This window comes from Agelaius tricolor, unplaced genomic scaffold, assembly GCF_023055355.1.
Source record: "Agelaius tricolor isolate 1412-34295 unplaced genomic scaffold, bAgeTri1.0.p SCAF_17, whole genome shotgun sequence".
Taxonomy (NCBI): domain Eukaryota; kingdom Metazoa; phylum Chordata; class Aves; order Passeriformes; family Icteridae; genus Agelaius; species Agelaius tricolor.
In genome coordinates, this window is record NW_027269277.1 from 16699226 (window position 1) to 16821121 (window position 121896).

At 45.5% G+C, this 121896-nt stretch overlaps 1 protein-coding gene across 3 annotated transcripts; it reads right to left on the minus strand.

Moving 5' to 3' along the window:
* Positions 1–38303: 38303 nt before the first annotated feature.
* On the minus strand, positions 38304–121405 carry DCX (doublecortin). 3 transcript variants are annotated; one of them, XM_071442706.1, is made up of 7 exons: positions 121043–121405; positions 119145–119535; positions 107786–108126; positions 63790–63892; positions 58953–59075; positions 52848–52942; positions 38304–50320 (listed from the first exon to the last, which is right to left on the minus strand). In XM_071442706.1, the coding sequence occupies exons 2-7, from the start codon at positions 119506–119508 to the stop codon at positions 50264–50266; spliced, it is 1083 nt and encodes a 360-aa protein (XP_071298807.1). In that variant the 5' UTR covers positions 119509–119535; positions 121043–121405; the 3' UTR covers positions 38304–50263. The 3 variants fall into 3 exon arrangements, with proteins under 3 accessions (XP_071298807.1, XP_071298805.1, XP_071298806.1); XM_071442704.1 differs by having other exon boundaries at positions 58938–59075; XM_071442705.1 differs by lacking the exon at positions 121043–121405 and having other exon boundaries at positions 58938–59075; positions 119145–120045.
* Between the last annotated feature and the right edge of the window lie 491 nt (positions 121406–121896).

Genomic DNA, 121896 nt, shown 5'->3' on the forward strand with positions numbered 1-121896 from the left:
AAAAAAAAACATTTAAAAATATATTTTTCTAAATGCTCCAGCAGTTAGGATATATAATGTGACAGTGTTCACAGGGGTCTCAGGCTGAGGGAAGAGATGAGGATCTGACTCCATGTTTCAGAAGGCTTGATTTATTATTTTATCATATATATTACATTAAAACTATACTAAAAGAATAGAAGAAAGGATTTCATCAGAAGGCTGGCTAAGAATAGAAGAAGAAAGAATGATAACAAAGGTTTGTGGCTCGGGCCCTGTGTCCAAGCCAGCTGACTGTGATTGGCCATTGATTAGAAACAACCCCATGAGCCCAATCCCAGATGCACCTGTTGCATTCCACAGCAGCAGATAACCATTGGGTACATTTTGTTCCTGAGGCCTCTCAGCTTCTCAGGAGGAAAAATCCTAAGGAAAGGATTTTCCATAAAAGATGTCTGTGACAATATAATGTTCCCAATTTAGGACAGCTGAGGATCAAGCCAGTTACTATCAGAGGAATTCCAAGGAGGAGACACTGACAGGAGAGGTGATCCAGGCACTTCAGGAGTCCCAATCCCTTCTCTCTCTTGCTGCCTAAGCACCCAAGCACTGGGGCTGTGGGTTCCACCAGAACCTCCTCCTTTGCAGACACAATGGTTTAACCCCAATCCTTTTTCTCAGGATCATCATGCATCATCTGTGCTGTGAAGGAGAGAAATATCTTCCCATTTCCAAGGAAACATTTAAAGGCAGTTCTACAGGATCCCACTACACACCATTAGTGCCTGGCAGCCCCCCTGTTTCTGACACAGCCCCACAATAGAAGCAGTTGTTGCAGTATTTGTGCCTGCAGGGAGCATCCCAAGTGCAGAGCTCTCCCCATTTCTCCCCTCACACATGTACACAGTGGAATAAACACCATCTGCAGAGCTCTAATTGGGCTGGGAACAGTCTGGAAGTGAGGTTGGAGGTTTCAGGGCCTCGTGGTTCTGCTGAAAGCCCTGATGCCCTCATTGTCCTACCAGGCTTTCATTTGCATGGCAGAATTCTGGTTGTGGCACCTCCCATCCTTGCTGTGTAGTTGAAATATGTGACATTCAGACACTGATGCTGTGAGGAATAAAGTGGCTCACAAACCCCTTTTTCCTGATTTTAAATGGTCCCTTTATTTGAAACAGAGCAACCTGGTCAACTGGCTTGTAATCCTATCCCAGTCTGGATCCTACAGAATTCCCACACCTGCCTTCCCAGCCCCTCATCCAAGCAGCAATGAAAATTCTGATGGGGGAGATTCCTGTAGCACTCCAGCAACACAACCTGAAAGTGTAATTTATTTCTCCAGCTATGCATCCCCATGAAAGAGTTTTGCAAAACAATGTGAACCATGGGAGACAACAGCCACTCATTTCACTGGAGCCATGAAATGGTTTGTGTGTTGTTCTGCCACAATTTCCTAAAATTAAAAAAAAAAATTAAAAAAGAAAGGATGGGTTTTATTTGAGACCAGATGCACCTCATTGTGCATTGATAAATGCATTGACTCTTGGAGGAATTTAGCTAAAGGAGAAAATTCCCCTTAGCTCTGAACATGCATCTCCCGGTGTGAGTATTACCAATATTCATTAACTAAAAGTTATGCAGCATTGGTTAGAAATAGGGAGAAAGACATTCAGAGGGTTAATGAATTAGCTGTGTGTCTTCACAGGCATTAGCTGAAGCTGCATTGTAAAAAACATTAACTGTAAAACATTAAGAGAGATCTCAGACATCCACAAAAAGGGAAACACGATTTTTTAACATATTAGGGCCTGTCAGCTGTCTCAGAGAAAAACAAATATTCAGTCAAGGGAATAAGAAAGAAGACCAGTAATTGTTGGCAACTAAGATTTTCAAAGGTTTTTGTAGTATTTAGAGCTTCTTTTTGCCAGCACCCTTTAAAGAACCCAGCCCTAGCATGACAAATAATCCACCTTTGCTTGCACATGAGACCTACAGAGGCAGGCACTATCAGACTGATCTACTTAAGCTCAGTCACCATTGCCTTAAATTCTTTAAAGCAGGTTGATTTCTGTCAGAGCTGACAATTGTTTCCATTTTCCTCCCTTCTCCCAGCCTCACATCACCCTGAGACAACTCCTGCAGAGGCAGTGTAGGGAGCAGGGGGAAGGAAATTCTTTCTGAACATGGATGGGAAAATCCAGCTTTGGCTGCAGCTGACACTGAACCAATCTCATCTAAAGCAAGGCAGCAAAGACAGCACCCTGTGGTCATGGAGCTGAACAGGTGAATGGGGTTGTCCATCCTCAATAAACCCCAGCTGTGCTGGCATGGCCACAGAAGCTCTGCCCAGCACAGGCTGTGTGCCACAGCACCTGCAGTTAGCCCCAAGAAGCAAAAGGACAAAGCCCAGCTGCACTGGATACTCTTAAAGACTTTTAAACCTTGTTGTGGCTGAAAACATCTGCCTGTGGAGAGGAAAAAGAGAAGTGACCCCACAGGAGGGCATCCAAAAAAACCCAGGGTCAGACGTGACCCGACTGAAACTGAGACCAGGAGGGGACTTTGGGCAGGTTTAGCCCCAGGTTTCTGTCTGTCCACCCTGAGCTCAGGATGTGCAATTCCTCTGAAAGCTCTGTGCCCATCATGCAGTTCCTGAAAGTGAGATAATGCCCAGTGCTGCTTCAAGAGAAACTGAGCAGCACAGGAGCAAGGGGAAGGACATGCCAGAGCTCCAGCCTTGTGTAAAAGAAAACTCAGCTATCTGGGGATTGAGAAATGCTTCTTGCCCCTCCTCCCTCTCTGCTAAGTCCTGTTACAAAACCAAATGCATCACAGACACTTTTATAGTGTTCCTTTTTTCCTTTTTCAGTTTGGGGCTAGTGGTGACTAATGCTCAGTCCATGGGTTTCAGCCTTGCCCTGCCTGTGGGACACGTGTGCTTGGGGAGGATCTGAACCGATGTTTTGGAAGAAAAACCCCCCAAAAAACTGGAATTGGGCAGTGTGGTGTGTATCCTGGCTGTCTGTGGGTTTCACCTGACCCCTGGAGCAGCACAGCTGCTCTCTCCAGAATGCTGACAGGGCTGGGCAGGGCTCACTGAGTGATGGGCCCGAGGGCTGCCCTCCTCCTGAACCTCCTGACAAAGCCTTTGCTGAAGCTCTGCCAGTCCTCTGCCACTGCAGACTCCAGTGAAAGATTTGATGTTCTCCCAGAGCCCTCAGACAAGGACAAACCACCTCAAATCACCTCTTGCTGCACCCTCTGAGTTTGTGCTGCTACAGAACTGCAGCACATCCATAACACCTCTAGAGAAAAGCTGCCTTGTTTGAGAAGAACACGTGGATTTTCACTGAATTTACCAGAACACAGCCTTTGCCTCCTGCCTTCTTCCCCTTGGACCTATTCCCTTCTCTAAACTCAATTTGTGTGACTTTTTCCCAGCAGCAGCAATCAGAGATGCCATTCTTAGGACAGGATTCACCTCAGGCAATATCAAATTCTCTCAGCCAGGTATCCAAACTCCCCTGGAAGCAGAGCTCAGGTCCTTCCAAAGGGCAGTGCACAGGCATCACCCTGCCACTGCCATGCTGCTGTGACCCTGTGTCCCTACTGATCATATAAACCAACAGTCCACAGCAATTCCAACCCCTCTGAAACTTGATTTTCAGCTATTCCAATGCTACAGCAACTGTGACATGATGGGGGGGAAAAAAATTTAATCAAAGTCCAAATTTAATTGGTTAAAAAGGTATATGTTTCAACTTCCTGGGAAAAGTGATAATTTCCCATCCTAAAGGGACCATTTTAGGATCACTAATATGAAGTTTTCTTGCAAAATGCTTTTACAAGGATTTACTGCTATTTTGAGGTGGTGATGCTCCATGAAAAACAGGTAAAAGTAGTAGCAGCCTTTGAAAGAAAATCTGAATGTAACCATGCACCAAAGCAGGGGAAATGTTTTTTTGCATTAAATGCAATAAAGGAGGATGGCTAGGGACAAAGCCAGTCCTTGGAGCAACTCCCTGACATCATTTCCTAAACACCCTGACGTGGCTGAGGTCAGACTTGGGCTGTAGGGCCACTCACCACACTCAAAGGCCACCCACTGCTCAGCTCCAGCTTTTTATTGCTGCCTCAAAACATGTTTGTCCATCAAATTCTTGGATGAGTTTCCTCAGATGGGGAATAAAAACAATAAGAAAAGGAGGTTGCAAAAAGGCACACACATTTTTTCACAGCACTGAAATATTCAGCACTGGAGCAGAGTGGAATAAACCATTCCCAGGTCAGTACTCCTGACTGTCCAGCTCTGCCTGGGGAGGAAAATATTTATTTGCCTGATAATGAGCATCATTTTGGCTCAGGGGCCATGATCTTGTCCAGTCTGACCTTATGCTGTGTCTCAGGGGGCTGGCAGCTGCTGCAGATGGAATTCTCCATCACTGCCTTGTCTGAGAAAGGGAATTTGCTGTTTACAAAAGAGTATCAGGCAGATTTCAGCAAAGTCACATTTTTTTTTTTTTATTACATTGAGTGTTTTGTGGCAAAACTAAGTCAAGTCATCCAAACATTGTCTGGACTGAAAATTCAGATTAATCTGGGAGATGATTTGTTTTTCCTTAAAGGATATTTCTCCCCTGCCCAGTGGCAATGCACAGACTACAAAGATTAAAAAGCATAAGTCTAAACACCACATTAAAGAGCATAAACCCCTTTAGCAAAACGTTCCTCATTTCCACATCCCTTTTCCAGCAGGGTTTGTTTCAGCCTACATTCCACTATCTTCCAATCATGGCATTTATCTCGGACACTTAAGGATAAAAATCCTTTTTCCTCTTCTCCCAGCCTTCTCATTTTTTTCAGACTGCACCTTGAGGTGCTCTCCCACTTCTTTGCCTCAAGCAAAAATCTGTGAGTGCCTGGGATAACAGTTCAAGGCCTATCCAGTGGCAGCTTGCACAGAAATCCACCCCACACCATTCTGGACTAGATGTTTGCTTCATAACATAAAAAGAGGAATTGTAAAATGACATAAAGCCCTGAGCATAAGACACAAGCTTCATAGACTATTAGCTGTAACAAATTTTGGATTTGGAATTGGTTTTTAATAGAAATTTTGTTCTAGCCAGCACAGAACAGCTTTGCTGAGCCTGTGAAGGTCAGAGTCTATGCAGGGTCTCTGTCCCAACATGACACATATCAGACTTTAAATTCTAGTCTGGACATCCTTTCTGGCAAAGAGGAGCCTTAGAACATGTAAACAAGAGTATTTTTCTTTCAGGAAGATAGAGGGTTCAAATTATAAGCTATGAAAATATTGCCTCAAAAGTGACACAGCAGCATTCATTTTAATCCTGAATACTGAAAGCACTTTTATGACTCAGCCAAATCAGTGTATCACAGACTCATAAATTCACAGTAACTACCAGGAAGGCTTTGATTTACACATCTTGAAAACAAACAGCAGCTTCTATCTCTAAAACAACTTTTTAAACTTTGTCTTGGAAAGATTTTCATTTAGCAATAAAGTTATCAGCATGTGAGATAAGTTTCTTCAGTTTGGAGTGATGACACTGAAAAACCCACATCAGTGACTTCCAAAGAAAAATTAAGGAAAATCACAGTTGCTGTATCTGCCAGGCAATCAAGCCCATGCTTCTCCCTCTATGTAGATGATTTTGTCTGGCACAGATGGCTATTAGAGTACTAAAATGAATAAAATATGTTTGGACAACATGCTGTTATACAAAGTGATCTTGAGGATTTCTTCATTCCAGCCTCAAGAGAATTTCCAGGATAAACCATCTGAATATGCTTTAATGTTTTTACAAACTCTGCATGTCCCTTTGGATATTATTATTGTGCAGCTTAAAAGCCCAAAAAATGGAAAAGCCAGAGGAACCTGTATGCTTTAATCACTTAAGGACTTGTGAAAATGTGGAGCTCTACCACTGTTTAAATAGTCTGTAAGCTTCCTAGCACCATTAATGATCATTAATTTTGGATTCTCTTCTGCTTCAACCCAAAACAACGACTAGAGCAGATCCAGTCAGATCCATGGACAAGAGCCCTTGGCTGCCTGGGAGGGCTCAGCCTGTCAGGGTGGAGTCAGAACATTTACTTGGTCATGGCTTTATCCCAGCTGAGGCACAGTGGGTTTCATCTTTGTGATTAAATTGTTCAGACATTTGAGAGACCTCTTGCTTGCAAAGACAGAATAAGAAACTTTTTTCCCTATTTCTATCAAGCTGTTTCTTTCCATAGCTCTTTCACTGCTTGAGCTAATTTTTGATTTTCCCAATGTGATGTAAATACACTGAGTTGAATTCATCACTTCATTTCAGACAAATTTCTCTGTTAAACACTAACATCAGTGCCATCACTGAGAAATTACCCTCCTGATTTACCAGCTTAGAAATCTTTGGAATCCCAATAATCTCCCTCCTATCTCTTGCAATGACTACTGGCAGCCATAGGAGCATTCACAGAGCCCAACCTCACAGCACTTCCCAGAGAACACAAGGTGTTTGATTTGGAATTATGGATTTGAAGCCACATTCTGGGTAAAACAAAAGCGATCCAGACCTCCAGTTCCTGTTGTGTGTTCAAAGCACCACAAAATTTCCTCTAAAGATGAAGATTCTCTACGAATATCTAGGAATTGCTGTGAGAACTTCATCATCTTTATTTAATCAGGGACCAACAGCTAAAGTGAAGTCAGTGAAAAACCTAAGGAAACATTTCTTAACTCTCAAAAGACAGGAGAGGAGCCTGTTTCTAATAATGTTGAGGTTTGTCAGTGTTGCTTTTCCCTTGTCTTACAACATAAGCATTTACAGTTCAGCCATTATGTTCACTGGGGGCGATGCTGGTTTTTAATTCTTTGCAGATTTTGGAATGTCTGCACAAGCAGCTTAACCTGGGGTCTCTGTGTGTTCCAAGCACAGCCTGGCCCTCAGGGTCTGCAGTTTGCACTCCACCCAATGCAGAGCTGCAGGGCAGATCCTCAGCTGCAAATCATCCTCACTTCAGCTAAACCAGGGGCTGATGGTGCTTGCAAGTCCCCTCAATCCACCTCTGTCCACAGGCACATACAGCTTTGGTTTGGTTCATTCAGCATTTTAGGGGAATAAATGTGCTCGTTAAGATCAGGAAGGAGAAATGCCATGGTTGGGTTACATGGGAAATATTTGGATTAAATTTGAGTTATTCCTCTTATAGTGCAGACACCAGCTGTTTGACCAGTGAGGTCATGGGCCCAAATGTGAAAAGCAGCTTTTAGGCAACTGTCACTGTGAGGAGTTTTATTTGTGGAGAGCAGAGTCAGAGAGTGAGGGAAGAGAGGCCAGAGGATGAGGTGCTGCATTCACATCTCCATTTAGGGAGGAAAATCCAAGGCTTAAATGCCCTTATCTGAAGGGAGAAGGAAACAGCAGTGGTCACTCACAGCAAATGCAGCTCTGCACACAAATGGATTATCTGTAGTTATCCTACTGACCCAGGGATAAAAATTCCTGAATTTTTGTCTTTTATCAGTCCCACAAATGCATCCTTAAAGCTCCCATGGTAAACTTGCAGCAGCAATAAAGCTCTAAACATGCACACCAAAGCTCAGCCCACAGGTGGATCACTGCTAAATGAGATTTAATTTTTTACTCACCATCACAGGACTGAAGATTCAGTACAGTCTTAGGCAAAAAACCAACCCCATTTTGATAATTATTCACTGTACCAGATGAGAAAGTGCTGTCTCCAGACAAAAATCATTCCTCAGTGTGCTTTCTACAGCACAGACACCCTTTGTTAGCAGACCTTGGGGAGCCACTTGTGCATCTCCCAAGCCCAGGAGTGCCCAGATGGCTCCTGGACAGCTCCAGACACAAATTCCATTTCCTGATGCACATGAGGAGCTCAAGGAGGCCTCTGCCACCTCCAACGCTGGCCAAAGTTCAGTGCAAGAACTGAATACTTGTAAGATAACCCTTGCTCTTAACAAAAAGTGTATTTTTTTCCAGAGGAGCAACATTTTATTTCCTGAAAGCTGGAAAAAAAATGCAAATTCAAAATGTTTGAGCTTTTGTGATTAAGTTAGAAACATTGCCACATACAGGCAAGAAAGCAGTTCTAAAAGGTTCTTTCAGCTGTGAAGGATTTTTAAAAGCTTCTTTTTAGCCAAGGAAACATACATATTTATTTAATCTTTAAATAGAATTAATCTTGAAGGAAACATACATTCAAATCACAGGAACACAGCATGAAATTCAAACAAATTACTTTGCAAATTGAAGGCAGAATGGCTTACTAAACCTCAAATTCCAACTCATCCCAAATACCCTTTTAAATATGGAAATAATATGACAAAAGCATGAAGCTCTTCACACAGAAAGCATTTTTTGGATGTGGATGCTTTCCACTCTTGCTGAAGAGTGTTGACAGAACAATACCTCCATTTCCTTTGCAACTGGCACGTTTAGGCTGTAATTTTTGCTTCAGAGAAGTCAGACATTTAATTCTTTTGGAAGACTAAATCAATGAACTACCAATTACTGTAAGAAGACTTATGCTAGCTGGGGATATGATCCTCAGGCTTTTTGTTCTACAGTCTCAAAATAAATTTTACCATGTCATTCTTGCCATCACCACATTGCCTCAGGACAAACAGAAACGGTTTGAGAAACCAATTTTCATCTAATGACAACTGAACCAACTAAATGAAACCTGACATTTTAAACTTTAAAGAAACATTCAGAGCCTTGGAATTGTACTGTTTGTGCTCTAGAAATGAGCATTAATTAAACTACATTGAGGTAGTTTAATTTTTTTTTTCTTTAGAGGAAACAACCACAACAACATAAGAAAGCCTTCATCCAATCTGAGGGAGGGAAATACAAACTGGAAAAAGTGCCAAGAGAGAAGATAACAGAATACTGGCATCTGGAGAGCTGTCTGCTTGGCAAGCATGCATGTCATTTACAAATGTTTGCCTTTAATTATAGTCCTGCAAGACGTGGGTGAATAATCCCACCGAGCAAGCTGCCACTTTCCAAAATTGCCACTCCATCCTATGGAAATAAAGGGTGGCCTTTATTTCCTGTGGGTTTTTGCTTCCTGTCAGGATGCAGACAGCAACAAAGGGCACAACTAAAACCAAAGAATTTTCTGACTGACATCAGGAGTGGGATTGGGCCATCACATTGATGTCATATGGGGTGCACTCAGTCACCAGACTGCACTGGAGAGCTCAGACCTCCAGGCTTTATGGTGCCTTGCTCAGCTCTTCTTCTGGGCAAGCCCCATCTTAACAAGATTTTCCAGGCAAAATAAAAATAAAATGATGGAATTCGTAGAATAAGGGTGAGCAACAGCTCAGTTCTGGGAACATTTCAGCAATTCCAGAAAGGAACATGTCACAACTTCCCCAGCTGAAAACATTAAGGACAGAATATTATGGGAGGAATGTTTTATCCAGTCAGAAAGCAAGATGGAAACATGCCAAACAGTGCTTTCATGATGCCTCCCATACTCAGCCTGTTGGGGGACAGACAAGGTGACAAACAGAACACAGTGAGATTCCCAAAGCTTTGAAAGGAGCCAGGGACCAAAAACCCTGATATTAATATTGAGGTGTACCAGCATAAATCACTGGTGGGACTAAAACTGAATTAAACTATGTTTATAAGTTTCTATTGTTTAGAAAAGACATATTCTTAAAATAACATCCCCAAGAGTACAAAACAGTATCTGTTTCAGTCTCAATAGAGCTTCTTAAATTAAACACTCGTCTCAAAAACAGTGAGGCCCTCCCAAGTTCTGGAGCACTGTGTGCTCCCATATTTTCATTTTTCAAATTAACACACAAGATCTCTTTGGGGTGAAGCTCTCTGCCAGAGCTGGGCATCACCAGCCTGCTGCAGAAAGGTGAGGAGAGACACAAAATCCTACAACAGTGTGGAATTCCTGATCCTGTCCCTGGTGGACCTTCTCAGACACAGAAATGGAATTTTATCAGGTTCTCAGGGTTTCTGGTCTAGAGCCACAGCACCCTGCACTCACCTTGTTAGTGCTCAGGAACACATAATCACAGAATGTTTATATGCAGGTGCTTTTATTGAGGGCTCTGGGTGTCAGGGGTACAGACCCAAATCTGACTCCAACATGGGTTTGGGATGAACATGCTTTTTATATTCTATCATTCTATAACTACATATTAATTATTAAATTTCCATTGTTCCATTGTATACATTGATTTCATGCAAGCATGGGTTTCTCATGATCCCCCTCAAATCCTTGAACACAGCTTCTCATGATTCTTCTTACAATTAAACAATAATTATATCTAATTAGTAAGCAATCATCACATTAACAATTATATCATTTATCGTATACTGCTTACACAGGTGCAGTGTCACATGATCTGGCAAACACAAGGCCTAACATTTCCCAGGGCCTACAAAGCCTAACTTTCTTTCTACCTCCCCTGAATATACCATGACTTTAGAAACATTTTATCCCTATACTCTCAGCCTCAGCCTGGATGTGGCCTGCAGACCCTGGGAAATGGGACCTGGACAAGGCTCACACAGCTGGACACAACCCCCTGTGACGATTTGAGTAATTAAGCAAACGCCTCACAGAGATCCAAAGTTTCATCATGTTGAGATGTTTGATGGTGCTGGGAGGTCAATTAGGGCATTGTTGATGATTTTCAGGATTTGGTGGTTTTTACAAAGGTTGAGGGCCCTTGGTTGTTTCTGTATGTGGATATGAGGATGATGAGAATGGATAAAGCAAATGATCCTAGGTAAGCTTTGATTAGGCCAGAGTGGAGGGTGGTGGCAGCTTTGGTTGCTGTTAGTTGCGGCTTGGCTGGTCCTTCTGGGCCTGGTATTTTGTATCAGGAGAGGTCAGTTAGGTGGGAGGCAATGTTTTGTCCTCTGTTGAGGAAGTTGGTTATGCTTAAGCAGTGGATTAAAGGGTTAAAGTATCCTCGGGATGTGGAGAAGTTTGAGAGAGGAGTTTGTTTTGTGAGGATGAGTGTTTGGGCTATTTTTGAAATTTCTAGGGCTAAAGCAATGCCTAGGGCTGTTACAATCAGAGCAGTTATTTTAGTGGAAAGTGGTATGGTTATTGGAAGGGTTTTTGTGGGGATGATGAATGAGGTGATGGGGAATCCTGCCAGGATTCTTCAGAGTGCAAGGCGAGTGATGGGGGAAGTTCCTGCGGGGTTGTTTTCATTTACTGGGGTTAAGGGCGGAATTCGAACGAAGCCGGTCTGTGCTAATACGGTCACGAGGTGAACCATGTGGCTAGAAGGGTTAGAAGCAGGGCTCAGGTGTTTAGGTAGGATGTGTTTAGGCTTTCAATGATTTGGTCTTTTGAGTAGAATCCTGCCAGGAATGCTGTTCCTGTTAGGGTGAGGGTGGTTGTGGGTAGCATCTTTTGAAGTTCTCCTATTTTTCGGATGTCTTGTTCTCCATTTAGGCTGAGAGTGGAATCCCAGCCCCTGCCAGCAATAACTGCTGGGAGGGACTCAGGGAATTAAGAGATTCCTCCCTGTTTGTTTGGCTGTGTGAGAGGAGTCCTGGGGGCACCACACACAGCTCTGCTCCACTTCCTGCCTCCAGGACCCAAACAGCTGGGAAAGAAAGTGCTCAACAACACATCTGCAACAACCCTTTGTGTCTGGTGGCTGCTCAGCCCAGCCACTTCTCCTTGGACCCATCCTCTTTCCCATCACTACTCTTAGTACCAAAAAAAAAAATTATATTTCCCCTATAAAGCTATCACCATTGAAATTGTACAGCACAGATTCTGGGGCCCTGCCTGCCTTCCAAATGCCTCAGATTTGCCCTGGGGTGGTGTCAGAACCCAGGACATCCCTCTGGCTGCCCTGGATGGCTCCAGCCCCTGCCAGGGGGCTCAGAGACCTTGGCACAGAGCTCAAGACCCCTGTGCCTTTTATTTCAACCCATGGAAAATATTACCAACCCTATATGAGGATTTAAAAGCCACAAAAGTTTAAGCAGAATGATAGCTAGTTTGTCACAGGGTGAAAAGTAGATTTTTGGGGTTTTTAGAATGGGGGCTCAGGGTCCCAAGATGGAGGAATTTGGGTGTGCCCTGTCCTTCTTCTTTCTTCTTCCTAGCCTCCATGTTCTGGGTGATGCTGGCACTTTTGGATTGGTTTAAGGTAGAAGCTCACTGTCTAACACAGGTGATAGGTGTTGGAAAATAATTGTAAATAATGTACATGTAGTTTTTAGTATAAAAGACAACACTGCCCTGAGGGCAGGCAGTGTGCCATGGACTGACCTGCTGGACAGACCTCAGCAGGTCAGAGAAAGAATGTTACAGATAAGAGAAAATAAACAACCTTGAACACCAGAATAGAAGAACCCTGACTCCTTCTTCAGTCTTGGGGCTGGGAAAAAGAGACTTTCTAACACCTCAGGGTCATCTTGACACCAGAGACCTCATCAGGGTGGCAAAGCAAGTCCAAAGCCTTCACCCTTCAGCATGCTGCTTCCCAAGCTCCTGCCCCATTCATGTACACACATCCATGTGCATATGTCCATTTAAACATATCCCTCCCTGCCTGCCTGCTCTGGGTTCATGCCCTCACAGCCCACCATCCAGGCTTCATTTTTGTGTTCGAAATTGGGTTGGTCTCATCAGAGGCAGAAATGCTGTTGCAAATTAATCAAGATTTTCAAGCTTGCTGGGGGGTTACATTGTGAAATTGATAATTGTATATGAAGTTTATATTGTTTAATTTAAAATTCTCTTTAGCAAGATGCAATCCAATATGAAATATTTGCTGTTAACAGGATTTTCTCAGGGTCTGATGCCCATCAGATTTCCAGAGACAAGCCTGTTAATTATTACTTGGAGGCTTTGGTGACAAAGGTTACTTTAGAATAATAATAGGCCAAACCTGCAGACAAAGTCAACACACATTTTCCAGTTTGTCTGGTGACAGCAGAACACCTGCAGAGGCTGAGGCAGGGCTTGCAGCAGAGAAGTCATAGCCACAGAGAAAGGATCAGTGTCGTGTTGAACATGAATTAGCACAGTAGCCACGGTGTAGGCATTTCAACCTTCCCATCCCCTTTTCCTGGGATCAACATAACATTTCCTCAGCTGACTATTAAGTATTTTTACTATATTCAACAAGGTATGTTTTGTGGGGGCTGTCTCTTCTGCTGTGGCAATAAAGGCCGTTCCCTTTGCACTGCAGGTTGGCTCCAGAAAAGATTAGTTACCAAACACATTGATAATAATATCAGCCTGGAATACAGGAAACTCCTTTGGAGTCTTCCTGGTTCCTCAGGAGGCTGCTCTCAGATTTTGTGAGCTGTCAAGCACGTTTTACATGCCTGATGTAACAAAAATCCTCCTGTTCGGTTCTTCCTTTTCCATCCAGCTATGAAAAAAAAAAATCCCAAATGAACCTCCCAGTTGTGAAACACACAAACACACTCCCAAAAAACCCTACACCTGTGCTATTTCTCAGCCAAAAAAAGAGCAATGGTCTGCAGGAAACAGCTGCCTGGAGCTGCCTATCTTCACCTGCCAGGGTGCCACATCTTCTCTTCAGAACATGTTCAGTGAAAAAAAAAAATAAAACAACCCAACCTCAAACCTTAGGAGAAAATGATAATGGGAGAAGGGCAAAAATAAAACAAAGCCCACAATGTTTTCAGTGAGTTGTTTGGCTGGACACCATCAGAACATGCTGTTCTAAATACCCTAAATCACCAACAAGGGAAAGCCCTTCAGGGCTGAAAAATGTTTCCTTGCCTCCAAGAAAAAAAATTCAATAAATATTTCAGCTTTATTAGCACATTTGGGGAAAAGTTGCAACATTAAAATTAAAACCAAAAAGTATTTTAACCCAGTATTTTTCTCTCACAAAAAACCCACTATTTCTCCCTTCCATTCTTACAAAATGTGTGTGCTCCTCAAAATGATCAATTCCTTGGAACAGCTGGGACTGTTCTTAATTTCAAAATGATTACAGGATTGTATTAGGGTAGCACAAAGAATGACAATGTTATTCTATCATGATGTGCTCTATGAGAACTTCCATTCTTGGTTGGTAAAATGAGAATTCCAGTTCCAAGGGGTTCCAGTGACTTTTTTGATCTCTGTAGATCAGTGCATCCTACATGTATTTGAGTTATTAGAACTCTTATTTAGATTACATTTAGATTTCAAAATCCTGGCTGCTAAGTGCTTTAGAAAGTTTTAAATTTCAGTGAATTCCCATGTATCTCATGCACCAAATCACAATCGACCTCCTCTGCCTCATCACTCCAGGGCAAAACCAGGCAGCCACACTTCTCTTGAAAATGACATTACATTTCCAGCTGCTGATAAAAATATCCAAAACAACTGATTTCACCAAATAAAAGAAGAAAGAAGATTCTGAACCCAGCTGATCCAGAATTGCAGCCATACAGGAAGGGGTAAAACTTGTTTTGACCTGGATTTGAAAGACCTTGCCCTCCACTTTTGGACACCTTTTGAAAGGCCTTGCCCTCCACTTTTGGACACCTTTTGAAAGACCTTGCCCTCCACTTTTGGACACCTTTTGAAAGACCTTGCCCTCCACTTTTGGACACCTCCTCCTAGGAGCCCAATCCCCATGGATCTCGGTGATCCCTACATTTCCAGTCTGTGGATCACCAGGATGCAAGAACAGCAATAACTGCACAGCAGATCACTCACTCCACCAAATCCACCCTCATTAAACAAATAAAGCTCCCGAGGCTGATTTTTAGTCGCTCCAACAAAAAAACCCCCAAGGTTCAGAAGCCAAGTGCCAGCACTAATTTACCCTTAAAGAAGCCCAGAGCGCCATGAAGCCCTGCCCACGCCGGCATCTCAGAGGGGTGGCAGCTCATTGTCCTACCTCCACCACCCCTCCCCTTCCCTCCCAGCTCAGAATTAATTCCAACAACGTGAAGACAATTCGACTTAATTGCGACTGCATCATCTCCTGCAGGATCCCGCTGCCAATCCCGCCCTTTGAATGTGCAGTTGCCAGGGCAACGGGTGCGGAGAGGATGCTTTTGTGCTGCCACTTGCATCCTCGGGAGCCGTGCCAAGCTCCCGCAGCTGGGATGGGATGGGGTTAACGCCTTCCTGCCCGGGAGCCGCCTGTCTGTCCCTCCTGCCATTGGCAGGCGGCTCCTCCCGCTCTGCAGAGCGACACCTGCACGGCAGGGACAGATGGATGCAGTTCAGCCCCGCAGCTCCGGGCACCCAGGGTGCTGGAAGAGCTCCCCTCAAACTGCAGCAGTGCCAGACCCTGTTTGCAGGAGCTTTGGGGTACGTGGTTTGTCCTCAGTGAGGAAAGAAAAGATGCTTCACCATCATTCAGGAATTATTTGCTTCTGGTGGTTTCCCATCTGTGACAGTGGTCACAGGGGTCTGAGGATGAGGGAAGAGATGAGGATCTGACTCCATATTTCAGAAGGCTTGATTTATTATTTTATGATATATATTACATTAAAACTATACTAAAAGAATAGAAGAAAAAGTTTCATCTCAGAAGGCTGGCTAAGAATAGAATAGAAAGGAAACAATGATAACAAAAGGCAGCTGGGCCTTGATTGGCCATTAATTATAAACATCTAAAATGAGCTAATCAAAAATCCACCTGTTGCATTCCACAGCAGCAGATAACCATTGGTTACATTTTGTCCCTGAGGCCTCTCAGCTTCTCAAGAATAAAAAAAATCCCAAAGAAAAGATTTTCATAAAAAGATGTCTGCGACACCCATCTGCCTGTTGTTGTCCCCTCACCCACCCCCTCTACACTAACAGAGGACTGCACCATGTCTGGAGGAGCACACAGTCCCTGCCTCCACAATTTTAACCTAAAAACCATGATTAATGTGTACAGAAACCTCCCCATCAATCTGTGGTTATCTTCCAGGGCAGACTGCTCCCCAGTGCTTAGCTCTTAATAGCTTTCCCATTTCTTTAAGATGAAGGGTTTAAACTTAGGTCAGAGCCTACTTTGCCTATGACCTTTTATACCACTTTTGAGTCTGCAAGGCTTTTATACCACTTTTGAGCCTGCAAGGCTTAAGCCCCTCTGTAAAAATTAAGGTGCACTGCAATCATTCTCTTTATATACACACACATGCAGTTAACAAAGGAATATCTGACTTTCAACTTTTCCACAGATAATGAGCTGTAGCTAAATCTGCTTTTAATGGCAAGGAAAACTATTTCCAGCAATGGCAAACAGCCTCCCTGCTAGTGCACTCACAGCTAATTACAGCACACAAAGTGCCTGTTGAGAGGATCACCAGTGCCATCTAGAAAGTCCTAAAATCCTCCAGTAGCCCTGTACAGCTGCACTCATGGAGTGAATGTCTGAAAGCCACCCACTGAAGGATGCTGGACTCTCTGTGAGGACAACATCCACGGTGTAGAGATCCAGGATGTGACAGACACACAAGGAAAAGAAGCCAGTTCAGGATTGGTTTCATCTTAGTGCAAAGCTGAGTCTTTCACAGCCCTTCTCTGCTACAGACAGGTCCCAGAGAAGCCCAGCAAACAAGCAAACCACCAGGCACTGGCTCACACAGCCTACAACCTGAAACCACCTTTGTGTCCCCAGCTGTGCTTGAGGCACATGAAAGGATTTGTGAGCTCCCTCAAAGCTCAGCAGAAGTTCAGCATCTTTTGAAACACATTTCCTCACCCCCCAGATGCCACAGGTGCCATTATTTCCAGTGCAAACACGAATGTCAGCACACAGAGCTTTGCAACTTGTGTTTACCTACACTTGAACAAGAGTCAATAACCACCAAGAGCAGAGAATGTGGACAATTCTGGGATAGGCAGGGAAACAGAAGCCTAAACTTCAGCTGTTTCAGTACATGAGGCCTTTGCAGAATAACTATTAATAACTATAATCATGCAAATCTTTAGGGGTGAGGAGGAGAGGTGGGGAGGGACCGCTATTCTAATTAAGCAAGATGATTGCTGTTGCTCCATATTTTTAACTGGAAAAAAAGGGGGCTGAAGGAATGAAAAAGGCACATTCAGATGTGGAAAAGTGATCATTGAACCATGAGGCACACTCCAGAAGGGAGCTGGGAGCATGGAGAGGGGATCTGGCAGACCAGGGAAGTGTCCCTGTTCACAGGGGCTGTTACAGGCCCAGCATTTGTCACACAGAAGGCAGCTCTGAGAGGAGTGCACATCACTGCCATGCCAGCTGATGGATCCCCCTTTCATACCCACTCTCCTCCAGCTCTGCATTCCCCCCAGGCCCCATCCTGGCAGATATCCCAGGGTGTGAGGAGCTGTCCCTCCTCTCCATGCTCCAAAACTGCTCTTGCAGTGGTCATGGAACTGCTCAAAGCCTGACACAGTGCCAGGACACCTCCCTCTCCTGCAGGCACCACTGGGCTCCACACCAGTCCCAAACATAAGCAGGTGTCTCTGGTCTTGTTCAAAGTGGAAGACAGGGTAAGACTGGAGTGACACAGCTACAGAGGAGACAGGAATTAAATGATGAAGAGCATTACATCTGAGGGACGTTTAACCTCACAGCCAAATCTTTCATGACCCTCATTCCATGAAATTTATGACAACTGGGTTATTGCTGAATATTCTGGAGGACACTGAGACCACAAATCCTGTGGAATAAAGAACATTAATGCAAAATGTAAAGCTCACCCAGACTAAATGCCTACACAGGGATTTGCCCCAAGCTTCCTCTGCCTTCAGGTAACAAGGGAGGGGAGGGTTTAGGGTTTCAATCAGCACTTGTAAATATGAAGATGTTTCAGCTCCTGAGACAATAATCATTTCCCACCAGTTAGAAGCAAACAAAAGCTGGTGCTGCCTCCAATAAACATGTGAAGGTGCAGAAGTCAGAGCTCCTGGATCCTCTGGCACCTCAGCCCTGGATAAATCCCCAACCTGCTCATCCCACACACACCCCAATTTGGGAAGTGGGGAGACACTTGTTCCATCTATTCCTATCACTGTATAATTCCAGAACACAGTACTGCCTTATTTCCTGGACTTTTCACTTGCATATTTTTCAGGGTGATAACCACCCCTGAAAAAGGCTGGAAAACTGGTGAGAAGAGTGGAGAATGGGGCCCATGGCATGCAGTATTTCCAGGAAAAAGGGCACTGGGCTGTGCAGATGCAACTGCCCACCTTCAGCCAGGTATCTGACCTTTGGAGTTAATGGGAATTCAATCAAACAGAGCAGTGTCCCTCAGTGGGCTGGGACACAGGAGGGGTTTCTGGGGAAGCAGATCAGCAGCCCTGCCTCACAGTGCCTTTCTGTGCTGTTTCATGGACACAGACCAGCTCTGCCTTCAGGGTGCAATCACAGCCCTCTCATAAAGCAAAGATGCAGATGAAAGCAGAATTAGGGCTTAAAAAACACTGGGTCAAGCAGGGAAACCAGGCAAGCACATGATAAAAGTCTCATTCTGTAGGATCAGACTATTTTCCTTTGTGAATAGCTAAAGAACACTGTTTATCTCTGAAGCAAACTTACCCACTCCTTCCTCACATGCCTGCCTGCCCTGCTTGGGGGATCACTGCTGTTTGTTTAACACTGACAAACATGTCCTTGAGATTCCATCCTTTCTGCAGGGTCAGTGAAAAAGTTCACACAAACCCGAGGTTTAGTTAAAAATAAGACAAAGCATCCATTCAGCAGTGACAGGAATTGCTGGGTATTTTCAGGCCATGCTGAGCAGGACCACCACACAGAGGCAGTGTTAACCAGAACAGGTGGCCAAGGACCCCCCTCCTGGCAGGACACAGCTGCCCCCAGCCCCACTTCAGCCTGGCAGAGGGGGGAAACTCCAGGAAAATCACAGGAAAAGAGCAGGATGATGCTAATAGCAGCGGGCAGAAAGAATGTCCACTAACCAGAGGGAATGTTTCTTACCCTTTTTCCAACAAACCAGCAGGTTTTCTCCACAGAGAACCTCCCCAGGAGGCTTCCTGCATGAGCTGAAGGGCTCTGGAAGATGCTGCACCTTTGAAATGGTCATGCTCAGCCCAGTTATTTCACAGGTTTCTCTCAGAGGAACTGGGGTATTAGCAGAGCTCAATGTTCTGAAACACCAGCAAAGGATTCACACACCAGGAGAGGCTTAGATTAGATACAAGGAGGAATTTCTTTACCAAAAGGGTTGTCAAGCACTGGAACTGACTGCTCCTGGACATGGTTTCTTAGAGACCTGGTGCTAGGGACACAGCTTAGTAATGGACTCAGTGATCTTAGAAGGCTTTTTCAACCTAAAAGTCTTTTTTCAACCTAGAAGATTCTATGGTTGTGTTGTTGGCATCAACACCAGAATTCACCCTCTGAACTTCTGGTTGGCAGAGGCCAGGGACTGGTGGGATATGGTTCAACATCTCAGGAGGGTCAGGTCAATCTCTGCTTGGTTTTAGGATAAATATGTTACATCAATTAACTAACATTAATCAATATGTTTGGTTTCCTACATTAAAATCATGTTTAATGGGTAATAACTGAAGGCAAAGGTAATCACTGACCTACAATTAGGCTTCAAACCACTGACCACCACCTTGAACAATCTCATACACACAAGAATGGCCCAAAATGGCATCCTTGGCTAGAGTTTAGCTCTTGCTTCACATCTTTTATGAAGAACAAACACTCTTCTGACCTCACTGTAAATGGTTGCACAGTATTTCCTCTTCTAGGAGGGGATGAAAGACTCCAATAAACAGTAAAGTGCTCAGAAATAAAAATAAACCCACAGACTTTGGAATGTCTTCTTTTTCTTTCCCAAATTACTTCTCCCCACTCTTCAGTCTCATGTCTTACTTGGAACACTGAAATGAGAAGAAGGAAAGCAACCCTTGGACTGCTCACTGGAATTCCAGTAGAGAAGCTGCTGTGAGGAATGAGCACCACCAGGAAAGAAGAAGAGAAGCAAAAAAGAGAAGCAGCCTCAGGCCATCCTGGCAAAGAGAGTCCAGCCTTGGTCAGCCTCACCTGCTGTTCCCTGCCACAGAGGACACAGAACAGCCCCAGATGCATATGAAGGACATCACATTGGCATCGTGTTTTCTAAGGAAAGACACCCAAGTCTGTGCTTCCAGAAGATTAACTCCAATCTCAAAAGTGGACATGGGTGAAGTAAAGGAGTGATTCATCATGCTTAAGGGCAAAAATACTGCATGCATCTGGCTGGAGGCTTCCACTGTCCTCTCCATTACACCTGTCACAGTAAGAGAACACATGACACTGATGGAAAGCCAGACTGGGGATGGGTTTTTGTTCTTCTGAATTGTTTGCTTATGGCTGTGAACTGATTTAAAAATACATGTGAAGCATAAAACCTCAGAGCAAATGAATTAACAGACCACAGATATAGGTGGTACTAATGATTGGAATGCCTACTACATTAGTTCCAATTCAAAGCAAATGAAGAAGAAGAAGAAGAATGAAGAAATGAAGAATTCAAAGCATATCTGTTTTCCCGTTAAGATGCCAGTAAAAGTGGCAAACAGACACAAGCATTCTTGGTTGCTTACAGATCATTTGCTGATCATTTGGCACAGAAAATCACTGGTGGGTAATTGAGGTTCTACACAAGTCAGAGACAAAATCCACTGTGAATTCAGCACAGCCACGCAGAGACCAGAGCTGGCATCAACCAATAAAGGAGAAGTTCCCACTCTCTCTGTGTAGAACTTGCTGCTAAGGCTTCACCAGAACCAAACTGAAACAGCTGAGGGAGAGGGTGGCAGTTCAGAACAGAACAAAGTGTTTCAGATTGCAAGGCAAGATGTTTTCAATTACCATCTGTACGGCAGATTACCTTGGTCAAGTGGGCAGTTTGCCTTATCTCTCTCTCTGAGTGACCACAATCACTCCTCCCTCTGGGGGACATCTGCTGATAACAGCCATTGAATGTCCCTGCATGGCTGATAAGAGCTACAGCATCCCATTGGCAGATGTGAGCCCAGGGAGAGGAGCCAAGCATTCCTACATGGATATAATCTGGAGATTCTGGAACACCAGCACAGCTTCTGCACTGGATTCCCCAGAGGAACAGCAGCTGCCTCTCCTTCCCCTGGATCTTCAGAGGCAGAATCCATCCTTCTCTACAGGATCCTGCTCCAGCAGAGCCACCCCTGACACTGCAGGAGGGCTGAGCCACAATTCCAATGGCACTGCTGCCAGCACCCTGACCCACAGGGTGTCAGGTTGGGTTCTGACTCTGGCAGTGTTGTTCCAGTGCACTGCATTGTTTATTTTATCCTTTTATTTTTTCCTTCCCTATTAAAGAACTGTTATTTCCTGCTCCCATATTTTTGCCTGAGAGCCCCTTAATTTAAAATTTACAGCAATTCAGAGAGGGGGGAGGGTTTACATTCTCCATTTCAGGGGAGGCTCCTGCCTTCCTTAGCAGACTCCTGTCTTTCCAAACCAAGACACAAAGTTTTGCTCAGACACCTCTTGGTGGAAGTGTCTCTGCTGGAGGAGCCAGCAGGAGTGCAACCACGCCCATCCATTACCTTTGGCCGCTTCCATTCCACTTTCCCTTTTGCTGCTGAGTCATAGTACAGGGATTCATCCGAGGCTGGAAACTCAGGGTCCTCAAAGAGGATCCCCTGCTGGAGGCACTGCCCCTTCAGCTCGTGGTACCTCTGATCTCGGAAGAGCTGCACTGATGAGGACATCCTCTGTCTAGATAAGATCAATATTGGACAAACCATGAATGCTCTTGAAAGTCCATAGCTGGTACCACTCCCTGGTCTTGAACAAGAGAGCATGTAACTTGTTCTAAATGAGGTCACTGATTTATTTACAATAAAACAAAAAACCCCAGATTATAAATTAGATTAGGTTAAAGACTGGGAAAGTATAAACCCAAGAAGATCTTATAGATAAGGATCATATTTTTGTCTGAACAGAATTCTTATCAGGAAAGAGCCCAGGCCAGGCACAAACCCAACATTTTGCTTTGTCTAATTGATTGGAAAGGTAGCAGAGTGAGGCTTGGCTCTCAGTCTGCACCATGTGTGAAGGGCTGGGCCATCTTTCTATCCTACATTCCTCTTCTGGTCTCTAAAGCTCAAATTATCTACTCCAACTCTTGAGCCTAAAAAAACCAAAACCAGATTTCCACATTTCTCCCTCTTAATTTAAGTGACAATACTTTGGCTTGTAGTATTGTCTTTGAACTTCGTGTTACTTTTCAGGGAACAGTTTCCCAGAAGGAGAAAATATTTGCAAATAATTGACGAGAACTAAAAGTATCTTTAAAAAGCATAACAACAATAAAAAACCCGAACAATGTGTTTCAAACCATAATTCCCAGAATCTTGATTATCAAACTTGGCAAGTTTATGGTCGCACCCATAGAGCTCAAATAAATTGCTTTAAAACATTTTACAAATGAGGAATCAATTACAGAAATCACTCAGGGTAGTTTGAAATTTGGAGGACATGAGGGATGCTATCTCTGCTTCAAGAGAGAGAGAGAGGTGAGAGCATCTGAACTTACCCTCTTTGGAAAGGTCTTGTGTGTCAGTTCCTTTCCTCTTCCTTCTGGACACAGGCTGGAGTTAGAGAGGTATCTCCCCTTCCTTGCCTACAGCAATAAAGATAAGTGCAGGTTGAATTAACCCACATCCTGCTCTGGAGCATGGCACCACACGGTCCTGGCAGCCACCCGCTGTGTCCAGCTGCAGGGAGCTCAGCTGGTGCTCCTTGAGCCACCTGCAGCACAAACTGGATGAGATTCCACAAATCTGCAGGAAACTAAACCAAGCTTTTGCAGGTGTGCAAGTGAGCACAGTGAGAGAAATACAGAGGAGTAATGAGGAACAGTTGGAAACATCAAATTTATCGTGGTCTTTGTTCTTGTGAGTGAAAGCTCTTTGTGGATGCCCCATCCCTGGAAGTGTCCCAGGCCAGGCTGGATGGAGCTTGGAGCAACCTGGGATAGTGGAAGATGTCCCTGCCCAAGGCAGGGGGTGGGGCTGGATGGGCTTTAAGATCCCTCCCTATCAAAGCCATTTTGTGATTCCATTGCTTTCTGTTCACTTATCTCCCTCAATGAAAGGTCTCAAGGCCTCTCACTTGGCAGGTGGCCTCCCAAGACAGGGCAAATAGATTTGCTTCCCCCCACAAACCAGTTCTTCAAATTCAAGTGTAGAACAACTCGGCAATTTTACAGAGGTACCTCAGGGACCACAACAAAATAGTCTGACTAATTTGGGTGGGATATAGATTATTTCATGATAACTGGCGTTCTTGATCATTAAAAATTCCCCATGACCTATCTAACATTCTAAACTGAGTCTATTTGTTTTTAAAATAGCCCCTGGGTGATGAGGTGTCTGTCACTGCCTAATTCATTGAGACAGGTCTTTCATGACCTCATTCCCCTGCCCTTTCTCCCCACCTATCTGCCAGACAGGAACGTGAGTCCTTCCAGGATTAACACCCCATCCCACAACAGCCTGGAATGTTCTGTGGCAATGCACAGAAGGTGGTGGCAAAGCACTGCCTTGCCCTGGGCTGCACAGAGAGGGAAACACCAACAAGGAGGAGGCTTCTCCTGCCAGCCTCTTCTCCTGCCCCTCTCCAGGCTCCCTGTGATATCTGCAGTGTGTTTTAGGGGCTCAGGCTCCCAGGGCTGCTCATCCTGGCTGCTGAATGCTTCACCCCAACCCAGAAGGCCCTGAACTGAAGTCTCATCACCATCTGGAGGAACCCACTTTCACAGGAACCCAGAGCTGCCCATTTTAAATTCAATAAAAAGATCTCTTTCTTGTAGGAAAGCCCTCCATCAAGAATGCCAGGGCAGTTTCTATACAACAGCCTGGTGGTTTGAGTGCTGAGGATGGAGGAGCACAGCTGAGCCCACCTCTCCTGGAGTGTTCACCTACCAGGACATGGCCTGAGGCAGACCTGGCTCCCATTCCAAGGTTTATTTTTGAAGCAGCTCCCAGTTTTTGACCCTCAGTTGATGACTGAAGCTCCCAAACTAAGAAGCACACACTCCTTCCTCCTTCCTGCAGCTGGGGCAGCAGAGCAACCCCTGCTCCACACCCACAGCTTTACCCTGGCTCAGCTGGCACTCCAACCTTGCAGGGCTGGGGAAACACTGCAGGGCTTGGCACCTGCTCTGCCATGTGACACCGATCAGCTGTGCACAGTGGGCTAAGAAACACAGTCCTAAAAATACTGCACCCCAGCCCAGAGACACTGTGGTTCTGCAGAGAGAAGGCACCACTGCAGGGGAGGGACAGAGGAGAAAAGAAGGGGGAAAAAACACTGAAGAGCTCTACAGGTCACCCAATCCCCTGGGGTATCAGCAGAAGTACAGGAGGCCTCACGTTACAGAGCTTTCAACCTTGCAGCTTTTAAGTCTTTCCCTGCCCCTCTGTTTTTCCAGAGAGTTTCCTATTTTGATTAAGAAAAGGGATTCAGCAGAAGAGTGAAGTGGAGCTGGTGCAGAGTCCCCTCTTCAGCCTGAGCACAGAACAATCTCAGTTTTACTTACAGTTTATTCTCAGAGATGATTCCTCTGCCAGAGCCAGCCAGAGCACAGCTAAATCCCATTCAGCACTGGGCAAATAGCAGCTCCTGGCCTTAGCAGCAGCCAGAAATTAAAGGGACATCCACTTGAAATCCAGGTATTCACCAGAGCATTAAAGCAAGCTTTGAGTGTTAAACTACCCAACAGTGTTTCTTTACACTCACATTTCCCTGTCTTAACCTTTCTCTCCCCCAGCTGCTACACAGGAGATCCACAACAAACAGCACTGACTGTCCAGACAGGTGTGTGTGGGAGAACTACACCCTCCTTATCCTTGAATTCATGCAATAAACACATAAACCTGAACAGAATTCACCTGCTCTCATCCCAGTTTGGTTACTATGTGTGACCAAGTGACTTGCAGGGTAAAAACCCAGGCAGAGCAGCTATTGCAGCTGCTAAGCCCAGCCATCCCTCCCACTCCCATCCTGGCCCCAGGGGCTCAGGAACAGCAGGGCTGGGTTTTTCCTAACCAAACCCAGCATTTTCAGCCCCAAAGGCCGAGCAGCTGCAGAGGGCCCTTGGTGCCAGATGAAACTCCTCTGCAAGGAGGAGGCTTGATGTGTTGTAACACATAAATTCTATCACACACCCCACTTTGCTGTTCCAGCTGCAGGACTCCAAGGAATTTCCATGCACAGCACCAGGACTAAAAGGGCAAAGTGCATTTCCAGGTAGGATTTAAGGCCACAGTTGGACAAAACTTTGAAAATGAAACTGCTTCTTCCTGAGAACCCTGAGTTCAGGCCCACATTGCTGCTGGTTCAGGAGCCCCTGACTGGGAAGGCCATGGAGGGATGCCAGGAATGATGCACACAGCATATTCCATGCTCTGGGGAGCCTCCCAGGCTGAGAGAGCTGGGGTGCCTCAGCCTGCAGAAGAGAAGGCTCCAGGGAAACCTTAGAGCAGCCTTTCAGTTCCTAAAGGGAATTTACAAAAAAAGAGGGAGAGCAACTTTTTACATGGGCAGAGAGTGATAGGACAAGAGGGGAGGTTTAGATTAGGATACCAGGAAGAAATTCTTTCCTGAGAACTGGCACAGGTCGCCCATGCCAGGAAGTGTTCAAGGCCAGGCTGGACTGGACTTTGAGCAGCCTGGAAGATATCCCTGCCCAGGGTGGTGGGATGAGATGAGCTTTCCAACCCAAAGCATTCTGTTATTGTATGAACCCAGCTTGAAGATTATTGTCCATTTGCAGGTACCAAGTTGTCACCTTGGCAGGACTAAGGGCCACACCTGGTTCTCAGGTTTCTCTTTTGTACCTGCAGTTGTGTGATGGTGTTCACAGGGGTCTTGTGTTGAAGGAAGTGATGGAGATCTGACTCCATGATTTATTATTTTATGATATATATTACATTAATACTAAAAGAATAAAAGAAAAGGTTCTCCTCAGAAGGCTGGCTAAGCTAAGAATAGAATCAGAAAGAATGATAACAAAGGCAACTGTCCCAGGCTCTCTGTCCAAGCCAGTTGACTGTGATTGGCCATTAATTAGAAACATCCAACATGGGCCAATCCCAGATGCACCTGTTGCATTCCACAGCAGCAGATAACCATTGGTTACATTTTGTTCCTGAGGCCTCTCAGCTTCTCAGGAGGAAAAAGTCCTAAGGAAAGGATTTTCATGAAAAGATGTCTGTGACACAGTTGTGTGCCTGTCATGACAACACAAAAACACATCCCAGCTCCAAACTCTGCTCCTTCAACACTGACTCCTCACCAAACCTCAAAGCCACTGTTTGGACTACAAGAGCAAAACAGGGACTCAAGTATTTCACTGTTTGCAAACATAGTTTTGTATTTTCCCAAACATCTCTGTCTCCAGAGTTTGCTTCAGAACAATCAAACCAGTGAATGCCTCCAAAAAAGCAGCCCTGCAGCCAAAAGCTTTAAATTACTCTGAATTGGGTTTCTGTTAAACTAATTAAAGGAACTTCCAAATCTCCAGCTGGAAAAGGTTATTGCTCTTTCTTGCTGTGCAGAGTGATCACAGGCCCTTACAACACAGTGACTTTGCAAATCTGTATTAAGTGTAGGGGAACTTAAAGCAGTTGAAAATCTTCCACTTCATAAACACTGTGGTTTTATGATCTTGGCTATTCCACTGCTACTGCTGCAGTAGAAGCATCTCTTCTGGAGAAATTTATTCATTCAAATTCTTTAAACAGCCCAAGACATTAACTGGGAGGCTTTATGCTGGACTGGATCTCCTCTCTTCCTCTGCATAAGCCAATAAAAATGTATAAAGTCAGTGTTAAATCTGTGTTGCTTGGATGTGCAATTGCATTAGTAAGAATATATTCAATGTTGATCAAATTTTCTGCACAGGATAATTTAATAGCACCCTGTCCAGTATAAATGACTGATCCAGGGTTCTCAGTAGTTTTGGATGGCAGTGCTCTCCCTGACTGGGTGAAACACCAAGTTTATTGTGTGCTCTGGGGATGCCATGGCTGTGCAGCATTAGCCCTTCTTTCACCCAGTATTTGGGTTTTCCAACAAAATAAGGTTAGTTTGACTATAGCCTCTGTAACTCAGGACTTTTATAGGCATACAAAGAAGGTTTCTCTGCTGCTCAGCTCAAGAATTAGCTATGGGAAGGAGACACAAGCATTTGTCTTCTTGCAGAAACAGGACCATGCCAACCTTGTTCTGCTGTGCAGTTTTGCCACACTTAAAATCGAGAAAGAAAACCACATATTTTCATCTGGGAGTATCCCAACCCATATCCTATCACTTCTGAGCAGGAATGTGGGGGAGAGCAACTGGACAGCCCACAAGCTGTTTGCTTTCACAGACAGCATGGCGGCCTGGCAGAATCAACAGGCTATAAACCAAAGTTTTTCCACAATAAAATTAATTACAACACTTGTACTGCAGCAGCACAGTGCTTAACCAGGTTCTTCTTTCTGATCTCACTGGGATAGGAGAGGTTGTGTGGTACTTTTGCAGGGAGTCAGAACTCAGATTGCACTGCAGAGGGTGGTGCTGGGTCAGGACCAAGCCTGACATTCCCTAAGCCCGGGAGTGGAGCAGGGGCTCTGCCAAGAACCTGCCCCTGATTTTCACAGCTCGTTCTCTCTCCATCTCTCGGTGAGATAGAGTGCAAACTCACTCTGACCCTTTAGCATGGGAGTAGAGAAGCAAACAGCTGCTGAGGAAAGCTGTGACTGTGCCCAAGGGGGAGCAGCTGCACCTGGCAGGAGCAGAAACACCCCAAATTCGTAGTTTTTGGCTGATGGTCAGGGGCTGTGGGATCTTTCAGCTTGAGAACAGAGTGATATCAGTATACACTGTGATTGTTCAGCAGTACAATGCTGACTTCATAGTCAAAACCACTCGAAGTCCTGGGAGAACACACTCAGAGGGGATAAACTCAGGCTGGACTCCTCTCCCATGGGAGTTTGCCCACAGGAGCTGCCCGTGGAACACTTTACCTGCTCTCTCTCCCCCCCAGGCAAAGGCAAAGATTTAAAAAGCAATGGCATTAGCAGCAGAGCAGACTTTTCCCTCCACCTGACTTCCAGGTGAAACCTTCAACAAAATCCTGAAATTCTTAAAGATCTCTGCAAGCAGAGACAAAACCCATGGCTCCTTTCAGGATTTTCCAAAGTGCACAGGTGTCCTCATGTTTTAAGAAACCTTGTCCTTCAGTGGCTCCCAGCATAGCCTCAGAATCAGACACATTTTCAGTTAACATCAGAGAGGTACAATTCCAGTTAGATTTTTTTAAAAAGTCATTTAGTACAGTAGATGGCAATTGTTACAATTAACATTAATCCAATCAAGTGATCCATAAAAAGCTCTGAAGAAAATGCAAATAGCATTGTCACTTAATTCATTCAAGCCAAGGTTTTGTGCTGAAAGCACAGGAAAAAGCTTTCTTCAGAATTCCGGTACCTCTCCATTCTGCCTTTTATGAAAAGTTAGTTTAAATAAAGAAGGTAAAAAGAGATTGCAAATTAATCAGTAACTCCTTATCAGGCCACTCCATTATTTTATATATCCACTTATCAATTATTTTAGATACAGTACAAAAATCTCTCCTTCACAAGAACAATGAAATAAAGTAAAAAAAAACCAAAACAAACCCTTGAATTTCACAGTGAAAGAATCCACGGAGAGAACTGACAATATTTTGGAAAATCAGAGACAGGATGGCAAATGGAATTATATGAGCAGAGATCAAATCACACTTTCTCAGTCTGTAAAGGACAATAACTAAAGGATGCCTGTAGAGAGAAGAGTAGAACTGGTTGTTCCAGAAGAAAGGAGAGTACCCATGCTTTGGTAATAAATCCTGCAATAAATTTGGCTCAGAGTTGGCACAGAGCTGTGACTTTCTGAAAGAACTATATACTAAACAAACTCAAGTAATGCAAAGCATTTTCTCACTGTGTTGGCTCGTTAGGGTTCACAGAGAGCTTTCATTCCTGGTGACAAAGGTGTTAATCAGCAAACACCCGTCAGGCACTCACCTGGCTGGGGTCAGACCTGCTGGGGCACACCCAGCTCCAAAGCAGCTCCTGCAAACAGCGATCCCTCGGCTTCTTCAGTGCAATTCTCTGGGCTGTGCCACGATCACATCTCCAGGGGTGTCCCAGGGACACCAGGAAAGCTCCGAGCTGCCCAAAAGTGCAGAGGCTCCTGCGCTCCTGACACACAAACCATCAGCTGTGGCTGGAACTGTGAATGAACTCTTAAAGGAGATAAGGCCAGGCTGTTTGGCAAGAGTTGCAGGGTTTGTTTGGATTTTTTTTTTTTTTTGTAGGGTTGTAGGGAAAACAGCAGATTAATGTGCACCATGAAAAAAAAAAAGTTACATTCCTTATTAGACTGCACAGCACTCATTCTTTCCTCTCTGTCCTAGTAAAGGAATTGGTATCGCTTCATGAGGGTAACAAAGTTTAGAACACAGAAAATAATACATTTCTAGGTGCTGTAGCAAAATAAAAAGCAGGACACAAAGAAATTCTCAACAAGAAATTGTTTTGGAAAAACAAGCTTCTCTCCGTACTTTGCTCAGCCTCAATTTCCTCTTGGGTAAATCCTAAACATCTGGGTTAATTTGACTTGAATTTTTTCTGATTTGAGGACTATAATACCTTTATTTTGCCATTATGTGGCTTTTATTTGTATTTTAGTAAATGTAGTCCCGTTTTTGAACAAGCACCATTTCAAAATGCATTACAAAATTTCATCTGTACCATAGTTTTATATATTCTCCCCTGTTTTCTTCCTCCATTTAATCCTCATTTTAGCATAACTGGTCTAAGTTTACAAATAGGTTCATTCCTTCTCCTGAACATTATTATTGAACAAATTTCCTAGAGGAGATTGGACCTCAGGGGATGAGTTACATCCACAAACTACTCTGAAGATGATTAAGAAGCATCACAAATTTCTGTACTGCAAGGTTCACCACAGGACTCTTTGCTCTTTTACCCCAATTCCTTTAGAATGCACGCTGAAATTTGGACTGAAAGTCCCTGGAAGCTGCCACTACAGTTTTACCATTCCATGAGTAAAAAAGCCTTACAAACTAAAGCCATGTGTTTCCAATTCCTGATTGAGTAAGTAGCCCAGAGTTTAAATCATAATAAAAAGCTGATGCCTGTATATTACACACACACTGTGATTCATTTGCACAGCTGAGGGAAGAACATGAAAACTCCCACAAGAGCACAACAAAATTCCACTCTCTGAGCTGATAATAATATTCACAGCTTATAAGAAGTATTCTTGCAGTAGCTGCCTTTGCTTTGATCCAGTGCAGAACAAAACCATGAGAACTTTTTGATGTGAGCTTTTTGTGTAATCCAAGACTTGGATGGGATTTGTCTGGGCTGAGGAGGAGCTCCTGCTGGAAGTCTTGTCAGAAACAGAAATTCCTTTGGACAGGCAGCAAGATGAGCTACACAGATGGCAACTAATGGAAAAAAAAAAACCCAAAAACCTGGAAAAGAGGTCTCAGTTATTGTGAACCATTTAACCTTACAACATTGTACCTGAAATCCTTGAATGAACCCTGCAGCCTTCAGCTTCCTTGGTGGATGTGTCACCTCCTCTGGACTGGTTTCCACCCATGGCTGTGCTGCATCTCCTGGTGTCCCCAGTTTGCTCCCTGCTCTCCTGCACAGCTGCAGGCACTCCCTGAGCAGTGCCCACCACACTCTCCCCTGCTCCAGACTTGCTGCTTTCTAAACCTGACTCCTCCTGCACCCTCAGCAGCAAACCAGAGCCCAGAGCCAGCCTGCTTTGTAAAGAGACACCACAGTGCAAGGAACCACCAGAACTTGCTCCTTCACAAGGTCTTCCATACCCCACATCTGTATGTTCAGCACCTGGAGCTCAGAGCCCATCACACCTTCAGGAATTCCTGCCCATCACCTTGCACACACACTCCACTGCCAGGTTCTTGTGTCCCACCAGAGATATGTTCATCTATTATTGACCTAATTTCATGGGGCAATTTATTAATAAAACATGAGGTGGTTTCCAGCAGAGATTCGACTTAAAGCCTACATGTTTACTCTACCCTTTCTAATTTAAGCAGTTTGAATAAAGAAGAGCCAAAATAATCTGAAAACTAAGCAAGATTCACTGAAAATTTTCAGAATTGTGTATCCAGTCATGCCTGATTTTGCTCAACAACAGCATTTTGAACCTGGATCACTCATCCTTCACATTGTGGAATTTTGATAACAGGTTCCTTCCTACTTTGTCCTAAAGCATAAATGATATGAGGGGTTGGAGTAAGGGATCAGCCCCAGACTGGTGGCTTGCTAGCACTGAGTTAAAGGAGGACAATCTCTAAAACAAAAGTCACAGAAGGGGCTGTGCTTTGCCCTTGTGTACAGCTGTAACAGAGGCTGAATGTGTACAGAGCAGGCTTTATCCCCCAACCACCTTAACCGCAATCAGCAGAAAAAATTCTAAAAAGACAAGGCAGCACTACCCTGCAGGCTTTGAAGTGGGGTTTGGAGTTATCTTCCAGGCAGACTGGTCACAGGGGGAAGGAGGAGCAGGGGAACAGCCCTGCGAGGGAAGGGCCCCGGGATTTATTTCCCTGCAGGACACACGGAATCCTCCCCTCCCTCCCTCCTGTGAGCCCGGGGAGGGGAGAACGCGGCCGCGAGGTGGCGGCATCGCCCAGGGATGCGAGGGTGGGAAGGGCAAGGGAGAGGTGGAAAAGGCGAGGGAAGGGACGAGTAGCTAAGGTGTGATAGCTCCCTTGCCTGACCTCGCATATTCTTCCCTTGCTTTGTGTTCCCTTGCCTTAATGCACCTTTCCTTGCCTGCACCTCTTACCTTTCTTTGCCAGCCCAGCCCCACCATGAGCTCCACCACTACAGTTGCTCTCCCATCCCAACCCCGCAGTTATGTCAGCTCCAGCCTCACAAGCTTTACTTCACTGCCAGCCCAGTTTCCACTCCAGCTCTCCATGTCCCCACTGCTGTCAGGTGAAGCTGCTCCAGGTTCTTGGCAGCATCTCCATTTTATCTCCAACCCTTCAGTCCTTACCCTGTCCCTGCCCCACAGGGGTTTCACCCCAGCCATATCATGTTTATGCCTTGCCAGCAGTGGGCTCCCATGTGCAGCTGCAGGGAGTCACAGGTGGGCAGTGGGGGGAGAGAGGGCCAGGCTGGAAGTTGGAGTAGGGGCAGGGAGCAAGAAGGAGACATTACAGAAGAGGGCTGAGGGGAGAAGGTAAGGATAAGGAGGGGGCAACCCCATATGGCCCAGAGCAAAGCTGCAGCAAAATAAAACTCTGGTTACCCTGGCAGACTCAAAGGCCTCCTGCAAACTGCCATCAGGAACCTGGTAAGATTGTTCCTCAGAGAAAACCACCAATGTCAGTCTACAGGGGGCTGTGGCCCTGAGTGGAGGGCTGCAGAGACAGAGCCATGTTGTGATAATTCTGTGTTCCCCTTGGGATGCCTTTTGCAGCTGCAGTGTGCCTGGAGCTCTGGGCTTGGTGGTTTTCAGACCCCTAGCAGATGACTGGGCACCCACAGGCCCCTGTGTAGGGGGATACAGGATGGGTAAATGAAGGTGGTATAGAATGTAATCTTAGCCCCCAATGAGTTGCAGCTGGACTAATTACTAAAGATTAGGACCAGGCCTGATCTTAACAGGCCACAGCTGTAGCCAATAAGAACAGTGGTATAAGAGAGTGGATTGGTGGGGTCTGGAGTCAGATGACCACTGTAAGGACCAAGAACAGTCAGTGTTTGGAGGAGCTGCCTATGAGAAACATTGAAGAGGTACACAACTGACGATATAGAATCCTTGCACTATAATGATAATGGAACTCTTGATAGATAAGACAACACCCCTGAACAAAAAATGAGTACTTTTCTATGGCAAACAAAACTCACCCTTCCAGGTTCCTAATGGCAGATTGCAGGAGGCGGTTGGGACTCTCAAACCAGCCTGAGCTGGTACTGGTGCCAGCTTGGGTCTGGGAGGCATCCTGGTTTTTGTCCCCCTTGGGATGCCTTTTACAGCTGCATTGTGCCTGGAGCTCTGGGCTTTGTGGTTTTCAGAAGCCTAACCCTAACCCTAGGCACTGCTGGAGGCTGGTGCAGAGCCTGTGTGGGGAGAGTTGTCCTTGAATGAGGGGTTTGCAGGATGCGGCCCAGTACAGCTTGAAGTAATATTAAAAATATAAGCAATAAAGTTTTTTTTATTCTGTTATTATGTTGCTTTTATGTTCCACTAATGTTTTGCAATACAGTATTTTTATTGTATTTTTTAATTTGTTTATTAGGTAAGTGTTGCAGACATCTTTTTTGAAAAATCCTTTCCTTAGGATTTTTCCTCCTGAGAAGCTGAGAGGCCTCAGGAACAAAATGTAACCAATGGTTATCTGCTGCTGTGGAATGCAACAGGTGCATCTGGGATTGGGCTCATGTTGGATCTTTGTAATTAACGGCCAATCACAGTCAGCTGGCTCGGACAGAGAGTCCAGGCCACAAGCCTTTGTTATCATTCCTTCTGATTCTATTCTTAGCTAGCTTTGTGATTAAATCCTTTCTTCTATTCTTTTAGTATAGTTTTAATGTAATATATGTCATAAAATAATAAATCAAGCCCTCTGAAGCATGGAGTCAGATCCTCGTCTCTTCCCTCATCCAAAAACCCCTTTGAACTCTGTCACAGGTAAGTAATGTTTATGAAATAAAGGTTGTAGGAGTGGGGCCACAGGGAACATAAAAACTTAGCCCTGGAGGCAGACCCAAACCCACGTGGAGCTGAAATAAATGCCACAGGGAAGGAGATGGAGCTGCCCAGGGGCAGCCCAGTGGGATGGGGACCCAAGGAGCTGAAATCACCAGTTCTTCCCCACTTCTCTGGCAGTGAGGGCCCTGTGCAGTGGAGCAGGACGGGTGTTTTTGGGGCACACAGGACGCATCCCCTGCTGCCATTCGCCCTCTGTGTGGGCAGGCGTCAATCAAGCTGAAAAACACACATGAAGAGAAAACTCCCTGAGGAGCTCACAGAGACAGGAGTTCCCTTCTCTTTGAATTGCCATTTGTATTCCGAGTGTTGTGTAAACATTAAATATTTAAAACATTGCCTGTAGCGCTCTTGTTTCACGGTAGGATTTGGATAAAGCCATTCCTGTCTCAGGGTCATGAGAAATGTGCTCAGGCTTAGCGTGTTCCCCTTCTCCATCAGAGATTCCAGGGCCTCCAGGAGCGCTGCCCCTCTCACACAGCCTGAAATCAGAGCCTTGTTTAATGTGGGCAGGAGCTGGACGGGGTTTGGCTCATGTTTGCCCTGTCATTCCTGCTCTGTGGGATGCTGCTGCTGCAGGAACATTGTCCAAACCTCCCTCAACACAGGAGCAGCTCTGCACCCCCAGATAGAACCCACTGCACCAAGCTTTAGGGTTTTTTACAGCATTTTACAGGCCATGCTCACTGCAGTTCATATCTACTTTGAACACTGGGATGTTCCACCTTGGAACATGCCATTTTTGGTGGCATGTTGATCATGCAATGCCATTTTTTTATTTAGTGAATGTTTGTCTTCTTGCAGTTTTTATTTAGTGAATGTTTGTCTTCTGCTCTCACAGTGCAGGTGATTTCTTGTGCTGTTGTCGTTTCCCAGGTGAAACTCTTCATGTGGAGTCTGGAGGTGTGATTGTCCCCATCCTGCTGGAAGTGTGATTATCCCCATCCTGCTGGTGCCTGGAGACCAAAGAAATTCTAAGCCCATTTTGGGCACTTGCTGTGTTTTTTTCTGTGGTCCCAGGTGATTCCCCAGGTGACACAGAAACCTGTGGCCACATCAAGAGCTAAAAGTCTCCTAAGTTTTAGCCTACTGCTCTAAATAGTCTTTTCCTAGTTCTGGTGCCTGGCATTTAGATGATCTACTTTTCTGACCAGAAAAGCAGAGTATGGTGAGTCATTAAAAAAATTAAAGGTATTAAGGGCAGGCTTGGTTTTATGTACCTAAATCTGTGTCAAGGGGACAGAAAGGTGTTTTTCTGGTTTAATGGGGTATGCCTTGTGGGGATGCTGCACTGGCCTGTGTTCCAGGGCACTTTGTCACAAAACACAGGAATAAGGGAATTGTCCTTTAAGAGGAGAGCACAGGAGGACACATTTGCCCTTGTCCTCAAGTTCTCCAGCACGTAACTGTGTCCCCCCCTCGTGTCCCCTCCCCACCCACAGCATGACCCATTCATTTGCAGAGCTACAAAAGCTTGGCCTCCTCTCCCTGCACTGGGCTCCTGCTCCTGCTGCGTGTGCACAAGCAGTGCCTGGGTGGGCGACCTCATTTGAGAGCTGATTTCATTATAGATCAACTGTGTTCCTCCCCTCGTGGATCTCATAGTTATCTATCTGCCTGATGAGGACTTCTTAATTAAAGCATGGACAATTTGTGACAGAATGGCATTTTCCAAAGATTTTCTTTCCTGCTTGCACAAATGTGGCTCTCTCCAGAGGCCAGGCTGGTCTTGCGTTAATTTAAAATGAAGGTTTTATTGCTGCACCCTGCTCTAGGTGCTGCTCACCTTTCTAGGCAGCACTGGAAGAAACAGCATTTTACAGGTTGATGACAGATTTGGCTGCAGGTTATTCCAGGCTTCTGTCCTGTGTTAATTCAACCTTATGTTGGCATCGGTGCCTTATTTTTCAGCAAAACTGAGGCCATGTCAGAGTGGCATCTTTGTCCCCCTCCTGCTCCCAAGAAGAGCAACTGAGTTCTCCTGTTCCACCAACCCTGAAGACCTGAGCAGATCCCAGGAAGGTCCTTCTGCTTCCCCCAGTGTTCTCTTACACAGGCTGTGGCACTCACAGGGACCCTGCGATGTCCCCAAAGACACCAAGGCCACATCAGGGAGTGAGGGAGCTGTGCTGCCTCCCAGCAGTGCTGCCCAGCTCAGCCCCTGCCCTGTCACACGGGGGGATGATCTCAGGTGGCCTGGTTTAACCCCAACCCCTGGTTTAACCCCAACCCCACACAGCCACTCACTCACTGCCTTCTCAGGGGCTGGGGAGGAGTCAGAGGGGTGAAAGTGAGAGAACTCATGGGTTGAGATAAAGAGAGTTTAATGAGTCAGAAATGAAGAAACTAATGTTGATGATAATAAAAGAGAATTACGATGTACAAAGCAAGTGATGCACAATGCAGTTGTCCAGCCCATGGATGGCTTTCCCTCAGTTGATGTGATAAGCATGACTCCAGATGGTCTGCAATATCCTTGGGTCAGCTGTCCTGACTGTGACCCCTCCATGCTCCTTGTGCCCTGAATCTCCTCTCTGGGCAGGGCATGAGAAGCTGAAAAGTCTGAGCACAGACACTGCTTAGCCATGACTGAAAACAAGAGTGTTATCAACATTATCCTCACACCAACTCCAAACCACAAAGGCTGGTGCTACTGCAAAGAAAATTAACTCTCTCCCAGCCAAAACCAGGCCAGGGAACTCTCAGTCAGGTCTCTCATGTTCAGAATATATGAATATTAAATGCTTTTGCATAAGTTTTTAAGGCAGCTAAAGATGCAGGTCAGCCTGATGAGGCTGACAAAGCACTGATACAATTAAAGCAGTGCCACTGGGGTGTTCATCCCACTCAGGGGATCTCCCCATGGTTATGGGTCACTCCCATCCTTTGGGACACCTCTGCTTTAGAATGTGGCCCAGCACTGCCTGGTGTGTTGTCTGGAGCACAGCACAGAGCCAGCCTGGGGTGACAAGCTGAAAAAAGCTTTTTAAATCACAAGATTTGATGGCAGATGGTGAAAGGGAGCAACAGAAAGTGGGGTCAGACTCTGGATTTGATGGCTCAGGAAGCCCAAAATCTGAACACGGGTGCTTAGCATCATTTCCAGGGGTCTAAAATTCTCCTCTGTGTTGTCTTCACAAACCAGGAAAAGCAGAAGACAGCAGCCAAGGGGTTTTGAACCAGGCCAGAAGTTACTTCAGTCCAAGCAACTGAGACCACATAAGGGCTGACACACTTGGACTGAGACTTTTCATGAGCAAGCACTCTTGCTGCTCTGATGTACCAACATATTCCAGCATCCCTGATGTTCATTTCTGCCTAGATCCAGGCTGATGCAGCAGGAAGGCCAGGCTGTGGAAGCTGAATTTTGCTCTCACTGACACAACAATAAATCTGGAATGATTCCATATGTGCCAGAGGAGTTCCTGCAAAGACAGCAGCATCATTTCCAATGGCTTGCAGTGCTGGTTGGGGGTGCCACACTACCAGCATTTAGATTTCCTTTTAACTCTCTCTCCAGAGTCCCTGGAATAGCTGTGATAGATGCACACAGCAGGTTTTTCAGAACATTTTGCATGGGCAGGAGCACTTCCTCCAGGATTTTATTGACCTGATCCAGCACACAGCCCCTGAAAGAGACACCAGGCTGCTTTATTGTTGGCTCCTCGAGTGCACAGGGACACAAGCAGAGATTTTTCTAAAGCACTCGTTCTGCTTTTCTGATAACATTTCCTTCAGTTTCAGCCCATGCACATTCACATAAAGGCTGCCCTGAGTGTGCTTTTTCTCCTGGTTGCATGATGGGAACTGCATTTTTTTTCCTCATGGCCTTTCCCTGCAAACAGAACTGCACTGTCTGTGCTGCTCTGGCTGTCCAGGCACAAGTGGGTGCCAGCACTTTGCCAAGAGGGGCGATGGGTTGGTGGCCCAAGCTTTATTGTCATTTCCCAGGGCTCACAGGGAAGAAAGCTTTTGTCCTCACTGTGGTTCTGACAGAGAGGCTGGGAAGGGAAAACTTGGAGCTTTTTCAGGCCTGTGTGGGAAGGCAGGACAAACACAGTGCAGCTCTCAAATCTCACCAAAGTTCCCCAAACTCATGTGGGACTGCACGGGCCTTGCCCAGGCTCTGGATGCCAGGGCAGAGTTCAGATGGGGGCCACATTTGCTGCTCTGAATCCACAGTTTTATCTGCAGTGCTCACACAGGGAAAGAGCTGCCCTTATTTTCCCCTTTTCTCCCAGAGTGGGACCCACACAGAGCTCATCCCTTTAGGCAAAAGGATGGGTCCTGCACAGGTTGGGCTGCTTCAGTCAGGCAGATTTGTATCTTAATTCATTCAGGGGCATCAAATTCCCTCCCCAGCCTCTTTTTTTTTTCTGCATTTATACAAGTGGGGTAGATTTGGGAAAGCTGAGGTATCACAATGAATGAGTGTTCTATAATTCACAAGTCACAGTCAACACACACTCAACAAATAAAAGCCTCAGAAAGGTTTTTATCGGCCTAGATATTGAAACCAAATTTTATTTTTTGAAAATGACATTACACACATCTTGCAAATGTACATTTAGATGAGAAAACAATGAGTAACAAATATTGAGAGCAAAGCTATAAAGTGGACAGGTTCTCTGCTGCATGGCATTGCATTACAAGAATACTCAGACCCGGGATGGTTATTACAAGTAGTAAAAACAGTTCACAACACCTCACAAAAATGGAATTTTTTCCTAGTCAAATCTTCTGACAAAAGGAAATTCTGTTAAGGGAGAAGAGCCATAGGGAATAGAGGTGTGGATCTAGGTACACTTTGTGATTTCGTGGCACGGCTTTTTGGGGTTTCTTTAAGTCCATTTCTTACAAAATGCGTCTTTGTGTGTGACCCCATCTTTTCCAAGACTTTGCCCATTTTTTCTGTCCTTCACTGCCAACAGAACCACAGCTAATGAACAAGAAGCCCCTTGTACTCAACTCAGAGCTCAGGAGTGTGGAGAAGGAGTTGTTTACAGACCCCCCCAACAACATAATTCCCATATCCCATCCCCACCCCCTTGCTGTGTATGCAGGAAAATCAAAAGTGTGTGCAAACTCCGCAAATCAGGGGCCGTGGGACGAGTCCCAGGGACATCCCCAGCACCCCCGCAGGAGTGGAGGCCACGGCCAGCGCCGCTCGTGCCCCTTGCCTCAGCTGCAGCGGCCCAGCAGCGCCTCACCCTCCCGCAGAGCCAACCCTCCAAAGGCTGCACTCGCTCCCGGCTCGGGCAGAGGCGCTGGGGACTGATCTCCTCCTGCTGTATCCTGCAAGCTGGATCTGATCAACGTGCCAAGGCAAGGCACTGCGAGAAGTACGGTCCCCGAGAGAACCTGTTGAGAACTGCTTTTCAAACCTGGTCGTTTATCGTTTTCTTTATGCCCAAATCTGTACTTTACAACCACGAGAGAGAGAGAGAGAGAGAGAGAGAGAGACAAAGACAGAGTAAGAGAGAGGGAGAGAGAGAGAGAGAATCTTTCCAGGAGGAAAGGAAGAGCTAATTAAGAAAAGAGAGGTACAGGACCATGCATTTACTCTCAAGAGCTTGTTCACGAGCAAGCCAACATTTCTAACACTACAACCACTCATCTACATCTGTTTGCTAAGTAACTGAGTTCTACCTACAACTAGAGAGCAGAAGGGGTCTTTTTATTTTCTTCCCCCTCCCTTTAAAACGTCAATAAAAATGTTTTCTGTACAAGTTGAATGGCACAAAAGGTGGTTAAAATGCTAAGTAACTCACCACAAATGGAGAATGCAAAATTAGTTCAAAACATGCATGGATTGTGTACAGGTAAGCAAGGAATCATTGGCATAAAGCTGCAATATATTACAAGATGATACAGTTGAGATCTTTTGGAATAACCTCTGCTTGTTCTGTCCCTTTGAAGAGACCTTCACATAAAAATTCAGCATAAAGGGAATTCAAGGTACATATCCAAGCAGGAAGTTAACTATGGGCAACGTTATTTGTCTGAAGAGAAAAGCATTTCCCCTCCCCTTCCACACACTCCCCCAAGGTACAAAAGTCAACATGATCAGCATTGCTGCAGGCTTGCCAAAAAGAAAGGTTAGACAGGTCTGGGGTAGGAGAACAAAAGCACTATTTAAATTAATAACTCTTTGTACAATGTCATTAATTAAATACCTTACTCTTTAAACAAAAACATCCTGAAGTTTACCAATCCCACCAAAATAACCACAGACCCCTTCCCACCCCCGTGTCCTCCAAGGTTATGTACACAGAGTTTAAAGTATACCAGCTAAACTTTAAACCCAGCTGCCCCTCCAACCCCCACCCTCTGAACCACAAGAGAAAATCCATCGTGGCCTCTCAGTTTTATTATATTATATTGCAGCTTTGTCGTTAATGAGGAAATCATACGAACTCAATGCATGGTCTGAGACAGTAATCCACCATCAGGTGCCAGTTCAGCTGCACATCTCCTCCCTCAGCAGTGCTGGGTGGTGGCTCTGCAGCTCTGGGAGCCACAGGGTCCTGAGCAGAGGCAGCTCCTGCTCCCCAGGCAAGAGCAGCGTGAGAGCTCAGGCTGGCAGCTGCTCACCTCAGCTTGGGACAGGATTTGTAACTGAGAAAGCAGACAAAGGCTAGTGACAGCAAAGCCAGCAGGCTGATCCTCCTTTCCTGTGCTTCCAGACTAGACTGTGTCACAAAATCCAGAGAATTATGGAGGGCAATGTGTCATTTCAGAGAACAGAAGAGTTTTGGCTAGACGGGTTTCCTCTTTCCAAAAGACCCTGGGTGTCTTCTAATTGCTAATCACAGCTGTACTAGGATTGCCATGGTGCTCAAGCTGCTTGGATCACCCATCATTTAAATAAGAAGCAAACTAACAACAATTTCACATGTCAGAATTCAGCATGTAATTATAACTCACAGGCTTCCTTGTTCTTACATTCAATACTCCTGCTTCACCATATCTAAAAACACCAATTAAGTGCAATTAATTCCCTAGACATTCTTCTTTTTAGGCAAATGCATCATTAGACATCACACTAAATCTGGAAAAAGCTCCTCTGTCTTAAAGAGAGCGAGAGAAAGGAAATAAAGCTGTGTGTTCTGCAACCCCCCTGTGACTGTATGGTCAGCATGAGAGGGAAACAGAATATCACAGGATTTCACCTGCCACCTGCTGAGGAAAGTGAATTACAAGTCCATCCATACATGCTCTGCAGTGGCTGGAAGCAGATAGAGAAAAGCAGCCATGCTGTAATTTAAAAAAGAAGACAAAATACTCCACCAACATACCCCCAAAAACCCAAACAACAACAAAAATAAACCCCACAAAATGTTTTTCAGGGATTCTCTGAAAATAGAATTTGTCACGTAAAGAACTGGGCCTGGAGCCAAGGTTGGAATCCTTTGGTCCCTTACAGGTATTTCCCAAGTCTGAGCCTCTGCATGGGTTTCCCAGAGCCAGGGTTTGGTTCTGGCTCTCCCTGACCTGGTGCCACCACCGTGTTCCATCCTGCCTGCATGTGCCAGGTGAGCCCCAGTGCTCTGCAACAACCCCCCTGTGCAAATGTGACTCCAATTTAGCTCCACTTCCTATCAATAACTCTTGCAAAGAGAGATGGAAGAACCAGCTTGGATAAAATTCAAAAGCAGCCTTGAGTTTAGATGAGTCACCTGAAATGACCCCAACCTTCCTTTTTACTTCAGAGGCATTTGGCAATGCTTTTCTCTAAAAACCAAGCCAACCACAAATCTCTGTTCTGCCTGGTACTAGCTGGGACTAGAGCAGAAAAATACTGGTAAAAATAGAAATACTACTTCTAGTCCCATAAACCTGCTGGGCTCAGGGCATGTCTATTGGTAGACTGAGTGAGAGTGAAGTGAGATAAAGTCAACACTCTTTAGGAGCAAAAAATATGGAGGAGGCCCTGATTTGCTGAGGTTCCTTGTTTAATTTTCAATTCTAAAACTTGTAATGTATTTCAGCAAACTATTTCAGCTTTATCAGTAACTATAATTCAACTATACAAAATATCTCCCATCTATAACTTGCTATTCAAGGTCCATACAAGAGATCACTTGATAACTGGGGTCAGTGAGGTTTTCTCTGCAAAGGCTGCAGCTGTCACCCAGGAAACTGAATCTGCACTCAAGTAATCAATCACACAAGAATTATCAACTGCAATCAATCTTTGAAACAGGACACCAACCTTGGACCAGATAGATTCATAAATTAATTACAGAGGAGCTTCTGCCTGGTTAAAGCAGCAGAAAATTAGGTGTATTAGGTTCCATTTGCATTATATTGAGTGTCTGAGAATTTATGGAAATAGAAGAGATGCAATCTTTATGCAACAAAATAAATAATCTGAGACTGTAGAGCAAAAAAGTGTTTGGATGAGTCAGTTATTTTGTGGTTTAGGATTAAATTCATAAGCAACTCAACTGAATTTAGGAAAAAGATCTCATGAGAAAAGCAGTGCAAACACAGGTGCCCTTGTTCAGCGCAGAGCTCCCATGGCTGTGTGGCTGCAGCAGCTCTCACACAGGGGCTGGGCATTTCCTGGGCACGATCAGCATCAGCTCTGTGCCCACACAGCACACCCTGAGCAGTCTGTGCTGCCTTTTCCCCCTGGCTGCCCCCTTTCCCAGAGCAGGCTGAGCCCTGTGGGAGGGGATGGGAGGCTCTCAGGTGCCTTCATTATTCTCCTACATCCCCCAGAATGCCAGCTCTGTCCTCTCCAGGCCAGGGCAGGCTGATCAGTGATTGCTGTTTCTGATCTGACCCAGGGAGCAGTGTAAATAAACCTGGATCTTCCTTCTCCCCCTGAGGGATGGCACGTGCTGGCAGCAGAGCTAAACTGTCACAGACATCTTTCATGAAAAATCCTTTCCTTAGGATTTTTTCCTCCTGAGAAGCTGAGAGGCCTCAGGAACAAAATGTAACCAATGGTTATCTGCTGCTGTGGAATGCAACAGGTGCATCTGGGATTGGGCTCATGTGGTTGTTTCTAATTAATGGCCAATCACAGTCAGCTGGCTCGGACTCTCTGAGCCACAAACCTTTGTTATCATTCTTTCTGATTCTATTCTTAGCTTAGCCAGCCTTCTGATGAAACCTTTTCTTCTATTCTCTTAGTATAGTTTTGATGTAATATATATGATAAAATAATAAATCAGCCTTCTGAAACATGGAGTCAAATCCTCATCTCTTCCCTCAGCCTGAGACCCCTGTGAACACGGTCACACTAAACAGCAGCAGGGAAGGAGCTTCACACCAGGTCCTCCTGCCTGCAGCCAGGTTTGGCCTTATTTCTGCCAAGGGGAGAGGGACAGACACTGCTGTGGACAGACACCATGCCCTGGCCTAGGTCCCTGCAGGGACACAGCTCCCAACAAACAGCCAGGAGCTGCTGCTGCTCTTCTGCCCACACCAAGCCACAGATCCTCAGCTAGCCCCAGTCTCCTTCTTTCTTTGTCCCTGGAATTTCTTGCCTTTTGTCTTTCATTATTCCCGCACATCAGTGGCACTGACATGTCCAGTGCTCTCCCTGCCATTGGATTTTCTCTGAGGCTCCAGCTCATTTCATGACTCAGCACCTACCTCCTGACAAACACCCCCCACCATTCCTCCAAGGACCAGGCTTCTCCCTTCATTCCCTGTGTTTTCCATCATGCCATCCTTGCCTGATGATGCCAGCTTTCTCTTTTTCAGCTGACAGATTAATTACTGCCAAGATTTGTTAATTCCCTTTGGGCATCCTCCTTTTTCTTCAGTTTGAGTGATAAACAGTCAGACCTAGGGAATCTCCAATCTGGCTCAAGAGCCCTGAGTTCAGGGAGACAAAGAGCAAGAGTCACAAGAGGAGAGTTCAGGTGCACTAAGCAAGGACGCTGCTCTCTCCCATGTAGACCATGAACACTTTCTAAACAAGAAGGTTTTCAACACCTGGCCCACTGTTTTCTTGGTAGAAAGCCACTGAAATAATTAGACTTAATCACTGTTTGTAAACAGAAGGCCCATATTTTGACTACTAGCACGAATTGCCCTGGTATGTGCACGTACATCTAAGAAAAAGAGGGGCAGTAGGGGCTGTATCAGGCAGGAGAGAAAGGGGCTGCTGGATGAGGGCACCTCCTTCCTCCCAGGGATGTTGCTGGCTCCCCCATGGCTTCAATGGGGAACTAAAAATGAGCTGTCTCTCTTTCCCCATGACTGAAATACTTAAACATTTTTACAGCAGAGTTTTGAGGGAGCCAGAGTTCTGTGAGAGAGTTGCCAGTTTGCTTCTGTAACGTGTTCAGACTTTGCTGAGCAATGAATACACTTTAAAATCAAGCTCTTTGTATCAGCTTATCTCAAAGCACCCTACAGGTGGAGGGAAGTATTGGGACCAGCCCCCTGTGCACTGGCACAAGGAGAAGTGATCTGTCCAGAGTGTGCCACACCCCAACAGCTCTGAAACCCACTGCTGAATCCACTAGGTTTGACTCTCATTTGCCCAGAAGCTCATCTGTTGGCCAAAAATAGGTGTTGATGTGTTTAACCTCCTCTAAGCAATGTCCCAAGGGATGGGTAGTGGTCTGTGACCCCAAACTGCACATTTTCCTCTGCAGGTGTAGCACTCACACCATGCTCTGCAGCTGGGATCCTGTCAGAGCAGCTGTGCAATGGCATTGTTGGAAAAACCCTTTCCATCCACCTACTTTATATTCCCTGAAAATCTCCCCTCTCCCTGTTAAAACATGGCTTTGTCACCTTGGCCTCAGACCTTCAGTCATCACTGACTAGAACTGTTCCAGAGGAAACAAAACAAAGCAAAGGGGGGTCTGTACATGGCTGCTCCCAGCCTTTCACCTGCAGGCACCAGGAGAAAGCAGCTCTCGAGCCAGGAGCAGAGGAGGAGGAGGAAGAACATGTGAACAGCAGAATCAACCACCACTGCAGCAGAACCCAGCCCTGTTCACTCCACAGTGAGACACACAACTCAGCTTTAACATTTCCTGAGATACTGTGGAGAGGCTCAGATTCATGCAGATGGGACAGCCAGGAGAATTCTGTGGTTCTGGAGACAGCAATTTTCAAGAGATGGGTTTCATACCTCGAGAATTCAAGTGTGCCCTGTCTCCTTTGGTCAAGGCCATTGAACCCCAGGCCTTGCTGGGCACATGCACAGTCCTGCTTCTGAAGCCCAGGGGATGTTAGAAGGCACTTAAAGTCTTCACCTTCCTGCTCTCATCACACCAGGGTGGGGTTCCAGCTGGATCCCTTCCAGGTGTCTTGTGTAAAGCACTTGTCCTGCTGTAAGGACTGGCCTGACTCTTTAGATACACAGAAAAAAGATCCTGATCTCATGCCATCCATTTGCTTCTACAAAGAACCTCACCAGTCCCAAACACTGTCCCAGCCTGCTTCCATCAGCAACCAGAAAATTGACCTGGAGCCTAAGTCACCACAAGGAAAAAAAAGCTGTTTTATTCCATTGTGGTCATGATCAGCACCTGGTGTGTGGCAAACACACACCTCTACAGAGCTTTTCTCTGGTTATGGATTGTCTTAGCTTGAGGAGACACTTTCTAGGCTAATTTTATATCTACTTCACTTGGCTATCTTTTATCCCTTTCTCTAAAAATGATTCTGCCTCTACTACAGTGGAAGAGAACTCTTGGTTGCTTTGCATGGCTGTGGGGCACCACGGAGGTCAGCAGCAAAATCACTGCAGTGCTCTCAGCATGTTGGGGAAGGCTCAGGCTGCAAAACCCACACTGGGGCCCTGCAGAGAAGATGTCACTTCCAGGGATGGCTGTCCCTGGAACAGTGTCTGGGTAGGGATCCAGCCTGGAATCCCAGAGCACTCCCACACGCTGTGCTGGGAAGCAGCAGGAAGAGCAGCACTGACCTCAAAGGCATGAAAAGGCATCCCAGGAAATGTTCTCCATGTGGATAAGGAGAAATGAACACTTTAATGCCCTTGCTTCCCATTGGAAATGCCTGGGTGTGACACTGCTTTGCTGTTTGCCACAGTTTTTGGTTCTGCCTCCTTTTTTTCCCCTTCAAAAGTACTGAACAAGCAGATGAGAGAGAAATGGCAGCTCAACCAAGTGTGTGGATTTCTGTATGCCTACACGTGTGTTAGCTGAGGGTGAGAGAGATGTGGAAGTTGTTTTCTAAGCAGGATTATTCTATTATCGATGGAAATAACACAATTAAGGTTTCTAGCTCCTGAGAAGACAATAAATAATGTGCAGATATTGGAAACACAGACAGTGGTAGGGAAAAGCTGCTTCCAACTCCCACCACAAAGTAAAATCTCATTATCACACTCTTTCCAAATCACTTCAAGATATTTAGCTGGTGGAACTGAACTAGCTCCAAATCATATACCAGATGAGGCTTTAAACCAGAAACTTCAGGATTATAAATGCTTTACAAGTGATAAAAATCCCAAGGCTGAAGATTTTGCTGCATTCCTCTCATCTTCTACAGTCAAGACCATCACCTGAGTGTAAAAATGCTAAACCCTTCTGTATGTACTATTCCTTCCTAATGACTGTGTCTGAAACAGGGATCTTAATATGCAAATTTGCTAAATTATTCTGAATAAAGACAGATTTCAAAGAAACAAAGCCCTGCTATTTTAAGAGTTTCTCCATTTTGTTTTTAAATACTGTATTGTTTTAAAACAATATAGTCTCAGTGATTCAATTAGTCTCTGAAAGCACTAAAGGCAGCCTCATGAGGCAAATTAGACAGGGTTTTTATAGCAGAATTAATATGGCAAATCCTCCTATCATGTGGAGTTTATGTGCTTGTAAATGTAAAAAAAAAAATCAATATGAAAGGTGAACTGTGGAGTATATAGTGGAATTACTATCATCTGCTCCAGGATCTCACAGGGTCTGGAATTGCCATAGTAAATTGGAAGTAATTACTAATTCACAGCAGTTCAGGAAAGCTTTCTGACCAAATCCAAGCTTAATCTCATGAAAAGTCAGCAGGAGTAAAGCACTTGCTAAAATTTAAGCTTTTAGGTTTTTTCCTGAATCACAGCTGCTCTTCTGTTTCAGTAACTAAGGTCTGATGCCTGTGCACTGTTTCTCTTTGTATTCAAATCTAGATGAGGGATCCTACAAAGCCAAAGGTAACTAGTTCTGAATGTATGTAACATTCCACATGCATTTCTGTACAAGAACTCATGCAATATTGGCATTAATACAGACTTCACTCTATGCTACAGCTGAAATGCTCACTGACTTCCACTGCCCAGGCATTTCTACCCAGAAAATTGCTTCTTAAAACTTGGGAGTCTGACCTCATACCCTGTTTTCTTTGTGGCTTCTGCTGGTTTGAATGGCTATTTTTCCCACTGAACAATTAATTCTAATCCTTTTAGGCCTTTTCAAGGTCCCCCTAATTCCCTGAAGGAATTGCTGGGCTCAGCCCCACCACAGGATGATCCTCATGCAAACAAAGCTGCATTCCCAAGGGAGAGCTGGCAGGATCAGGTCTGAGATGTGTCACCAGGTGCAGCTCAGGAGGAAGAGCTCAGTGATTCCTCAGTGATGCTCCACCAGGAAAAGCATCTCCAAATAACCAAACAGAGCTTCTGGCAGGAAGGAAAGGAAGCCCTGCCCAACAAGCATCCAAACAAAGCATCATTCCTCCCTTGGGATCCTGCTTTCTCTTACACAAACTGGGTGAGAGCATCTCCCAGATTCCTTTCCACCAGCAGCTCCAGCAGCTCAGGCTGCTGAGCCCAGAGCAGCCCAGATTTGGGTTTCCTGCTGGATCTGTGGTGAGCATCCTGCACTGAGCAGCACGAGAACCTGGCTGGGACTGCATGGCTGGTCTCCTGCTCTGTCTGAGGAAAGGTGGCAGGACAGGCTCACCCTGACTGTGACAGGAATGGCCTCTGTCACAGTGTGACAACAGCCTGGACTGCAGTTCCAGTCCATCCGTGCTGACTGCTCAGGGTCCCTGGAGAGGCAGAGACTCAGGGAGGGACTCTGGGATTTCCACCAGCAGAACAGAGGAGAGGGTAAAAGCATGTTAAGTGGTCTGTCCCACTAAAGCTTTCCCTAAGACAAAAGCTCTGATGAATAATATTGTAATTAGCATAACCAAGGCCTTTGACATCCTTATGCTTAAAAAAGTCCTTTTTGCTCATGACCAGCTTCTACAGTAGCACTCACAGGATTAAACAGCCAAAAATTAGCACCCATAACCAAATCTGCACCCAGAATATTTCAGCACCTTCTGTTAGAGGATCTGAAAGCACTTGACAAATGTTAACCAACATTTGGCCTCACAACCCCCAGTGAGGTAGAACAGAGCTGTCCCTGCAGGGACAGACAGACAGATTGAGGCACAGGGTTACTCAGAGACCTGCTCCCATTCAGACACAAAATTCAGCAATGCCAAGGGCTTAGAGGTGTGCTGACTGCTGCACCCAAGCTTTGTCCACAGCACCATCCTTCCCCCCACAAACCCTCAACGAGCCCTTAGCCTGTGAACTAACCCCAGGATTCTATTTACAATATTTAAAATGACCATTTAGCAGTTGTGCAGTCAGAGAGTTATTCAATCAAATGAAGCTATCAGTGAGAACAAATGGCCCCTTGTGCAAAACTCTGGCTGTAAATGATCATGCACTAAGACTACTGGGTGCAAATTTGGTGCATGATAACTCTGACCCCTTGACAATTCCCAATCCTGGCCTCTCTCTGATGAATCTCTTTTAAAAAGTTGCATTATAAGTATGATCACACGAGCCTCAAAAGATGCAGCCTGCACAGATTGTTTCATCCCAGCAATGCAAGCAAACAAAACCTGGAGTGGCTTTGGGAACAACCCAGCATTCGTGGAGCATCAAACATCACAAGGATGAAATCCATCCTAACCACAAGGGGTTGCAAGGCAACAGGGAGTAGGTGTCTATGTTGGAAAAAAAAAAAAGCAAAAAAAAAAGCAAATAGAGCAACAAAGAAAGGCTTGATTGCACAGATTTCATTTAGGTAAAGTTCTGCAAGAATCAGTTTCATCAAAGCTTATTCCATGAGGGAGGGAGGCAGTGGCAGCTGGCCTAGGACGAAGCTTTGGCGCAGTAAAAACCACCAGGCCTGCGTGAGGAGATGAACTTTGCATTCTGGAGGAGGCATTACTGATTAATAAAAGCAAAAGCTTCTCTAAATACAGCGAGTTTGTTTTTCTCAGATAGAAGAGTTTCTTAAAATACAGGTTTTTAGAACACCACAAAACTTCATTTGTTATATAAGTAGAGAATCTGGCCATAGTTAGGAATACTGAAGTGTAAAAAACCAAATACGTAGTCTTAAACATTACAAAAACTATCAAAACATTCAATATTTTGAATTGACCATTTTTTCCCCCCTACACGTGTCTGTTTTGGCAGTGATGACAGGATTTCTAAACTGAGTTGCTGTTATTATTGTTCTGCAGTTGTGGTTGGTTTTTTTTGTACTTTTTTTTTTTTCTGAACGTGTTTTTTAAACAAAAGAAAATTACCAGCTTTTATAAAAAAGAAGGAGCTTGAATCCTTACTCCCAAAACACAGATAAAAGGTTTTCCTTTATAAAAAGTGTATTGATTTTTTTGCTATAAAAAGTGACCTATAGGGTGTCAAACCTGAAAACAAATTCTCACAGTGTTTTCAGTGTTGGCTGTTCACAAGGCATTACTGTTACAAACAGAGATAGAGAGATACCATAGGGGAGGTATAAATATTTGTTACCAGCTAGCAGCATTGCATGTGGAAGATGTTCTACACCAGATAACTCAGCTGATTTATGGGGGGTTTTTACTTAATTATTAAAAAAATCCCAAACAATATTTGAATAATTTGAATTATTGTACTAACCTTACTTAGCATCTGACACAATCATTCCTAATCTCATCCAAGCTTCTGCTGGCATATTAAGCATCCAACTAGAAATTCCCTTCCTGCTCTCCACAATAAAACCAAGACTCTTTAGAATGCAGGTGCCAAAAGTGGGGCTGTGAATGAGGAGCAGGTGAGCTGGCAGTTTGCACAGGTGGAGAGCATCACCTGCCCTGCTCCAGCCTGCAAACTGCCCAGCAAGGGCTCCATTTGCACACCTCCAGGGGAGCTACTTTACTAACACCAGGAAAACCACATGGTTGCAGCAGCAGAAGAAACAACAGAAGAAAATGGGAAATGCACGGAATCCTTGGCACGGAGGCCCCAAATTTCTCACAATGCCCATTTTGCACCCCTGTGACTAAGAAGAATGGTATCCCTCTATCTCTATAGACTGGCAGGTGTTGGTTTGTGGCACAGAGAGGAGAAATCACAGAACAAAAATGACATTTAACTGTGTGTCCTTTGACTTGAAAGCACCAGTCACCGATCTGCTTGTGTGGCAGAGGTACTTTGCTGTATCCCAAATGCAACGTGGACATCTCACTCTACATGGAGTCTCCCAGGGAATCCGAGTCATCCAAAGACAGAGGCAGGTACAAGTCCTGTAGGGAGAAAAGAGAAAATGTTAACCCTCACCATCAGCTCCCACCCTTGGCCACGCAAAGGGAAGCAGCTGAGTGGCTCTGGGCAGCCCAGAGGCTGAAATTCACATTCCAGAGGGTGGAGTGCGCTGGTGACTGGGCTGGGATCACCAGAATCCAGGGAGCAACAGGCTAAAACCAAGGCAGGCTCCTTGCACAGAGGAGCAAGAGCATCTCTGCTCCTGATGATTGGTCAGGGATGAGTTTCAGGGGTTTTTTATTGTTCTGGATCAATGTGGCCATTCCAGCAAGAGCATCTCTGTTCCTGATTGGTCAGGGATAAGTTTCAGAAATGGTTTTTTTTATTGTTCTGTATCAATGTGGCCATTCCAGCAAGTGCATCTCTGTTCCTGATGACTATTCAGGGATAAGTTTCAGAAATGGTTTTTTTTATTGTTCTGTATCAATGTGGCCATTCCAGCAAGTGCATCTCTGTTCCTGATGACTATTCAGGGATAAGTTTCAGAAATGGGTTTTTTTTATTGTTCTGGATCAATGTGGCCATTCCAGCACATGCATGAAAGAGCAGCATCGTGCCTTAAACACACCTCTTTAAACCTAAGTCCACAGTAAAGAGTCTTACCTTGGTTTGATAGCTGCCCTCAGGACAAATCTCCAGGAAAATCACATGTTCCATGGTTTATTCTTTATTTTAAAGTAACTTATAATCAGTTGGAAAGGTTAATAATATAATCCCAAGTTTGTTATTTGGATCAAATGCTCAATAAAAAGCTTTTCCAGTGTCCCTTTCTGGGGTAATCATTTTATTCCACTCGTTTAAAGTCCAGTGTGGGACAAGGTACAGGAATGAGCTCAAGAGTTCTCCTGGAATCTTTTTGAGCTCTGACCCACACACAGGTAATAACTGAGCAAAATGAAGAAAAACCCAAATATTCAGGAAGGAAATTCACAGAAATCTTGATATAAGAAGAGTTAAAATAGGACTTTGTGGTGAGCTCAACCTAAGCATTTATCACTTGAGCTTTAAGGGGAAAAAAGAAAAGTGATTTCATCATAAGCAGGAAATTGCTCCTGGAAGAAAGACAATGATGCATGAATATTCTGGTAACCTAAAATGCTGAATTTGTGTTTGCTGATTGGCCTAACTTAGTGGAGAAAATCATAGCTGGGTTGGCTTTGCCCTCAGCAGTCACCATCTATTACAAATGGTCTCAGGGCTGCACTGCTGAGGTCATAAATCAGCCAGCTGCAAACATACATAAAACATTAAAAAGGTGAGTTTTACTTGTCTTGACCAAGGAACAAATCCTCACCTGCAAAGTTCTCAATGAGATGGAAAGTTTGGAAAATATTTATTGTTCCTAATGCTGAAGCAAAGGATGCAGTTTGCAGCATTACTTCTGCTCAACTGATGAACTCAGACCATGGGCCAGATTCTGTCCTCAGTTATAAATAAACAATAAATCTGGACACATTGTGTTAAATTTGGTGTGTTTTCTCAAACTTAGACTGAGCAGCTGAGAGCAGAGTGAGGTCCTGAGGAAAACACAGTTTTCATTTGGATTCAGCTATGCCTTTGTTAAACAGAATTGGTTCAACCCCTGCAAGCTGCCCCGCGGTGGGTTCCACGTGGCTGCTGACTGAAAAACCTCAGCATCACCAGCATTTTTAAATCACTCTTCAAAATCTTTGAGTCAATGCTTTCAGAGTCAGGCTGAGAGGTGCATTCTGTTTTACTAAAGAGAAACCCCCCTGACTTCCTCTCTCACCCACTTTTGTGCCCAAGCTCCAATTCCCGTATCAAGTGAAAACTGTTGGAAGCAGCATTGTGGCTATTCCAGAAATGCAAAGGCCCACAGAAATGAAAGTCAGAACTCAGCACAGAGTGGCCCTGAATAACAGGAACTGAAGAAGCTGTGACAGCTGCTGTACCTTTTAAATAAATCAATACATGAATTATCCATGAGCCAGCACAGGTTTCCTGGTCCCTGCCAGGATGCTGTGCTACCTGTTGGCCTGTTCCACAGCACAATTACCACACCAGCTGCAAGAATCACCTGCTTCCTGTAAAACAGGGCATGGCCTTAAATAATTTAAAAAAACTTAAATTCTTCAGGAGCATCATAAAAGTGATGTCTGAGAGCTCCAGTAACATTTGTGTTGCTTCTGCTCTTTAATGGGCCTGATTTGCCAACACTTGAAGCTTTTCAGGCCAGGAGGGTTGACATGAAACCACATCCATCAATGATTTTTTCAAACAGTGGTACAAACTCATGGTTAAGGTCTCTCCATCCACCTCTGGATGGTCTCCAGCACACATTATCAACTCCAGGGCCATTCAGGCCAGTGCTCTTTGCCCACCACCTTGCCCTAAAGGACAACTTTTACAGGTAAAGGGCCAATTCCCCTGTCTGAACACCAGGAGTTGTTGTTATTTTCCCAGAGGATATGGCCATGACTTGAGGGTCCCCCAGAGCTGAGGGGCTGAGGCAGAAGGAGGTGTAGTAAGGTATAAGAAACGTAATACCTTGTGCTTGCGGAGGCTCCCGGGGCTGGTGGGCGTGGAGATCGGGGACTGCTTGGACTTGGGGGTGGACAGCTGGCTGCTGGAGGTCCCGTTGGCTGGCAGGAAACAAGACACAAGCTGGAAATCAGGCAAGCAAGGGGAAGGCTTTGCTCCTCTGGGGAGATGGAAGGCCTCCAAACATTTAACACCATGGTTTATTCATGTTAGGCAGGAGGAAAAAAACAAACAAACCAAGTGAACAGCATAGCTGTAAAGAAAACTCAAGGATTTCAGCTGCAAAATACAGTGAGATACAAAATAAATTGAGGGAGCGATATTTCACCCAACAAATACTCACCAAGACAATCCAAGGCACATATCACCAGAAAAACAATTTCTGTGTTCTCAAACTGTTTAAGGGCATGACTGGAAACCAGAGGCTGAAGATATCCTGAATCCTACCCAAGCAAGGTGAGATGTCAATTATAGAAATGAAAAATTAGACAAACAGCAGCATGGAATGCCCTGGATGTAGTTTGCTGTGGGTGGGATTAAGTGACCAAAGAGCCTGATGGAATTATGCTTTCAATTGTGACAGCTGAATCTACAAATCAGTTACTTAAAATTCATCAAGTACTTGAGTATCTGGAGGAGACTGAAGAAGTGTATAAAATATCATAGAGTAAAATGTGTGAATGTTGTATTTTTAAGAGCCAAACCAGCACAACTCTTACTTTAAAGCCTCAGAAAACCTCAGTGCTCTCCTCTGTTATCTCCTTGTGAGAAACAGGAGCAGCTCAGGTTTGCAGCAAAGGCAGAGGTCAAGCAGGTGTGAAAAGAAACATGTGCTCAAAGCCCTGGGACAAAGGAGGAGCTGCCAGCACCTTAAAGCAACAAATTCATGGTGGTGTGGGTCCTCTGCCTTCACATCCATCATTTCCATGCACTTCCTCCTCTGTTGGAAGAGGTTATTCACCACACACAGCTTTTTTCCTATCACAAATGCACCTAAGTGAGGAAATGGATATTTTTAAAAGGTGGAAGAAATAATGATTTATAGATAATTGGGGAACAGTGTGACACTTCACCTCCTTATCTTACTCAAACCGTGCTTTATTGATAGGGGAAACAACCTGTTCTGGAAAAGCAGGAGCTGTTTCCTGCTGCCTCCTGCACTGAGCTGTGCCACTCTACAAAATGAGCTGCCCTCCAGGCTGGTGGGAAAAAAAAGTAGAGTTCTTTATAACTGTATGCCAAATAATGAAGGCAATTCAGTAAAAAAGAACTTGGATCTCTTTTATGTTTTATTTCACTGAGTGAATTTGTGTTTCCTATTAAAGAAAATATGGGGAACAAGAGGACTGATATAATCTCCATTAGCTAGAATCCATTTCCAATTTCTAAAATGCCTCTTTTTTTATCTCCAATTGTCACTGATCCTTCCTAAGCTGAAGAATGCCACCTAACAACTCTGCAAGAAACCCCAATTTCCTTTCCACAAACAAGACTGGAACAACAGCAGAGCCAGTGTGCAGCAAAATGGATGTGATTGCTGCAGGGCAGGACAGAAATTCCCTAATACAATGAGAGTTTTAAGTGCTACAGCAGGCATGTAAATATTTTATGAGCATCAACAAAAAACCAGATGTGACATCCAAATCAGAAATGGAATGAGATGGATGGATATCATTACAAAGACAGCAGAATTTTGCAGCAGGAGCAACAATGAAGAAGCCCAGTTTAATTTTCTCTGCCTGCTAATGAAGAATAGTGCTCATAAGCAAACCTGCCTGCATTTCCTTTGAACTGAAATGCAAGAAAATAACAGGAGGCAAAGAGCAGGTCCCAGGTGGTGCATAACACTGCTGCTCCACTAAAATCTGCTGATGATTTAGGGTAGCTCAGGATCTCACCTACACTCAGCTATCAGGAACTGTTCTTTAGAACCAGCTTTCCTTTCAATTCTTTGGGGTTTTTCCACCATTTTATTCTTTGTGCATTATGGCTTATTCATGGCATTGAATTTGTTCTGCAACATCAATTTACCTTAAAGTGTATCTGTAATACTCTTTAATTGAAGGAGCATGTGCACCTTTTTTCCACAGGATCCTCACCTCCCCCTGTGCACGAGGCAGTTTGTACTCAGGAGAGAAATCAGACTTGTCCAGCACATGAGAGGGAGGATGGAGAATATTCCTGTCATATTTGAGATGAGAGATCCAGGGAGACTGAATTCTCTGTCTGCTTCCCCCACAGGTATTTTAGAATCACAGAAAGGTTTGGGCTGGAAGGGATCTTAAAGCTCATCCCATTCCACCCCCTGCCATGGCAGGGACACCTTCCACTGTCCCAGGCTGCTCCAAGCCCTGCCCAGCCTGGCCTTGGGCACTGCCAGGGATCCAGGGGCAGCCACAGCTGCTCTGGGCACCTGTGCCAGGGCCTCATCATCCTTACAGCAAAGAATTTCTTGTTAATGTCTAAGCCTGCCCTCCTTTAGCTTAAGTCCATTTCCCCTTTGTCCTATCACTCTATGCCCTTGTCAAAAGTCCCTCTTCAGCTTTTTTGAGGCCCCTTTTTAGGCAGTTTTCTCACATGGAATTGTTCCCTGAGTGTTGCTTAGGTTTGCTGGGATGACTGGGGCTCTGGATCCAGAGTTCATTGTCCAATTCCAGCTCCAGCCCATGCAGTCCCATCCTGCTTGTTTTTCTCTCTCAGCCCACGTTGTTTGTGCTCTTGGGGCTGAGATTTGGATCATTTGTCCTTGGTGCCCAGCTGGAGCAGGAAATGTTTTGTCTCCCTGCTCTGTGCACAGAGCTCACCATCCCCTCATATGAAACCCAGACCCACACACTAAAGCAGCACAGAATGTGAAAAATGGAAAAGCCAAAACCTGAGGCATCATGGCATTCCCCAGACATCTGCTGCCTTGGACACACTCATCCATAATGACCCCTGGGAGCAGCCCTGCAGCCAGGACAGACGGACACTCTGGGTCTGTTTGCTAATTGCTGCTGCCTGCTGAATGTGCTTTTGTCCCTCTGTCCATTAGTGGACTGAGACATGAAGGTCCTGCAGCAGCCTCAGAGCCCTGCTCATATTCTCCCCGGGCCAAATCAAGGCAAAGACATTTTCAAATTTCAGTTCAGGTGCCTGTGACTGTCCTGGTTTTAATAATCATAAGCTCTCCCATCACAACACATGTTTTTATACAACTGAACCCTTGTTTGGCACGTCAGTTTGTGTAAGATAAATTCAAGTTTTTATAACAAAGAAAGCATGGTAAATGACATCATTATTTTCTCTCCTGTATTTCTCCCCTGAGGTTTAGCTCTGGCTTTTGCTCAGCCTGACTCCTTATTGGAGCAGTCTGTTAAAGAAATTCTGCCAAACTTCATGCTGACCCTCCTCCATTTAGATCTCATGGATCAGAGCAGAAGCACAGAGGCTCCTCATGCCCAGTTTTCCTCTGCCATGTTAGGAGAAGGAATTGGCTGGTGCCCTGCAGGTGAGGTTTGTATGGATTTCACTGCTCTGAGCTGGGTCTTTTAGCAAAGCTGACTCCCTAGGAAGAAAGATTGAGGTTAGAAATACACAGAAGCTTTGTAACTCCAATTTTGCCAGAAATCCACTGGCATTACTTAGGAAGGACAGATATGGGTTGGATGTTAGTGAGGGAAAGGAGAAAGGATTTCCCTTGGGAATACAAGGCTTGGGGTGAGTCCCCATCCTTGGAGCAGGGAGACACTTCTTTGTTCTGCATTCATTCATTTAATTTTCATTCATTCATTTAAATGACTGCATGGTAAGAGAAAAGCGCTGTGCCAAGAAAACAATGTTTAAATTGCTTCTGTGGATTTGCCACCTCACTTTTTTGGATATCCTGGGAACTGAAGGGCTCTGGCTGCCTAAAGGGATTGAGCTTTCCACAGTGAGTCTCACTGGGACGTGGGCTCAGACTCCTCTCACCCAAAGATTCCCCTCCAAACCTGCCCAGACATCAGTGCCCAGACATGTCACAATGGCCTTGGAGACCTTGGTGGGAGAATAGGATACAGAAACCTGCACAGAAAAGAGCTGGGAAGAACAGAAACAACACAAAACCAAGGAAACGCTCGTGAGTTTCCACATGACAACCACAGCAGAGGGAAAAAACAACAAAGACAAAAGGTACAAATGGGTAGGAGAGCAAACACACAGCAGAAATATTGCATATATTTGAAGTAAAACTGCTTTAAAATAGTTTCACACATTAAATGGGTGAGATTCTGGGGGGAAAAAATAGGTCAGATCATATTTTATTAATCAGACTTCATTCAGCTTTCTTTGCTTTTTGAATGTGATAACTCCAAAATCTCATCTAAATGTAAATATTGGTTCTTAAAAGATGTGTAAATCCACTTAATTTATTACCAGTTCAATACAGGAATACAAAATAGTATTCTTTTTTCTCTCTGCCCTGAGAAAACAAGAGTCTTCTATTTTTCAGTACTAAAAGAGCTCAGTCTTTTTTATTCTCATTAAGCAGGACAAGTGCCATTTTTTCCTTTATTGAAATTACAGGAAAGCACGAAAGACTCTTGTCTGGATGGATTAAAGAAACCTGATTTGCTCTTCATTACTGACCTTAACTCCAGGAACTGGTTATTGTTCAGCCTTTCTGGTTGTTTTAATCTCCCCCTGAAAAGCTCTGCTAAGAGTGTTCATTAAAGCTCATCAGATGAGTCACCATCCTGGGCCTGGAGTCGCTCAATCAGTTAAAATCAGGCACACAATAATTGCCATTTCATATTAAACTCTATGCTCATGCAGTAAACTCTGCTGCTGGTGGGAATCAGCACCTGATGCTTGTGGAGAAGGTTTAAAGCTGCTCATGCATGAGCTGACTCCCACATCACTGAGTGTTACTTCTGGGTTTTGTAAATCACATTTCCCACTGTGCCTTCAATGTGCCTACACAGCTTCAGCAGGCATTTGGGCTTGTGAAAATGGTTAAATTATGGCAAGCCTGAGTTTGAGAATAGCCAACAATGGAATCTTGAAGAAAAACTTTGTGAATGCAAAATCACCTCAGAAAGAAATGGTTTTTAAAAAAATACAGAGTCTTGGCATGTGCCAACCAGTTTCACACTGTCCCTTTAGGTAGCTGAAGAACACCCACACACCCTAAATAAATGAACTGCTTCCTGGGGGAAATCCTTCTGACGACTGCCAAGAGAATTTTCTGACTAATAATCCCATTTCTACTGATGATCAGCTGTTGTGTGATGTTCCCATGCAATATGCAGCATGTTAGCATGATGGTGAAAAGGAATTTTTGGTTTATATGAGCTGTGTTGATGGTGTGGGACACCTGAACTCAAGCTGTGAAGCTCTCCTGGAACTCTGACATGTTTAATTGATGATTTGGCCATTTTAGTGAGAGGCCATGTCTGGTTCTCCTTTGGAACAGAACAGGCAGGCAGGTGAGAGATCAATCATAACCCCAGAAAGTCTCCATGACTCTAAAGACTGTCAATTACCAGAATTTCTGCAATATGCAGCCCAGCCTTGGACTGACAGCCCTGCAGCTCCCCACATGTGCTGCCAACCCAGGTGCTGCTGCAGAAAGAGGGAACCATTTCAAATGGTGCAAGCTGCTGCAGCAAATTAGGATTCCCATTTTCCCTCTCTTCCATTACTGAATGAGTGTCTCAGTGTCCCATCAATAAACCCATCAGCAGTTCTGCAATTGCAAGGTCACTGGTTTCCTTTAAATAACGATTGCGAGGAGCCATTCCTGACCTGTGCAATAATCACCATTTGCTTTGCACAGGTCAGGAGTGGCTCCTTTGCACCCTAAATCACTCTGTATCTGCAGAGACCATGTAAGAGCACTGTGGGCCTTGATTTCCTGCCAGAAACTTCTTTTAAAACATTTTGGGGAAGGAGCTGTGAGCCTATGGCTGGAACAACCCCAAGCTGCGACCACACTTCACCAACCAGGAGATTCCTCCCCAATATTTATCAGCTCCTTGTTCCCAAGAGACACCTGAGTTTCCTTAGCAAGCACAGGGAGTTTGTGCTTTTCCCTGGAGCACAGTGAAAGGCAGACACCAAGAAACAATCACTCACCATCTTGGTGGTTACCTGAATCGGCCGGGGACTTGCTGCGGCGCATGGGCGCGGGGCTCTTGGCCGAGCTCTTCTGAGGGGTGGGAGAGGATTTGCTGCCCGTGGCACCTGCTGGGCTCCCCTTCATCACCCGGCACTCTGGGGGAACACAGACCCGCCTGGTTATGGCCCTGCTGTGGAACAGCCATGGCAGCTCAGTGCCTGGTCCCCAGAGAGATGCAGGGAATCCCAAGGGCAAGGGAAAAGCTGACATGGTCCCTTGTTCTCCAGGGCTGAAAGGAGACTCATCAAGGGGAGGGCAAAGACAACAGCTCTGCTGCTCTAGAGGAGCTGCTGAGGCTCTGTGCTGTCAGGCTGGCTCCCACCAAACATTTTCTGCCTTTCCCTTGGCTCTCCTGAGCACAATGAAAATGGCCAACACTGACTAAGGGAACACTCAAGAAAATCCAGTTAATTTGCTGTAACCCTCCTGTGTCACAGACATCTTTTATGAAAAATCCTTTCCTTAGGATTTTTCCTCCTGAGAAGCTGAGAGGCCTCAGGAACAAAATGTAACCAATGGTTATCTGCTGCTGTGGAATGCAACAGGTGCATCTGGGATTGGGCTCATGTGGTTGTTTGTAATTAATGGCCAATCACAGTCAGCTGGCTCGGACTCTCTGTCCGAGACAGAAGCTTTTGTTATCATTCTTCTTTCCTATTTTATTCTTAGCCAGCCTTCTGAGGAAATCCTTTCTTCTATTCTTTTAGTATAGTTTTAATGTAATATATATGATAAAATAATAAATCAATCCTTCTGAAACATGGAGTCAGATCCTCATCTCTTCTCTAAACCTGAGACCCCTGTGAACATGGTCAAACTCCCATGAAGACCCAGTCCCAGGAATGATGAGTGCCCTTTCTGCAGGTGCAGAAAGGCAGCAAACAGCTCCTGGTGTGCTGTAAATGAAGCCTCCAAGTGGCAGATGGGGCAACTGCCCCGGGAGGCTTTCACCCAGCTGGAACCAGCCTCTTCTGTCCTCAACAAGCTGCAACTTTTCAGATGCTCAAAGCACAGGAGACAAAATGGTTTCACAAAGCACATCCTCTGTCCTGGCCACTCATCCCTTTCAGCAAGGTTTGTATAAACAAGCCCAGCAGATTTATCTACTGGAAGATGTGAGCAGATGAGGACCCCAACTGTGCTTCCTTAAAAACTAAATAGGCCAGGAAGAGTGGAAAATGTAAACATGGTCTACAGAGTCCTGCAGAGGGGAACTGAAATGCTAACAAACCTCCACGTGTCCCAGGATTTCAGGCATGCCTGATCTTCAGAACTGGGTTTTATTTACATTGACAGCTAACAGAAAAGGAACTTTCCACCCCTCAAGTTATTAACTTAACCCAGTTAAGAAGAAGGCAATAAAAAAGGGATTTCCTTTTTGTCAAATGTTAGCTGGTTCCACCTCATCTCCTCTAACAGCTTGTCCTCACCAAGATGTGAAAAATGTGCCTTTTTTCCAGATGTGAATTACGTGTTCCACATGCAGGCAGCTTTTTATGGAAAAGTTCAGCTCAGCCCCACATGCTCCACACTGAGGACCCCTGGAATGCAGTCCCCAATGGAATTAAGACAGCACAGAGCAGATAAATAATTGGTCAACCAAAAGCAAGCTGTCTGACCTAAATGTATGTGTTATTTAGTTATATATCAGTGTATCTACAAAAATGTAATTGCCTTCAATTTTTCCCCAGGCTTTGCTCATTCTCAGCCAGCCAAGGCTCCATTTCTGCTCCTTCTGGATGGTTTGAGAGAGTTTTGCTGTTGGGCCATGCAGCACAAGAATGTCAGGAGAGGAGGCTTTGTGCTCCAGGGATGCTGCATGGCAAGAATTAAACCTACAGTCAGCTTATTTTCTCTCCTGCTAAATCAATTTTCTAAACTGTAAATCAGGGATAGAAAAGGTTGTGGTTTTTTTCCTTCAAAAATACTTGAATTCTCACAGATGATGTCACTTGAAAGGCTTGTAGAGGTCCAGCCCCAATATAGCCCAAATTTTTTGGGGCTATATTATACATGAAGAGCAGTTCTGCTGTTGTGAGGGGACTCAAAGGCTGTCAGACAGCTGTGTTTAGTCACCTGAATTACTCACTAAAAAAAAAAAATAAACCAAAAAATAAAAATATTTCATGTAAGGTCTTTGCAAGAGCTTCCAAATTTATGCTCTTCCCAGGGGAGTAATTCCTTGGAAGGAAACCTGGCTTTGCATTTTCCAGCACAGAAAGGCTGACTCTGAGGAATTCCTCCAGCTCAGCCCTTGGCAAGTGTCAGAGGCAATCCCTGAGCTTTTGCAGGAGGTGGAAACCTGGCTGTGCTGAGCTTGGTGAGAAAAGGCCTCTAAATGTCACCAAAGTGTGACATTTCCACCATGCTGAAACCAGTGGGTACAAAAGGCACAGAGCAATGTCATCTGGAAGGTGCTCAGCAGCAGGATTAGAGGGTGGAAGCTGTGGTGGGCAGCCAGGAGGAAAAAGATGACATAATCCTGTCTTGTGCTGTTTCTTGTTTTGTTTCCTGACGTCCTGCCAGAGTGAACATAATAACCAGCAATCCTGGTGTGTGTCATGCAAACAGGCAGGAGAAATTCCCCCATGACAGAGGAGATTTTATTCAGCGACACTCATCTGCAAAAGCTCAGGATTTGCAGCTCTCCTGGCAGCATCTGCTCCAGAAGGAGGAAGGGTGATGGGTGTGCAATGGGGAAACACTGCTGAGGCTCCTCATCTGCTCCCTGCGAGCTGCAAGGCTCCTCCAAAACACCCCTGGAGCTGCTCACTGCCTTCCCAACAGCAAACTCGGCTTCCTTCTGCCAGAGAAATGCAAGCTGGAGAAGTGAGCAGTGCCCAGAAGTGGGGGCAGAGGGCTGGGATTTCCATCCAGTTGCTCTGCCAGGGCTGCATCCAAGCTGTTTTCCAGCGTGGAGCTCCCTGTGGAGCTGACTCAGCTGCTGAGTGGTGAAAAACACCGTGAAGCTCAGCTTACAGATCACTTCCCCAGCCCGACACAGGCTTTATTCTCTGCCTGCAGAGGCTCAGCTGAACCTTGGAAACTTCCTTTGAATTACCCCAAGACCATCCAATGGGTTCATCTGGAGTACACAGGTCAGAAGTACCTAAAGAAGCACTTTAGAAGCACTGAAATAAACTCAGGCTTGCAAGGGAGTAATAAAAAACTCAGTGTTTGGAGATTAGAGGCTCCTTGGCTTCCTGGCATCCAGCAAAAATCCTCTTTGGTCCTCAATACAGAGCCAGTTTGCAGCATATAGCACAGGATGGGGCTTGTGTTCCTCACACAACACACCTAGAGCTTTGGGAAGTGTGCCTAGATGCTTGGAGAGCACTTTATTTCAGTTTAAATGGTTAAAATGACATTAATTTCCTCTTGCTGCACTCACTGGCACCTGCAGACAGGTGGGTACAGTTGCCAGGTGGGGTGGGTGGTAAGTCCTACAAGCAATCTCTGTATATTCTGTAAAATCAAAGATTTCATGGTGCAATTGATCACAGAGACTCACATTATTACAGACTTCTGCTGGCAGTGGTGACAAGGAAAAATAACAGTGCTGTCCCAGCCATGCCCCCAAAAAGGGAATTATTGCCCTGCTTTTTGAATCAGTAGAAGTAAGCAGTGGAAATGTGATTTTTTTTTTCAACTGTTGCTTGTTTCCATTTTTAATATGCATATGTCTACATAAGGATGATTAATTCTCAAGAAAAATGCATCTCTCTGAATGTGACTGGAAAAAATTGAAAGTATAAACACTCCCAGATTTTGCAGTAAATGTCAAAATTCTGTAGGACTTAATTTGTTCTGACTATACCTCAGTCAGTATTTGCCTGATTATAATTCTGCTGACTGGATAAGTATCCCAAAAGGATGTTAAATGTTATAGCAGCCTTCTTGAGCCAGGTCTCATGAGCTCTTGGAGGTCTATAAAACACCCAAGATAGCTCAGCTACCTTTGGAAGCATTAAATCAGCAGGATGGCTTCTGTTGCAGTGTTGGAAACAAAAAGGTTTAAGAAAAGGCAAAATAACAAACAGAGAAAAACTGAGCCAGGTGCAGGAGGTTCTTGCTCCTGGTAAAACACCCCACAAAAGCCATCAGTTCCTTTGTTCACTTCTATTTCTAGTAAATTGCCCAAGTGAGACTTTTTGGCTTCTGTCCAATTAGCTATCCTTAAGTTTGAAATTCTGTCCCCTGAGCCTATGAAGTGGCTTTTTTCAAAGAGAGAAACTTCTGGGCTTCTTTCCTTTTTGAAGAGACAAAGGACAGTTTTGTCACTCCATCAACAGAAAACACATTTGTCACAGACATTTTTTCTGAAAAATCCTTTCCTTAGGAGTTTTCCTGAGAAGCTGAGAGGCCTCAGGAACAGAATGTAAACAGTGATTATCTGCTGCTGTGGAATGCAACAGGTGCATCTGGGATTGGCCCATGTTGGATGTTTCTAATTAATGGCCAATCACAGTCAGCTGGCTTGGACAGAGAGCCGAGCCACGGGCCTTTGTTATCATTCTTTCCTTTTCTATTCTTAGCCAGCCTTCTGATGAAATCCTTTCTTCTATTCTTTTAGTATAGTTTTAATATAATATATATGATAAAATAATAAATCAAGCCTTCTGAAACATGGAGTCAGATCCTCGTCTCTTCCCTCACTCTGAGACCCCTGTGACCACGGTCACACACATTCCTGTAGTTAAATTCCATGTACTGGGTCTCATAAACCAGCCCAGAAGCATGCAGCACTGGGACCAGGCAGGAGCAGGGGAAGGGCAGTGCAGCAGAGGCTCAGGGTGGGTTTGGTGTTACCGCTCTCGTCCAGGGAAAAGTCGTCCTGTGCATAGCGGAACTTCTCGGGGCCACAGGCGATGAACACATCATCATCCCCAAAGAAATCGTGCAGACAGGTCACCTGCAGGGAGAGCACAGGCATGCATTTCAGTGGGAATTCATTACTTTATTGTGCTATATTATTCTATACTGTATTACACAGTGTTACATTACATCTAAACAGAATCTGCCAAGCACTCGACTGTAAGAGCCTGAATGAGGGATGTGGGACTCCAGGGGCTCTCCAAAATGCAGTTTATTGTACCCAAGAGTTACAGCATCCAGGGTTGTGGGTGACAGAGCTGTGCCCACAGCTGTCAGCTCCAGCTGCAGGCAGCCCTGGACACCCTTTGGTTTAGGTTACAATGCATTTTATACTTTGCTGAGCATCTTCATACAGCAGAACCAATCTATACCTTAACTATTATCTATAGCCTATCATAACTACTGTAATTACCATATTCATGTTACTGTTCTCCAATCACTCAAAGTCAGTACATTACAGTTTAAGCTAGAAGTTGTTTTTCAGTTTTCTTGCAGTGGGAAATTCTGAGACCTTTTTTCTACTTGCAGCTTTGCTGCCTTGTTTGCCTGTGCTCTCTTTCTGCTTGGTAAAAACATCTTCTTGTTTGGGGTGGGTTTATCCTTTGCTCTAAGCCATAAAAACCCCTTCTAACTAACACACCCTTGGTTATCCAGTCAGACTGGCTCAGCAATTCTTTTCTTCTATATCAAAACTTGCTTCCATCTCTATTCCTTCATCAGACTCAACATTTAAAAATCTTTCTGCCAAGCACACATATCTGTGAGACTTTCTTGTCAAACTTTCATCCTTCCCAACACTCAACCCTGCACACACTGCCCAGAATCTCGTGACTGTCCCCCAAAAGTCCCAACACACACACACACACCTGGGCCTGACAGGCCAAGGAAACAAAACACCATCACTGTGGGTAAACAATCTCCACATTGCATTCTACTTTGGCACAACACAGGCACAGCAAATGAGATAAGAATATCCTTGTGAAGAATTGTGCCTTGCTTTTCTCTGTGAAGAGAAATGTGGGGCTGCAGCAGCGTCCTGATGGGGCCCAGCTCTGGGGAAGCAGAAGGGGGCTCTGCCTCTCTGCTCTTCCCCCACCCCAGGTTAATGTGGTCCTGCTTTCCCCAGGGCTGGTGCTCATCACACAACTGCCCAGGGCTGGTCAAGCCAAACAGAGGCATTAAACAACCCTAAAAAAACAGAGATGAGACCCCCAAACAACTCCCTTGCAAGGTCTTGGAGGTTTGGCCTTTCCCACCCAGCTGACAGGATACATCAGTCACCTGAAGGAATGACACAGCAACTTCTAAAATATGAACAGAGGTGCCCCCTGTGCCACACTGGCAGGGCTGTGACACCACTGCCTGTGCTGGGGCTGTCTTGGTACCCACAGAGCCCAAACCCTCAAAGAATCACTGGGGATAAGCACAGGTGTAGAGCTGTGACTCCTCCTGAGCAATCCTGGTGACAAATTTAAAGCCAAAACATTTTTCTGTGCTATTGGTGAAGAAACCCAAAGTATGACAGGACACCATTCCCACCACAGCACCATTTAAATCCAGATTTACTGCAGGTGTTGTGCCAGCCTCTCCCTCACTGAGTGCCTTGCTCCCCATTTTTGCCACCCTCAATAGGAGGAAGTTTTATCTTGCAGCACCTGGAGCTCCAAACTCTGCCTTGCCTTGCAGCATCAAACAGAAACAAAGCACAGGATGTGGGAGCCCCAGATCCATGGATTTAATCAGAGAACTGATAGCTGGGAGTTTAGAAAGGTGAAAATGCTTTCAGGTTGCTGAGAGAAAAATTTAAAATCCCATCAGGCTGGGAGCTCCTCCCCATTTTCAGCTGGCAAAGATCTGCAGATGATGGACTTGCTTTAACAATTCCTAACACTCTCCTGATATCCCAGATGTCCTGACCAACTGTTGTGTCAGGAGCAGCCCAAATGCTCACCTGCAATCACCCCAGGGTGGAACAGCTCCAGCAGAGCCAGCCTGGGGCAGCCACAGACCCAGCACCCAGCAAGCCCAGGGTGGCTTCCCAAAGCTCCACTTTCCCAGGAAACCCTTCCAGGCAAGCCCAGGGTCAGCTCTGGTGTTTGCAATGGAGGTGAGAGGCTGGGAGCTGCTGCTGAGCAGGGTTTTACCATGTCTGGGCACTGGGAGGGACTGCAGAGAGCACTGGAGATCACCATGGGGAGCTCACTGGAGGCAGAGCTGAGCTTCTGTATCTGCTGATCTCTTGGAGCTGGACTGTGAAAAGTTAATTTCAAGCTCTAATAAATCAACTCTAAAGAAGGCTTTTGGCTATCTTAATAAGGCTCAGTATTTCACACTGGTTAGTATAATGTATAATTAAAGCACTGCCCGTGAGTGCCAGCTCTGGTTACAATGCCAAACCTTAGTGAAAAGAATGTTTTTCACATTGTCATGACTTTCAAAATGGAGCAGGCTGAAATCTGCCATGCCTTTGATGATCAGAGTTAAAATTTCCTCTGCTAACTCCAGTGAATTCCTATTTTTGATTGTCTAAAATTAGATTGAAAATAGCTAACTTCATCTACAGAGAATTCTCCCAAAGAAAAGATGACATTTCAAACCAGCACTTGGTATTACAGCCCTCCCCCTGAGGATGTGTGGCACTGGTTCATTTGCAAATAATTGGGTTTGGCTCAACCCACCAGTTCCCATCTGAATGCTAAGTACCACACTTGTGCCACTGAAAAGACCCATGGGTTGCTCTGCTCCACTGTGCAGTTAAATCTGTGATCTAAACTTGGATCAAAAGGCTTCAGAAATTTCCCAGCCTTTTGTATGACATCAGAAAGAACCCACAGAGGCTTTTGTTGTCTCCAGGTCACAAGTCCAAGTGTGGATTTTGTCCTTGACTGCCCACAACCACCCCAAGCAAAAACAAAGTCCAGGCAATCAAGAAAATCTTCAGATCCAAGGGTCCAAACACAATGGAGAAATCCCAGAGGGTCCATGGGCAGGAACCTGACTGCATTTCAAACAGAGACACTTGCAATTCACTTTTCTGCATGCCTGCTCCTCCAGGGAGCAGTTACTGTGTGTAAATACACACTGTAGTTATATTTATATATATATATATATATATATATAAAATAATAGTTATGAACAGCTGGTGAGCACTGCAGGCTGGTATAGAATTCAATAATCTACTTGCTGAACTCTGAATATTCAGGAAACAATCACTTCTGCCTTTGCCCTATTTGTTCCTTTTTGGTTTCCTGTTGTAACTTCCACTACTGAGAGCTCACCACAACACAGCAGAAAGGGCAGCCAAAACCCAACCCCAGCCTCCTTAAACAGTGCAAAACATTGCAAAGCTCAGAAAATAGCTGGGCTCCCGTGCTGTGGGGGCTGTAGCTCTGCTGCTTATGTTCACCACGTGTGTGGTATTTTCTATTTACCTTTTGTTTATTCAACCCCAGACCCTGATCACTGCTCTGAGTCCCTGAAACACGTCCCAGGTGGTTCCTGCCCAGAGGAAGCCACTGGAGTGAACTTTCTTTGGGGAAAAATGTGATTTCTCTGCTGGATCTGAGAGCACCAGAGCCAGCTCGTCTAAGGGGGGCATGGAAAAGGGAAAATGGAAAAAGCCCTGGATATGCTCATCCCTGCAGGACATGAAGCTGGGAAGTGAGGCCATGCTGGGATAACTGGTTTGAGACCTCATTAACCAGTGTGGAATGTTTAAGGGTTGTTCTTGACAGGCAAGGCCAAACCTCTACCTGCACTAATGTTGTAGAGGCTTTTAGTGACTCCCAAATAACATTATTGGTCTTCTCTGCATCCTTCAGAAGTCTTTTTTCTGATGTTTCCTCAGAAAATAAATAAATTTCTTTATATTTATATAAATAAATTTATATATATTCATTTATATTTATTTAAATAAATAAATTTCTTTATTTCTTTATATAAATAAATACATACATAAATAAATAAATACATAGATGAATAGATAGATAGATAGATAGATAGATAAATGTAGTATGAGTCTCCCCCCAATCAGTGTGGACTTTTTGAAAGAATATTCTCTGCTTTAGCTTACTCTGATCTATCACTCTAATTACATCCCATAATTTACCTGGAACACCATGAAAAAAAACCAACCCTGAAAGAAGCTTCATAACAACAAAAAATTTACCCCAGATGATAACCTGAAAATATATTTTTTTAATGCTGTGTTTTCCTTTTAGTTATAAAGTTATTAAAGCACAGGACAAAACCCAATAGTCAGTGCAAGGAGCAATGCTGCCACTTGAAAATGGTGATTTTGTTGGTGGCTGTTGTCATGCACCCTCAGCAATGACACCAGGAGCCAGCAAAATAGGAAGAATTTGTCTTTCTGCAGTTTTCAGTCTCCAAGCATTTTCATCTATTACAAAAAATTAAACTGGTGTTTATGGGTACAGTAGACAAGATAAATAGCATTGATTTCCAAGCATGCCTTTGTTTAAGGGAGGATAATATTGGATTTGAAATTCAGGATTGAAAGGACAATATTGACTTGGGAAAGGATCATAATGCATGAAATGTTTACTCTCCAATTCCTGTAGCTTAAGCAATTCCAAGGAAGGAAATCATATCTTCACAGCCCAGTCAATTTATTTCTTACAAAGTCATTATTCCTAATAGGTCTGATGGTAGCATTTTTCTTTGTGCCAAGGTCTGACCTTTAAACCCCCTTATAATATATATTATGGAAGAAATAGAAGGCTAGGTAGAGATTAGTTTGCAATTCCTTAGGTTTCCCTGGTTAAATTAAATCCTTCTCTGCTTATATGAGAAAAAGCTTCCCTGAGAGGGCAGCCTAGCTGAGGTTTCTGCAGTGACAGTCCATCAGGGTCTGCTGCAGCAATTTTAATTGCAGAGAGGAAAAGCTGCAGCCTTGTGAGAGCTGCTGAGCCCCTGCCTCATTTTAATACAGCGCTTGTAGAACTAAGCATTTCTCAGGATTTTGACAAAATGGAGCTTGCCTCACACACACATCCCTGATGTGAGCTCACAGTTTGCTGAAATGCCTGTGCTGGCACAGGCAGGAATTCTGAGTTCACCTGGAAAAGGAGCAGTAAAACCACAGGATCCCCAGAGGAACAGCTCAGAGTAACTGGCTGTCCCCAGCTTCCTCCAGGAGGCAGCAGCACTGTTTAGAAACTGGGATTTATTCAGAAATAAAACAATGAAAAAGAATTAGAAATAAAAGGTTTGAGGACTTCAGCCTCAGCCTGAATCACCCAGCAGTGCAGAGCCCGGGGTGCTTTGAGGGGTTGGGATTTCCCAGCTCCTTTTGCCCCTCTCAGCCCCGCAGTGTCCCTCACAGGAGATGGACACTGTCCCTCCCTGTCCCTCCCTGTCCCTCCCTGCCACTCCAGGACAATCATGGGCACAGCACTGACAGAGGGTGAACTGAACCATCCTCTTCACCCTTCAGAGAAGTGTCCTTTTCACTCAGAAAATGTTCTTATTTTCAGCTCTCTCCCTCAGTCATAATGATTTTGTAAACCATTCTCTGTGCCATCTCCCTCCCATTTAGGAATTTAGGCAGCAGAACAATGATAAGTACATAAGTAGCTTCAAAGTCCCTAAATTTCTGCAAATCTAATGGTTATGTTCAAAGAAAACAGATCTCCACTTGCTTTCTTTAAATCAGAAAGATTTAAAGAATCAGCTTGTAGAAAGATTTAAAGAATCAGCTTGTAGGCTTCCGAAGGTCAGAACAGGGGGGAAACTGTCTACAGAAAAAGGCAAAAAGGGCCCAAAAGACCCCAGAAGACAATTGCATGCCTGTAAGAACAGAGCTGAATTAAGACACACTTTTCTTTCCTAGGCTGCTTTGATAGGTGCTGTAAAATCGAGCACAACCAATAATCAGATAAATCCAATTAATGTGCTTTAGATGCCTGCTCCTGTCCTTTCTCAGCACTGAGCTGAGCAAGTCAGACCAGCAGCCAGACAGGCACCAAGAGCTAAATGAGCTGAAAATGGCACTAAAACCTCTTTAAACTCTGTTTTAACTCACAGCAGCAATCTCAGGGATGTATTTACACTCCATCAGCTGTACTCCAAGGCAGATTGGCAGTGGCCTGCTTGTTTCAGGTCTGAGGAGCCAAAGCCCTACATCACAAAGGAGATTGTGCTTTATGATCATGTGTCACTTGGGTGTCTGCAATCAGCAAAGCCCAGCACAGAAACCAAACACACTCAGACTGACCCACAAAGATTCAGAAGGAATTGATGAACATGGGTAGTAAGGTCCTCACCACACACCCACAAAGAAAAAGATTGCAGAAGACTGAAGAGTTAAGGCAATGCAATGGAAAATAAAGATGTTGGTGTTGGAATGCACAGCACTTAATACATTTTTCTTTTTAACAGTCTGAAGACTGCAAGCCCAAAGCAGATACTGAATTGATTTACATTTTATTAGATTCTGGTTTCCTGCATTTAAAAATAAGAGATGTTTGGATTCAATTATTTCTTTAAAGCATGCACCCACCCACTCAATAGATTCCACATTTGCATTCACAGAATGAGAATTACTTATCTGCTTTCCTGAGGAAAAAAAATACTACTTAGAATTGATAAGCAATAAAAAGAGGAGCAGGAAAAGCACAAATATTGACCTTGCAGAGTGGACCCAGAGCACTCCTGCATGCCCAGCCTGTGTCACACCAACATTTTAACTGCACTTTGGGGAGCCCTCTCTGAGCTACCCAGCAGTGAGGGAAGGGGTCTCTGTCACCTGTGCTTCCATCTCTGCCCCCCTGGGCCACCAAATGTCCACATGGGGACCTGGCCAGAGCCTGGCCATGCTGTCCCCTACTCCTGTGAGGCACCATGAAGGGCAGGAGAAGTCACCTCTGCCATCTGGGTTTCTCTGTGACCTCTCAATAGAAACACAGAGATTTTTCCCATTCCTTCATGCATTATTCAGAGATCTCAGCTTTTTCTTGTGTTCACAGAGACCATTCAGGCCCTACCTACACAGTTTGATTGAAACAATCAAACTCACTCTCCTGCAGAGGTTTTTTTTCTTCCTTTCTCACCTACAGAAGAGAAAGTTCTGGGCCAGTCATGACCAAACCAAATGTTTTCTTTGATGCCAGAGGGAATCTTTACACCTTTTTGTTGCTGAAAAATGCAGATCCTCCTAATTAGGCTGTATAACTCCAGCAGGTTGATCATGAGTGCTTATGCTCACTTTATGAGGCAACTGAAGCAGAGTAGGGACACCAGCTCCTGACCAATATGCATTATTTCTAGGATAAGCATTTGTGATGCTTATTTAAGTGGAATAAGGAATATTCATGCATGTATGTCCACAGCAGCTTATAAGAGTTCATGCATGAAGAAATGCTGCTCTCAAGGGGCTGCAGCACACAGGGCCTGTTTATCTAAGAACTGGAAATGGGTAAGTTTGAAACAAATAACAGGAGGGAGGGAGGTCAAGAGCCAAGCTACCCAGCAGGAATGTTAAAGCTGAATTTTAATATCTCTGATGAATTAGTGGTGCTTCCAAACTGTGTGAAATCCAATTAGCCTCTGGGAGAAAGGTTAGTTTGTTATCCCCATTGCCTATACATATGGAGGAGACTGTGAAACAGATATTCAGGCTGTTGATTCTTTTTAAGCAGAAGAAAGGCTTGCTCTTGCATTCATGAGGGTATTACGCTGAGATAAACGTGCTGTGAAGTTTGGGGGAACAAAGAGCACAGCCATGCACACCAATATATAAAACATCACCATTTCTCCACTGGAAAACCATAAAATGAGGAATTCTGGGTGACAGATTGACTTTGAAAGGAGAGATTGCCAGCACAAATAGCCCCAGAACAGGTAGCACTTAGGAATTCAGAAAACTGCATCCTAATCAGCATCCCGTCATCACTCTTGAGAGGAAACTGCAGTTTTGGATGACAGAAGAGCAGCAGAGACTTTGGAAGTAGCACAACTACATGGCCAAGGTCAAGCAAGACTAATAGAAATGGGAGTCTTGAAAGTAAGGACACAGGGAGGCTGTAAAGGTGAGGCTGGAATATCCATTAATGGGATTTCCAACTCCAAAAAAACCCTAAAATCTATAGCTGTTGCTGTCCTGTTGTGCACAGTTTCACAAAAGGGAAAGGCTGTTGTTCAGCTCTGTGCAGGTCTCTCTTGAATGAGGCACTGCCAGTGATGAGGAGATTTTGGGAAATAAATCCTCACCTTGCTTACAACACAAACACAGTACTCTGTGCCAGCATGGAGTGGTTTGGGACAAAACTGATGTATCCATGCATTTCCATTTCCAGGGGGAAATCCACTGTTTTTCAACCCACCCTTCTTCCCAGCTGCTGCCCAACACGCAGCCATGGGAGGACAGGGCAGCATCCCAGCACAAATAAAGGTCTGGGAAAATGGGGATTACACAAAATAGCTGTATTTGTTCCTACATCCTCTGTGATATAGTGTAAAGAGACGTGAGAGAAAATTCTGTCCTCAGTAGTCACCCAGAGTGACAAAGGACATGACATCAAATATGACTGATGAGTTTCCCTGTAGCACGTGGATGTGTTTTACTCACTGAGGCAGCCTCTCTGAGAAATGGAGTTATTTCAGGTTGTCCCACTTCCTGCTGACATCAGTAACTGCCTTCCAAAATAGGTGCTGGGGAGAAATGAGTGTCAGACTTGCTGTTTTTATCAGTGCATCAGGAGAGTTTGGGGACATCTCAGTTCAAGTCAGGCTCCAGCATTCCTCTGGAGGAGCAAATTTTGCACTGGCTGTGTCTCTCCTGGCACAGCAGCACACTGACACACTTCCAAAGGGACACCCTCGTCCTCCTTGGCACTTGTGGTAGACAGAAGATGTTGGTTAGGATTGAGTGAGTCACAAAAAACCCACAAATCTCACTCACAGCAGCCTGGCCTTGTTTGGCCTACATCACCTTCTTTTCAAGAGTGGCAATAAAAAAAAACCAAAAAACAACAAAACACAATAAATCAAGAGAGTAACAGGATAAATGCTTTCCCTCCATCTTATTTGGCACTTTGGCAAATGGTTTTGGACTCATGTGTGCCATGCTGGGTCTCCCAGCCCAGAGCAGACACAGTACAGGGTGTGTGCCCCAATCCTTTGGGATGTGAGGGGCCCAGGCACGGGTACAGGGTTTGCCCCTCTGTTTTGTGCATCTGTACAATCCTACACATGTCCCCATCAAGTGACATGTCGAGGAGTTGATATTTTTAATTCCTGCTATCAACCTTCATGGAAAAAAGACACCAGTGTGAAGTATTCAACCTCTAAGTTGTGGCATTCACATTCTCTGAAAAAATTCTTTCGCCCAGAGTTTTTCTCCTGGGAAGATGAGAGGCCTCAGAGAAAATGAAAACAATTCTTATCTCATTTGTTTCTCCTGTGTTGTGCTCACATGTGGAATGTGTTTGGAGATTGTTTACCCACAGGTGATTGTTCCATTGCATTCTGCTGGGAGTTGTTTTCACTCTTTGGCCAATCAGGACCAAGCTGTGTTGGGGTTCTGGAAAGAGTCACAAGTTTTCATTATTATCTTTTTAGCATTCTTTAAGTGTCCTTTCTGTATTCTTTAGTATAGGATAGTATTCTTTAATATAATAGAGTATAATAAAATAATAAATTAGCCTTCTGAGAACATGGAGTCAGATGCATCATTCCTCCCTGCCACAGGGGTCCCTGCAAATACAATACTAAATAAATCTTCCTAATGCATTTCCAAACCTAGTAAGGGACAAATGTCCCATCCTCCAGCAGTATAAATTCATTTGCAGCCCATGGATCCAAGTCAGCCAAGTTCTTGAATTAAGGGAGGATGCAACTGGTCTGTGTCTAATTAGCACTGGCTTTGCATTTCATCTCACTCAAAGCATCAGTGCTGTTGCTCAATTCTTTGAATATTCTGTAAAGGCTCCTAGAGGCATTTTGACTCGTTAAATTTCAATGTTTGCCAGGATCTTTATCACACTGTTAATTCTGGAGATTAATGGGAATTAAAAATGGCGGCCTTTAAAAATTAAATTGTAACAGATGCTACATGAAATCTAAAGGAAAGTAACAATTGTTATCAAGCTGTTCTTCCAGGGAGCTAAATTTTCTTCCTTAATTACAAGTCTGAACCTGTTCTTTGTGTTTTGGGAGATATCCTGAATTTACAGCTAATGCATATCCTTTCCCTATCAGAAGAGTTTTGTTTTCACCCTAATTTCTGTTAATCTTTGAATAAAGCTATTATTTTTTTCTCTAATTAACAGGTCTTTTCAACTCAGCTGACAGAGAACAGAGTAGTGGAAAATTCAGCTTTATGTCCTGAGCTAAACCATATTAGGGTAGAAATTAACAGTGTTAAGCAGGCTGGGAGATAAAAATACTTTGTATAGCACATGTAGAGAGGCTGCCGAAATGGATGTCCCAAAGCCTTTCACATGAAAATATCTTTTTTTTTTTCCTTTTTTTTTGCAGTGTATTTCATCCCTTCCACGCCTGCAGGACCAGTGAGAGGTTCTAGCTTAGTGTGCAGCAACGTTAATAGAATAATTGATGCAGGAATAGTGAAATAGATGATGTGTAAAATGGCAGGCTGCATAATTGTCTGGAGTGAGTTCAAGTATTTCTGCAGTGAAAAATTGTCCTGTTTTACACTCCCATCACGTCTCCTCGCTGCTGCGTGGCAAGCAGATTTCATTTGGAGAGGATGCCAAGATGCAGTTGATTTACTGGAGGGATTCCAGAAGGCAGGAGGTCAAAACCTTCCTACCCCAACGAAACAGCACCTGGGAGAGGCATTACAGGGCTCACACTGCTTTGGGGAGCAACCACTCAAATTACAGCTCAGCAATAAACACACAGAGCACATCAGGGTGGAGCTGGGCCACTGAGCAGTGGCAGAAGAGCACCTGATTAGAGAAATGAAAATATGACTTTGTAATGTTTGACCTTTCTTTTTGCAATGTAAAATATTATGTGATGAAAGGAAGGGGGAATGGAAAGAACGCCAGTTTTTAAAATTATGATGCAATTAATTTCTGCTCCTGTGAAACATGCAAGAGCCATTACATTTGCATGGCATTTCTCATCAAATCAATTGTAGACTACTGAAGCAATTAGAAACTAATTGCTATGAGATTCCCCCAAGAGATAGATGATGGAAACAGGAGGTGGCCAGAGACTTACAAGCAGAAGTGTGTCTGTTTCTTTGCCAATCTCTAGGAAACAGCACATTCCACCCCTGGAATGGTGCAGAGGTGGCTGCAGGGCTCCCAGATCAGCCTGCTGCAGATGGCTGCACTCCCTGACATTCCCTTTGTGCACTCTCTGGGATAATTGGGTGTTGCTTTGCTTCTTTGAACCCCAGGAATGATGCACCAGGATTTTTAACTCCTCTGTCCCTCACTGCATGAATTCCTCAGCTCCTCACCCATCCTTCCCTGTCCAGCTCTTCCCAGCCCTCACCCCTAGAGACTGAGCATCATTTCCATGGTAAATGGATCCTGCAGGACACCAGCCTGGCATCTGTCACACAGTGCCTGCCTGTCCTGCCTCAGGCATGGCCTGAGCTGGCATCCCCACCCTGCTGTGAGGCAGGAACGAACACAGGGGGCACCTCACAGTGCTCTTCACCTTGCCAGGGGGGGATAGTGCAGATTCTTTCCTCCCCTGACCCTTCCTGCTGATCCTCACCTCTGCACAAAAGAGTTTTTTTTTCCTTTGCAGGTTTTGATTCAGTTTCTGATCTCAATTATGGGCCCAGCAGCCCCGGGTCAAAGCATTCTGAGTCCTCTTTGTGACTGTGATCAGAAACTCTGCAACTGCAGTTAAACAGAAAGATTTTAAATAACCCTTTGTTAGGTTCAGCAAAGCTGACACATTAATAATACCCATTTAAAGATGCAGGTGTCCTTTTTGGCTTGTAATTGTGGAGTTTTTTGTTTGTTTCAGGGTTTAATTTTGTTGTGGATGCCAAGAAAGGAACGAGGTTTGTTGTCTGCTCACGATGGGAATGCTGCTCATACATAAATGGACGTGCAGGCATTGCACAGACACTGAGGATGCAGTCATGAGCAGGAATGTAAATAGAAGGGCCAAGGCCACACTGGCACATGAGCCTCTTGGTGCAAATCCACGGGAGAATTCCACAGAGCATCACTCGGGCTTTGCTCCCTGATCATACTGACAGCACTTCTGAAACTCTGTATTTTTAGTTTTTCCCCCTCAAATGTTTTACAGCCTCCCTTTGCTGCCCTTCCATCTCAGAGGCAGATCATTTCTGACAGGTAATCCAGCAGTATCAGCCTCTCCCTCCCCTCAGTGCTGTGCTTTCAGTTTGCTCCTGCACTCCCATAAACATCCAGCACAGACAGCCAGGGCTGAGCTTTTTTAAGATATTTTTCAAATACTGAATGTCTGCAATTCCAGTTGGGCTCAAGAACTGCAGAAAAACAGCATTTCTGAGGCTTGGGATAGCAGGGATCAGTGGAGAGAGGTAGTTGTAACAAAACCAGTGTTGTGCTTTCCCTGGTGTCTCTGAAGAAATCCTGTTCAGAACATACATTTCCATCCGGAATTTGGTGCTGGAGTTCACTGAAATGTCACTGTGCTAAAACAACTTTCTCGAATTCCCCCCTGTGTGCCCAGGCAGTGCAACATCTGTAACCAAATAAGGCAACACCAGCATCCTTATGAAAGAATTAGGGACTCATGTCCTGACAATTAACATGCTGGTGCAGTCGATTCCTGCAACATCAACTCAGCCATGATACCTGCACACTACAACAGCTTAACAAGCATTTTGCTTTTGCTGGCTTGAACTCAAACATGCCAAAGTAATTGTAAAAACCTGACACTCTTCTCCCTTTGTAGCCCAGGCTAAATATTTTGTTTCTTTCCCCCAGAGAATACATAATCTACACTATTGCATTGTTTTAGTTCCAAGGCAGCCTTCTTAGACAAAAGAAAAATACTGGCTGCCTAGAAAATCAGCCTTAGATAATGAATGGTACATTCTCTTTGCAACTCCTTTTCACTTTTTTTTGTAACAGCAAGGCAAGTACTAAATTCATTTATCCTAGCTGACTTATATTTCAGTTTTTACTGAGAACGCTGCTGTCCCTTTCCTCTGGTTCTCTGATCTGGTCCTGTAGATGCACCCATTGTCCCTGGGTTTGTTTAATTAATTCACAGTTTTATTCAGCTGGGCTCTGACCATGTGTGCAAACCAAACTCTCCTGGTTACTCAGTGAGATGCTGTTTTGCACCCAGATCTCCTTCACTGGGAGGCTGTATAAATATACATTTATTTATAATGTATAAATGTGTATTTACACATTATGTGTAAATATACATTTATTTATAATGTATAAATGTATATTTACACATTATGTGTAAATATACTTTTAATTAAGGACCATCAGGTGGTCATAGAACTAAGCATTATATCACAATAACATAGTGACTCAAAAGAGTGCTATTCATGTAAGATTTAGGCCAGTGAGTGGCAGAAAAAGTTCCCAGTCTTTTCCAGAAGGGATTTTTTTTCTTCTCTTCAGGATGCAAATGGAAATCTGGGAAGTCTTATCTTATGATGAGCCTTTGCCTTTCTAATATCATTTAAAGAGCCCATTTAATCCCATTTCAACTCACCTATACTGAATTAGAAATAAAGCATCACTTTTGTAAGATCTGCCACTGTGCTCCAGCTATCCACTCCAATTCTGCATTAAAGGACATCTCTGAGGAGCCCTGGGGTGCTTTTATTCCATCCTTTGCAGCTCTTCTAATGCTGATGAGGGATGTCCCAGAATTTGGGGGAATTTTGGGCTTACCCTGGTGAGAAGCACACCCAGAGAGAAAGTCTGAGCCCTTGAGATCAGGGCTTGAGTGTGGGGCAGAATTGGAACAATGTGAAACAGGTACTTTGAAACAAAAAATGGATCACTAACAGCAGCTGTGTCCCACCTGGAGGTGCCTTGGGTACCTGTGAAAAATAATGCCATTCAATGTAAAATTTCCTTGAACTAGATTTAATTTGGAATGTGCTGATGACAACTTGCTTTGGTTTTGTTTTGGTTTTTTTTTTCCAGCAGGTAGCATCACAGCAACACACAAGGAAAGGGATCCCATTTGAATTGTGTACATATTCATCATGTTGTAATTTCCCACTCATGCTCACAGCCCCTAATAAGATGATGTTGCTCTCTTGTTTGTGTACACAGCCCAGCCTGCTGTTTGGGGGTTAATGAATGATAGCAAGTGAAAGCATGGAAATAAAATTAGCAATGCCCAGAGCAACCCACTTTATCAAACTCACCAGTTTATAGGATTAGCAATGGATTCTGTGCAAATCTCTGCTATGGGTATTACAGGGCAAGATTTATGCCAATTAACAGAAACAGTGCAGATTATTTGGGAAGAGCATTGACAAGAGTTAAAAACTCCCTCTACTTTCAAACTATGTTGTTGGGACATCCATTTGAAGCATTCAACCCCACTTACAAGGTTATTTTTGCTCATCTCCCAAGTGCTATTTGATTTCTTACATGTATTCATGGCATTGTTTCCTGAGGCAATGAAGAAGGCTGAATTGTTCCTTTCCTAAGATAAATCTTGCACTCTCAGACTTCTCTGGGTTCAGGTCAGGCTGCCCTTGTCAGAGCCCCACGTGTGTCACATTCTGCACTCCCCTGCAGCAGATGTGATTCCAACCACACAGACTCCACTGGGGAAATTCCCTGCCCAAATCCCCATGGCAATCAAGGACCTGAGGGAGAGAATTCCAGAAATGGGTTGGTAGGTGCCACTTGAGCAGCAGCAGAGGAACATTGCTGATGGAACTCAGCTCCTAAAACCTGCAGCTCTCGTGTGGGCATCAGGACAGCAAATCCACAGACAGATTTCATTGATAATCAGATTAGAAAAGGAAAACTTCATGGAAAGTGGACTTTTCCCATATGCTCAAACCTACAAGACAGGAACAAGCCTGAAGCTGGTGCCATTGAAGATAAAACATCCCTTGGAAAGCCAAGTTTTTGGGGGAGGGCCATTTGTTCTGCTTTTCTACAACCAATTTTTAATAAATTAATGAACTTCCAAGACAGCATGCTCTCCTCTCTGCACAGTGGATGATTTGGAGCCCTGGGGGATGTGTGAGCTAGTCCCACTCTGAAGGGACAAAGATGCTGAGTTTGGTCTAATTCCACACACACACACGTGCCACAGATCCACTAATGGGTTTTTGCTCTAAAACAGTTGATAATCTCCCAACCAGTTTATTCTGAAGAAAAGCTGGTTAATAGAACTAGGTATTTACAACTGTGACAATTACATTGAAGCAATTTGTGTGCGGACATAATTATGTTTCTAATGAAGATTAACTTAAATTAAATGCTTTTAATTACAATTTGCACTGCCTTTGGCTATTGTGCAGACCGTGTTCTGACACTCATGCCTCACCAGACACGAGATTTACACTTTGCTGTGTCAAAGCTGATCATAATTATTGGCTGGATATTTGCTGTCAGGTGCTGCTGACATTGCAAAAGGGCTCAGTGCTGGAAGCCACGGTGTGGAAGGATCAGAGATTGAACCTTTCAAGAGCTGTTTGCTCAAACTCCTCTGATAACACCCTGTCTGCCCTTGTGACTGCAATTCTACTACCTGTCTGCTCCAGCTTTCTCCAGAAGGAGAGGGAATGCTGCTTTTTATTTCCAGAGGAGCACATGGAAGCCTCTGTATCTGTATTATTTGCTGGAGTCCCTTCTTCTTGATAACTATGGGAACCCAGTTTACATATTAGATCCAAATTTGAAAAAATTAATTCCAAAGGGTCCTTAGGGGCAGTATCTTCATTATTCAGAAAATCTTGGCATGTAAACTCCACCTACCAGCATTCAAAAGGAATGAGTGATCAAAGCCAGATTACAGATTCATTAGTGATTAATCTGTTCAGGAAAACCTTCCCTGGTGCTTTGCAGGAATATGATAGGAATATGATTAATAGTAATAGTTACAATAGGATCACAGCCAAACCCATAAACAGCTACTAAGAAACACAACCACAGGAGCCTTGGAGTTTCCCTCCTGAGGGGATCTTGTTTGGTGGAGATGTACTCAGAGCTCTGTGTCCTTCCACAGTGACTGGAGACCTTTACAAGCCTCCACATCCCTGGGAAGAGTTGGTAATAAGAGACCTTAGAGGGCACAGCCTCAAGCTGCACCAAGGGAAATACAGGTTGGATATCAGGAAAAAGTTTTTTCAGAAAGGGTGATAAAGTTCTGGAATGTTCTGCCTGGGAAGTGATGGAGTCCCCATCCCTGGGTGTGTTTAACAAAGCCTGGATGTGGCACTGGGTGCCAGGGTTTAGTTGAGGTGTCAGGGAACAGGTTGGACTCAATGATCTTGAAGGTCTCTTCCAACCCTGTTCTTCTGTGAATTCTGTGATTCTGTGACCTCACTGGCATTTCAGTGCCAGAATTGCAGTGCCTTGCCTCCTTTGTGCCCTGTCCAACTCTCATGTCTTCAGGAAAATTGAAGATGACATCAGGCAGGGCAGAACTTAGCCCAGGGCTTCCCCTCTTGGGGTTTGCCTCGTTCTTCCTCTCCATGTGTTGGAGTGGGAATGAGTTACAGAAAATATTTCATCTCTTCTTTCTGTAAAGACTGTCACCAAAACAACTCTCACATGTGACATTCCACTTCCAGCACATCCCTGTGGCTTGGAGCCTGCATCAGCACACACTGTCCTTCCCCAGGGGCTGGGACAGCCCCTGCCTGCCCTCCTTGGGAAAGGGAAACCAGGAGGGGCTAAATCCTCCTTTAAAGCACAGGCTCAGCATAGAGGAGGAGCATTTTGTGCAGTAAGAAACATAACAAATCCCCAGTAAAAGTTACAGCCTGTCTGATTTGCCTCACAGGAAAGAATCACAGAATGGTTTATGTTTGGGAAGAGCCTTTAGATCACTGAGTCCAGCCACTAACCCAGCCCTGCCAAGGCCAGCACTCAGCTGAGAATAATGCTCATCCCACTCAGCATTCATTCCAATACATATTTCATCATGTTGATGCATATTTTATTGCACTGTTTGTACCAATTCCTCCAGCATTTTGCTTTTGCAATGGTGCCTAATAAGCCATGATTGCATGGAGCCCTGTGTGTTGGTGACTGCTGGGATTCCCTCCTGTCCCAAGGAGGGAATGATCCTTCCAGGCTCCTGTTTTCCTTCTGTAGTGCTTCCAGTTTTGTTCTCCCTCCCTGGGTTTCTCAGCCCATGATTTTCCATCACAAGAATGATGCCATTCCCAGCTCCACTCAGGCCATTCCTGCAAACTTTCACCCTCCAGCTTTTTAGATACAACATCCATGGCCACTCTACCCACATAAACAAAAAAAAACTTGGAATTTTTACTTTCACCCACAGTCATCCTGATTGGACTAAGTTTTATTCATGGAAATACAGATTGTTATTTGGTAAAATATAAAGAAAAATGCATATTTGCACAAAAGATAAAGCCAATGCTCACCATCTTTTTTTATTTTTTTCTGAGCTGCTGTTTCTGAGTTAAGAGGCTGGCTTGTGGATGGCCAGGGCAGTGCACCACACTCTGCAAGATCAGGCAATGGAAACCACAAATATTTGTGCAGTACATTATTTCCAACAGGTTATTTCACCCACCAGAGGAGTCTCCCAGCTTTTAAGAGCTCAGCAAGAAGGATGTAGAGCAGTCTGATGATTCAGTTCACTCCACAGCCCAAGCTAATCCTATAAAGAGCCACCTAAAAATGCACAAAAGATCATGTCTGCAGAGCTGTACACGTCTGCTTATGTTTCTATATTTGATGTATATTTATATCTTTATGTGCAAGCACACAAAGATGATTTCACATCTTGAAAGAACACACAATATAATATTTTACAATATCCCAGAGGAAATGAGGTCGTGGTTTCACCATCAGATCCTCAAGGACAAAATGTCAAAGCAGCTGTTGAAGGTCCTACATCAAATTAGTTCCTATAAAGAAATAGATTCCTGTCTACAGAAATCACTGGTGGCTTTAATGACCCATGTTAGAACTTGGAGCATTTGAATAAAGCTCCACGAATGTATCAAAATAATTGAAATCAATCCACTTGCAGAGTGATGTCTTTTTAATCAAATGCCATATGTGTTTTTGCACTCAAATTTAACACATTAATTTTAGGCGGTTTCCCTAAGAGAAATTGAATAAATAAATTTGTATGTATTTATTTCTAGCAGTACAAAATACATCCCCTTCCCAACACACATCAGGGCAGATTTACAGAAATGAATTAAAGAAACATACACATACACACACATATATGTGTGTGTCTGTGTATATATATATATAGATAGATAGATAGATAGATGACAATTTTTAATATATATATATTTTAATAAATATATATCTTAAAATGTCTTTTTAAAACTTTTAAATTAATTTTAAATATATTTTAAAAATATTTTTATTTCTATATAATATATAAAATATAAAAATATATCTACATATAAAAATAAAATATAAAAATTATTACAAATATATAAATAAATATATAAATAATATAACATATTTTATATAAATATATATTAACAATACAATATATTTATAATATCTATATATAAAATATTGTTATAAATATCAATAAAATTATTTATACAATTTTATTTTCATTCAATAATTTAATTAAATTTTATTAATTCTTCCACTTAATTATTTAATTATTCAATTTCTTATTGTTATTCCATTATTATTGTTTATATATTAAAAATATATAGAATTATAAATATAATTTTATATATATTTAATTTATATATAAATTATTTATATTTTATATATTTATATACAAATATATATAAATATATTTATTTATAATATACATAAATATATATATTTATATTTATATGTTATTTATTTATATATATTTAATTTTTATATAAATTTTTATATATAGATATAAAAATTACCATCTTTGTGGGCACCCAATGATGCCCAGGGAAACACAAGAGTGAGGAGCACCACTGACACTTTTTCAATGTGTTTCAGGCCACTGGGAAGGCAGTGTCCAAGTGTGAGGGCCTTCAAGGTAAAGCTGCCCCTGAGGTATTGGATTTTGGATTTGGGAAGCCCTCAGAGCCCCCACTTTGCTGGTGCCTCAACACTTGAGGTAAGAGAAGCCCTCTCAGGAGCTCATGCCCCAAATTATCTGCAGTTCTGAAAATCCAAATCAATACCCTGATTTTGTAACAGAGCAGCAGGGAAATAAAAAGAGAAAGAAAAAAGTGTTTTAGCAAATGACAGCCTTGCAGGCTTTTTCCCCTCTCTTGATGTTCTCTGGGCAGAAGGGCAGAGAACAAAGCCCAGCCTGGCCGGCTCCAAAGGGCTGGATTAGCATCCTGAGACCCAGCTCCCAGGAGCAGATGGGCACAGGAGGCCCCTGGGACAGGATCTCACAGATACAAAGCCTGGAGAACAGGTCAGGATCCCTGCCATGGCTGCAGCCAGAATCCTGTCTGGGCAGGCTTCAAAGTTTGCTCTGGGGCCAGTAAAGCACAGGCACTGAACTGGCTGAATTGAGCTAAACTCAGTCATTCTCCTCTCCCTCTGAGGGTGACATAACCCAGCTGGTTCCCACCATGCCCTGTCACCAAAGGGGTGGCAGGGACAGCCAAAGGTGATACAGAGACTCCATCCTCAGAGGGCATCAAAAGACACTTTATTATTAGAAATTCACAGCTCCTATAGAAACCATGGTGGACCTAAGACCTGATTGCCCTTTAGGAATCTTCTCTCACCTATTGGTGAACTTATGAATAGCACGCTCTGGAAAACCATACCTATAACAATGGCAACAGAAAGGGAGATAATAATTGTTGGAATTCTTTCCCCTAAGTTTCCCACAGCTTCTACACAGCTTCCCAGGATTTTCCTGGGAGAACCATGTCTCTCTCTGTTCACAGGATATGTAATTATGTAATTACTACAATCCTCCATCTACACAGCATAAGGAGCACTGGCACAAACCAACCCCAGAGATGTGTCCTGACAATGCAAAGAACTGCCCCAGTGTCACCCCTGCAGGTGACAGGCAGTGCCACCAGCCTCAGGTGGCAAACTTTACAATATGTTTACCCAGTTTTTGAAAAATCCCCCAGCCCATGCTTTCAAGGTGGTTTTTATCAGTCCATTGCAGCTCTCCACTTTGCCTGGTGCATGGTGGGGGACAGGTACACCCACCCAATGTGTTTCTGTGGTGGGGCAGGAGGGCAGGATTGGTGTGGTGGAGGACAGCATTCCCTTCCTGCAGCCAGGATCAGCAGGGGCAGGACATTCCCTGGGCATCCAGGTGCTTCAGGAACAGGTAAGGCCATTTATCCAACCAGCAAAGCAGCTTGAAAAGCATCTTCTACCAAACAGAACTTCAGTGTTTGCAAAGGATGCTGCAAAAGCACTGCTGACTCTGCTTTAGCTAATTCCCTTCTCCTGCTCTTTCAAATCATTCCCTATGGCAAAATAATGATAAAGAGGCTCTTCTACCAGCCACAGATGGCACAAGTAATGATCCCAAGCTTCAGGTCACCAGCCTGTTTGTTGCCCTCTCATTTCATCCTGTACTCTCCATGCACACCTCCCCCCACAAGAAATTCTTTGTTCATTTTGGAGCTGTGAAAAAAAATCGAGTTATTTCAGCTGCTCACACCTACAGGCCCCATTTCCACCTGGAGGTCCTCCAGGGATAAGTGGAGATTAATTGTGCTCTCCTCCAAGTCCTTACTTTGATAAATGGAATTTGCCTACGTGCTTTATCCAGGAAGAGCAATTTTGAACAGGTATGGAGTGCACACAGTGCTGCAGTTCAGCACAATGCAGCTGGGAGCCTGGTTAATTGACAAGGAAAAATAGAAATAAACCTTCCAGGGACTGTAGGAAATCTTAGTGGGGGGAGTGGGAGAGGTGTGGGAAGGATCACTGGGCTGGGCAGGGGAGGAGGGAAATGCTGAAACCTCTCCAGTGTGGTACCTGCTGGGGGACCTGGACCAGCCAAGAGGGCTGAGGGTGTAAAATGAAAAGAGATCAGTGAGGGAAGGGGTCTTGGCTTCTTTTAGGACCAGAGTGACATCTCCTACCACAAAATGAGATGTAGCACTGGCTTAATTTGTAACATACCTGAGCTGCACTGTCCTTCCTGAGGATGCAGCATCACCTCCCACATCCAACACCAAATGTACTTGATTTCCCTGGGTTTTGGTCTGACTCACCCTTGAATAATTTAATCAAGCATGAGTTGCCTGGAGTGTTCTTATGCTTGACTAACTGCTTGTTTTGGAAGGTGCTCTTTCTCCCCCAAATTAAAAGGTGTGCTCAACCAAAGTAATCCTGTTTTGTTGAGGCATAAATCCATTTATGCAAGTTACCAAAGTTACCACTGAGCTTTTGAGGGCTGGAAAACTTAAAGAGTGTCCTATATTGAACTGAATCACAAGTACTTCCCCATTTCATCAATATTCCCTGAACTTCCCACTCTGAATTCCTGCAGGAGCAAGTGCCTTTCCCTATCAGAGTCCTTACATTAAAATTTTTAATCTTTTATGCCGCCTGCTGGGACCGTCTGAAAAAGGAGCCCAGAATAACCACAGTGATCACAGCAATTCTAAACTTTGAACTTAAATTCATCCATTTGGCGCCTGTGATTACTGAATTTGAGCCCAATTTGACACCACCCTTATTTTGAGGCAGATTTGCTACAACATTTCTTTTGCCATGTGCCAGTTCAATTACAAATACTCTGTCTCCACGCTGCTGCCTTCCAGATGTGCTGAACTTCCCTCCTGCAGACTGCAAGAAAATGACTTGGCTCCCTTTGCACTGCTTTCTTTTTATTCCATTACATCAGGCAAATAAACAAGACTAATTTGCACTAACTTAGTACATCACTTAAAATATCCTGCACTAATTTTTTCCTCTGAAGAGATACCAAAAAAACCCATCCAAGCCCCATGCATTGGTAACCTGTACACTAAAATATCCATATTCTTTCTTATTCTAGGGAGAAAGAGAAGGATAGCAAGCAAGAGGAATTATTATAACATCTCCCCAGGAGGTAAATGTTGGTTCTTTTATATAACTGAATTTCATTCCTGGTGTTCAAGGACCAAATCGTGTTTGAGCTTAATTTTCAGTCCACCTATTTTATATAAATGCTGGAATAAAATGGAGAAGAATCTGGTCAAATTCACTATAGTAGTTTAAGAAGGCACTGGACACTTGCCTCCTACAGGTTTTGGGGGTGTTTTTTTTTTTTTTTTGGTGACTTCCAAGATCTGGTCTCTTGGTTATAATTCATCCAGTGACAACTTTTAGAGCAGCACTGATCCACAGATGGAGATGCCAAGCAAATGGCTCTGCTCAGTGTCCTTATCCCCAAGATAAGGACAAGACAGATATAAAATCCCCAAGATATCCCCAAGACAGACCCCTGACAGAACCAGTGCTTACCTTTACCCAAGGCCCTTCAGACTTGAGATCTGCTCCAGCAAGCAAATGCAGGCGACCTATTTGATAAGGCTGAAATAATCATCAGACTGGATACCTCTTATAACCAAGGAAATGAACTTTGGGACCTCCTGATTCCCCTCCTGAGCTCCACAAGAGGATGAACGTTTCCAGTCTAGTGCACCAGCCGTGCTGGATTTAGAGCATTTGGCCTCCTAAACAATTTTAATGTTTTTTTGCAGGAAGGAGGCAGCACATCCCACGGGCATCCTTCCATTCAGCTGTACAGACACATGTTTGAATCCTCTGCCCACTGGGCTGTGCAGAAATGTCTCCCTCCTCACCTCCACGGGCACGTGTGGAAGCTGCTGCTGCTGCTGCTGCTGACCCGCCAGCCACCCGCGCTGATGGAATTGCTGCAGCACCTGGGCCTTGACCAGGTGAACCAGGGCTGTGTGCAGAGCAGAGCTACCACAGCAAGGCACAGCAGCCCTGTATGTGCCCTGCTTCTGTCTGTTCTGGCTTTGGGGACCTCACACCAGCAGAGCTCCCCTCAGACCCCACTGCCAGCAGCGCCAGGCTTCGTTCGGCCATTTACACCAACATAAAGTGAGAGCAGACTGCAAAGGAAGACAGAAAATCAGGGGCTCTGTGGCCAGCTGGACAATAAACAAGCACCTCCACTAATAGGATTAGACTCTTGCTAAATTACAAGTGTGTCAAGTTTACAAACAATCAGATTGGGGCCGTGCCCTCAATTTGCAGCGCTTGACACCACAGGTGGCAGCTCTGGGGCAGGCACACTGAGCCTCTTGGTACACACATTTGTATCTGGAAGTTCAATATAATGCTCTCCTCCTCTCCAGTCAGACATTTTCCTATTTTCCTCTCAGCACATTAAGTGTATCCCTAGCTCAGTGCCTCTGTCCAGGTTCATTTCCCTGTCACTTGCTGCTGCACTCACAACTCGTGCCTGCTGATGGCCAGCACAGTGGAGAAGCCAAGTGCAAGCTGGAGTAGATGTCTGCTCAGTAAGCAAAAGAAAAATCTGAAAATTACCCCCATAGAAGTGGAGGAAGCCTGGAACTGGGAGATTGTTTTGTGTTCTGCAGGTAAACAGACAAATGGTTGGATTAATAAAGTCCAGTTCTGCTTACAGATTCTCAGATGAGATTTGAATTCCAGTATTTCTGACTGCTCCAGTCTGTTCTGCACATCCCTGTACATTAATGAGCCAGAGCAGCATCTCAGAAGGTGTTTGTCTTACCCTCCAGTGATGCAGCAGAGGGAAAGGGGCCACATCATGGACAGCAGGAGCTTGGGTGGCTGACAGTCCATCTCTGACCATGCCAGTGACACAAACAGAATGAAAATAAGATAATTAGGGAAGCACCTCAGAGGAAAATATCCCTTGGAAGGCAGGCAGGAGAAGATATTTCTTAGAGCTCTCTCCTGTGCAATGCAGCTCCTCTGCCACAGCCTGAGCAGCTCAGCTTTTCCACAGGGCTGAGGCAACTCCTCAGACAAAGGATGTGCTGGGTTCCATCCCTGCTGCTGGGGAGATGTGAGAGCCCAGCTGCACTGAGATGCTGCATGCTCAGCCCCACTGCCCTCACCTCCCCTCTGCTCAGAGAACTCTGCTGCAAGGATGCAGAAATTACCCTGAGCTGCTCGGCTGGGATAATTTAGGAGAGGTTTTTCTTCTGCACATTTTGTTTTTCCTCTGCAGCCATGGAGAGGACAAATGCTGAACCTCCTGCCTGGAGCTGCCTCAGATGATGGCAGGGAGAAAATAGTAAAGGTTGTTTTGTCTGGTGCCTAAGTGGATAAAATGGCAGCTTTGCCCTAAGAGAAAACTGGGTAATTTCTGAGACTGGCAGAAGAATGCTCCTGCTAACAGTATCATGCTCAAAATCCTCTGTACACCCTTTCCAAATGCATTTTTAAACTGTTAGCACTTAAACAAGGGACAGGAGCAACACTGCTAGGAAGGACAAGGAAAACAATATGAACTACATTACTTTGGTTTTAAAAGCAGCTTTAGGAACAGATTATCAGCCAGTGTAAGTCAATAAATCTGCACTGTTTTTAATAGAGTGACCCAGGCTTATGTGAGTTCTTCCTCTGCAAATAGCACCTCAGACCTTCCTGTTTACAGCGTCTCAAATTCTTGCTTTGGGGATATTCCATTGTCAAAAGGGATCTATTTTCCTAACAGTTCTCTTGCAAATACATCCCTAAATGTGACAGCCAGACAACTCCCATACCAGCCCTGCTAATGGATTTCTGCAAAGTCTAGACCTGCATGCACTGTGCTTTGGGAATATGTTTGTTCTGAGTGCTACCAGAAATAGCATCTCCACCCCTGTGCCATCAGTTACATGGCTGCTACCCACAAGTCATTCTTCCACAGCTCTCCACTGCTGAGAGCTCAGCATCTTGCTCCCAGCTAAGAGGAAGGAGGAAAGGGATGGAAACCTTGAGTATCATGCCTAGTTATTACAAATACACTGTGGCCCTGGGGATGTTCCCAGGCTGGGGCTGAGGTCCTCACCTGCAAAGTGTCACAGAGCTTCGTCTCTCCCTAAGCTTGGATATTTTCCCTCCTACAGGTATTATTTAAAATCTGAAATAAGGCTGAGGCAGCTCCAGCCATGTCCATTCCTGCATTCAACAAGATGCACTGTTTTTATGGGAGAACAAGCAGAAAGTGCTGAAAAAGCACTGGGGAAGAGAGACCAGGCTCTGCTTAGGCACCTTTAGTGCAAGAAAATGCTGATGATGCAGGGCATCAAGACCAGAAAATATCAGAATTGCTTTAGTCAGGCTGAAAAAATGACATGCAATTATCAAAACCATTAGAAAAGGCTGCATTTGCAGGGGACCCACCCAGAGACTTGATTACTGCCCCAGCTGCCTCTGCCTTTCTCAGGGGTTCCCTAAAACCACACACTGAGCCCAGCCAGGGCAGGGACATCTGCAGGAGGGGACAGACCTGCACACAGGTCAGCAGCTCCATGCTAGACACGAGAAAAACAATACAAAATAAAAGCAGCTCTTGGGGATGCTGTGACCTTTGCTGTTACAGATGGGTTTATTCCAAATGACAGAAGCATTTAAATGACCGGGTAATGGTTTCCCCTCCAAAATTGCATTTCTTGCTACATCAGACATTGCTGATTCCTAAATTATAGTTTGCCTTTAAGTAGTTTTTTCCAGTCCTTGCTCCACAGGAGCTGGCTGGGACAGTGATATCATTCCTAAGGAAAAGCCACAAACTTTAAGTGAGCTACAGTCAAATCCAATTTAAAACAACACAAGCATTTAGAGTTACAAAAGAACAAAACTTTCTACAGCCAGCTGGCCAGGGGAAAAAAAGAACCATAAAATCAAGGCTTATTTTGTGTAGCAGCAGATTTGAGTCAGTGTGCTGGCATTTTGGATGCAAATGCTGCAAGGGGAGAATGGGCTCTGCTGAGAATGGGGATAAAGGGGGGACTGTTGAAGAGCCTCATTCGTGCACTGGTGAAAAGCAAGTCCAGAGTGCAGCACGGAGTGACAACAGGGTAGACAAAGAGCAGCCCAGAGGGGCTGGAGCCACGACAAGAGAGCAGGCAGGGAGTAACAAGCTTCTGCAGTGAGGAATGAAGTATAACAAAAGGCTGGTCTGGGAAAGCTTTGGCAGTGGGAAAAACAGGACACATTTACACAGGTTTCCTTCAAATGGCCAACTAATCACTGCTGCTTGTAAAGCTGTGCACACACCATGCTGGGATCCCAGGTGAGACCCATGCTCAGGGCATGAGGAGGAGAGCAGACAGCATGGGGAGTGATGCTCCATGGCAGCACATCCAGGTGGTCAGCTGGCACCCAAAATGATCTCCACAACCAGGAGCACAAGGGAGACAAACGTGGCCCTTCTGAGGCAGAGAGAGGAGCCTCTGTGTGTGAGGCAACTTCCCCTCCCTGTGAGGGGAAAGCAGAGGTGACAATTTGTCAGAGGTGACAATTCAGGAGCAGTGCTGGTTTTCCCCTTGTCATGGAAGGCATTGGAGCATCAGACTGAGGTCATGGCCAGTGTTCTGTAGACTTCAGCGAGCTTTGGACAAGGCTCTGCAGCTGGGCAAGAAATAAATCCCCATGCCTGAGAGATTCATACCCATCTCTATAAAAAAAGATGAGTCCAAGTCACTGCCCAGTCCCTGCCACGTGCTGTACTCCAGCCTTTTTAGAACCTCTTGGAGGTTACATAATAATGTGAATTACAGGTTTATTCAGAATGACACCACCTGCACTGATGGACACTTCCTCCAACCGGAGCAGTGGAAGCCCAGGGCTCAGGGAGCTGTGTCAAGCTTCAGGGCACAACCTGCATTGCTGCAGGGGTCAGGAGGGAATCCTGTCCCTCCCACTCCTGCACACCCTACTGCTATGCCCAGGGAGCATTTCCAGCCAAAGCAATGAGTCAGCCAGGGGCAAAATGAAGGACTTGGAAGGTTAATGGCCTCATTTGGTGTGGCAAATCCCCTGAAATCCACTGACAATTTAGGAACATAATCCCCTCTCTTTTATTAGTGACATGCTTCAGTCTTCCCTACAAATCATAGACTGGACTTCCCTAGCACCACAAACTTATACCCAGTGATTTCCCTCAAAAAGGATGGGCTCCTCAAACTGCCTGGTAGGAATGTCTCTGCCCCTGAACACAGTGAGGATTAAGGTGTGAAATTCCTGTTAGGGCAGGGGGATTAGGCTGTTGCATTTACATAAGGATTTGACACAGAGGATCAGTTCATGGGTGCTGATGCACAGCCTCTGTCAGGGGCTGAGAGCTGAATTCCCTGTTTCAGCAGACAGGAAAGCTCCTCCTTCACAAATGTACTTACATCTTTCTGCATGATGCTGCCTGGAAAGGCCCTGATCCCTTCAGTGATAGCTGTAAACCCCAAAGCATGAGCTGGAGGATTGCCCTGATTATTGTCTCCAGACATCCAAAAGGAATCGGTGAGGAGAACTGCTAGATTTAGAATCAGCAAAATCCATGCAAATGCCACGCATGCAAAAAGCATCTGGGAAGCACCAGCTCAGGGATGAAAACCGTGCAAGAAGTGCCTGTATTAGAGTGACAAAATGTTTGCAGGGCAAGAAAGAGATTATGGCTTAAGTATGTGTTTTTTAAGAAAGAAATTCCACCCCAGCTGCGGTTTATTCACTGAAAAGGTTCATGTGATAATGCCCTGTGCAGGCATGTGGGCATAAATAAAGGTCCAAAGCCCCCAGGTGTCCACTACAACATCTGCTATGACAGCTCATGAGTGTGAGGCACTAAAATTCAGAGTCCTCATTCTCACAATAAGATGAGCAGATCACACCACTGCAGCCCTTTCCCTTTGCCTCAGCAGCTCTGCATGCCACATTTAGCACTGAGTGAGGCAGGTTCATTTCCACTTCAGCTCATGTTCCTCAATCTTTCTTGACTTTAGCCCGAGGAGCAGAGCAGCCCAAACTCTCAAAAGGTAGTTTTACTTCTTGGCACCTCAGGGCTTTTGATCTGGGAGGAAAATGCCAGAAACCAACAACACTTCCCAGTCTGGAGTTTAACAGCACTCATACATCAGTTTATCCATGCTAGTGTGCATTTCAGCAGTGAACTGTAAACTTTTAGGGTTTATTTGTCACCACATAGCACCTTGCATAAATAAATTACCAAAAAGCCATTAACACCTGACTAGAACCAACATATTATTCATTGTTTTATCTTTCACAACACCCGAGGAGCAGTGAGCTCTTCTGAGGCAGAGGAGGAGCCATTCATAGCTATTTCACAGATATGACCTGCACAGCACAGGATTATTACAAAGAATGAACAGGCAGGCAGTCACACACTGGATTAAGGAACAATGATTCATAAATCCAAATCCCCGTCTCACATGTTGCTTTTATATAGAACCTGGTAAAAGCCTGCCTGAACCAGCAGTGGCAATCACAGCTTTTCATTTCATTCCTGCATTTTTTTCTGAAATAACAGGCCACTTCTGGCACATGCTGTCACCTCCCTGACTCAGGGAGAAAAAGGTGCATGCTAAAGAAGCCATAAATAGTATCTGCTGGTGCTCCCTTTTCTATTATGTTGACTTTGATTCAGGTCCTCGCAATTACTGGGAACAAGAGAAAGATAAATAAAATTATCCCAGCTGTTTGTGGCGGACAGACAGCCCCGGCCTCCCAGCTGAGAGCTCTTTGTGCTGCTGAGAACGTCACCAAGCAACCAGCCCTGGCAGCTGCCAGGCTCAGAGAGGTGAAAGCATGACTTATGGAAAGGAAGCACACGTGAAGGCTGGGACTGAATCAATCTCAGCTTTGTCTCCTGCCTAAATATGGCACCAGAGAGTGCCCCCAGTGCATCCCACCCGCTGAGGGGGCAGAACCCGGATGCTTACTCTGTTCTAGAAGCCAGACCCTTGCAGAACTTGTTGGGGAAGATGAAACAGGAGAGCCTTATAGATATGATTGCCTGGCCAAAGATTTTGAGAATATGGAAACTATAAGCGAGATTGAAATGAAAGCAAGCTTTGAGATACCTCAGTTACTGAACAACTGGAAAACAATGGCATGGCCAGCTGAAGGTGATCCCCTTTTGATGGAACAACACCCTCTGCTTGCAGACAGGCCCAAGGGGCAGAGCAGAACCTGCCAGCTTGGCAGAAGGGCCCAAAGAGGAGTTTGTAGGGTTTAAAATGTAACACAGGATGGTAATGTAATGATTCTTATAGGCTGTATGGAAATGCTATAGGATTTGTGTATTGTAATAGATTGGTTAGTGAGAATTAGAATATTCAACACAGAAGATTTATTGTATTGTAACGGGAACATTGCTCTCTTAGCTCTTGCCTCTTGGCTGTTGCCTTTTACTCTCTTACCCTTTTACTCTCTTACCCCTTTTACTCTCTCACCCTCTCATCCTCTCTCCCCCTCTCTCCCCCCAGTCCTGCTCTGAGCTGTGCCTGGCAGCTCCCAGCAGGGCCCTGCACCCAGGCCCTTTGCAATGAACCCCAATTCCAGCCCTGGCTGCAGAGATCTCTGTCTCTGTCCATCCTGACCGTGCTACCCCCCACTCTCCAACAAGAACTGAGATCAGGTATTCTGTGAGCTGTGCAATGAAAAGAAGGGGGGTTTCAGTCTGTTACGATGCTGTTGACACTTCTCCTCTCCATCAGTCTTAGCTGGTGGTCCAAAAAGCAGCAGAAGGTGGCCCACGATGCAGCTGCCAGAACGACTGCATTGTCTCAGTGTAAGTCAAGTGGAGGTGAAAAAAGATCGTGTGGTAATTGGAACAATATGGCAAGGAAAGCAAAGCAAACAGGCAAATCCCCATGCACACAGGCAGGGAGTGAATAAAATGGGAGGAGGGGGAATGGAGAGATAAATGGCCATACAAAGTGTGCTCTGCTTGCTCCTGATTGTACAGCACTGTTAAGAGAGGGGCAATAGACATTCCTCCTGCAGGATTTAGGCAGGGCTGAGAAACCCAAGCTGGCACCTTCCCTGAGCCCCAGCATTGCCCAGCTCTCAGCAGCATCACAAATGAGTCCTGTTTTACCTAAAGGCAGCTAAGACAGAGATGTGTGGAAACTCTTCCAACCCAGACATTAAAGACAAATTGACAAACTCATTTCAGCTCCCTGTGAGTTTAAATGTGTCACAGCAGCCCAGTCTGAAAACAGCAAATTAATTGCCTTGCTCGTGGTCACACAGTGCAGTTGGGTTGAGGCCAGGAGCCCTGAGAGCCACTCCTGAATACCTGCAGCACACTGCCACTCATCTGTGACATCAGATATTTCCTGGGGCAATTACCTTCTTCTGCTTTGGAGAGAAAGAAGGTCTTTGTCAGCTGTGCTGGGAAGAAAAAAAACAAGTTGGTTTTCACTCATTATGAGAAAAAAGTGCTCAGTGCACTTTTGGCCCAACTTTATTTTTCCTTATCTGCTGTCCGGTTTACACCACACTGAGCACATGCAACTGGAAACAACCCAAACAATGAATGGCAGGATCAGACAGCATTTTCTCCAGCATCTCCTTTTTGGAAGAAAGGGCCTTCTGGAGAAATGGTGTAAAATGGAGCAGTTCTGCACTGCTTGGCACTAAATCACTACCTGCTGCCAAGAGCAGTGCAAAAAGTTCAGGAAGAAATTCATGATACAGATGAAAATTCAAGGAAAAGCAGACATTTCAAGAGCTGTTCTCCATTTTAAAACTGCAAGAAATGCCAAGACTGTAAAGATCTCTGTTGCTTTACAGTGCTAAAAATAACATTTGCCAACAACTCTACTGAGTCTCTTGCACAAAATTCAGCCTTATGGCTTTCATTTTGATTGTGAAATGCACACATCATTTTGCAAACCTCCATGACTGGGGCTGTTTAAAATGAAGGAAATCCCCAGTATCATTTATTCTCAAAATATTAAAATTCACTAGAAGCAGAAAAAAAAAGATGCTTCAAATTTCAGCTGGTATTAAGAGATGTTAGTTCTTGTTTCTAATCCATTGTGAAGGGCTTTCAAGTAGGCAAGAATAACGTTCTTAGATCCTAATGTTGGCTACCTAACTCGAGTCTTTGATACACTTCATTTACATGTAATCCTGCAGCCTGCCAGCTGTTGATAAGGTTCCTGATATCTGCACATTTGAGAAGGAGAAGTTTAGTTCATGATGGGCTAAAGCTGGGCTCCATGATGGAAGGCTGCTCAGGTTTAGGGTTTCACACAGATTTTTTGCTTGTCTGCAAATGCTTCTCAGCATTTCTCCCCAAATAATTTATCTGCCAAGTTTATAATTCTTGACCAAGTTGAAATGGCTGCACTGGAGTTTTGCTTTTTTCCATTAGTAAAATATTTTATGAGTTGCTGTTAACAGTGGGTGGTGGGGAGGAAAGTGAGGGGTGTATTTTTCTCTCCACTCCATTTTTACTATCTGGTAGTTAAGAGGAGAGCAAAAGTTACAGAAATGGCTGAGAGAAGCTACAAATGCTGTGTTAGTGGCTCTGCAGCACATCTGACTGAAGGATGGACAGTCCATATCCATCAAGACCAAGACATCTACAAACACTGAATTTTATGTCCCTCATGTAAAGAGCAGGGTTATTCCATGCAGTTTTGACAAACTCATTTCAAAGGTTCTACCACAGAATCATAGAGCAGTTTGTGTTAGAGGGCACCTTTAGAGGGAGTCTCATCCAAGCCCCCTGCCATGGGCAGGAACACCTTACATTGTCCCAGGCTGCTCCAAGCCCTGTCCAGCCTGGCCTTGAACATTTCCAGGGATCCAGGGGCTTCTCTGGGCACCCTGTGCCAGGGCCTCACCACCCTCATTGTAAAAAAACTTTGTTTTATCTGATCTAAAGCTACCCTCTTTCAGTTTAAAACCATTACACCTTGTCCCAGACTAAGAATGTGCCTTCATCATTATTGAAGCCCCCTTTATTTACAGAAAGGCTGCACCATGCCATGCCATGCAGGGGGATAAGATGTGTCACCTGGCTGTAGAAATTCAGGGTATTCCCCATCTGCAGAGCTACAGCTGCAGCTTCTCTCAGCATCTTTGCACAACTGGAAGCTTTGGGTCTCCAAAATAAGTGAAGCTGGCAGCCAGGTCACCTCCATAGCCCAGCCACAGCCAAACTCCCAGGTTCAAAGGCACAAAAATACAGCAAGACTGGGCAGCAGGGGGTCATTCAGCACTCAGCACTCCAGAGCAAAGAGGCTCTGACCATCTGTAGCCCCCTTGGTGTCTCACCAAGCTCCAGAACCCTGCATGAACTCGAGTTTCCAAGCACCTGCAGGAGCCAGCCCAGCCCTCCTGGAGGCTGCAGAAGGTGGGAGCACAGCACAGCCACTGGAGCAGCTCTTTATTTCCTTCATTCTCTGAGACACATCTGAGAACGTGGAGAGGTGAAGTGGAAAGATAAATGGAATGCAGCAATATTTTAAAAAGCTGCTCCTTTCTGTGTGAATTTTGAATGGATACCATATGCTTTAGCATGCTGTTTTCATTCTCTGCTAAGATATTATTTACTAGCCCGCCTCAGCAAGGCAATCCTCTCTCCAGAATAGTTATTTTTAGTTTCAAAAGACAAATATAAGAGTAATTTCTACCAGTGCTGCTTTGAACTTATGATCATCCATTACACTGCCTGTTCATCTCAGTCTCCCAAGTTTTTTATTACAGCAGCCCTTTCATCATCTTCACCAAGTGCTCCCACCTCCAGATCACTCCAGAAGATAGTAAACACCACTTGTTTATTGGTATTTTTCTTTACCCTGATAAGAAGTTATTTCTACCCTGGTTTCTTCTTCTAAACATGTTTCAAATCTGTGATAACATTTTCACTTCTTATCGCTACCTCAGGTTTCTACACAGGAGCCTTTCCTTCCTTATGAATTTTGAAGTCCAAATGTTTATTGGCTCTCCCCCATCCATGGTTTTATTATTTTATATTAATAGATCAGCAAGGTGAAAGGGGTTTTTGCATGTTATAGCACATTTTTTCACAATTTTGTCTTTCACTTGATTTATCCAGCACAGAAGCTGAGTTTCCTGGTGTATTTTCACTGCCAGACACACAGAGGAGAGCAGGTACCATTAGTCCCACTCTGCTCCTCTTCCTGCACTATTTTGGGCATGAGGGAGTGAGGAAGGGCACAGGAGAAGATGTCCAGAGTGCAGGGGCACAGCAATAACTTGAGGAAATGCTTCTATCACAGAAGAGTGCACACACTAGGAGATCCTTTCCCAAACCCATTTCTGTTCCCTGCTCAGAGAACCTGAATAAAGACAGAAAAAACAACACCTGCAGCCAGAAACTGTTCTGCCAGGAGCACAGGGAGGTGCTTCAGGCTTGGACTGCTCTGCCATGGCCAGGAACTGATGCCCACGGGCAGGGATTGATGTCCATAGAGAGGGATGGATGGATGGATGGATGGATGATGGATGGATGATGGATGGATGGATGGATGGATGGATGGATGGATGGATGGATGGATGATGGATGGATGATGGATGGATGGATGGATGGATGGATGGATGGATGATGGATGGATGGATGGATGGATGGATGGATGGATGATGGATGGATGATGGATGGATGGATGGATTGGATGGATGGATGGATGGATGGATGATGGATGGATGGATGGATGGATGGATGGATGATGGATGGATGGATGGATGGATGGATGGATGGATGATGGATGGATGATGGATGGATGGATGGATGGATGGATGGATGATCGATGGATGGATGGATGGATGGATGGATGGATGGATGGATGGATGGATATCCACAGCCAGAGATGGATGCCCACAGGCAGAGATGGGTGCCCATGGCCAGAGGTTGATGCACACAGCCAGGAATGGATGTCCCTGGGCAGGAATTGATGCCCATGCCAGGGATTGATGCCCACAGACAGGGATGGATGTCCATGGCCAGGAACTGATGCCCACGGGCAGGGATTGATGCCCACAGACTGGAATGGATGCCCAGGGGCAGGGGTGGACACCCATGGCCAGGGATGGGTATCCACAGACAGGAACTGATGCCCACAGCCAGGGATTGATGCCCATGGGCAGGGATTGATGCCCACTGGCAGGGATGGATATCCACAGACAGGGATTGATGCCCACGGGCAGGGATTGATGTCCATGGCCAGGAACTGATGCCCACAGCCAGGGATTGATGTCCATAGACAGGGATGGATGGATGGATGGATGGATGGATGGATGGATGGATGGATGGATGGATGGATGGATGGATATCCACAGCCAGGGATGGATGCCTATGGGCAGGAATTGATGCCCATGGCCAGGGATGGATGCCCATGGGCAGAGATGGGTGCCCATGGGCAGGGGTTGATGCCCACAGGCAGGAACTGATGCCCACAGACAGGAATGGATGTCCCCGGGCAGGGATTGATGTCCATGGGCAAGGATGGATGCCCATGGCCAGGAATTGATGCCCACAGGCAGGGATGGATGCCCATAGACAGGAATTGATGCCCACAGACTGGAATGGATGCCCAGGGGCAGGGATTGATGCCCACAGCCAGGGATTGATGTCCACAGACAGGAACTGATGCCCATAGCCTAGGATGGATGCCCACAGGCAGGAACTGATGCCCACAGCCAGGGATTGATGCCCACAACCAGGAATTGATGCCCACAGCCAGGGATGGATGCCCACAGCCAGGAACTGATGCCCACAGGACTGGGCAGGGGGTCCTGCAGCCCCAGGGCATGCAGCAGCAGCAGCAGCAGCAGCAGGAGAGAGCAGATGGTGAGGGCAGGGCAGGGCAGGGCAGGGCAGGGAGGAAGGAGCCCCAGCCCTGCTCTCCCCGGCTGCCCCGCAGGCTCAGGGGCTGCATAATGATTCCTGTGGAGCCAATCAAAGCTCCTTGAGCTCATTGTCCTCCAGATAACAGAGCTCAGACCTGGAGCACTGGCAGGACTGACCTCTCATGCCAGTTCTGACTGGAGCAAAATCCCCTGGAAAAATCCTGCTAATGAATGGGGCATATTATCTCATCTTCCCCATGTCGGGGTTTGTTCATAACTAAATCCCCCATTTGAGTGGGAAAATAAAGGAAAAAAGAAACAGTAAAAGGTAGCATAGATCTTGCAGCCACTCTAGCTGAAAAATCCCTGTTCTGAGGTATTTTTCAAGATAAAAAATACAAAAACACCATGAGCTAATACATATTAATTTCCTACTTATTTTAGATTACATGGATAATTTAAAAGCTGGTAATAAACACTGAGATTTGCATTTATGTGCAGGAATAATGTAAAAGCAAGCAAACATTTTCAAAATGCAGTTAAAGACTGCAGTGAGGTGTCTTTGGTTTTGATTTATTAGGGTTAGGGAACAAAAACAATAACATGGCTTGAGGATATCAGAGCACAACAATCCCAGTCCCTGGGATTCTTTAACTACAGGAAGAGTTAGGATTGCTTAGACAGCAAATTGAGCTGCAGAGCTGTGTCGTACAACACTTAGTAAAATGTATTTATACAGATAAAAACATGTTTACTCACACACACAGTGCTTGCAGTTAACCAGGGAACTAGAACTGGGTTTAATAGTGTAATTATTATTAAATATCCACTGTATAACACCCAGCAAGGCCTGGCTGCACATTCACAGGGAACAGGGTGTGCCTGTGGCTGGGAGCAGGGAATGCTCTGGTTATTAGCCCTGCTTATTCCCCCCTATTCAGGCTGAGCAAATCTCCAGGAGCAGGCCTGCAGTTCCAGCTCTGTTTTAATCGATTTGCTGCATCCTGAGGAGCACAGGGACAGCCCTCAGCTCCCACAGCTCCTCTCTGCACCTCCCCACGTGTGCAGGGCTGCCTTAGACAGCCAGGAAAAGCTCCAGGGATTGCATCCAACTTGGTTTTTTTCCTCCTCAGCTCCTTTAGACACAGTTATAAGACACATTTCTGCATGTCTTTTGTCACTCCTGGCAGAGCTGAGGGTGGATGGAGGCTGCATCCTCTGCAGGGGAGCAAGGCCATCTCTCCTTCCCTTACTGAGCCATAAAAACACCTTTGTGGCCACTGGCATCATGGCCAAAACACAGGGTGAGGAGGGTTTTGAGAACCTCCCACACTCACAGAGCCCTTAATATTTAAGCTCCATCCAGATACAGGCACTAGACACAAAAATGGATAATCACTGGCTCAGCCCATGTGCAGGTTCAGAGGCAAGAGAGAAGGAGATGTTGTTGTGCTGGCTGACAGCTCTATGCCAGCATTTCTCCCAGCCTCTGTTACCTGGTTGTTTGCCTTTATTCACACCTAGAGCAGGCTTTTCCTAGAGAAAAGTGTGAACTGTCTCATAACTTGCCTGCCACTGAGTGAAAACAGCTTTTTGGTTGAAGGCCAGTAAGAATTGGTCTTTGGTTGAAGGCCAGTAAGGGAAGGGAACAGAAGAAATGGTTTCAGGCAGTCAAGAAAAAGAGGTGAACTTGCAAGAAGATGTGGAAGGTGGCACCAACCACCAGGAGATCCTCAAGGTGTGGCCCCCTGAGGGAATTCAGAGGTGTTTGCTCAGTCTTTGAGCTACTGCAGGTAAGGAGAGGTGAGCAAAAAATAATGTGTGATGCCACTCACAGCCTAACTGTAAGGACCCTGGCACAGCAGAGTAAGCACAGAATTCTGCTTATTCTGTGAATTCAGAATATGCAAGATATTTCCCCATTACAAACCGGGGAAATTCACATATTTGATTATTTCAGGTGATCAAAATAAGACATTTACCAGAATCCACACCCTTGTTCAGGATATTTTAAGTGTAACCTTCTCCCTCTCAGAAAAGGAGGGACTCTCATTCACATTGGAATTGCTGCTGAAGCATCAAAAAGGAACCAGAAACTCAAGTTTCACGTAATGACACAAACTCACAATGGAAAAAACAACAAGGCTTTCTTGGCCTGTCCACAGCTCCAGATATTCAGCCTTATTTCCCTTGCTCATTTTCAGCCCATTTATTCCAAGATAAACCCTCTGGCACTACAGTGAATAATCCTCTTCTCTCTTGGGATGCAGAGTGAAAAGGGAACGTGTCACTCTGTATGACAGAGAGGGCTGCTAAAATAAAGATGCTACTGAGGATCGAATTTTGAGCACACGTCTCTTTCGGGGTGTGAATAGCACCAGGATGCAGAACCAGGGGCCAACACTCCCAGGTCACCAGGTCAGCTCTGACTGCATCTTTCAATAATTCTGACAGCCTGCCATCTGTGGCACGAGGAGCAGGTGTTCATGTGGAGCGTGGTCAGTGCGTGGCTCTAAAATCAACCATTTCCAGCAAACAGCAGCTCTGGAGCCTGCTCATGGACTGGGAGCTTCACTGCCTTGAGAGAAAAATGGATTTACAGAGATTTTCACCCCAGCCAGGATCTGCAATTTGCCAGTGAGTACACAAAGCCCCGTGCATGGCAGCCAGGGGATGGCACCTCCTCCAGAGCCTGAGAGTGAGGCAAAGCAATGGCAAAACACCCAGCACAGTCTGCAAGATGATGTTGTCCTCCACTGCCTCCCCTTGCTCTACACACAGAATTATAGAATTGGTTTGGCTTGAAAGGGACCTTAAAGCTCATTTAGTGCCACCTGGACACTGCCAGGGATGGGGCAGCCACAGCTGCTCTGGGCAGCCTGGGCCAGGGCCTCACCTCCCTCACAGGGAAGAATTTTTTTCCCCCCAATATCTAATTTAAATCTGCCCTCTGACAGTTTAAATCCATTTTCCCTGGTTTCCATCACTACCTGTCTTGGGGAGTGGTTGGACCCACACCAGTGGTAACCAGGTGACAGGAGAACAGGTCTGATGGAGAGTTCAGCTGCTGGGATCAGCCTGTGCCAGATTTAGGAAACACAGGAATCAGGATTCACAGCACTCCAGACAGGGCCCTGTTCACCCAGATTCTGTGGCCCACAGACACAGGGGAAACAGAAATTAATAAGCATAAGGTTTCCAAATAACATCTCAGGAAGCCTTCTGAATATTTTATCCTAAGTACTTAGCTACACACCCATTGAAGCTGAGCTTGTTCATTCTAGTGAGTGCTGCAATCCTTGTGGGATACCTGTGGACTAATTGGTTTTGTCTGTGTTAGTGTCTAGTCACTGCATGAATCAGGCAGTGCTGGAGCTGCAGCTTGCACTGAGAGCTCCCTGAAGAAGTAGAACTAGGCTGTGTTGTCTGGCTCTGTAAGTGGCTGGGTTCAGAAGTTCTCCAGCCCATACATTATTACTAATCCTCCCTGCATGGCTCCCTGCTGCTGCAGAGCGGTGATCTCACGCGAGCAGCCCGGGCCAGAGCATCTGCAGCAGCCCTGGGCAGGAGGGAGCTGGGGTTCCTCCCCATCCTGAGGGTGTGGGCTGGGATCCTGCCTGCTCAGCTCCTCTGCCCAGCCAGACCTGGCCTCTTCCATCAAAATGGGAGATTTACACGGGGCCTGGTAAATCTCAGAAGAAGCTGCGAGAGGAAAGGGCTGAGGAGCAGATGCAAAGCAGATCTGGGCTTGTTGTTCCAGCTCTGTGAGGCAGGGAGGGAAGGTGGGACTGCCCTTGGCACTGGCTGCTGCAGGAGCTTTACAGAAGGTGGGACACAGAACACACTGCACCCCTCTCCTGCTCTTCCCTCCAATTTCCTCCAAGGCTGAACTCCAGTGTCTCAATATAAGACAGCTCTCTTAAAGTAAAAAAAGAGGGTGTTTAATTTCTGACTCCAGCATTTATAGATTTCTAAAAGTGACAGGGGATTGGAAGGTGACAGTGCCACCTCTCCAATGACACTGGACAAACCAACAGTCCATCAAATTTCTCCTCTTCTGTAAAAGAATGCAAAACAGTAAGTTATTTACATAAAGTGTGTGAGAAAGTTCGTTACAAGAATGTCAACATCAGAAAGTTTAAAAAAACTTTAAAAAGAAGACAACACCAGTGCATGGAAATGCATATTCTGGGGTCTCTCCAAGGCAGCTCTTCAGCATCCTAAAGGGCAGCCAACAGCCCAGAGGGAGGAGTTGTTCTGACATCCTTCTCCATAACACGTGCAGTAACACAAAGCAATTTGCTCACTTTGTAACCCTGAACCTGGTGCCTCAGGGCGTGAGTTAACTCCTGCCAGGGCTCTGCAGGGAACAGGCTCCCTCTGATCTTCCAGCAGTGCAGATGTTATGGGCACAGTCACACAGGTGTCACCTCCTTCCTCAGCACCAATTACAGATTACAGCTGTTGGAGGCATTTTTCTATTTCAGCACAAACCTTGTTCCACATCTCATTGATACAATTTCATTAATACAATGAATAGATCTACATTATCCTGGAAGAGTTTCGTCCACTGCTGTTATCAACACTTGAGTGATTCATTTTTTACTACTTTTTTTCCAAATACCAGCTTAAAATCAGGGCAGCAGCTCCAAAGTTTGGTTTCTCCAGTGCAACCTGTAGAGATGCCTTAGTGCAGTGAGATGCTTTATTATCAACTAATTTAGGAGATGCTAATCAACTTATCAACTAATCAACATCTCCTATTATCAACTAATAGGAGATGCTTTATTATCAACTAATTTATTGACTTTGATCACCAAGTCCCAACCTCAAACTTGCTGTAAGCTTTGTCATCCTGCTTCTCCCTCTATGGCTGCTGCCCTCCCTCAATGCAGGAAATCTAAAATGAAATAGAACTTCTTGCCTGGCCAGGAGAGGTGGGCTGGGCCCTGGGGCACTGGCATCAGCTTTGCAAACACAGGATGAGCTCCCCTCATCACCTGCCACTTGATATCCTTATCAAAGCTCAGGCTGCTAGAGGGGACCATTTTATTAAGACTGGAAATTCTATTGGGAGTGCAGTCACAAGTGCCCTGACATATGGAAATGGATGTAATTTCATCTGATGAGACAGCTAACACTCAGCTAGAGCAGCAGCACAGTGTCTGGGCAAGGGAACAGCCAATGAGCAGAGCATGGGAGACTTCTCCCCATGTTTGAAGATTTCAAAGGCCAGAGGAGATCACTGATGTTATCATGGCTAAAACCACAATCTGCTCCCTGCTTGTTGACCAGAATATCTCTATTTATGTGCAGCTGAAGCACACAAGCTCTCCCTGCTCTGAACAGCGCCTATTCTGCTTATGTTTTGGTGATGATAATTGTTGGGTCACACAATGGGGTGTTTAGTTAATTAAGGCATGGCAATAAAACAGCTGGAGAAAAAGAAGAAATTCCACATCACAAAATAATATCTTAATGCTAAAGTACAACTGGGTTGATGAATTTCAGACTGATGCCTGATGAATTTCAGAGTATCACCAAACTCAGCCAACGACCAATAAAAAAAGGATTGATTTTTGTCTCTGCATCTCTTCAGGCACTTGGCTGAACAACTCACAGGCCTTGGAATAAAATACAGGGCAGGCAAAGAGGAGTTCAGGGTGCACAGAACATCAGCTTTCACAGGTCACTGAGAGGCAGGGGGAATGCAGGCAGAGCCCACCTGCAAAGCAAGGTGCTGACAGCAGCAGCTTTGGGCTGCCAGGGGTGGGTTCTGTGAACACCGACCCTTTGTGCACCATGGTGAGGAGGGAGCTCAAGCATGAGCAGGACAGGAAATCCACACAACCTCTGCAAGGTCCAGCTCAGCCTACTGCATTCAAAACATCCCAAAGCAACTCCATCCACGGTCTCAAATTCTGCTTTCTAATTTGGCTTGTTAACGAGCCAGGGCAGGAACTGTCATCGTGTGTCTGTGAAGCAGCCAGGGCTCCCAGGAACCCAGACTTATTTGGGACATGGGGTAGAACCAGGAGTTTAAAAAAAGGAGGAAGAATCTACCAAAATAACTCTTTTCCAGCATGATCCACAGGCCTGACCAAATTAAATCCTGGATGTGTGTATTTTAATTGTCTATATTTATATCTCAAGACTACAGCAGTTGTAGTCACAGAGCCAAGTACTGAATTTGGCCCATTACAGCATCTGCTTAATGCACTGAATCCTCTCACCCACTCCATTTCCTGTACAGCCGTGGAAGTTCCAAAGTTAAATCTCTGTTGTGATCCCCTGTCACACTCATTTTTGGTCAACTGTTTGAAAAGCCTTTTGGGCTCAGGGGTGTGCATCAAGAGGTAATGCTGTGCTCCAGGGAGGGAAGGAGCCTGAGTACAGACGTTAGAAATATGTGCAAGTTAAATAAACTACTTAAACACAAGATGCTAATTTAGCAGCTTCAAGGACCATATTCCTCCAGCCAACCCAAGACATAAAAAGACACAATTTCATTAAAATAACCTAACCCCACTGTTGTTTTGAGTGCTACATTTATTCAAACACAGCCCACCAGCTCTCAATTAGCTGCTTTGGCACTCCAACTGCAGCAGGTCTGCAGTGCACAGAAATGTAATTATTCACACACCACCCTGTCACTGCCACCACTGTCTGTACTTCTAAAGCATCTTGATTACGGCACTGATGAGCACTATGGAAATGCCTATAAATAAAATAATCATCTCCCCTCATTAAGTTCCAGCTCGTGGACTGAGGCAGGATGATTTCCCTTTGTACGTTCCTTTTGTAAATTTTATCATTTCACAACAGAGGGAGCAACGTGCCTCTGATGGCACTCAAAGAGACAGACTGTCAGGATTCTTGTCAGTATTTCAGCTTTGAGCAGCTTGCATTTCTGCATGAATATTTCCTCCTGAAAATAAAGCGCTGTTTGTCAGAACCACGCACGCAGTAATCTCTTTCTAATGTCAGCATCAGACATGCAAAACCCCCTAATGTCATGTCAGGAGGTCAGATTTTATGGAGCAGTATGTCATGGAAACCCTAAGAGCCAGCATAACCTTCTAGCTCTGACTGCCACACTAAGAACACACATCTGTAATAAAGAACAAGCATTGAAGGAAATATTCCACTAAAAACAAAGCCTTGGTGAACCCAGGTTTGCTCCTCAGGAAGCTTCAATAGTAATTGGTGCTGCAAACAAATATCAAACATCCCATTATTGCCAAATCACAGTCTCACTGTTTTCAATAACTGCATTACTGGCTGTACATTTGCACATACTGAAACTCCCAGCTGCATCTCCAACATGCAATCAAATATCTGATTTCATAAAATGGTGAATTATAAAGCCAGAGAAACAAGTTAAATGTCATAACAGGCTGATCCTGTCTTGCTCTCCAGCCAGAGGTGAAAGGGAATCACCCTTTGCCCCTGCAAACAGCTAAAAGGGGGAGAAGAGAGCAGTCTGATGGAAGCTCATGGAGCATCCCTATTTCTGCAACATCCAAAGCAACATCTCAGCCCCAAGCTCCCAGCAGCTCTCAAAGAACTGAGGCCACTCACAGGTTCAGATTAGGATCCCCCTTCCCAGCTGGGAGAACAGCAGGACTCTGTGTCAGCATGAGCAGGGAGCTGCTCTCAGGCCAGATCCAGCCATGGAACCCCTGCAAAGCTGCTGTGACCCAAGGGGCATGGCCTGTGCCCAGGTGTGATCACCTCAGCGAGCACAGGTCATTTCAGAATCCCCTTCCTCCTTCCCTGGTCTCTCCCAGGGTTTCCAGTGCACCTGTCCTGGTATCACTGCTCATTTCCAACAGGTATTTGTGTCTGTGGACAGGCACCCTCTCATGTTCAAACTGTGCATCTGAGGAAGGAAAAGGGCTGTGTTGAGACAAGTGGAAAGTTCTGTCAGACAGATGGGATGTTCTGTGCATCTGAAGCTGGAACCAGACAGTAACTATTGTGCAGGACACAGGATGGGACAAAGCAAGAATCACAGAATGGTTTGGGTTGGAAGGGACCTTAAAAATCACTTAATTCCAGCCCCCTGCCATGGGCAGGGACACCAGACTATCAGCTCAGAGTGACACTGCACTCCTGGACTGTGCAGGACATTGTAGGAACCTGCATTTGGGATGAACATTTTTATTTGTAAAATCTGCATTTCCTTGGGCAGAGCTAGTCCTTGAATAACTTTCTCCAGAGACAGGACAGAGTTAATTTAATGCAAACCCATCAATCTCTAGAATAACCAGCGTCCAAACCCACACAAGAGGCGTGCTGCCTGACTCCAGAATCTGGAGCAGGAAAAATAGTGACAAAAATAAGATCATTCCTCAATTACAACAAACAGAAAAGTTAAATCAAGCTCAGAATCGTCCTTGAAGAATCTATGTCTTCCCAGCTCTAAAAATGATCCCCCACATTCCTTTAAGGCTTTTCATAGATACAGCAATACGAAATGGCTCGTAGCTGTGTAGCTGCTAACAAGACACAGATGTTTCCTTCAGTTCCAGCAACATGTAGACATGAAGCACATTTTGATGACCTGCTAAATATTTCTGACTCTTTCTGCACGTTACCTCCTCCTGCATTTAGTCAAGGAAATGCTCCACAGTTCCACACTTTCCCTGCTCACTCTGGAGCTGGCCAGAAGAGCAGGCTTGGATCAATCGCTTTATCTTAGCACTTCTCTGAGTGGAGCCACAGCTGGAGAGCTCTTCCAGTGAGTCCAGAGCCAGTGCAGCTGGAGGCTGTGAGCCCAAGCCCCCCTGTTATTTATTTAGCTGGCCCAGAGGACACACGCTGCACGCCGGCGTGCAGGGCGAGCATCTGCTCCACCCAGACCCACGGCTACATTCTTTACTTGGTATTAATATCAGGGAAAATTTAGTAACCTAACCACTGGCATGAGAAGCCATACTTGTAAGGCAACAGATGGCAGCAATCATCTCAGCTTAATTTTAGCCTTCAAGAATTGCTCTGAGTCAGCAAAGCCGCACAACAAAGAGGGACAAAAAGACATAACATCTGTAAAAATCTCTTACCTGCTTCCCATCCAAGGTGTAGAGCTTTTTGACCACCCCTGTCTCCAGTTTGATAGCTTCAGTGATGTCAGTGAGGACCTGCTCGAAGGAGTGGGCAGTCTTCTTGTTGAGGAGCACGCGCACGGCCTTGCGCGGCTTGACCCCGCTGCGGATGATGGTCACCAGCTTGGGGCGCACGAAATCCTTGTTCTCCTTGGCCTGGGCACTGTTGCTGCTGGCCAGGGACTGAGGTGCTTTCTGGTTGGCAGAGGTCTTCACGTTGACAGACCAGTTGGGGTTGACGTTCTTGGTGTACTCCACCTTCTTGAAGAAGTTGTCGGACGAGCAGACGTAACTCTCGCCTTGAGGAAGAAACGAGATTCTGCAGTAAGCACCAGCTCTGTGCTCTTCCCCCACAAATCATGCACACCATTGATAATTGCTTCCATTAGCACTCCCACGACAGCTTGTTCTTAAAACATTCTGCCTTGTTTTAATGCCATGTTTATGGTTATTTTAAATATTGCTGGTATTTCCACAAAGTAAGCGTGTCAGCCATCAGCAAATACATATAATGAACCAGGGGTTGAGAGAGGTTGAGTTATAAAGGTATTTAGGTACTTGAAGATGCAGCTAAGCTTTCAAAAGCTTCAGAACACCAAATTCATTTGACCACCTCGATTATTTTATAAATTTGCCAGTTTTCCCTTTATCTTTACAGACCTAGGTGCTACTTCAGTGTGTCATTCCCTGCCAAGAGGACATCACTCATCCACAAAGTGCCTTCTGCATCATGCCTGAAGAATAATCAAAATCTTGTCCTGAACAGTCTCCACTAAAAGTAGCCTTGATAAATCTAGCAGGCATAACAGCTATGCACTGTTGGAGCAGTGGTTTATTAGGGAACAGACCTAGTGGCAGCTGAGATTAAACACTGTACCAAATACCACTCCTTGATTTACATGGCTGATACCAACCAAAAATACATCAAATCCAAATTCAGACATGGCAGAGAAGAGTTACAGGGTCTTTTTAGTAATTCCCAAAAAGCCCTTTCCTATCCCACCCAAAATTAGTTTCAGGCTTTGTCTGTAATTTACAGGATCCTATCTATCCAAGGTTTTAAAAGCACCTTAAAGGATTTGTAGGAGCTTCTTTCGGGCCTGCAAATCTGATGGATGCTGGAAGAGTTATTACTAGAATGAGACTGTAAACCAGTATCCCTAAGGGAATGTAGCTGTCTGGTCTGAAATGACTCAGGCTGCACTGAAAAAAAGTCACTCACTGCTGGAGGAAGAAGCTTTCGTCTCGCCATTAGATAAAATTTTAATAGGAACTGAAGGCATGACCTGTAGGATTTTAGAGTCTCTTCTGGTGTTTTCTTTGTCTGATCTTACAGAATTAAGTTTTTCATGTACTACAATATGTTTGAAATCAAAATACAGATTTAACTATTTTGAAAGACAATTTTTTTTTTAAAAAAAGAAACTCCTTCTTTACCAAAAACAGATTGGCTGCATTTCCTTGTCTGTCCCTGACTGCAAACTCCAAGGCTCAGACATCTTTGAAAAGCCTATCCCACAGCCAAGTCTGGCTTCCCACCCAGGGATCTCTAGGACAGGATTTGACATCCAGTTGGCAAAATATGGATTTCCAAACATCCCACTGATTTTCACGTGGCCCAGGCACATAACATGCCCAGGATAAATTTCATACTGGAGCTCCTTCTGCTGACTAAATTGCACTTCTGATGGAGGCACCAGAACCCATGGTGAGACCACAGCAGACACACAATAAACAGATTTTAACAGGTTTATAACAGCCCTCTTTGTATTTCTGTCCCTATTACTGACCAGGGTGTGATGCCACAAGCAGCCATAGAAAAGATGCAGGATTCTCACTTATTTTAACCCCACCTTTGTACCCAATTTGCCACCATGATGCCCACTCATAGTGTTTGCATCACCAACTGCAGCTCTTCTCCATCAGCTGTATAAAAATGACCAAAATCCTTGATCAACAGGAAGCAGATATTCTGTTTCCCCTTCTAAAGATGGAATACAAATACAGAAGAGAGCTGACAAGGTTTGTGATGAACACTCAGTTGGGCATTTTGTCAGTGGGTATAGCCCAAACCAGCAATAATCCCACCAGCAGGTTCTGTTGGCCTGAACAAACAGTAAAAATCTCTATTTTCTGACAGCAACAGCCCTCAATAAACCAACCATGCAGCCCTGCCCATAGCTGGAGCTCCTTAATCCCCAACATTTTGTGAATCTGACTCAATAAAAACTCAAATATACCCCCCAGAGTACCATGCATTATACAAAACTCCCTCTGGGGATATCCTTTTCCAGAAGCTTTGAATACTTCAGATCTTTCTGATTAATAAGTGATAAGTTGTGGTTTATTCATCTGCTTCAGCCAAGGAACACCTGGTGCAGAGCAGGCCCAGGCTTCTCTCCAGTTCCATGACTGGGAGAAGGGCAGCAAGGAGCCTGGAATGCTCCCAGGAATTAACCATCCTAAGAACCTGAGCCCTCCCAAGCCCATAATCCCCGGGCAGCAGAGCCCTCCTAAGTGTGCTCAGCAGAACTGTGCATTATCCTCTGAGAAAAGGGATTTCTCTGTTTAAATGCAGCACTAAGAATTAGTGATTTGAATGCTGCTGTCACCCCAGCTTCCCTGTGCCAGCTCCTGACCTCACATTCACCTCTGCTTCCCCACCTGAAAAACAGAAATAAACCATCAGCCACTGAAGTGTGGCAAGGCTTGGCTTTCATCTGCATTTGAACTTCATCTGTATAATTTTCACAGTGAAGGAAAGTGCACATTTGCACTGTGTTCTGTAGACACCTGAGGTGCTGGAGCATATTTTCCATTAACAAGTGGCATATTTTAAAGTAAGCTGAAGAGATTCTTGATCTGTCTGGTGCAGTACCATTACCCTTAGTTCCAGCTGAGTCCTTTTGAGCTGCTCACAGCACAGCACAGCTGTTGGGGGATTTACACCACTGTACACCAAAGGGAACAGGGTATGAAGGCAGAGCTCTTGTGGGGCTTGTTCCACAGATGTGATCCTGGGCAGCTGTGCACATCCACACACTGGCCTCTCGAGCTGTGCTCACACTCACGAGTGCAAAATGGAACCTGCCCTTTCTCCCACTGAACCCAAACTCCAGCAAATAAAATCTGTGCTGTACACTCCATTCTGAAAGTGGAGAGAAATTTCCTTGGAGAGACACTCCAGAGGAACAGTTCAGAGCAGCAGCTCTTCCCAGCAGCATCTCTGCAGTCACAGCAGCACAGCTCCAGGGAAGAGGAGCTTCTCTTCCCTTCCTCCCTGACCTAAGGATGTGACCTGAAGCTTTAACTTCATCTAAAAACCACTTCAACTAATATCTTCCCTGATTCAGTTTATGACCCTCAAACAGCAGCAAAATCATCATTCAGGTTCCTCACTGAGGCACATGCATTTGCCAGCCAGGAAAACACTTTCCACGGTGTATTTCACCTCCCACAGTGGAGTTTTACCCAAACCTTACCATGGTGGTAGCAGGATTGAGCAAGCACAGGCTGGAGACCTGTGAACTTTGCAGCTTTGAACTGCACAATGTGGCCAGGAGATGATAAAGAAATCTTACAGGGAATAGAGCTACCATGGAGGGAGGAGTGGGCTCTCTGTGGGTTTCTGTGCCACATCTGTCTGTGCTAAGCCTGTAATGAGAAGTCAAGGTGTACAACTGTGCCAGGCACAGAAATATGACTGACAGACACAGCGTGGGAGCAGAAGATGTGCTCAGCATAACAGAAGGGATGGGAAGGGGATGTGAGATCTTGTCATGAGCAAAAGAAACAGCTCCAAGAAGAACATTGCTCCCAGCCCTAAGCACAAAAATCTGTGCACAAATATTTTCAGGAGCATGTCTCAAGCCAGCAAGCAGCTGTGCAGAAATCCCACTGCAAGCCAGAGAAGGTACAATGGACAGCCAGGTCATTAATTCCAAACAAACCCCAAAAAGGGAGCCCCAAAGAGACACACTCATGCTCTGGGGCTGAGAGCATCATCCTGACAAAACCCCTGGTGCCAAGGACAGTGTTGGTTCAGTGCAGGGCCAGCTCAGAGCATGAAGCCCTTTTTACACTCCAGAGCCCACAGGGGGATGAGCATTGTCACCATGCCAGGGTGCTCCAGACGTGTCACAATTCCTGTGGTGCCACCAAAGCAGCCAAGGCATTTCCTCACTGCTCCTGCCTGCCCTCAGCAATGGCTGGGCTGGCTGCAGACCTCAGAGCTGCTGTCATGACCATCATATTTGCCATTTGAAGCCTGCATCACACAGAATTACTCCAAGTGCATGACACATCCCAGTGGTACCGATCTGCTGGAAGCACAAGGAGATTATTCAACTCCTAAAGAAGGGATGATCTCAGCAAAGATAAGGTTTGCCTTGGAGAAGGTTCCTTAGAAAAACCCTAAGCTCCAGATGAGTGCTAATCCTCCAACCCTCTTAGAGCAGCTCACTGTGACAATACCAAAAATGACAGGCTGTGCTTTCAGGAAAAGTTATCCTTCCTCAGCATGCACCAGCAACTTTCCAAGGATAATGAACTGTGGGCAGAAGTCTTTTGAGAAAAATCAGGAAAGCTGGATTGAGGCCATTTTGAAAGTCTAAATGCTAACAGTTATTCCAGGAACAGTCTCTGTGGGCAGCAGTCAATTATTCTGGCTGTTAGAGCTGCAGTTGCAAAGTTGAGAATGTGCTACTGTGCCCAGCTTTTGTGTTTCATGGAATTTACCAGGGCTGCAGCGGGAATTAAGTGGACTTAACACCTTGCAGAGTTCATTCCATATGGTGTTGGAGAGGGCCTTGAGTTTCAAATGCATGAACTTGCTGCTGCTTCATGAGTTAGAAAGACCTACTCCAGTTGGAAAGACCTACTCCAGTTGGAAAGGCCTACTCCAGTTGGAAAGAACTACTCCAGTTAGAAAGACCTACTCCAGTTGGAAAGGCCTACTCCAGTTGGAAAGACCTACTCCAGTTGGAAAGACCTACTCCAGTTGGAAAGACCTACTCCAGTTAGAAAGGCCTACCCCAGTTAGAAAGACCTACTCCAGTTAGAAAGACCTACTCCAGTTGGAAAGGCCTACTCCAGTTGGAAAGGCCTACTCCAGTTAGAAAGACCTACTCCAGTTGGAAAGGCCTACTCCAGTTGGAAAGGCCTACTCCAGTTGGAAAGGCCTACTCCAGTTAGAAAGACCTACTCCAGTTGGAAAGGCCTACTCCAGTTGGAAAGGCCTACTCCAGCATGGCACAATGAGCCCTGGAAGAGCTCCCTTCCCTTGGCTCCTCCATGAACAGAAGCACCTCTTGTTCTGCTGGAGAAGTGGAAGAAATGCTTGATTAGAAATCACCTTCAGAACCACACGATGCCCCTAAAGAATTTTGGGCCCACATCAGTTCTGGCTGCAGCTAGCTGGGGTGAGCAAGCAAATAAAACAGAGCCCCATGGAGAAATGTTGTTGTGTAGGATGTAATTAGCTGAGCTATCAGGCCAACAGACACCCACAGAAAACAATTGCTCAGGTTACCAAGGTTTCAGTATGAAACTACAGGAACTTCACTTTTCCAGGCAAACTGGAACACACACATTGGGTGGAGGTTCCAGGATGTTTCCTATAAATCCCTCAGTCCCAGCACACACCAGACTCCTCAGTTCCAGGGTGGAGCCCCTCCTATGATTACTTTAAATACTCCTGGACAAGATTATGGAAAATATTCCCAAGGGCATGACAGGATACAAAAAGCTTGGAATCACTTTGTGGAATATCTCACACAGCCCAAGAACATTTGCAATAAAACCACACTGAGCAAAACAAATCCTACTCAGCTTTTTCTAGAGTTTGATTTGAAACAAAGGCAAATTTCAAGCAAGCAGCCCAGGACAGGGCATAAAATCCACCTTGGGATGTGCCTTGCCTTCCCTCCCAGGTTGTGCCTCACTGTCCATTTCATTATGTCAAGAAGTTGAATATGGGAAAGCAGCAAAATTATGAAGAGAGCTAAAAAAAATCCCTTTTGTCCCACAAAGAATTAATTTATGGGACAATGGGGACTGGAACAAGGGGCCAGGAGCAGCATTTCCTAAGCCACCTTTGCTGCTGAAGTCAATGCACAGCATCAGCTTCCACCTCTACCCAGCCCTCCATTAAAGCACAAACAATAATCAGAGCTGAGGTGGGACAGCTTCTCATCACATCAAGTCTACAAGAAGAGGCTCAAAATGAAGCAAACCACCACGTCCAGATACCAAAGGAACTAAATTTTAGCTGAAACTCGGATGAAATGCAAGCTGCTCTATGATCATCGTGAGAAAGGCTGCAAAGGATGGCACATGATTATTTTAGCATCTTTCACATGCAAGTTTGATCACAGCACAAGGCACAGAATTATCAGTTACAAGTGACTCACCAGTAAATGCAGCTCCACAAAACAACTTCCCAAAGCCCTGGCCACTGGAACCAATTCTGTATGAAGGGGAATAAAGCCCACATGGTGCTGTTTTCCAAAAAATTCATCTGCCACCATAAATAGCAGCACCTTGGGCCAACATCCACTCCTGACCCAGCCAAGGCAGTGGGACATGAGTGGAAGGATGAGCTGGAACAGGATCTGCCCTGCATTTGGCCAGCACAGAGGTTAAGGAGGAATGCAGTCCTAAGCAACATCAGAAGGTGCATTATTCATTTATATTAAAGCTTATTATTATATTATTACTAATACTTATTATAATAGCTTATTATTTATTTCTATTAAAGCTGAATGCTGAAAATAGAAAGTCAGGATTGAGACAATGACTACAGTGATGGAAGATGGCTGCTAGGACTGAAAAGGGGAAGAAGAAAAGGATCAGGTGGGAGGATTTTGAGAGAAAAGCACTGGGAGATGAGACAGCTCCCTGGAAAAGAATGGAAAAAGCAACCTGTGACCAGTGAGGGAGAACTCAGCTGGCAGCAAAAGGCACCTGTGGGACAGAGCTCTGAGGGCTTCCAAAATGTGACATCTTAGGGGGCAGTACAGGAAAGGACCAAGAGGCTCAGCCCAACAGATGGAAGGAAAGTGAAAAAAGAGTGTGAAAAACTTCACTTGTTCTCATTGTGGGAGTGACCTTGAGTGCCAGGGAAGAACTCTGGGTCTGGAGAACAAAAGGGTGATTCCAAGCCCCAGTTAATTAACAGCACACCACATGGGTTTTTTTCCCCTGAAATCTCTGTCTCTAGGATATTGTGCAATATCATTCTCTACCCTCCAGGACTACACTCAGGCTACACTATGCAAATACATTTTTCAATCAGAAGTAATCAGGTCCTTGGAACATGATGTGAAATATTGTCAGTAATTCACAAGTTTTTGCCATCAAACCACTGAGATGAGCCTCTTTGATGACTTTTCCTAGATTCTACTGGTTTATTGGAAATTGCAATGATAAATTAGCCCCATTATAGCAACAAGCACTGGTTTGGTTACCCTCAGTCTCCAAGCAGAAAGCCAATTTGTAAGGCAGACATGCCCTGGTTGTGTGTGCTCTGTTCCTGTGTGTCACAGCAGAATTACTCCCAAATTCTGGGTTTCATGCAGGTATTTTGTATTTTGGCACTCAGGTATTTTGTACACAGCTATGCAAACACCCAAGCTGAGGGCAGAGTTCACCACAAGGGCTGGTTATAACCATGGTGTTGTAAATTGCTTTTCTGCAACAGCAGTGTAGGTCACCCCCAGAAATATGGGATCAATAACAGCGTGCAGACCTACTCTGGCATGGTCAAAAATGGATTCCTTTGTCTTCACTGTGCTCAGGTTTTATTTTCCCAGATGATGCTCTGCTGAGGACACAGCCACACAGACAATCCCATTTTGGTTTTAGTGCCTCTTCTTCAGTGCTGTTTCCAGATGCCATTTTGGCAGAACAAAGCCAGAACCCAAATGCCAGCATCTCCTGTCTGTCCCTCACAAGAAAAATGTATTTTCATGAAGTAGGTACCTCCTTACCTGCAGCAAAGCCCATTTAAAGGAGGTGTAACAACTAAAGCTTTCTCAACTGACAAAAAGAAGGAGGAGTATAAGGGGAGGAAGAGTGTAAAAAGAGAATAAAGAACTGCAATTTTCTCCTGGAGTTATTTCTGAAGATTTGCATAAAACCTAGGACAAGCAGGACTGAGAGCTTCCATTAGAGAAAGGCTGTGGCCATATTAAGAGACCAAAATGAAACATGGCAGAATCTCTAAAATTAAGGGAGGCCACACCTCCATTCGACAGCTGTAAACGGGCTGAGAATAACTCCACCAGGAAGCATCACAGCTCTGAACGGCAGCAATTTCTTCCCAGGAAAACTCCTCTATGGAAACCAAGATTTATTCCACGTTCTTGTCCCTGCAAAGTATTTTGGGGAGATGAGCATCCTGCCTGACAGAGAAGGAATTCGAGGGAGAGCTGCTTTAGTCAAGGTCACACAATGACTCCCAGCCGAGGCCGCCCCTGCAGTTCGTGCCTCACTTCCATTGTCTTTCGCTAAAGGCAAAAGCCTCGCGGATTTTTTTGGTAATTACCAAACCGGCCAGGGATGTCTGCTTGGGGAAAAACACCAAGGAAAAGGGAAGAGCACCTCCCCTCCTGCAACGGGATATTCCAGGTCCGAACAAAGAATGGATTGCTCGGGGCAGAGAAAAGCGGCGTGGCTGCGGTGCCCTCTGCCCACCCCGCTCTGCTCTGCCAGAGCTGCCCCGCTCTGGGATGGGATGGGCAGGGAGGCAGCATCCATCTGTCCATCCATCCCTGCAATCCCATCCCTGCAATCCCATCCCTGGCCCTGCCGGGAAGGGCAGCGAGCAGGGCAGCACCCACGGCTGGCAGCTGAGCAAACCTTGCCCCAGGGCGCCCCTTCCGAGCAGCATCGATTTCGGGCTCATCCCTCACCCCGCGGAGGAGCAGGCACAGCCACAGCCCCTCGGGACAAGGGGACACCTCGGCCCTGCCCCGAGCAGCCCCGGGATGCTCCAGAGCCAGCTCAGCGACCGCTCCCCAAAGGCAGCGAGGCGCTCCCTTCCTCACAGCCCTGCAGCGCACGAACTCCCCGTGCCCTCCGTGCACATCCCTGAGAGACACCCAGGCCCCCTTACAGACCCTCCAGGCCCCTTACAGACCCCCCAGAGCCCCTTACACACCCCTCAGGCCCCCTTACAGACCCCCCAGAGCCCCTTACAGACCCTCCAGGCCCCTTACAGACCCCCCAGAGCCCCTTACAGACCCTCCAGAGCCCCTTACAGACCCCCCAGAGCCCCTTACAGACCCCCCAGAGCCCCTTACAGACCCCTCAGAGCCCCTTACAGACCCCCCAGAGCCCCTTACAGACCCCTCAGAGCCCCTTACAGACCCCTCAGAGCCCCTTACAGACCCCCCAGAGCCCCTTACAGACCCCTCAGAGCCCCTTACAGACCCCTCAGAGCCCCTTACAGACCCCCCAGAGCCCCTTACAGACCCCTCAGAGCCCCTTACAGACCCCTCAGAGCCCCTTACAGACCCCCCAGAGCCCCTTACAGACAGCCCCACACACCTCCACACCCCCTGGGCTCGATCCCCAGCGCAAAGAAACCCCCACAGCTCCCTGTTGTTAACCCTCCTCACAGCCGCACGCATAAACCCCAAATTTCACCAAGCACAGCCTGTCCAAATGCCCTTCTCTATTCACAAGCCTCGCTCCTTAAATCCCCTCCCTAATCAGGCTGTGTGAACTCCCAACACATCCCTGCACAGCTCCCCAGACAGAGACCCCCGTGCCCTCCCAACACCCCTCGCACCCCAGCACCCCTCTCCACACCCCCAGGTGCCCACCCGGCCCTGACCACACCCCTGAGCACACACACCGTGTGTGCCATACCCCAAAAACCCTACACAGAGCACAGAAACCCTTCCCAGCCCATCCCACAGCCCTGAGCACACACACCGTGTGTGTCATACCCCAAAAACCCCACACAGAGCACACAAACCCTTCCCACCCCATTCCACACCCCTGTGCATACACATCATGTGTGCCATACCCAAAAACCCTACACAGAGAGCACAAACCCTTCCCAGCCTATCCCACACCCCTGAGCACACACATTGTGGGCACCATACCCCAAAAACCCTACACAGAGCACACAAACCCTTCCCAGCCCATCCCACAGCCCTGTGCATACACATCATGTGTGCCATACCCAAAAACCCTACACAGAGAGCACAAACCCTTCCCACACCCCTGAGCACACACATCGTGTGTGCCATACCCAAAAACCCTACACAGAGAGCACAAACCCTTCCCAGCCTATCCCACACCCCTGAGCACACACATTGTGAGCACCATACCCCAAAAACCCCACACAGAGCTCATGAACCCTTCCCAGCCCATCCCACACTCAGGAATACCTCAGCCCCTCTTCCCTTTCCATTCATCCCCACCCACCCCACTGGGAAACCCAGCCGGGCTCACCCCAGCCCGGACAGACGTGGGGACACCCTGAGGCACGGACACAGCCAAGAGCCGGACACACGGACACGGCCAGCAGCCAGACACACGGACACGGCCAGCAGCCAGACACATGGACACGGCCACGAGCTGGACACATGGACACGGCCACAAGCTGGACACACGGACACAGCCACAAGCTGGACACACGGACATGACCAGCAGCCTGACACACGGACACAGCCACGAGCTGGACACACGGACACAGCCACGAGCTGGACACACAGACACAGCCAGCAGCTGTACACACGGACACAGCCACAAGCCGGACACACAGACACGGCCGCAAGCCAGACACACGCACACGGCCAGCAGCCAGACACATGGACACGGTCGCGAGCCAGACACACGGACACAGCCAGGACACCCAGACACAGCCATGAGCCGGACACACGGACACGGCCAGCAGCCAGACACACGGACACAGCCAGGACACACGGACACAGCCAGGACACCCGGACACAGCCAGGAGCCGGACACACGGACACAGCCATGAGCCAGACACACGGACACAGCCAGGACACCCGGACACACGGACACGGCCAGCAGCCGGACACATGGACACAGCCATGAGCCGGACACACGGACACAGCCAGGACACCCGGACACGGCCGCGAGCCGGACACGCCCCTCCGGCCGCACACCTGCAGGGCTCTGGGGACAGGCGGGGGTGGCCCCAGCCCCGGGCGGGCACAGCGGGGCTCGGCTCCCCCAGGGCCGGGGAAAGGTGACCTTGCGGGCAGCCCCGAGCGGTGCAGCCCCCTCCCATGCCTCCCTCCTCCTCCTCACTGCACCAAGGGATGCTGATGCTCGTTACCTTCCTCCAGCTCGTCCATGCTGCCGATCTTCCTGGAGCCATCGATGGTGTAAATGTAGCGCACGCCCTGGGGCAGGTTGATGTTGTCGGACAGGGAGCGGGTCAGGTCCGCCAGGAGGGCATCAAAACTTCGGAAGCGGTCGGAGGACACGGCGTATACAATCCCCTTGAAGTAGCGGTCCCCGTTGCGATAGAAACGAACCTTCTTGGCTTTCTTCTCGTTACTGAGCGCCTGTAAGGTCCGGGTTCTGTAGAAGCTACAGTGAGCGCTGTGAGTGGGGCTGGGCAAGCCGTTCATCCGTGTGCCTCGCATGTTTCTGGACGCCTTGTCTCTTTCGTCAAAGTGTCCAAAATCAAGTTCCATAGTTTGGTGAGCCCTAAAGATCTGAAGCTGAAGGGCAGAAAGGAGATGGGGAGAGAAGGAAGGCGGAGGGATGGGTTAGAGCCGCGATCCGGAGAGCAAAACCACGCTAAGGCTGTGTCTGGAGCAGGACAGATGCATTTGGGAAGCGCCCCCTCCCCTGACCCAGATTTGTATCGATTCTGGGGACTGAGAGTAGGAGGGGTCCTCGCATTTTGAAAGGGATCCAACTACTGGGGGCAGGGAACACGTTTCCAGAGAGCTGCCTGCTCCTCCTGCACCTGGGAGTTTTCAAAGTGCACCAAATTGGGACTTGGGGCCAAAGGGATACATGGCAATCACAACCCAGCCCCAAAAAAACTCGTCCAAACACCAGTTGGCAATGAATTAAACCTCTGAGCCCTGTGAGGTTTCCTTTGGCAACAGAAAACAAGGAGATCCCAGTAAGTCAGCCCTTCAATCTGTCGAATCACGGAAGGACCCAGAGCATCTGAATGTTTAACATTAGAATAAACTGGCATTTATGAAAGAATGGTCACAGGGGAATAAGCAGTTTCTTTGTGACAGCCTGTTCAATAAGGGTTAGCAATGAGATCCAGCCCACCCTTCCCCCTATCCGCAGCCCCCTCCTAGCCCATCAATCAATTCCCAGGACCAGCCTACATCTCCGAGAAGAAATGACTGCAAAGAAAAATCTGTCATTGAAACGCAGCTTCGGTAAGCTCTTTTCAGCCCGAGCCCCCTCTGAATTGCATTTTTGCTCCCGTTTAATGAGGAGGAGAAAATAAAGGGGCTATTTCCACCCCCCGCTCCCAGCCCTAAGTGATTTAATAGCTGGAAGTGCCCGTGCCCCAGGGACACGCCGCCCCTGCTCCTCACCTTTCATTGTTCTGAGCACGGGGGCTCCCAGCACTGCAAAGCCGGGGCTGGGGCTGACACCCAGCCAGCAGGAATTTTGCACTGTCTCTAGTTTATGCTCGAGAACCTTTCTCCTGCACCAAACCCCGACACAAAAGGAGAAGGAAACCCCCCCCTCAACGCTGCAATAGAGACCCTTCTACTCCCCCAGCAGCACCAGGCACATGCACCTCATGGATGTGGTTCTCATGTTAACACAGGGCTGAAAGGGGATTTACAGCGCTTGGCAGCCAGGTATAAACCCAGGAAAAGCTGTTGCTATCTCATCCCCGCCCTTTACACTCGCCGGAATGAAGCTCCTTCCCTGTATTTTACAATGTCAGCGTGACCCATGCGAGAAAAAATCATTGTCCCCAGGCTGCAGGGAGGCAGATGACAATGCAGGCATTCCACACAGAAACCCCGAGTTGGGAACGCTCCCCCCACGATGCCAGCCCGGGTAGATTCAGTCTGGTGTCATGCACTGAACAATGAAACAGCCAAGCAACTTCGGGAATGAATCAGAGGATGCCGGGGTTTTGATTTTAAAATGAGCTGCAGATGCTGTAAAGCAGCGAGAAAAGATTCCTCCTTTCTGTTACTTTTCTGCATGCAAGTCACTCAGGAAAGCTCTACTCACCGGTTTTCAGCGTGCAGGGTGGAGATGCTCAGAGAAAGAAAACCAGGCTCACTCTGCCTTTGTTGTCTGAGCTCCAAGCAAGAAATTCCTGCCAGGGTGGATGAGACGCCTCCTAGGTCCTAGTGCCTTGTTCCATCCCCTCACGGTAACTTTGCCTCAGTGATTCTCACTCTCACCATCAGCTGGCTGCTCACAGGCTGTGTTTGAGGGGAAAACGAGGTGCTGATTCCAGCCCTGGATAGGTCAGCAAATCAGAAAACAAAAGGTTTAGAAGGGCACGCTTGGGGGTGGTGTTTGGAAGGGAAGGATGCAAATTTCCCCTTGAATCCAGTTGTACCAAGCAATCATCTGGTTCAACTGAAAAAAAAAAAAAAAGGGAAAAAAAGCCAGGATAATTACCCCAATCCTACAGGATTAGCAGCACAGGGGGGTCACAGTCACAATCCCACAGTGTGACACTGTGCTGGCACAAGACTCCTGTGCATTAGGAAGGCAACTGAGAAAATCTCTGACCAGTGGAACTGGGCACAGTCCTGCTCCTGTGCTGGTTTTACACAGCATCTGTGGTTTACACTGGCAAGCAGAAAGGGAGAATTCACTTGGTGGTTCTGCATGAGGTGCCCCTGAATGCTTTTTCTCTGTTAACACTGGACACAAGCCAAAGCCAGAGTGCTGAATCCCAGTTCATTCAAACCCCCAGGGGCTTCGGGATGGACTCATCCAGCACAAGCCAAACCCAGCAGATCCAGTGTGGCTCATATCCCACTGGAAGAGAAGTTTATTTTCTGATTCCATTGCAGGAGGAGCCAGCTGTTAAAAAATTGTACTGAGCTCTCTCACTTTGACAGCAAAAT

Excerpts from the sequence above, each read along its gene's own strand:
- DCX (XM_071442704.1), bottom strand. The coding sequence starts at position 119,508 with ATGGAACTTGATTTTGGACACTTTGACGAAAGAGACAAGGCGTCCAGA. Across the intron at positions 108,127-119,144 it reads CATGGACGAGCTGGAGGAAG|GCGAGAGTTACGTCTGCTCG; the intron begins GTAACGAGCATC and ends TTCTTCCTCAAG. Across the intron at positions 63,893-107,785 it reads ACACCTTGGATGGGAAGCAG|GTGACCTGTCTGCACGATTT; the intron begins GTAAGAGATTTT and ends CTCTCCCTGCAG.